This window comes from Cryptomeria japonica, chromosome 10, assembly GCF_030272615.1.
Source record: "Cryptomeria japonica chromosome 10, Sugi_1.0, whole genome shotgun sequence".
NCBI lineage: Eukaryota > Viridiplantae > Streptophyta > Pinopsida > Cupressales > Cupressaceae > Cryptomeria > Cryptomeria japonica.
This window is the reverse complement of record NC_081414.1, coordinates 661,603,921-661,748,099: the sequence shown is the minus strand read 5'-3', so window position 1 is coordinate 661,748,099 and position 144,179 is coordinate 661,603,921. Positions and strand designations below refer to the sequence as shown.

At 36.1% G+C, this 144,179-nt stretch overlaps 1 protein-coding gene across 1 annotated transcript; it reads right to left on the bottom strand.

Moving 5' to 3' along the window:
* Positions 1–24,633: 24,633 nt before the first annotated feature.
* Positions 24,634–101,045, bottom strand: LOC131073365 (protein RRC1). Its single transcript, XM_058009780.2, has 19 exons — positions 100,941–101,045; positions 100,766–100,833; positions 99,195–99,269; positions 98,954–99,089; positions 98,811–98,856; positions 96,818–96,887; positions 93,078–93,230; positions 92,546–92,665; positions 92,266–92,431; positions 50,763–50,875; positions 50,584–50,655; positions 28,396–28,617; positions 28,090–28,148; positions 27,735–27,825; positions 27,363–27,500; positions 27,038–27,262; positions 26,042–26,931; positions 25,749–25,954; positions 24,634–25,513 (listed from the first exon to the last, which is right to left on the bottom strand). Exons 3-19 carry the CDS (start codon positions 99,267–99,269, stop codon positions 25,131–25,133), a joined length of 3,165 nt encoding a protein of 1,054 aa, XP_057865763.2. The 5' UTR covers positions 100,766–100,833; positions 100,941–101,045; the 3' UTR covers positions 24,634–25,130.
* Positions 101,046–144,179: the final 43,134 nt, after the last annotated feature.

Genomic DNA, 144,179 nt, shown 5'->3' with positions numbered 1-144,179 from the left:
AAAATTGCAAGAGCACACATCATCCATGAACTACAAATAGAAAAATTTATGAGCTCCCGAGAAGAAGAAAAGAGAGGCACATGTATTCACATTCTAGTTATGTTTTTTTAGGTGATCCATATAAAGGAGGAGAGTAGAAATAGTCTATTTGTGTTTTTCCAGTTCCACCAATCATGTTGTGTGTGCAACTGGTGTATGGTTTCAAGTATGAAGCATCTCGTATAAGAGTTTGTTTTATCTGGTTTCGAGTATGCAATAACATGTGTAAGATATGAAATGAAAATGCAAATGTGTGTCTGGTATTGGGAACATCTCGTGTAAGAGTTTGTTTGCTATGGTTTCAAGAATATGTAACATATGTAGGGCATGAAATGCAAATGAAAATGTGTGTCTAGTACCAAGAACATCTCAAGTAAGAGTTTCGAGCATGTAACAACGTGTGTAAGACATGAAATAAAAATGAAAAATTTGTGCCTAATATTGGGAACATCTCGTGTAAGAGTTCGTTTTCTCTAGTTTTGAGAATGTGTAACCCCATGTAAGACATTAAATGAAAATACAAATGTGTATCTGGTATTGGGAACATCTCGTGTAAGAGTTTGTTTGCTCTGGTTTTGAGAATGTATAGCCTCATGCAAGACAAATATATGCCTAGTTTCAAGGACATCTCATGCAAGATTTTGTTTGTTATGATTTCAAGAATGTGCACCCCATATATGACATATATGAATGTTGTGTCTGGTTTCAAGCATGAAGCATCTTGTGTAAGATTTTGTTTTCTCTACTTCTGAGAATGAACAACCCGTTTAAGACATGCAAAAAAATATAGTACAAAGAGGGCGATATGTATGGCCCCCCTTAAGATGTCAACATAACCCTATGTTGATGTATTAAGGAAGCTAGAAACAAGGATACCCACCTTCAATACCAAGGAGATATCCTTTTAGGAAACAATGTTCATAAATCCAAGCTAAAGAGGTAATACTCTTACAAGCAAGGATAAGATAGTTGAAAAAGAGATATCTTGCAGTAGGGTAAAAGTACAGAGTTGTGTCACACTATTATAAACGAAATGGTCAATGTTGATTCAACTTTTTAAATCAAATCAATAGAAAATGAAATATATGTTTTGAGTTTTGAAATGATGTAAACTAATAAAAATTATATTCTTTTGTCTAATTTATGTTTGTAATTTTAACAAAAATTTAAAAAATTATTTGAATGTAGTTTTTTATAAAGTAAACACTATAATTCAGTTGTTGATAAAATGTTGAAATTGAAGTTACACAAGCTGCCACGCTTTATTTAGTAAATTTTACCTTTTTTTCTTCATTTTTTTGGTGTATATTGATAACTTGAAACTTTAGTGCATGGATATATTTTTTGCTATTATATATATATATATATATATATATATATATATATATATATATATATATATATATATATATATTTCTATATATTTGAAAAGTTGTGTGTGCTGAAATATAACCCTTTCCAATTGCCACCACCTTTTTCCTTAAATATTTATCCAAATTAGAAAATAATTATATCATTTTGACATAGATTCTTTTCTCTACTGCATCATATTTGTTTCAAGTTTTAAAAATATTTTTTAGCTTTTTTGCTTGACAAGATAATCAACCTTATATTTGAGTGTTGATAACCTACTTTCCATAAAAATCAAATATAAATATAAAAACTAATTAAAATATTAAAAGATATATATTTTGAAAAATTCACTTATAGATCTATAAAAGGGTAATTTTACATTTTTTAAAAAATATTATTTATAAGAGTAGGAGTTGTTGAAACATCAAGTTTTTTATTTTATTTTTTTGGTAATTAGAGTCGAAGTGGTATAAGATATACATTTAGTAGACATTTCCAATTGGGAAAGTTGTGGCCCATATATAACTTAGCTATTATGAATCTATATAGACTATATGTTTGACTAAAATTAATTTTTAGTTAGAATTACTTAAATTCACTTAAGATGATAAGTTGGCCTAAAACGTGACATAGTTTTTTGCTTTTACCCAACAAGTGTAAAGGGGATACTTGGAGCAGAAGAGATCTTTGCTCAAAATAAATCTACCTCCATGAGGAGATTTTGAACAAACATAGCATCTTCTACCAAAATAAGGGAAGGAGAAAAAGAATACCTACCTTCCTCCTATTGCTAGGAAAATGGGATTCTTGATGAAGGATGACACACTTTTGACCAAATGTGAGGGGTATGTTTATAATCAATATACATTTCCAAGTGAGAAAAAGTTTGTATTCAAGGATACACACCTCTTGCATAAGATATAATCCTTGAGAAAACAATGACTTCACACAATGAATGACATCAAATCATAAAAAAACACCACTCAACATTGGAAAAGTGGATCCTTAGAAAGGATAAGAAATATCAATGCCCCCCAAGTGTAGGGACAATGAGAAGAATTACACAACCTCTAAGGAGAGATTATACATAAGAAAATGTATTCCAAGCAAATAAAGGTCCTAAACAAGGAACGTGCATGTACTCATGTGAAGGAATATTCAATGCAAGAAAAGACATCAAGATATGCAAAATGCAACTCTAAAGAAGAGGTAATCTTCAAAGGAGGAAAGATTAAGATGAAGTATCACACATCCCTCCTAAGGTGAGATCATCCATAAGAGACATATTATTTCAAGCAATAAAGGACTTCAAGATATGAAAAATGCAACCCCTAAAGGGAATAGTGAAACCGCAAATAGAGAGAAAAGAAGATAATATTCTTGCGCCCAAGCATAGAGGCAAGAATAAATTATGTTCCTACCCCAAGATGTTTGTTATTGAAAAAGCATCACCACTTATGACAAAGAGCTCAGCCAATAGAGTTAACTACTAGTGTCATGAGGTGAGGAGCAACATGAAGGGTGAACGGAGTGCCAAGGCACTACCTCTTCACCAAGACAGAGTGCAAGATCAATTGTGTGAACTCTATCACATTGGTCTTGAACCAATGTTTTAAATGTTTTAAAAAATTTAAGAGAATGAGAATAAATACGCTTAAAAATACAATGTGCACAACCTTTCTTGTTCTTATAATTGCAATTAAGTCTAATGAAAGGAAAAACAACACTCTTATCATTAGTTTGATGATATGAGAAAAAATGAGTGTTTGAGGAAGAAGCACCTTTAGATGGGCAATACTTTTTGTGTCTTGCAAGATACTCCTTAAAGTTTTGAATTTTAAGAATAACATCCATAGGTGATTTCCTAGACCTTCAGTACTAACTTGTGTAGGAGGGTTTATAGGGATTTTGATTCCTTGTTCAAATTTTCCAAGTCCTTGTCCTCTATAACCTTGTTTTGATATTATGTTATAACCACTCCTATAAGAACTTTATAATTGAGAAGGAGTATTATAGTGAATTTATTTAAAATTAATAGTGTAAATATATCTAGAAGGGATAAAGGGAGAAATAGATGAAGAAGGAATATCCTTTGTAGATAGATTCTCCTTGCTATCACCATGCATATCCTCTTTGATAGGTTGGGAAGGAAGATCATTATCATCTAAGGCCTCATCTTTACTTAATGTTATGTGTGGAGATACATCATGAATGAAATACATGACATCATATTTTCTACAAATGTTTTGATGGTTAAGATAATCTCTGGGAGAATAAGGGGGATCTAGAGAGATTGAAACACCAATATTTTGACCTTTCCCCCCCTTGCACTAGGGTATGTGTATGAGAATAATATGGTGACATGTTCCTCTTTAATGCTTTCTCTCCATTAGAGATATTATTGATAGGAGTATTAGCTCTTTCTTCATTCACATGAGATACCCTAGGAGAGGTACAAGTATTAGGTTTTGCATTAGCATCTCTAGGATTATGATCTACAAGCAAGTTTATGTGGTCTACATATGTAATGCATTTTCCTAAAAATATCACCATAAAACAAAATGCATCATGGATAAAAGATTTGAGATTTAATTGATTAATAGGAAGCATTTTAGATATTCTAAAAATGCAATATGCCAAAGTGTTATGAATGAAAAGAAGCAATGTGAAGTGAAAGAAACCATTATCCAACACATGATTATGATAAATATAAGTGAAAAGCAATGTATCCATATGTGAAATGGAAAATAAATCAGATCTATTAAGTGCCATTATGAATTCCTAAGCCCATATTTTTTAAAATAAAAGTTACAAATTATGCAACCCACAAGTCAAATTAACCAAAATAAAATAGGGTTTTTATGAATTTAACCTCTAAATTTGTATAATTTGATTAAAAATATAACCTATGAGTGAAATTTTGAAAATTAAAATGCTCACAAATCATATATGAGAACACAAATTAGAAATAGTGGTGTAAGGAGTCGAGTTCACCAAAATGTTTTGGTGAAAATTAGGGTTTCACTAATTAAGGTAATACAACCACTAATTTTTCTTGAGAGACCAAAACATTGAAAGAGGGAGGGACCTAAAAGATCTAGGATTAATCCCTATGGGGGAAAAGTTTGAATTTTTTTTATTAGGTTCACCTCTTATTAGGGTTTTGATTCCCTCTTTCTAAGTTGAATTGTGAAAACATTGAAATTGGGATAAATGGGTGATTATTGAAGAGATGGGTCATAAATAGTGATCTACAATGGTTGTACAGTCATGCAAAGCCACAAGGATCAAATCTTACTGATGAGATATAGCCCCCACCCTATTTCAAATAGGGGCTAGATTGAGTGGTACCATGGCATTTTGGGGCGTCATGATCTAAACTAGGGCATTCCATGTCCTAGTCCCTCTCCAATCAAGCCCCAAACAATGTTAAAATAGGGTGTATTTCCCATGGTAGGACCCATAGAAGGTTGATCATGGCCTCAAAGTTGAAGAATAGGGACAAATGGACCCAGAAAGATGAATAGGATAGGACACGGTAAATTAGGGGCACAAACATGAGGTGTAAATTGGCTTGGTGACAATTTAAAATGCTACACATCTATAATATATTAGTATCAATTATGTCAATTTGTAATTCATCTTTAACTTCCAGGATGTATCATGTGCCATCTAACATTGTAATTCATTATTAATAAAATTAATCATTGTGCTACTGTTGTTCTTTGTTATTCATTTGCAATAAGGAGTTATATTGTGTTTGCTTTTGTAATTGTAATGTGCTTTATTTAGAGCATTTTTTTAGTTAATTCTTTCAAAGGACTTTGAATATTAATTCCTTACACCAATGCATATGCATATATTACTGCATAACCCTACTTACAAACATAGATCCATATTATTCACCCAAACTTGTTGTAATTTGAATAAAGCATTTAATCCTCTCCTTGAAAGAAAACCATACACAAACTACACAATCATAGAAACATTACAATGAAAAATAAAATAAAAAAATATATTACCAATTCATATGAAGTTTAAATGCACAATCTAGAGAAGATTTCTCCAATATTCTTCATTAATTAATCAAAACTAAAATCTGACTTATACTTGTTACATGAACTTGAAATTCATTCTCTATAACTCATATATTCAGAATTTAGAACCCTTTTCTATGGCCTTGAAATCCCTTTTATAAGATAAGGAAGCAACAAGCATTGAGCCATATACAAGTGTCAAATATTCATTTGACAATCACTCAAAATGAATGAATATGCCAAAAGGCATTTTTGATGACACATAAGACAAAAAATTTGATGACCAATTGAAATGCAAATCAAGCATACTTAGAGTTCATTTCATAACCATGGGTACTTGTGATCATTGCTTGATCTGGCAAGGCCCCACCTAAAATAATTGAAATGTTGTTGATCACGCACTTATATTCCTTTTGTTCCAATCTTTAAAATATTTGGCAAAATGGTTGACTTGACATGCAACTCCTTTGCTCACTAAAATTTCATTTCACATATTGAAAATACCATTTGTCTTTACCATGTTCACCTTGACTACATGTTCATTGTATTTTCCCTCCAAAATCTCTTGAGTAGTTGTTATCATTTGAACCATTCCAATTTCAAATCTTGAGAGATGATTGAGATATCTACTCAACTTTTCAATATTGTTCTCCTCGGTATTAATTTCATTCAAAACATGACCTAAGATGTTATTGATGTCATTCAAAACATGACCTAAGATATTTTGGACAACTTTCCTCCATTTCTTTATGTCCTCGAGTTCTCCATTTTCATCATACAAGGAAGGCATGAGGAAAAATATATTCCCTTCAAAAGATGTTAATTATTTATTTAACACTCTAGAATACAAGTTATTTGATTCTATTAACCAAGAAAATGGTTTGGACTCATAGGCAAATCATGAAAAAATTGAAGTACAACATTTTCATTTGCATTTGGCATGTTAAAACATTCAAAGCCTCGGTTCTTCTTATTAAATGCTTTCTAACATAAAGAAAATAAACCATATTCTTAACATAATTGTTGAAGGCTTCCCTTGTAGCATTTTTACCTTCCCAATCATCTTCAACAAATACTAGGAGTGACTCCAACCTAGTTCCAAGCAACAAACTGAATAAATTAGAGACCAATGTCTTCTCAATGGCAATATTATGTGCAATTTGTTTAAGGAGCACATCATTTTCTTTATTTTTACTTTGCAACTCCTTAGCTCTTTCCACTGCCAACTCCTACTTTAACTTTAACAACTCCTCAGATGATATTGCTAGCTTGGGAGGGGGGTTAATAATGCAGTCTTGGTGTTTAACTACTCTTTTAATCTCAAATTCCCCTTTGTCAGTTTAGCCTTATCTTCCTCGGAAATCATGGTCAACTTGTTTGTAAACTAAGCATTGTGTGATGCCAATTGGGTAGCATGCACAATAGTTGTATTTGTAGCCCTTCTAACTGGATTAAGTGTCCAAATAGCTTCTAGCCCTGCTTAGTCATGGCTAAATTTTGAGTTGTTGGGTAGAGAGACTGGAAGGCTGGCATATCATGTTGATCATCAAATGCAAATCCAAAACATAATTCTTTTGCAGTTTGAGGATCTATATCCTTCAAAATATCAATATCTTCTCTCCTTCTAAAATGATCAAAGACAATGACAGTGGAGACGTTCCATTCTTCCAACAAACGAATGCCACTATCCCTAACTATTTGTCTACCTTCTTTTGGAGTTATAGTGGCTAATTTTTCCTTCACCTTTTGTGTTATTTCGTCTTTAAGTTTATTTTCTTCCTCTTGGGTTGGGTTGGAAAACCAAATTAATTATTGCATCATTATGCAATGGCTCTATATAATAGATGTTTAAATTATTTTGTCTTGATGAATTCATCATTAGTCATGAGTTCATCACAAGCTCTTGATATTACATCATCAACACTCTCCTAACCCAATCTAAAAGTGATAATTGTTCTTATTGGGACATGCTCCACTTCTTTCATATTTCTTTTATCAAAATAACTCATTTCTTCAACATCGACATCAATGTCAAAATAAAATCTACTATTAGGATACTCAATTGTAGGATCACTTCCTAGAGACAAAATATGATTTGGGATAACAACCCTTGGGCTCTTTGGAATAGTATTTGCTACAACTGGAGGAACGTTGGAAGAAATGCTTGCATAATTGTCTAGCTTGATGATGAAGTCATAGATGGGAGAGGCCTAGCCTCAATTTGAACAACTAGAGGAAAACTAGTAGAAACTTCTAGCACAGCTGGGGATCGATGAGGGACACTTGGCACCAATCTTGGCATTGGAATATGATCAGCATCATGCTTGTAAGTAGCATAATGTGCATGTTTCCTAACTAAAGGATCAATAAGATATTCCTAATAGCCTTCAAAAGGTTGGATCCTTTTGTCTTAGTTCTACCTCATTATGGTTGATCTTAAACCAATTCTCTTTATCTTCACAACCTCAACATAATTTTTTGGACTTCTCACACTATCCTCCTCTTCATCAAATTCATGGTTGAAGGCTAGTGCACCAAAGTCTTTCGCTAAACTACTAATGAAACCCTCAAGATCATATTTTTTTCTTGCCTTTCCAAGTTCCATATTATAAGGCACCAGATGAAGTTCCATAATAAAATTCATAAAAATGGATCTCTAGAGGCACAAAAAAGTCTCTTCTACCCTTCCTCAAATGAGCTAATTAAGATTCATAAAGTTGCCACAAAATCTTCAAAATAGAAATTTTGTTAGGGATAGATCTAAGTAGCAAAAGAAGTTCCCTTTCAAATCCATACACTTTAATGATAGTGTTGTCCTTGTAAAATAGCCAATCTCCCCAATTATGGTTGAGATTGAGCTAAGGAGCATATATTTGGGGCCTCAAGCATTTTCTCATTTTCATTAACAAACCCTAATCAACCTCTTCTCCAAGCCATGCAAAAAAAATTCCTAACAAAATGATTTTCAAAATGCACATATCTTGAATTTTTGCAGTGCCTATCCCAGACATACGTCCATTCTGGATAGGTAAATATGTCATTCCATCATTGGTGGTAACCTTCAATGGAGGTTCCTAGACCTTCTATCTAGCACAAAGAGTGATATGCATTAATATGGAGTGGTGTCTAAAATGCATGATATAAGGGTGCTCTTTGATATCAACAATTGCCTTGTGCAGCTTCTTTGTCAAACGACTAGCATAATCAATTTGCTTGTAATGATCCCTTGATTGGATGTTTATGCATAAAACCAACATGTGGTTTGGAATCCTTAAGCCAACATCCAATCCAAAAATCTACCATAGGGTATAGTAGGTCTCCTTAAAATAACCCTCAAATAAATCAACATCATATGGCATCTTCATCTTCACTAGTACATTTGGGCCTAAATTCCAACGGACAATTGTCGGTAGTCCGACGACACCACATCGAACTTCCAATAAATTTAAGCATCAAAAACTCATCGTCGGTCTTTCTGACGATGCCATTTGCGTCGGAATTCCAACAATGTTATGAACTCTTCCGACTGCGGCTATATTTGCTCCCGTTGCCAAAAATTTACACAAATTACTATCAAAATTCGGACAGATGCTATGTTTGCTCCTCGACGATTGTCCAACAAGGAAGTGACGTCAGATATACAGCATCCTTGTCGGATATTTCTTTAGTTGTCATCGGAATTCCAATGGTATCAGACGATGTGGGTTAGACGGCTTTGTTGTCGGCGCATGAAAGCATTGAACGAGTTCTACTTTTAAAAATTGCATAAAATATTTTTTTATTTATTTGATTCAGTGTTATTTGCAAAAAAATATTATCAGTGATGTTTCCTTTCTCCAAGAATTGTCTAGGATCTTTCTGTCAGATAATATGTAACATCCAATGACTAAATCTTTTCTTTACAAATGCTTATTTTATTTAATTATCATCTAAGTGTGAATTATAATTTATATTTGTGCGGAAGCAGAAGATACAAGCTGAAGACTCATGTGCAAGTAAATTTCGTAAAAGAAAGCAAGCAGACATTATCTTGAATGACATGGAAACAAGCTCATCAGCTGCCTAGAAGAGAGCAATTGGAGAAAAGAAGAGGAAAGTGTTAAAGGGTGATAAATACATAGAGAGTGTGCAATACAAACAAACAATGTCTGGAGTGTGTGATGTGACATCTCTAATTTATGTCCGGAGGGACTAACTGGTTTTGGAGTTCCTAGGAAACCTATTGGGCCACGCTTGGAGGAAATCAATGTGTTCATGCAAGGACCACCTTTTTTCTATTATGAGAATGACGCTTTTGCACCAGAGGATATTTGGAAGGCAATATCCGAAAATTTCTATAGTGTGGAACCAGAGTTGGTGGACTCGAAGTACTTTGCAGCTTCTAGAAGACCAAGAGGTTATGTACACAATCTCCCAATAGAAGGGCAATTTCAAGCATTACCTCTCCCCCCCATGACTATTCAAGAAGCACTTCCTCAGAAAAAGGACTATTGGCCTCCATGGGATCAAAGAAAAAAATTGAAGCATAGACTCTAGATGATGTGGTGGTGTCCTTCGTGAAGAACTCTGCACTATAATTGAAAATTAACGAGGGAAACTGCAAGATAGTGAATAGAAATACATTCTTGAAAAGTGGGAAGAATGGATCTTGGTTTGGGTGGGGCCAGGTCAGGTGGCTCCTCTAGAGGTTGATGAGATAGAAATCATATTAGGATTTGAAAAAGATCACACTCATGGAACTTTGTGTGCGACTGATTGATTGTGTTGTTTGGGTAATGCATTCCAAATAGATACAGTTGCATACCATTTATTTGTATGCAACTATATTTATTTGGAATGCATTACCCAAACAGAGCAATCGATCAGTCGCACACAAAGTTCCACGAGTGTGATCTTTTTTCAAATCCTAATATTATTTCTATCTCATCAACCTCTAGAGGAGCCACCTGACTTGGCCCCACCCAAACCAAGATCCATTCTTCCCACTTTTCAAGAATGTATTTATATTCACTATCTTGCAGTTTCCCTCATGAATTTTCAATTATAGTGCAGAGTTCTTCACGAAGGACACCACCACATCGTCTACAGTCTAGCAATTCATTTTTTTTCTTTGATCCCATGGAGGCCAATAGTCCTTTGTCTGAGAAGTTCTTCCTGAATAGTCATGAGGGGAGAGGTAATGCTTGAAATTTCTCTTCTATTGTGAGACTGTGTACATAACCTCTTGGTCTTCTAGAAACTGAAAAGTACTTCGAGTCCACCAACTCTAGTTCCACACTGTAGAAATTTTTGGATATTGTCTTCCAAATATCCTTCGATGCAAAAGCATCATTCTCATAATAGAAAAAAGGTGGCCCTTGCATGAACACATTGATTTCCTCCAAGCGTGGCCCAATAAGTTTCTCAGGAATTCCAAAACTAGTTAGTCCCTCCGAACATAAATTAGAGACATCACATCACACACTCCAGACATTGTTTATTTGTATTGCACACTCTCTATGTATTTATCACCCTTTAACACTTTCCTCTTATTTTCTCCAATTGCTCTCTTCTAGGCAACTGATGAGCTTGTTTCCATGTCATTCAAGATAATGCATGTTTGCTTTCTTTTAAGAAATTTACTTACACGTGAGCCTTCAGCTTGTATCTTCTGCTTCCGCACAGATATAAATTTTAATTCATGCTTAGATGATAATTAAATAAAATAAGCATTTGTAAAGAAAATATTTAGTCATTGGATGTTACATATTATCGGACAGAAAGATCCTAGATCCAATTCTTGGAGAAAGGAAACATCATTGATAAAAAACATTTCAAATAACACTGAATCAAATAAATTAAAAATGTTTCATGTAATTTTTAAAAGTATAACTCATGCAATGCTTTCATGCACCAACGGCAAAGTCGTCTGACCCACAACATTATCCATAATAGAACAAATCACTATAATAGGCTATTATAAAGAATCTATACAAAAATATGAAAGAACATTAAATTACCATTACAAACCCATAAACCATTAAATAGTGAAAATAGATATAAATTTGTAAATGTCTCCCTACAAACACCACAACCATAACCAAAACAAAACAAAAAACTCTTACCCGCAAAAACTAAGTAGCTAGTGAGTTGCAAGTCTACAACATCTCTCAAATGATTGAACCGTTTCTTAATTTTGTTCTTCTGATTAGTCAATGGATTTAGTTGCATGTACAAGTTTTCTATTTGAAGCCTTTCGTTTCCTTCTGCATCATTCTTCATGTCTTTAGTATTGGATAGTTGTACAATTTGTGATGCTATAATATCTATGTGACCCTTAATATCCTTAGTATATTTAGGCCATTGCCTTTAAAACATTTATGCAGCCACTAAAAAAATTATGCTTTCTTGTAGTTGGATATGTGTTGTTGCACATCTAATCACCAAAACTTCTAGTCTTTTCTCTTCCACCTTCTTCTCTACGTCCTTCAAAACTTTGGCTTCCAATTTGAAAGAATGTTCCTTAAATCCATTAAGCATCAATTGTTTTTTCTCTACACTTGACAAAGACTCATCCAAAAATACTTCTAGAAGTCCTTCATGAAGGACTTTCACTGCATCATTAATAAGTTATGATCCCTATATTTGAGACTTAATAAAATTCTTATGAGTAGAATGGTGAAGTTTATCACCCAAAGAAATCATATGCAAGGGAGACAATCACTTAAGGTCCATCTGATCCTAAGACATTGATACCCACTTTAGCATGTCACATCCTAAATTGACAAGACTAGGACGCCTTAGGTGCCCTGGTACTCGTGATTGGGACCCAAAATATGACCCCTCATTTCTTGCCTCATGTGTGAGAAAAAATTCAAACACTTTATGTATGATTAGGTATAAAAGGAAGCCTGCCCTGTCATTTGAAGGGGTCTACCTACAATTCAAGTGATCTCTTAATTATAAAATCAATTCAATTCCAAGTGAACAAGCAATCAAGCATTCATCAAGCATTGAAGGAGAATTCAAGTTAAAGCACAACATTCATGATCAACAGTCTGCATGACATCCTAAAACCTTGTGTGAGGATTCAAGAAAGATTCATCAAGGTATCATGTTCAATTTTAGATTAGATCTAAAGGGATAATTTTAAAGAGGGAGGAAGAGATCTTTTCCTGAAGATGTCTACCTCCAAAAATAGAGGAGATATTTAATAAAGATATCATCTTTTAAATTAAGAAATGGGCAGGAGATTAAGAATACAAACCTTCCATATTGCACATTTCAAGGTATATTCAAACCTATTTGACCTAAGAAAGCCCCCATCAACAAACCTATTTTCGTCATCTTGTGTGTGAAGAATTTGGCAAAGTAAATGATGACAATCAAACTCAAATTTTGATGGCATGAAAAGCAAAAGAGTAGGCAAGTTCACACCTCCTAGTCCCAATAATTTTTGACAACCTTTTGATAGTATATTTTGTGTACCATCCTAATCCAAAAAGCATTCATTTTGTCTACAATCGATAGTCATTGCTAAAATCAGTTTAAAGTGTATTCAGTTAGGGACCTTTCATAAAATATTCATTGTTTATAATGATAAGAATTTGGTTGTTCCATACACCTTCCTTTACTATTTTAAAAATATCATCGACCCAAATATTGTGCAGCAGTAGTATGGAGTGCATTTCATCTATTTTATGCCCAAAAATTTCATCATACCACTTTCTTTTCAAAGGTAACTGATCGATTGCGTTGTTTGGGTAATGCATTCCAAATAGATACAGTTGCATACCATTTATCTATCTTGAAAGACTTTTATCATGATGGCATTAAATTAGAGTTCTTTCTCTATTTTCTAGTGTTCTCTGGAGCAGAGGTTGCTTTGCATCGACCTGGGATACATTTAACTTGTGTTGTATCTGTGGAAATATGTATCCTAGGTCGATGCAATGCAACCTCTACTCCACCAATACCAGATAGAAGATAAAGTACTTTAATTTAATGCCATCAGGATAAAATGCTTTCAAGACATATATTAGGTATAAAAGGAAGCCTACCCTGTCATTTGAAGGGGTCTACCTACAATTCAAGTGATCTCTTAATTATAAAATCAATTCAATTCCAAGTGAACAAGCAATCAAGCATTCATCAAGCATTGAAGGAGAATTCAAGTTAAAGCACAACATTCTGCATGACATCCTAAAACCTTGTGTGACGATTCAAGAAAGATTCATCAAGGTATCATGTTCAATTTTAAGCATTTTTAGATTAGATCTATCCTTTCCCTCAAAAGGAAAACATTATACTTCAATGTTAACTCACAACCCGAGGTTTGACCTAGGAAAGCCCCCATCAACAAACCTATTTTTTGTCATTTTGTGTGTAGGAAATTGATTCAGGAGTTACATGTGAAGAATTTGGCAAACTCAAATTTTGATGGCATGAAAACCATAAGAGTAGGCCATTTCACACCTCCTAGTCCCAAGAATTTTTGACAACCTTTTGATAGTAGATTTTGTGTACCATCCTAATCCAAAAATCATTCATTTTGTCTACATCCAACAGGTGGAGGATCTGGTTGATCTGCACCTCCTAGTCCCAACAATTCTATTTGAACACTGTCACGGGAGAAGAGATATGACTTCTAGGTCTACTAAGGAGATGCTTACTATTAGTCATATGATAAGAGAAAAGAGAAGAAACATGAATACTACTAGCTAACAAGTTGTGTAATGTTGGGTTATTCATGTTACATCATGGATTTCATTGGCTAGAAAGTTGTGTTATGCTAGGTGATCCATGATAGAGAAGATTAACAAACAAAACCATTTGTTCCCAAGGCAATCCAAAAACTCTACTACAAAATGGCTGTTGTAGTGACACAAAACACAAACAACAATAATAACCAACACTTGCAAAGGTGTAGACAACAACAATAGTCACACTAGCATTAATCCATGCTATTCCAAGTAACGAATCTCAAAAAAATAATAACCATGCCCTAGGGGGTGCTATGTACCACAACACTTCTAGTTTGAGGATATAACATAAATGAATTAACACGAGAAAAAAGGAGAGCTCATATGCCTCCCCTTAAGATGTCAACATACCTCTAGGTTGATATCTTAAGGTAGATAGCGATCAAGGATAAGCACCTTCAACAACAAGAAGATACCCTTAATAAACACATGCATTCCAAGCTAGGAAGAAAGATCCTTGTACATGCCTCATTGCTATAAGAAAGGAAGAGATAGTTGTAAAAGAGATATTATGGAAACATTACATAATTTAGATGAAGGCAACCAAAAGAATGTAGAGAGATTAAAAAACTCTATAGAGCAACTATTTTACATACCTCAAATACAAAATTGTAGGGTGGAACAATAAAAAAATGGCAAATCAAGGAAAGAATGAAAGATCCACACCAAATTCTTATACAATGCAGTCCAGTTGAAGGATTTTCATTCAACACAAGATAGTGAAGGGTTTATTATGATGATTTATTTGAAGGTTCATAAGTTAAAGGTAGTCACTAACATATAAAGAGTGAATAAATTGAAGAGCTCGATGAATTGCCAGTGTAGCATGAGGATGTATGATGTTAACAATAGCAAAATGATATTATGATGGTGGTGAAACTACAAAAAGTTTTGATCATATTTTTATTGACCATGAAAGCAACCACCTTGAGCTCATGAATGATAGGCATCGTGTTGTAGAATATCAACCCTTGTTGAACAAGGGTGTCACATTTTTTAGGCTCGATCAGTGCAAGGAGACATTTTGTGTATATGAAGTGGTTTCAATTAGCCATTTTGTGTATAAGTAGAGAGGAGAGGTCGATGTCTTTGTTTATTTGCCTACAAAATAATGAAAGAGGTCCTAATCAAGGAACACACACGTCCAAGCAAGGAGAGAATTTGGATTCAGGACAATTCTATGCAAGGAAGGATATCAAGTTATAAAAGATAAAAATCAACAAAGGTAAGCAGGATCCTTAAGAAAGAGGAACAATTGACAACTATTATTCTTGCTCCACAATGTAGAGACAAGAAGAACTAGGATATTACGTTGCCTCCCAAGTATGATTGCACATGAAATCGTAGTACCATGAATGACAATGAGCCCCTAATAGGTAATTAAGCTACCAATGTCATATAGCAAGATAAAAACATAATAGGTTATAAATGTCATTTAGAAGGGATATGATGAGTGTATAACTCATTGTCACCTATTATTTAAATGTTACTAGAACTACAATAAGTTGTTGAATTTTAATCTCCAAATCGTGACATTCATTAGTGGAATAGTTGATGATGCTTGAAAAAATGATTGTCCTAATTTTATTTATGGTTTTTTCTTCAATTTTTCAAGGGGAGAGTAATAAAGTTGGCTTTAAGAAACTCATACAAAATTATCTCTTGTTGTGATTAAAAGTTGTTGGAAAAGTCATAGATATATTAGACAATGGGGGAGGGGATGTCAACAAAGGAGGAGGATAGAAACCTAAATCTTCTTCAGAAAAATGTAATGTATATTTCTCATGAACCTCCACACTTCATTGCACACATCCTAAATCATGTCCATTGCATCCATGTGTATAATTAAATGTGGTATTTAAATCATGTCTAGAGGAGTGTGTTCATTCATATTTTCAAAGTTTAAAGATCCTCAACCATCATCAAGACATGTGTTGGAAGAAGAGGTTGGAATAGATTTAGAAGAAGCTTGAATAATTGACACATACAACTCCCTTGAGACTTCATATTTGGATAGAGGGACCTTATATCAAATTAAGGAAGGCATGAGAGTGATATATGTATTAGTGTAATTATTATACTTTTTGAATATTTATCCTTAGTATAATATTGGAAATAGTATCTTATACTAATTAGGGAGTCGTAATTAGGATATTATTTTCCCATTTTTAGTTGTTGATCTCATTATTTAAGACACAAATGATTTTCTTCATTTATTTTCTTTATGTGGAATATATATCTAATGTAATTATTTATATTTTTAATAAGAAAATAAATTTATTGTAGTAATCATGTGGTTTTTTAATTTTATCTCTTGTCTAAGAGAAAGTATTGAAGATCATAACTCTAACATGGCTTTATTTTGGATGAGTAACAAAATTCCTCTATTATTTATCCTATGATAGATGTTCATACCTTGTTCAAAAACTTCCAATTTTTGTGAGGCAGTCTGTCAAACAGTTGGCGTGCCATTTCAAAGCTCCCATTTTTGCATAGGCTGGGGGATGTTGACAGAGCTTTACACCTGCGCCCACGCCAACAGAGAATCAAAAACATCACTATTTGCAAGTGCAAAATAGATGGGTGACCGATGAATGAATTAAAGAAGGGGAATGAAGCTTATTGGTCTTTAGTTGTTGAACACAATGATCACTGGGATTGCACAAAATAGACCTTTTAAAATACTTAAGAAACTTTCAATACTGTGAAGACATGAACAAGGAATTCAAATTGCTAAAATTCCTCACAAAAATGGCGTCTCATGGAATGCCACGATATGCAAAAAGTAGATTTGTTGAAAATATTTTTGAAACCTTAAGGCAAATGCACATGGTAGGTGTACAACCGAAATCCACAACCATTGCTAGCACCCTCTTCATACACATCTGAGATTGGAACCTTGGAATAGGGTATGGGCATCAATCGAAACATTAAGGGAGATTTTCAGATTTTGTAGTTGTGAATGCCCCTGGTAGATATGTCTACAAAATGTGGGAGCATAAAACAAAACATATGAACTATTTTTTGAAAAAGAAAATCCCCAAAAAGGATGTCGATTCATACAATTCATACCTAGGAGCATGCCCTATTCCATGAGCCGACATTGCTCCCATTTTCGCACATTATCCCTTTTCCGTCAGGCCTTCAATCTACAAAAAACTCCATATCCAATTCTCGGGCGGGGGAAGAAGAGCTTTTCTTTGCTCAGGATCACCATTCATTTCTAGCAGGACTCGAGCGAAATGAATTCTATAGATATGATCTCTATTCAACCCAGAAAAAACCGGTGGCATTATGACACAACCTCTCCTCTATTGTTGGGGTTCGACAGAGGTGGAACTACGAAGAGTCAATCTAGGTCACAGTTAACACTTGCTCTGGGCGGGAGTACGATGTTGGGGCAGCAACGTGAGAATGGGAAGAGGCCGTGAAAATGATTTGAAATGTCTTTGTCTTTTTTTTTTTTTAAGTAATGCCCGTTGTCAAAGGAATTTCGACGAATGCGGGCACTTTTTGTAAAAAAACAAAAATGTCATTGCCAATTCCTTCTCTGTCGAAAACATATATTGAATTATCGTCGGAATTCCGACGAATGCGGGCAATTTTTCAAAAAACTAGCTATATTTTCTTGTTTGCAAGTGCATTTGGCAAACACTTTAGTCATGGATGCGTTGATTAGGTTTACAATAGATTTGAGGCAAATAGCCTTTTGGGAATAGTTTTTTATGTGTGTTTGAAACGTATTTTCAAAACTGACTTGGAATTGGTGATAAGAGTAGTCAAATGGATCCTTGGAGATGAGTTTCTAGATTCAAAAACCAGATACAAAGTTAACACGAACAACCCATCTCGCTTTGTAGTGTCTCTCCTAGACTCAGGAGAGGATAAGGATATTGTGCTACAATTGACTAAGGAAATGATCAAAGTGAACTTTTTAGGTGGTTTGCATGACGTAGTGGTGGCTTGGAGTTGGGGTGCCTTTACCTCAAGATATTGAAATCTATCTTGAGACCGAGGCTCTTGTTCATTGGTACCAGTTCTCGGGAGGCTTTCAAAAAACTACCCTAGCTATGCATCGTAGCAAAGCGAGTAAGGCAAGTTGATTCCTCGAGAGACTACTTGTCATTGGGCTCGTCAACATGTTGTGGATTAACAAATTCATGGTTGAAGTTGTTGCAAAAGGACATCTCCGAGATGTTTTAATATCGTTTGTCTCACTATTCACTCTTCACACTGGCCCCTAGGTAATATCCCAGCGATACTTTTGAAAATTTTGGAAAATTTTGAATCTAATTTCTGTGGGTAATATCTTAGGGATACTTAGAATTTTATAATTTGACCAAATATAATGAAATACTACTCGTTTGTTGCTTCAATTATCAGTTTGACATCAAAATATCTTTTGACTTTACATCACATGAATTACTTCATTTTTTAAGCCTTCAAATATAAAAATTTAAATAATTTATTTAGTCTTCCAAATGCATGAACTTGAAGAAAAGATTAGATTTGCTTCATTTTTTAAACTTATAACACATAATTAGAACCAAACCTATTCTCACTTATTTTTGGTGTTTAAACACATGCTAAAAAAAATGGAATATATATATATATATATATATATATATATATCAAACCATAATTGCATATTTAAATAATTCGCTCATAAAATTATGTTTTTGGCCTATATCAAATGTTGGATTCGTCGAGAAATTTATATTTTTTAAGAAAAAATAAATTCATCAAATTTACCAACCAAATTTATTTTTACTTTTCTACAAATAAAGAAAAATTGCCAATAAAATTAAATGTTGTTTCTGAGGTAACAAAAAATTACCAAGATTTTACTTATTTGAAGAAAGGTTTCTTAAAAAATTTCCCAACATATCATGAAACTTCTCTATGAATATTTATGAAATTATCATTTGCCAATGACAAATCCTATCATGATACATATTTATCTCTTTACATGGATGTTTGTCACTCCCTTACCTAATTTCTTATCACATGAATGTTTTTATTGTAATCAATGGGGATTCATAAATATGATGGTTATATAAATGCTAAGTTTACTTGTTAAATATTTATTCCTTCCTAATTTTATGATTATTTAGAAGTTATTTTATTGAATTGGCTAGTGAATTAATAATTCATTTGATCAAGGTAGACATTTACAATTATTTGATTCATCTTTCTTGATCTATGACTTATTTTTAAATGGATATGAATAATGACTTATTTTTAAATGGATATGAATAAGTGACATGCTTAAATGATTTATTTTGATGCTTGGTCACTTACTATTTATAAAGTTAAATATCTTGTATCGTTGGACATACATAAAAAGGGTATCTAACATCTTCAAAGAGAAAACCAACTTTTCTACCTAATGTAATTTATCTTCACCTGATATTGTACATCTAAAGCAGCTAAAGAGTAAGATATAATTTAATGTAACTTCATGATACTTCATGATACACAAGTTCAGATATTCCTTTGAAATTTATTATGCACTTTATTTTTATAAAAAATATAAAAACACCTTAGAGAAAATTATGACCAGTTATAACACCACTACCTAGATAGAATATGAATTTGATGATATAATCCATTGGTCATAAGGAACCTCATACTATTTCATTTTAATATAATGTCATGTTCCCATACGTGAGTCAAATACTATTGAAACTTTATCTTTATATGTTGTGATGTACCAAATAAAATGCCAACAAATGATGAAACTAAATGATATATTTATATTACTCGACTTATCCTTTTTATCATAACATGTATCTAATGATGAGGTTACACGTGAAATAAAAGAGAAACCGTGTAATAAATCATCTATGATGGTTTGTTCAAATAAATACATCACACTTAACATCCCTGCATCCAACTAGATTATTCGTGTAAATACGCTTATAAAGGATATTACAAGGCTCATGAGGTGGCATTGATTACAATGTTGTAACTTGTTCGTGCTTCCAACTGATTGTCTACTTACATCTATAAAGTAGCTGTCTTTAATGTTCAAGACTCTTAGATCAATGGTCATGAGACAAAAAGTTGTTCCATAGCCTTATTGCAATTGGAAGTGAATTTAAGTTTCTAAATAAGATTTTGAGAAGCATGAAGTTAGGGTTAGGGTGCTCAACTGCTAGGTCCCCTCCCCTACATTATTGTTGTGGCCTTAACAAGTTACGTTTCGGTCTTCTTCTTTTTCGAGAAACTGTTGGGAAAAAAATTAAAAAATTATTTTATAACCATATATTTATTCTGATTTTAATTTTTGTGAATAATTCTTTCTTACATTGCAAATCCCAGAAATCTATATCAAAATGAATCAATACCACAATAATCTTAAAAGACTTAACGTTTAGAAGCCTCTGATGATCAGTTTCCCTCATGCATTGAAATTTGATTGAATGTAACGTATCAAAAACAGAGACAAGGCAAATGAAGTCGTAAATCTTGTGTTTGGGCCAAAAACACCATAAAAAATACTAGTGAAATGAAATGAACATTTAAATCTTGATCATACGAATGTTACCGTGTTTAAATTAAACTTCTTCAGTAATGAGTACTGCGGAGATTGATATGCCCTGCCTAAGCTCTGGCTATACAAAGCATTTTCAGTTTTAATTAGAATGTTTGCAATATCAACAAATCTGATTAAGAATGGTATCCACCTTCTGCGAGATATCAATGAAATGATAAGTGTTGATCCATAATTGGCATTGATATTCCATTGTATGATATGTCAACACAGATCTCTTATAATCAATAGCTTGTTAATACAGGTCTAAAATCGGGAACTTCTAGATACCAAGTACAACTCAAATAGATACAGGTCTCCTCGTTGAAATTAGATGTCGTCTTAGAGCCTGAGTACCAAAGAAAGAGAGAGGCGGAACTAATATGGGATGAAATTCTACCATCATAACATGCCAGATGTAAATCAGCAGCTTGTAATTAAGAAAGCAATACAATACTAACAATGGCAGGCAAAGGAATCCACAAAGAAATATGGGCTCTACCACATGATGTTAGTACCACATCAAAGGAGGATGCCATGACATCAACCATGGTAATTGCTCTTCGAATCCAACTTCTAGAAAGATACTTTTGTCCATGAAATGCATAATAAAACTTCATTGATACAAGATCTATAGTTATCATTTATAGTAGCTGTTAAATTTGGAAACATATACCCAGGTATGTTTCTGCCTATCACACAAATGGTGACAATACTCTTCCCTTCAAACGGAAATTTTCATCAATTGTTTTCTGGTGAAATCGATTTAGAAAATTTAAATTCTACAGCTTGCCGTATTAGTTCAACCTATTTATGAAACTAGGATAATTACATTACATGTTTTCCGCATATACCATCCAAAACAGAATTCCTGAGAATCTATATCCAATCACTCTCAAAGAACATTTTTAACAGCTACAAATAAAAATTGCTGAGATTTCGAGTGTTATTGCAGGTATGAGAAAATTTAAAATATACAAAATTTAAATATTTTATATAATAACAAGCCAGTGCTTGAGTTGGAAATCCATCTAGGACAAACTCAAAAAGAGCAAGGATGATAAATAGAAATAGGAAATTGAAAATTATTTTTATTGCTTCATATTGTATCTCAAATTTCAGACAGAACTCTAAGAAAAAAACTCAGTTCGCTGTTGGGAGTACAAAATCTTTGGGTGCACATCATTATCTCAGATGTACAATGCTAAAACTCTCCGCAGGAAACTACTATTTTTTGAAAAACATGAAGATACATTTCATTCAAAGAACCTTTCAGCAGAGTTAACATTGCAATCAGGATAAATTCAAAATTTCTACAGTATGTGCCTTTATACCTACCTAAGTGATATGATCTAAGCATGATTTACAAGATAACATTATGTTATAGTGAAGATTGTATATGCTGTTTATTGGAAAATAAAACTCTTCTGTTACATACTAGAAGACTGACCATCGGGGAGGTCAAAAATAAATACACTTGATATTAGGAACAAGTGAATGAAAGAGACGTAACTAAAAAAATATAGAAATACCATGAGCCAAAAATCCAGTAATGATTTAGAATCACACTGTCTAAAGCTGCCCGTGTCTCCAAGATTTTATTGTTGTCGATGCTTGTGTCTCCAAAAGTTTATCTGCACACTAGTTATAGAATATAACTACATTTATAGACAGCTGAGGCGTTGATCAAGGACAAAGAATTATGGATGCAATAAAAAGTCTTCATTTACATCATCTGCCAGCAAGGAGTGAATCAAATATAGGAAAACTCTGCATTTATTTCAATGACAGCAGATACACAACATATTTAAAGCTGAAATGCTGTGATAGATCCTGTAACTGCTGATAGGCATAAACATAGACAGCAATCACTTCCCAAACATGTAGATTGTAGATTCATTGTGTTGAAATCCTATACTAGATCCAATCATTGTAAGGATTAAAGTAGAAATCAGTCGTTGTGGTGTCACCTTGGAAAATTGCATTGAAGTGAAGGGGCAAAATGGCAGGTACACTGAAATGACATCATCGTAGCTTTCCAATGGCCCATTATCGAGGACTAAATCCTTGTAGACAAAGATGTAGAGATTGCCATCAGAAGACAGATGTGTTAATGGGTGTCTTGGACAAGATATTTACATGCTTTGAAACAAAAATATTGGTTAACAGTGATCGCATCCTTTGAAAGGAAAATATTGGTTGCCAGTGATCTGATGATAGTTTAACTGCAACTTAAAAATGTTTTCAGACATGAGAAAGATTTCCTGGTTAATTGTGGACTTGCAAGTCCACTTCAAAAGTCTATCAGCTAAATATATGCTAAACCAGCTACCCCAATTCACACCCAACAGGTGTCTCTATTCATAAGTACAGATTACATCATTACAGCTTAAGAAGAAAGAATTAAAAGGTGAAATTTACCAATAACTACCATGACTATGAAACAAACTTCAATGGTGGTTTTATTTTTCCCTCAGTACCGAAGTTTCCACTTAACTTTCTATTTGCAAAGTTATCCATCAAAACCCTGCAAGAAACGATTACTGAGCCGCCATGATCTCTGTTTAAGGATATATCATTGGACTGTGGTATGTTGAAAGGCATTTGAATTAAAATAAACATGTTTGTGAGGAAGACAATCCATAAATCAGAGAATGTGGCTACACCACTGTAATACCACCACTACAGTGGCGTGCAAGGCAAGAGATAAAAAAAATAATCAAATTCAAACATTGACTTGTATTGTTTCGTAGGTTCTGCCTCTCTTTTAGTGATAGGAGTGGGTTTTAAATTAACTTGAAATATAAATGTAGTTTTGTTTATTTACATTTTTTAACTCGTTGGTTGCCAGGAGTTTTTGTGAATACCCTCACACCATAACAAACCCTTGCTGCCACTGTGGTTACACCTTGGCATAATTATAACATACAAAATTTTGAATTTATGAGAATAAGTTAACTATGCACAGCAAGAATATAATAGAATAAAATAAAAGAATTCTAACGTCCACAAGGTCCAAGATAGTATATGAGACAATTGATCATCATTTTGGCTTTTTGAAGTGCTGATCTTTTGCTATTCAATTTAGTAAAGAGCTTCCCATGCTCTCAACCATCTCCTTGCTGAATAGATCGTGCAATGAAGTGGCTGCTAAATTGCTTGTGTACTTGACCCGGATGTCATATAAGCTTTACATTCCAAAATAAAGTGTTTTTCTTGTTTCCATTCTCCCAGCTGTGCAAAAGGCATGAACTCTCTCTTCCCTTACCTCTGTTGGCCTTTTCCATCTACCTGTCACCAAAAACAATCTGAGTTAATCCATAACTGAATGGCAGGAAGTTTTGCTCCACGGGATATTAGCCTCTAAATAAGCCTTTTCCTGATTGTCAGAAGTGGGGTTAAATTCCTCCAGATAGGCCTTTTGCAATACAAAATAGCAATAAGAAAGAGCATCACAACATACACTTTGTATGGATGGTACACTACATGCCAAATTACCGCTTTTGCACAAGATTAGTTAAGTTGGTTCATGAACAAGGACCAACATCATCTATTATTCATATGAAGCTTGCTAAATAGTTATAAATTTATAACAAAATCCAAATAGTTTGGATAAGCAATAATCCCAAAAAAACACAGCCTAGCCTCCCAAGCATCATGCAAATGAGCCATAACCCAAAGCATCCCAAGTTACATCCATGACCAATGACATCAACTATGGTTTAAATTAAAAGTGCATATATACGTTTACAAAATCTTGATAAAGTTTAAAATATTAACTAATCAAATTATAAAATACAACAAAAAAATGTGCAATCATTCATCTGGGTAATATGTGACCCTTGTTAATATTTTTGCCACCCATCTCCTTGGCTGAATAAATACATCAGATGTAGTGAATGTTAGATCCCTTAGATAATACATGAAGTATGAAATGCTTGCAAATGATTCAAGCGAACCAATTGCTCTTTATATAATTCAAGCGAATAATACAAGGTTCTAACATCCAAATCAACAGTCCAAAAATGCTTGGAGCTGCCAAAGCCAACCAGGCATTGAAAAAGCTCTCGAAGCTTAAAGTTTCTTGGCTAGACAAAATGATACTGGAAATAAGATCCAATTTTGTGCTCATCACTAAACAACCAGAATGGGCTAAACATGACGTTGATTCACTTGTGGTATCAAGGCACAAAATAAACTCCTGTTATTAGTATTCATACCATTGTAAATGAAAATGGCAGTTTAGAGAGAGTAAATTATATTGATAAATAAATTGGATTTACATAAACAGAGAAATCTTTTGGCCAACCGCATGAACACCAAGAAACCTAAATTACAATACCAAACAATTGACACATGCTCCTATCCAGCTCCGAATTGAAAACATCATTGACTGTAATATATCACAATCAGAAAGGCCCCAGCCTATCCTCTTACTTTTCTTTTTCTTTCTCGTTCCCTGTCACCATCTCTATCACGGCCTCTATCTTTCTCCCTTATCATGTCCCTGTCATGATCATCTCTATCTCTGCTACTACTCTTTTCCCTTTCCCTTCCTCTTTCAGTTTCAAGCTCACGAACTCTGTCTCTTTCCCAATCTCTCTCGCGAAGACGATCACGATCACAATCTCTAACAATCTCTTTCTCTCTCTCTCTGTCCCTATCTCTATTTACTTCTCTCTCTCTGTCCCTGTCTCTACTTGCTTTATGAGGACTCATACTGTGGCTCCGACGACTATGAGCATGCTTCTTTGAAGATGAATTTCTGTGTTCATTCCGTCTATTCTTTCGGTCAGAAGAGATGCTCTCTGGGGCAATCATAACCAATGACACAAGTATGAATGTCCGAGTGAACAAAAAAGGAAACAAATTGAACAAAAAAGATACCTAATAAACTGCTATAGTTTGAACCAGCCTTTAAGCAGAAAACATACAAAAATTCCTTGAGTGGGATATCGCTAAAGAGAAAATATTAGAAGATTCTTGTCCATTTAGCTTTGCCCTATTTATACAAAATTAGTACCCACCATCCTCGTAATTTACCTGAGACCCGAGTTGACTGCTTTCCATTTCTAGATGTTGCTGTGTTCTCCCCATCTGTTGTTTCGTCTGTTAAACCAAATTCAGATTTAATTTTCTTTCTGTAAACATCCACTTTTCTTTCAATTTCTTCTAGATTGCTCATGCCACGTTCTTCAAGAGACTCACGATACTCCATCACTGCAACCTCCAATTTACGAAGCTTTTGCCTAGAATAACAGGTCTCCCAGTTAAAACAAATCATATAATCATTTCAGTTCAACTTAAATAAATAATTTAGCAACTATCAAGATTACCTTTGTTCTTCATTCATTCCTGTGTCATTGGCTAAAGGAAAGCTGTCCACAGTAGCTTCTTGTCTCTCACCTTTTTCTATACCATGAGAGTCCTCACTACCAGAAGAAGAGTAACCCAAACCAAGACCTTGAGCATCCTGCTTTCCTTCAGCATCACCACCCTCATCTTCCCGTGTCCACTTAGAGGCTGGTAGAATAGGTTCAGTTTTCCCAGCCTTGCTTGCAAATGGTTTTAGCTCTGGCTGTGGAATTGCCAGTTTAGGAGACTGTGTGAGAGCAGACTGCTGCATACCATCTTCATGATATGGCCATCCAGAAGAATCCCCTAAGTTCTGACTTAATTCCCTTTGCTCCCTACCAGCACCAAGATTCACTTCTTTCCATTCACCACTACCCGTGCTCCAACCTCCAACTGAATTCCATTTTCCTTCTGATCTAGAAGTGCTGTTGCTTTCTCTTCCATGTCTCAATGGATAACTCCGCCCATATTGAAAGACAGCATCATGATCTTGGGCTTTTTGTTTTTCTGCTTCATCTAAGCTAAGCAGACGTGCAACCATCATCTCCCTTCCACCACGAATAGATAGCCCATTATGCCTACACCGTCTTTCAAGTTCTGCAAGAGGAAGACTTGACAATTCTTTAACCGCTGCTCCCTTTCCAATGGCCAGTGCAGCATCTTGATTTTCTTTAGTTCCTTCTAACACATCATTGCCGAGCTCTTGTGAACTGCTAGTGCCCTTAACTGGTGGAGCATCTCCACAAATTGAATGAAAAGGTGAAACACCTGAATTTCCAGGCCGCAGAAAAGTAGCTCTCAGTCCACTCACATAAACATCTGAAAAGAGAAACCAATCTGACCAAACCTGGAGAACTTTCAAAACACGCTCCTGCAAAAGATGTCGGGTGATGCATAAGAAATTGTTTCAAGCATTAGTTACTCAATACATACTGCAGAGTACAAATCTAAATTGGGAAAATTATTGTTCAACTAACCTTCAAAGCTTCTGCAGTAATCCGGCCGGTGATGGCTCGATATAAATCATTAAAACTTTCCATAATATCAGGTAGAGTTGCTTCAAACTTTGTACGATAAGCAGATGCATTTTTTACAGGTGCACTGCTGTTATGAAGAATGTCAGAAACCAGCATAAGCCTTGCCACTTTGATCGGAAGAAGGGTTTCCTTCAGGGTCAAAGATTCAGTAAGAACCTCAACTACCTACAAGATAAAACCACAGTATTTTTTGTCAAGAAGATTAATGATTATAATCAACTATACAGACCCAATGTGTACCATCATTTATCAACATAAATGATACCTCTCCTGCCGCATCAGCATTGTCCAAGGCAAAACCCATAGCTTCTTTTATCTGGCTTCTTTCTAAGGTCAAAGCTCGGAGCATGTCTTCAAACTCATCTCTCTGACTTTCAGTTAGTGGGCGCTCCAGGTCAACCCTCTGCATGCAAGCACAGTATTTATTAATTGACCATCACAAGCTACTCAGTAAACTAGGGCACATGGTCAAAAACAATTTTTAGGTGTAAGGAAACTTCATCAAAAGTTGGGAAAGACAATATCTCACATGCTCGAGCAATCACTAATAAACTGGTAGAAATGAATCATAACCAGCAGCCTAAAAATATAAAGCTCATTCATACAAATCGCCATAATTGAGCATTTGGTAACTTACCCTGCTCCTTCCAGCCGCATAGGTGGTACCAGAATCCCTTTCATGCTCTGGACTCTTTCCTGTCTGTTGTGGTAACTGTGGCGGTATCCACCTGGATGAAAAACCGCACCAAAGCCATTGATTTATGAATCTTGAAACTGAAACACCTTAACATATAACATGACTTTACATTTCCCAAAATTAGGTAGCTCTGTTGATATCCAAATGACATCATTACATGTTATCACACAAAAGATTATTTTTATATCACCCTCAGTCAGCCTTGCAAAACTACGAATTTAAAATGTTAGAAAGTTTCCAGGATCCTCCAAGCTAGCGTCTCATTGACTCATGAGTACTTATCCACACATCTTACCGCCCACTTCCAGTTATCATGATGAAAGGCTCTGTCCGCCATCTTTGAAGTGTATCTCCCTACATTTCACGTTAACAAACTACTCATCAGCTTGCCCATGACCCCTGATTACTTTCTTAGCGCATTGACATGATATTGGTGCCCCCAGGCACGAGTAAGATTAAATGGAGCCCACTCTTTTACAATTACTTGATATTTTTAATCAGCTCTAACCAAGTCCAAGAAATCTATTCATGCAGGTATCAAACTTCATATTTTACTAACTTTGAAACTTGTGATACAAATAGCTAAAGCCAAAATTCCCACCTGAGAAAATGAATACAGTCGCCATACATAGTAGCTATGCTCCTTGGATCCAAGGTCAAATAAGAAATTGAAAAGTGCATTGCCACGTCCCCTTTCCATTATTGCTTGTTCAAAGGAACATCCATCATCGAGCACATACATTGCCATGGTGTCAATAACATGTCTTTGATGCTCGTCTTCTGGAGGAATAACCCCAATGTCAGGAATATTTGGAGTTACAACCTGCAAATGAGAAGAGCATTAGAAAACTTGTCACGAACAATTGTTGTAATTAATCCAAAATAAATGAATGTAAAAAATATCATACGCTATACTATCATGCACAATTGGAATGCCTTCTGTTGAGTAGTATGCCTGTATGCTAAATAAATTACAGACCTACCAGCCTGCAAACTAAAAGTCAAAATTATCTCCCAAGACACCCATACTAACAAAATATTTCAATGGTCAACTTCCGGTGAAATATATGGATTAAAAGTCAATAAACTAGATCACCACATTAAAAAATACCTACAAACAGATAATGGGAACATCCTTCAAGGCAAATTTAACTGCCAAGGCTACAACCTAGAGTGATAATACAAAACATCTACAACATGCTTCTGTAACAATAAACAACCATGCTAACAATAATATTTCAACGGTCAATTTCCTGTGAAATATATGGACTAAAAGTCAATAAATTGGATCACCAAATTTAAAAAGCCCTACAAACAGATAATGGGAACATCCTTCAAGGCAAATTTAATTGCAAAGGCTACAACGTAGAATGAGAATACAAAACATCTCCAACATGATTCTGTAACAATAAACAATGGGAAGTACCACATTTGAGGGACAAGGCTATGGCCTAGATATCTCCAAACAAAAACACTACATAGCATGCTAAGAGACCAAAACTGTTTATCCCCTCACAAACTAAGGTTCCATATTAAAATTATTCAACAGTAGCAATATAACTGGCATCCATAGTAACAACTAGCGGTGCTAGAATCCAACTTGTCCAGCTTGGTACTCAGCTATCCATCTTGTCTCTTCATATTGTTTAATGGTTACATTTCACCAATGATAAGAGTCCTTTGGTGACACCTTAAGTTTCAAATCTCTAGTGCTCTCATCTATTGCTTCCCATCATATTCAAACCTATGTTCCACCAAGTTTCGGGGATGGGGAATACAGGACTATGGGGTACTTTTGGGCCATTTTTTGGAGGACAGTTGTTAAAAAAAAAAGGGAATTTTTTAAAAATATAAAAAAAATTCAAATAAGCATGTCATACATTGATAAAGCATTCATCATAGACATTGTAGAAGATTAATACATAGCATTAGACTTGAATTGAGATTTCGCATAAGAATCGACAAACAAATTAACAAAATTCAAATGCTTTCATAGTCAATGTGCATACATATTATATTAGAATTATAACAAAAATGCCCAAGGCTCGAAGTATCAACCTATGAAATGACATAAACTGTAAACAATAAACATAGAGTTCCATAATCAGCTGCCCACAATTATTAAAATGATAGAACAAAGAAAACATATGGCTGTCCATAATCAGCACATGGTAGGTTTGAATGAATGGTTTTAATCACGTCCACGAGGCCAAGCAGCCTATGAGTCCCCCAAATAACCAGCAAAGAAAACCTGTACATTCAAAACGCGACATCTACATTTCCTTTTCTTTCTACATCTTGGATCTTCTACTGTGTATCTTGACCAAAAAATCTGCAACCCTTATCATCTTCTCTTCTTAGAACAAATTACCCAAGCTGTTCCCTTTTAATGTCTCAATATAATTGATCCGTGTTGAGACATGGACCAGCTAGGACTAGAACCTAGGACCTTCCATACGCTACTAGTGTGCTCTACCACTGAGCTACTGGCCCCTCTTGGACCAGTCCATTGTCGGCCCGAGTGTGGCTTATTTCCAACACCAACACCCCCCCTTAAGCCACACCTCTTGTGTGCTTGGGGCTCCTAGCCTAGCCCTGGCTTTGATACCATGTTGAGACATGGACCAGCTAGGACTCGAACCTAGGACCTTCCATACGCTACTGGAGTGCTCTACCACTAAGCTACTAGCCCCTCTTGGACCAGTCCATCGTCGGCCCGGGTGTGGCTTATTTCCAACACCAACAATCCGGATATCCTTCTAAGCTGAACATTCCATGATGTAATGCCATTTTGTCTCAACCGCTTCTTGAGTGCAATATCTACACCTTTTGTCTGCCCACTCCTCTTTAGGTATCATCCATCTTCCGGTCTCACATCTAAGTTGGTGCGAACTTGTTCTTATTTGAGCGATTAGCATTTTTGCTTTCCATTTTATTTCCATTCCTATGTAGGTCTTTTGTGTATGGTCATATGTAGCGTTAAAATGTTTGATATAGTAGTTCTTTTTCCTCCCAAGTGGCCCTCTCCACATGCTTTCTTTGAATTTCCCTTGCGCATACTTTTTTGTTTTCCCATTGTTATTTGAACATTCACTTATGCTAATACCCCACTTGCTCATCCATTTGATGTTTTGTTTCATCCACATGCTCTTTCTTCTATCTAATTTTTCACTAGCTGCCATTTTTGGCCAGTGATGAGTCTCCATGTTATCTAATCTTCCTAGATATCTTAACAACTGAAACATAGCTAACACTTCAACGGGGAAAGCCTCGGCCTCTACTAGGACAATCTCATATGGAAAAGTAGATTTAATCTTGAGGCTATTTGTGATTAAATGTTTTTGTAATCTCTCTATTTGTCTCCACTTTTTTGCTGCGGTGTTGCTACCCCAAACTTCACATCCATATAGTACCACTGGAACAACTAAAAGCCCAAAAAGAGTCATCTTTGTCTTCCAATCCCATAGCTCATCTCTTCTACATCTATTTTGCAATGAGTATAAAGCTTTCCATCCCCCTTGTATACTTTTTGCTCTACATGTTTCCTAGCTGAGTTTGTTGTAAAAATCAAGGCCAAGATACTTATATTCATTGACCACCTATAAGGGGCTGCCTTCAAATACAAATTCCCTATGAACCTTCTTTCTCTTCAAGGTAAAATTCGTGACCTTAGTTTTGGTAGTGTTCACTTGCATCCCCACCAAATGACAAAAACTGAAAAAAGCTCTAGAGCTTTTAAGTGTTCCTTCAAATATTGTGCTGTTTTTGCCATTAAAATAAGATCGTCAGCATATAAAAGCAGCTTTATAACATAATTGGTCAAGCAAACCCCTCCACCACCAAACTTATCGATCCACTCCTCTAATTTGTCAATGTATATCCCAAATAAAGTAGGGGATAATGGGCATCCCTGCTTGACCCCGATATCACTTTCAAAACATTATGAAAAATCCCGGTTTGGTTCAAATTTTGACCCAGACTTGTTCATACAGCCTATGAACAACAGCTCTATATTGTTTTGGAATTTCCAATTCTTCCATCCTACTCCACAATTTGCTCCTAGGTATTGTATCAAAAGCTTTCTTGAAGTCAACAAAACGACAAAATACCTCCTCTCCCTATTTATCCCAGACCTTCTCAATCAAGTGTCTAAGCGTCATGCAATGATCAATAGTAGAATGTTTTGGTCTGAACCTCGCTTGCCCTTTTGCCCTCTTTCCCTCTTTTTCAGCCCAAACACTGATCCATTTTTCTATCATGCTCCCAAAAAGTTTACTAAAAAGAGGGTCGATCATTATAGTGCAGTAGTCTGAAGGGTTGTTGATGTCACCACTTTTGAGCAAGGAGATGACAACACTCATCATCCAATTTGTCGGAAACCCATACTGAAGGACCTCATTGAATATTTTTTTAATATGAGGCATGAGAGCCTCCAAACCCCATTTTAAGTGTTCTGCTTGTAAACCATCTATGTCTCGAGCTTCACCCATTGCCAACTTCTTTATTCCTTCTTTAATGTTTTTCGAAGAGAAAAGTTTAACTCTTAATTAATTATCGGAGGGTTGTCTTTATCTTGTCCCCTCTCATATAGTTGCTTTGCATACTCTAAACATTCAAGATCTATGATATCATTCTCTTTATTCATGTCTTACTACTGCAATTCTCTCCAAAAGCCTCTTGGATTGTGCCTCCCAAGTGATATTAACTCCTTTCTTCCAGTTTGCATATAAACTTCTTTTTTCAGTCTGACCAGCTAAGTTACCTATTCCCTGTAATTACTTCATATTTTAGCCATTTTCTTTGCTGCCTTACAATCCTCATCATACCATGAGTTTGCTGGAAAGCTATTTTTATTGCCTCTTTTAGGGCTAGACCTTTTGCAAGAATTGAGGGCCTTGAGAATAATAGAGGTCAGCATGATGCTGTCCATAGTTTTCTTATTTGAATTGATCATCCCATTGGTTCCCACTTCATGCAACTATTTTCCGAGTGTTGTTCAAAAGGTTTCTTGGTTTTCATGCGTCAAAAGGATTGTACCTTGAATAGCCTCTTTCTTTTCATTATGTTGTGTCATCTCTTGACGTTGAGTAACATTTTGTATGTTGATCTTTACATGTATTGGATTGTGATCTGAATTCATTTCTATGGGACACTCTTTTACCTCTATGTCTATTAAACTTGTCATGAGTTTCTTTGAGCTCTGAGTTACCGGGTTCGCCCCTAGGATGCCCTGGGATGGGTCCGGGTTCGACCGGGTCCGTGGTACGGGTCCAGTTCGACCTGGGTTCGACCCTGGTCGAACCCGGGGTCGAACCCAGTCGAACCCGAGGTCGAACCCAGTCGAACCCGGGCGGACCCAGTCAAACCCGGGCGGCTGGGCGGCTGGGTGGCCCATAAAGTTAAAAAACAAAGCAAATTTTAATTTTTTTTCAATTCCGCCTTTTAAAAAGTGAAAATTATAACCTAAAAAACACTTCTAAAACATTTTATTGACACATTTCACCTCATTTGTGTTGCAAACAATTTTTTTATGAGAGCAGGTTGAAGAAAGGTTGAACAAAATTTGGCTTCCAAGATCAAAGATGAGGAGTTGAAGACTGATTTTAGAAGCTTCAACAAGTGTTGCAGCATCATTTCCATACATTTTCAAGCTTCCATTGGCTGCAAGAGGTAGGTTTTTAAACATTTTTTTCCAACTATTTTTGTTTCACAAATTGTCAAACATGAAACTTGAATTTTTTTTCATTATTTAGTTTTTGTTTTTGAATATGTTTATTTTATTTCTTGCCACAGGAACTAGAATGGCATCTACATCTTCCTCCATTGGCAATGAACAAATAATTGCAAAACAAAGAAATGATCCAAATTCCCCCTTATGGAAATATGTGGACATTATAAAACAACTTCTGGGAGGTGGGGGATTCCGTTGGAAATGCCATGGATGTGATATTGAACGTAATAGTTCATATTATCGGGTGGTAGGCCATTTGTGTGGAATAAAAGGAAGAGGCATCAAAAAATGCCCTAGAAAAAATGGTAAACCTATACCAGATGAGATAGTGATGAAATATATTAGGGAGCATGAGGCGGCAGAAGAGAGGGAAGCCCATAGATTGAACCAAACCGCATCAAAGAAAACAAGGGGAATGCAAGGCCCTTCTAATCCCAGTATTGTAGTAGAAGACCACCCCTTCTTTGCCACAAATGAACCTCAAAGTGAACCACCCTTGACACGTAAAAGAACAAAGGGGCCTTTAGAAACCGCATTCCAAAATGAGAGTAGAGACAATGCTGATCAAGATATAGTAAGGTGCATTTATGCAAATGGGTTGTCATTCAATGTTGTTTGCTCCCCATATTGGAAGCAAATAATAAAAAGTGTTAATGAGGCACCAAGAGGGTATAAGGGCCCCGGTTATGAGAAGGTACGTGGAACATTATTGGAGAAAGAGGTGAAGAGGGTTGAAGATGCATTGAAACCCATAAGGGATTCATGGGTTGAGACAGGTGTAACAATTGTTTCAGATGGGTGGAAAGATGCTAAAAACTGTCCCTTGATAAATGTCTTAGTGGTGTCCCCTAAAGGGGCAATGTTTTTGAGAGCTGTGGATTGTGAGGGCCAAATAAAAGATGGCCAATTTATTGCAGAAATTCTCATCTCTGCCATTGAGTCTGTGGGACCCCGCAATGTTGTCCAAGTCATAACGGACAATGCAAAAAATTGTAGAGCTGCTGGTTTGTTGGTTGAGCAACGCTATGATCACATCTTTTGGACACCTTGTGCGGTACATTCACTCAATCTTATGCTACAAAGGATTAGGCAAAAAATAAAATGGATCAGAGATGTGTATGCAGAGGTTGAGGACATCCAGATGTTCATCACAAACCACCACATGTCTCAAGGGATTTTTAGAACCTATTCGAATTTGGAGCTATTGAAGGTAAGTGAAATAGTAATTTAATTTTACATTTTCTGATTTTTTTGAATTTTCAATGTTAATAATATCATTGTGTAAGCTATATTGTGTATTCTTCTTTAAAGTTTGGCTTTATTTTTTAATAATTTGGCATTAATTTGTGTTATAGGTTGCTGAGACCCGTTTTGCATCAAACACAATCGTCTTAAGACGACTTGTGAAAGTTAGAGTGGCACTATGCAATATGGTGATCAGCACCAATTGGACTGTATGGAAGCAAAGTAGCACTAAGAGGGCAGAAAAAATTAGGGATAGAATATTGAATGAGAAATGGTGGGATCTTGTTACATATCTCCTAAGTATCACTGAGCCCATCATGAGCATGATTCGCTATACAAACATGGATAGGCCTTGCATAGGTGAGATTTATGATGGCATTGATTCAATGCTTGAAAAAATAAAGGTCACTATAAATGAAAAAGAGAATGATCCTCAGGAGAAATTCTTCAAAGAACTGGAAGTAATTATTGTAGAGAGGTGGAATAAGATGACCACTCCTTTGCACCTTCTTGCCTATGCCTTGACACCTAAGTACTATAGCAATCAATTTCTTGATGAACCAGGAAGGATTCCACCATGGAGAGATCTAGAAGTATCTGATGGGTATAAGGCAACATTTCTTAGACTATATCCTGATGATGATTTGCGAGATGTTGTTACAAATGAGTTCATAGAATTCGCAAATGGGAATGGTCTAAGTGTTGATGCACTTCGTCATAGATCCAAGAAAGATGCTCATAGTTGGTGGTACTTCCATGGCACATGCTTCCAACACCTACAACCCCTCGCTATAAAAGTTTTATCACAAATAAGTTTAATTAATTAAAATTTTAAATTTACAAGTTTTAGTTTATTTATAGTTTACTTTGTCTTCATAGGTTGCTAGTTCATCTGCTTCAGAAAGAAATTGGAGCACATACTCTTTCATCCACTCAGTAAAGCGCAATAGGCTGCTATCAAAAAGAGCGGAGAATTTAGTATATGTGCATTCCAACCTACGTCTTCTTTCACACAAACAACATGACTACACACAAGGGGAAACAAAGATGTGGGATATAGAGCCAGAGCATACTGATTTGGATGCTCCTGCTTCTCAGCTTCTTGCATTGACACTTGATGACTCGGAAATTGAGCCAACTTATAGTGCAAGTGCAAGTGGCATTGGCTCATGTAATGTCAATGTCAATGAGGAGGAGGAGGAGGAGGAGGAGGAGGAGGATGAAGAATTAGATGATCCATTTGATGATTAAACTTTAAGTTTATATTGTTGAAAGTTGAAACAATGATACTTGAATATTTTGTCATTTTGATATTAAACTTGATGTATATGATGTTATTATCAATTATGGTATGATCATGATGCTATGATTACAAGTTTATGTTTGTTTTATTGTTCATATGATGCTATGTGACATGCATATTTTAATTCATGCTTATAGGCTTCACAAATATCAAAATATATATATATATATATATATATAAAATTTACATGTTTTTGTACTAACGAACCCAAATGAACCCAAACTCCTTTTCAAAATTTTGCCTTACCGGCGTACCGGGTTCTTCGAACCCGAACCGGCAACCTAGTTTGAGCTTATAAAATAATCCACCACACTTTGACCATTGTGTGTTTGACATGTACTGTTCCCAGAACTTGGCCACTTTTTTAAACCACTGCATTGTTGACGTGTATTTTGTACACCATCATACACAGAATAAAATACCTAAAGGCATCTTATCCTCTCTTGAATAAAGTCTCTAACTACTGAAGATTCGCATGAAGGATCAGTTAGGATGACTCCAATGTTCTGGTTAGTAGGGTCTCTACGTGTGGATAAGCACCAGCGGTATGATGTAATTTGCTGTGTCCTCAAGGGGCCTTACACTCCGAAAGTCTTACTAAACTAAAGAAGCTTTTCAAAAAAATAACAAAAGGATAGGGTTTGCAAGAGGTCTAAACTAATCTAACCCTAAGAATGACTTCATGTGGACAAGACTTGGCAAGATTCTACCAACTTCAATTTCGCCATAAAATAACAACTCAATTGAAATTGATGCGATCTTCTAAGGTAACAAATGATTTTCAATGCATCAAAGATCAAAGACACTACCACGAAGGTACATATCCAAGATACGATAATGATTGAAGGTTAAGTGATTCAAATATCTCCAGTCAACCACGCAAGGCGTTCCTACAATCAGCAAGAAGCTAGTGGTTTGGATTACGAATCCTACCAAAGATCAAGTCTCACACTATGTCCTTCGAATTAACACACTACTTTGATTGAGCATGATTCAAGTAAATTGAACAACCATGAAGATAACCAAGAAAGTTGCAACAAAACACCATAACTTCAATATTTCATTGATTTCAAAGTCATCATATACAACAATTGTTTGAATTCTTTTCCTCAAACTCAATCTTGCTACAAAAGTAAAATTGCTTCTAACTCTAATCTCTCTAATACATCAAACTTTCTTTCTAATCTCTTAACTATCTCTATTACAAATGAAATGAAAATGAGGGTATAAATAGCATCCTCAATTACAATGAATGGTCCAGATTGAAAGCAGATCAACGGTCAAGATCATGACACCTAAACCCTAATTAGGGTTTGTTACAAATAGTTCCCCTTTTATTGCAAAACATTAAATGCATAGCCAATTATAAATTTGGCACGAAAATCTAGGAGACATAGACCAATGACAATTAAGGTGCCATGTCATCTATAACAACCTCTCATCTAGAATCTTATTCCCTTTCCAATGCTCCTTTTTAGCATATGCAATGAATCTTGACACGATTCCCTCGATCTCAGCAATTGGAATCTCGGGAAGATTCTTCATTCTTTCTTCCAAGTGGATGACCTGATCAAATGCATCTAGAAGAGCTGCGTCCCATGTAAGTTCAAGTTCTTTAGTCTTTTCAATCAGGAGCATGGTAGCAAACATCTGGTCCTGTTGCTCATCTGTGATATTGACGTCCTTGCAAAAGATGACCTTGATTCTATCTTCCAATTCTTGCAAATCCACATCTGTCTCAACTTCGATCCTCCTGCCAAGAATGGTACGTAGTACCTCAAATACTCTGTCCTGGATCGGGTTGATCACCTCCTCAACATGACCACACCTAGTACTGATGTCCTCAAAGAGAACTTCCTTCATCTGGAGTAAGGTTGACCACTGAAGTAAACTGTGAGGTCCTCCATCCATAATCCTTTCCTGCGCTAAGACCTTCCTCGATGTTTGTCTAATTACTTTCAAGACAGGAATGATAACATCTTTGGTATGAGCGAATGCGGCTACCGTTATCATCAAATTGTGGATGATCTCAAGAACCTAAATAGCCCTATGAATAGTCTTCATCATCCTTGTTGCAAATTCTAAGGCAACTGTATGAGATTTATCCATCCAAGTGCTCATACGCTGGACCATACTCCTGAATTTCTCTGCCTCACCAATTGATTGAAGGGGAAGTGCCTGTATAGGTGATCTTGCTGGATCCTGACATCCCAAAGGCTGATTGAGATGGCTGAAATATGTTCTCCATGCACCGACCTCCCTCTCGAGCTTTCTACTCTTCTCCATTTCTTCCCTAAGCTTGTCCTTCAATGCCTCAAATGAATCGGTGGCATCATCTAGTGTCTGCTCGGCTGTGGATGGACCTAGCTCAAATGTCTCTATATCATATTCCTCTGCTAAGATCTCACCTTCGTACTTGTCTACTGCCGGTGTAGCTATCTGCAATTTTCTGGATCCAGTCTCATCTCTAATCATCTTGGACATCTTGGTAGCCTTTCTCTTCTCTGTCACTTCCTGGGAATGTCCAACAAGGCTCTCTAAATCAATCACATTGTCTTCGTCCTCGATTACAATCACCTTCGTTAATCTTTCCTTCAACCAATCTGGGATGGCTGATCTTGTCTCTCTAACCTGTATCTCCTTATGCAATATTTCTTCTTCTCTGTGAGGAGATGTTACCTCGTCATTGTTCTTGTCTTCATGTAGCTCATAATCTTGGAGAGATCCACTTGGTGACCCTTGAGGTACCTGTCCTTCTTTATCATTCTGAACCATCGACTCCATAGACTCCTCCACTTCAAGTGTCCTTTTCTCTTGTCGAGAGGATGTACCGGATGAACGATCTCAGCTGGCCTCTTGTTTCTTCTTGGAAGATTCTCTCTTTCCAGGTCTCTCTTTCCTCTTCGAGCCTCTTGGATGGAGATCGCCTTCACTTGCACTTCGAAAGTTGCCTTCATTTGCATTTTTGGGATTAGGATTACCTTCACTCACACTAGCTCCACCTTCGGCTGGCTTCTCTTCCAAAGTGAAAGTCATAGCTATGCCTTGTTCTCTCAACTTCTGATGCTGCACATCAACCCATCTGCGAGTACAAAACAAGATTGGAGCCATCAAAGCATCTAAATCCACGACCTCAGGCTCATTCCAATCTAACCTTACTGATTTGCTTTCTCGATCATAGGATGACTGGAGATGTCTGCCACTGTCCTATGCTTGGTCGGCCACTCTGTAAATCTTGCATTTCCTGATGAAATCCAAAGGCAATCTAGAATGCATCTTTCTTTTCACTTCAAGATCATCTAAGAGATTCATCATAAAATCTTCAATCTGAAACTCATGCTTAAACTTCCTACCGACTGTCTCCTCTATATATCCATGTGGATCAAAGCTTTCCCTCAAAGCAAAGAATGAAAAAGAATACAAAGCTAACTCCTTCTCTGCGTCATCCATGGCTAAAGCATTAGGACATACCTCAACTGAATTGCCCAATATGATAGGTACCGGAACTCCATTTCCATGTCTGTGTCTGAATGCCTTCACATAAGCTACCAACTGTCTTGTTACCTCAAGTAACACAATTCTGTCTGTCGGATATCTTGGCAACATGTATGGAGGTGAAGGACATCCATGAACTCTGATATAAGTAAACTTCGGAAATTGGATAAACCAAGCACCGTACCTCTTTACTAGTTCCTGTGCATCCTGAGATAATCTGTTGTGAATCCCGCCTTGCAACGTCCTTGTGATGTTCATAGTGAAGGTATCATTAACTAACCTGTAGTTGCTTCCTGGCGGATGATGTAAGTGAACATAGGAATCACAAACTCTGACCTCGCCGGGTCCTCTTCCAATCACTCCTCTGTGAGGTAGTCCTGCGTACTCGAAACTCCTGATCAAGGCATAGATGACGTATGAACTCATGTGGAAGGACTTGGTAGCTTTGAGTCTCCTCAACTGTACGTCCAAGCAATGGCTAATCATTCTAGCCCAATGAATTGTTCCTTTACCCTGAACTATCACCTGGATGAAGTAGAACATCCACTTTTCAAAGTAAAAAGCTTGAGGGGCTCCTGTGACTCGGTTGAGCATTGTAATCAAATCTCTGTACTCCTCCTGGAAATCGATCCTGTGTGGTGTGTTCGGTACCTTGCTCAGGCGAGGACGACTCTTGAGTAACCAGTTCTTGTTAATGATGCTTAGGCAAGCATCTGGATCATCTTCATATATTGACCTGGCTCCTTCTATGCTCTTGTAGACCATATCTCTGTGCTCCGGAAGATGGAAAGCCTCACTTATAGCTTCCTCTGTAAGATACGCCAAAGTGTTTCCTTCCTTGGACATGATCGTTCTGGATTGAGGATCATAATGACGAGCACACTCGATCATCAACTCATGACACTGAACTGCTGGAGGGAAGCCGGCCGCCTTAATGATGCCACTTTCAATTATCCTCCAGGCGACAGGTGATGGCTTGCCAATGTAAGGGACATCTCGAAACTTCTTTGTGCTGAAGTTGCCCAAGTTAGTATCTCCAATGTTGCTCCACTTCGACACGATCTTGGTCTCCACTTCTTCGGTCTTTTGATCTTCCTTCATGAGAGCTGGACAACTGGTGGATGCTCCCGCCTTAGGGGTCGCCATACCTACACAACATTTCACAATAAGTAACTGGATATTGCAATATATATCATAAATTAGAGAGCAAATTTTAGGAAACATCATGATAAGTCTTTGAGTTATCATTTCCTAAATAACGATTGAGCTAAGGGAATTCAAAAATTCAAAATTCAAAATGTGAAGCTATGACGATCAACAATTCAAAATTAAAACGATAAAACCATATCGCCATACCTCCCTTGAGAGCTAACTCTAGAATGCAAAACAAATGGATTCGCCTAGGCAAAATTGATATTAGATGGCTTTAACGTGATCTCCTCTTCAAAATAGCAACTTCGCCACCTTTGGGATGTCCTTGACGTGATCTTCCAATGTCTTTGACAAGTTCGCACAAATGAAACTAAGGTTCGCACTCCTTAGATTGATGTTTACGCCTTCCTTTGATGAAATTCGCACCTTAAAACAAAACTCGCATTTCTCCTTTGTCTTCCTCAAATCGCATGTAAAGATGTGAAAATGACGATGTGAAAATGAAATCTTTCACCTCCCTTTTATAAGCGCTTATACCACCCATCCTTTTAGGCCGACTTTTTGCAAAATATAGCAATTAAAACGATTTTTAAATAAATAATAAAGGCCGACCTTGATAAAATAAACCCAATCCAAGCGCTCCATTTGAGTTTTAATTAATTAATAATTAATTATTAAACGCCATCGTTTATCATTTAATAAATTCGATTTTTTACAAGGCAAAAACAATTAATTAATATCTTGCGCAAATTTTAAATGCTATTTTAATTGAATTTTTTAATTTATCGAATTTAGCATTTAAAATAAATTAAAAAATGTTTGTTGGCGCCAAAATTTGAAAATGGAAAAGTACAAACCTCATCGCCCTGGTCCCTGACTGAGGGACAGGAGCGAAATTTCAACTTGGTCTTGACTCTTGCACTTTTGACGTTTAAAATCTCCATCCTGACGTTGGAATTGGCATTCTCGCTATGAATTTTGAACTTGGGTGACTTGACTTTACAAATGAGTGCCTTTTGAGGTGATATCGCTCTGGTCCCTTGGAGAGGGACAGGAGCGATCCCTATGTTCTTACTTGAAATTCTTCGCTTTTGATTTTAACTCCTCGTTCATTGCCTTCCAGACGACGTTTTAAACCCTTTGTAACTTTGCTTTGACATGATCTTCGAAGGATAACAAGTGTTTTAGCAAATATCGCCCTAGTCCCTTGGTGAGGGACAGGAGCGATCCTGGTGTTTCTCTCCTTGATCTCGCTTCTTTAATCACCAATCCTCTTTATAAGGCGAAAAATAACATCACTTCTTCATTCTATGCTTGTTTCACTTGACTTCCACAAGGCATATAAATGTTTGGAAGATTATCGCCCTGGTCCCTTGGTGAGGGACAGGAGCGATCTCCATGTTCTTGTCAAAACTTGTCATCTTTCAACCTTTGTTCTTCGTTCATCGCTTCCAAACGACGATCTTGATCTTGTGCGACCTTGCTTCGACATGCATTTGAAGGAAAATGAAGCATTTAATGAAAATCGCTCTGGTCCTTGCCTGAAGGACAGGAGCGATATAGCTTCCTTGGCTCAATTGATAGTCGTTTGACGTTTGAAACCTTTGTATATCACCTTCATAAGATGCCTTAGACCCTCTACCACCTCGCATGATCTTGACTTAACGTGATTTTGGAAGGATTTGGCCAATATGGTAAATATCGCTCTGGTCCCTGACTGAGGGACAGGAGCGATTTTGAATGTCTTGTGCTCATGCTTGCTTTCATCAACTTGCTATTGCCTTCATCGTGTAAAATGAGGTCCTTTGATCCTTCTTGGCCACTTGATACGCGATCAACTTTCAAAATCTAAGCCCTTATGAAAATTTCGCTCTGGTCCCTGACTGAGGGACAGGAGCGAACTAGGGTATTTAGTGCAAAATCTTCATCATACTAACTTGCAATTATCTTCACAGTGCAAAACAATATCCTCTACTCTCTCTCAATCATTCAAAATGTGAATAGCAACCCAAATTTAGCCTCATTTGAATACTTTCGCTCTGGTCCCTGCCTGAGGGACAGGAGCGAACTGGGTGTCTTGGTGTAATTCCTTCAACATTGGCGACCTTGGATACTTCGTTCTTCATTGAGACGTTTCGAAACGCCCTTGCCACCCTTCATCTTGACTTGGAGAGGTTTAAACTTAGCGGAAAGGCAACATAATCATCATATCGCCCTGGTCCCTGACTGAGGGACAGGAGCGATCTTGCTCTTGTAGGCTTCATCTCACTTTGCTAACTTCAAAAATTATCTTCAATGGTCTTGTAGTACTCCGTTTCACTCATCCATGCCTTGGAATTTGCTCTTACTTGGCAAGAAATTTGTCTAAGGTAAAAATCGCTCTGATCCCTGACTGAGGGACAGGAGCGAACTTAGGTATTTGGGTCCCTTGTAGATGTTTTGTAATCTTCAATTTGTCTTCAACGGGTTCAATTCACCCCCTTTCTTGCCATCAAACATAAAACTTGCTTGATCTTTGCCTAAGACATGCCTTATGAAGAATTTCGCTCTGGTCCCTGGGAGAGGGACGGGAGCTACAATGGATTTCGCCCTAGTCCCTGACTGAGGGACAGGAGCGATTTTGGCATTCTGGCCATTTTTCTTCGTGTTTGTGCCTTCAAATTATATTCAACTGGTAAAATGCATCTCCTTGGACCTTTTCAAATCATCAAGTTGTTAAAATCCCGCAAGGACAAAGCAATATTTGATTTTGAGCTCCGGTCCTTCACTGAGGGACAGGAGCGATTTTGACTCCTGAGGCATTTCTGTGTTCGTGAAATTCTTCAATTTATATTCAACGGAAAGATCACGCCTTTCTTTACCATTTCCATCCGAAAAATCATCTTGACCCTGCAGGGACAGTAAGATTTTTGAAAACGAGCTCCGGTCCTTCACTGAGGGACAGGAGCGATTTTGCTCCTACAGGCCAAAATATCATGATTTCACAAGTTTAATCACTTCTGAAGGCAAAAACAAATCATTTCCTATGCCCGGGATCAAATATCAAAAAACTCAAAATTTAGGTCAAAATTACTCAATTGAATAAAATTCACATTTTCATCATTCACACTTAGACAAATTAAGACTCTGCACTTCAAAATTCCAATTGAAAATAGACCATTCTGGCGAATTCATTCCATTCAAAATTGCATCCTACAAAAGGAAGCTCAAAAAGCTCTCAAAACTGACTGGACTCTGGCCTGAAAAGACAGCAACGGAAACCCTTAGGCTTGACCCTAAATCTAGACAACTGACGAACTACCAAAACCCTAAAAAGCAAAGCGAAAGGCGAGCAAAAACGAGCAAAAAGAGGGGGTCCCCATTTCAAATGGGGCGATGTGTGAAATGGTCACAACATGCATATAATTAAATCATACAAGTTGCACACTCCCAACAATTCTACCCCATATTGTGTGATAGCCCCTTTTTCATCTTGAGATAATCTTTCCCACTTTTGGTTCCCTTCCTCTTCCAGCCATAGAGGGTTGTCCCCTATTCCCTCTTCATTAGTAAGTCAAAGAGACTGATTATTTGCAGTTCTAGCATTAAAGTCTCCAATTAGGATTATTTCACCTTTGTGGTTGTATGCTGATATATCATTTTTCAAGGCTGCATATGGGTCCTCTTTGTCTAATTTCTTCTTCTTGTAGAATTTTGAGCCATGGGGAGCAAAGTAACATGCTGCAAGATAAATTATGAACTCTTTTTCCTCTATTTTCATCCATATGTATTGCTTATTTGGGTCTTCCTTTTTTACTTATATGATTTTTCCCTGTCATGTCCCCACATTTATAGTAGAAATAATTAATATATTTTTTCCATATAATATGTAAAATTATATTAAAATTATTATATTACATCGTAGAAGCAGGACTATATCAATGACAACCTAGTGGAGCACAAAGTTCAGAAAAAAAAAAACTTGTAAACACATTATTTATTCATGACAACTTTATATTTACTAGGTTCTCTTATTTAGGCCCCCATATTGCTCAAATGCAGTTTTGGTATGGGTTAAATTTGGGAGTGGCCTTGGGGGTTGACCCCACAATGCAACGGTTAGTTGCAAGCAGTGTGAATGTTGTGATTCAGGTTTGACTGTGGATTCATGTTGGAGCAGAGTGTTGAGATAAGGAAGAAGGGGAGAAAAGGAGTAGAGGATGGCAAAAGGAGATATAAGGTTGCTAATGCCATACATCTCTGAGGATGAGATCCCTCAAAAATGTGGTCTCACTGGTTCATTGCTCTAGTCAAAAGCGTTTACGGCTTCGACCCCTTACCAATCAAAAAAACAAAAAATTTGGAGTGGCCCTGGGTTCAGTTTGGCCCAAGGTTCAACCCGAGCATCCTGGGTCCTCTATGGGTCCATCCTAGGCAAGCTACCCATGTAAACACGCAAAATAAATTCCAAAAACATTTTAGTAGCCTAGAAGTAAGCATCTCTCATTCTGACAATCTTTGTGCTCATCCCCATAGAATTCAACCCAATGGTAATATTGCCAATAGAATGTGTCGATTTATTCCTAAGCTTGTTTTTATATTTTTGGCATTGACTGAAATGGCAGAAGCACCCCTATTTGTTAAGTACCATGGCCTTCAATTTGTGCCAGGTCCAAGCTCATTTAAGTGTATGCATTAATGGTGAATGTTTGATTTATTTATGGCTTGGAGTGCTTACATTATATATATATATATACACCATTGCATTCTAAGTAGGCTTTAAAACCACTGCACATATAGATTAGAGTATTTTATAGATTATTTATATATTTATTGATTATAGAAAGAAAAAATCTGTTATCTTGAATACCCAAACTTTGAATCCATAACTGAACCAACAGCTTGTTGATGGTATTGTAGCGGCGGGAGATTCTTTCTCCTATCAAATGCAAGATCGGCAGTGTACAAGACCCGATTTGGTCACAAGTGTCGACATATTAACCAACAGCGATTGACAAACAGATATAAGCAATAGCAATTAGTTAACAGTAACCAATCAACATTAAGAGTCACGATTTGCACAACAAACCCACGTATGAAGAGGTGCGTTTATGAAGAGATACAACCCTCTTATGTTGCAAGATTATATATATTGAGGAAATCACAGTGCAAGGGGGAGACGGCACCTAGAGGATTCTCGAGAAGACAGAAGAAAAGTCAGGCAAGCATCCATCAGAGGACATAGAATCGTTCATAATTATATATATATAGAGAAAACATTCATATATAGATCGAGGGTCTTATTAGACCAATCCACATCCGACTACAAATCTGAACTGTCATTAATAGACACTGCCAATTGCTATCTTCATTATACAAGCATTGAGATCGCCATAGGCAACTTCATCTCTGTATCCATTGCAAGAAGCAAATCGCCACCTCTGGAACAGCGTTAGGGAAGTATAGGAATCGTTGTGAATAAAGAATGAAAGCCAGATCATTAAATCATACAACACATTGAAGACAAACTAGTGCTTGAGGGAGGACTTCGATATCTTCAGCATATTGACATATTGCTTCAGATCGATACCTATTAAGGAGATATTATTTCAGTTGTAAAATCACGCCTAGTGAGGTGCCTTCACTTCATCATTGTATTGGCCTTGAGATTGGCCAAGTTGTAAAGGCAAATTTTCTGTATTATTCAATAATATAAGAGATATTATTGGCTGGGTTTTTCTCCCTCAAGGAGGGTTTTCCCAGGGCATTTGCTATGTTCAAGTGTTTATTATTTCTGTACTTCTGCTTATTTCACTTCTGATCCTAAAATTAACACAGCTTAAGCTTAGACTTTAGGAATATGGAAGAAGTATATTATAAGAGCAAAGACAAATATCTCCATCACAAGTTTCTCCCGCAATATAACTAAGGCGACATTTTATCTTGGATGATTAGAGAGGCACCATTTGATGGCTGTTACAAATGTTGTTCTAGAACATACAATCAAAAAAAATGCTATTCAGCAGGAAACCAATATACTGTCCATAATACTTACAGCCAACATCCAACAGATTATGATGGGGAATGAACATTCAGTCAACTGCTTTTCAAAAGTTTAATAAAGCTTTGCAATAGATGCGCCTCAAATTTTCATTTATTTCACTACGGCCTCAATTATTGTACTTCCAACATCTTTTGTTTTGTTCTGAGCTAAAGCCAAATTGCACATGCTTTATGCACTACCTTCCCATGTTTTCCACAAACCAACCGATCTCCTTCCGTTGTTTTTCTCAGTTTTACTGTCTCTTGTAAATCCAATTACTGAGGCACACACTTTTGCACATACATACCCTCACACCTCCCTCTTAGTTTGAATCAGTTTACCAAGTCCTGCATCATACCTTCTTAATACAACACCAAATCTTCATATATACCCATAGGTCTTGCTCCCATTGGTCTTTCATATGCCCACTTTCTGCTCACTGTGAAATGTTGGGGTCACTATCGCTTATACAGAGACTTGGAAGGTTTCTTGTCCAGCTTCTTCCATATTCCCAACCAATGACTTTTTGGCCTTTATCAAATTCAGAATGTTCTCTCTCATACATAGAAGAAGATCAGTGAATCTCCAAGACTATTAAACACCCTTTTAGTTCATCCAGTCCCTGCAAGCATGGAAACGAATCAGAGAGAAAAATTTGCCTCTGGATGCTCCAATTATAAATCACATTCCTCTTACTCACATAACAAGTGTCATGGATTCATTTCTACTTGACATCATTGATTCTCTTTCACAACCTGGTGTTTGAACCAGGCATGTATCTCTAGGTTTCTCTCCCTCTAATGAATCATTGGCCTTCATTATCAGGAGCACTTATAAGGTAAGCATGCTATACCCTCCTACAATTGTCCAACTGGATCTCCTCAGCCAAAAACATTCTCCTCTGGGTATCTCTAGTTCTTGCATAGACCATATGATGGCGGTTGATGATCTACTGATGGTTTTTTTTCTAAAGCATTTACAGAAATGGGACTGCACCAATTTCCTGCTTCCTTTTTTCTTCAGCCCTGAACATTTACCGACATGGGACTGCACCACTTTCCTGCCTCCAAATTCATCATAGTTTTACAGCACCTTATTTTTACTTTATTTGAAAGTTTGTTTTTTTATAGTTTTAGTGATTTTGTCTTTAGTCACAATAACTTTTTCAGCTTCAAGGGTTCTCTTCTAGAGTACATCGTTCCATTATAAGTTATAACTGGCTGTAATTTCGAGTACCATTGACCAAGCCATAGATGGGATACTCGCAGAGTACTTGGTGAGTTTTGAAAAACTCGTGAGTTTTTTTGCTCAGCGAGTATTTACACCATTAACTCGTACAAAAACCCGCTGAGAGTTTTGCACAAAAACTAGGTGAGTCTCTAGCAATAACTCAGCTGCATAAAAAAAGAGGCCCAAACATGTCAAAATCAGTCTCATTCTCTTCATCAGAATATATACATGAAATCACATTTCAATATGTCTTTTTCCTTTCTTATACTTTAAGTTATATTTGATGTATATATTGGAAGGATGTTTGAGAGTGGTTTCAGATCTGTAAGAGTTATAATGCAAATTCTAGGTTTTAGAAGATTTTTTAAATTTTCTGACAGTCAAATTTCAGTAATCAATAGGCTACCATCAGCATTCTCTCGCTATCTCTATCTCACTCACTTTATTTGCCCTGAATTCTAGACCTATCTATCTCCCTATCACTCTTCCTCTATCCACTCTGTCTGCCACTCTCTATCTGACTCTCTCCTCTCTCCCCCAAGATCTAGACATATCTCTCTACCTCTCTCTCTCTCACCTTCAGGCCCCCGTGAGGGGTGCTACCCTCAACCTCATTTTCGCAAGTTGGGGGAGCCACATCAGACTCCTAGGACTAGACCCTCTAGTTCTATCTCTTCCCTAGTTTTCACTAGAGCTGGGAAGAGGAAGATGTAAAACGTTTTGATGTAGTATTTACTTTTAGTTTTACAAAAACAATTTGCTATTTCATTTTATTTCAGTCTATCAACCATCAACATTCCACAAGAGGATGCCATTTTGTACCCAATTTGCATTTAAATCAATCAAATATATCTAGACTCGGCTTGTTTCTTTTGTGTACTCAAATATTCACTCATTGGAAGCATCTCCTCACTGAATTTTGCAAAAAAAATACATTTCTGATTAAATTTAAGCAAATTTTTAAGTTGCCAAGTTTTCGCCGAGTTTTTTTTTCGGGCCTTGGCAAGTAGTTCAACTATGGACCAAGCAATCTATTCCTAACATGATTGATGAAATAACTGCACAAACATAGTGGTTTCAACAAGATGATGTTAATCTATGTTCCATAGCATTTCAAAGACAAGGACAGCTATCAAGGGGATTATTTTTTGGGCAACAGCAGGGGGTGGGTGTGGGTGTGTGTGTGAGTGTGTCAAAGGAGTAGTGATCAAGTGGTAGGCAACTTGGTTCTCATGTTGGAGACCAAGGTTGAAATCTCCACAAGTGACACCTTAGCATTGGTGGACATGCAAAAGTGGTAGTCCCGCTACAGCAGATTGGTATATACTTATAGTCCCACAGGTGATAGGCATTCAAGAATCAAACCAAAGGAGTACACAGGAAGAATTGGAGCAGCATGTGACAACAGGTTGCCCTAGAAAAGGAGTTGAATTGGTTCCCTGCACAAGGAGTGGTTGCCTGGCAAAAGGAGATCATAGGTGAGGCATTCAAGCTGTAGAACACAAGAAAAAGAATTATATGTCTAAACATACAAGAACAAAGAGGTATGTTTGCCTCACAAGAGTGGTTGCCTTCCAGGAGATAGGTGGTGAGGCATTCAAGTTGTAGGGGTGCAGAAAGAAGAATTATAAGTCCAATAATACCCCCAATAGGAGAGCATCAGATTGAGCAATAACCCCACACGGTGTAAGAGGTGGGGGGGTTCATATATATATATATACAAGTTCAACTATACATAATATTAAAATGTTAAGTTTAAACATTCATATAACAATAAATTATTTATTGCTAATATCTTAAATTCAATATTAAACTAAATCAAATTTTAATTAATAATGAATACCAGATTTCAAAATAAATTAGGGTACCCAAATTTAAATTACCAGATTTAAACTAATTTAAAGTCTAAAGTTAAAGATAACAGTGGAATCAGTAATGCTGTTGGGACCAGACTCAGCCAGATTAAATTGCTTTCTCAGGCCTGTTCTAACCAGAGCAGGCTTTTTGTAACTCAAGCTACCAATAAAATGAACCATGCAATGTAACTAGAATTAATGAAACAATTGCATCCATAGGATTTCAAAGAAAGAAATGCAACTGAATTAGCATACCATAATAAGACCTAAAAAGAGTCAAAACACAAGAAACTTAATCAAACGGGAGGCAAAAACAGTTGTAGGGTAGCATAAGGGCAGGCTTGCAAAATTGTTTTTAAAATGAATGGAAATATATATTTCTAAAAATATGGAACAATTTAATCTATTTTTTGCATCAGGGAGACATCCCTTAACCATCACCTAGACATCCCCAAGATGGTTGAGGGACATTTCAGATGTCCCCAGCCATCCATGCAACAACAAAATATTCCATTGACATTCTGCAGATTTTACTGATGTCCCAGGGATATTCTAGTCTTTTGCCATAAACTGGTGATGGCCAGGCCATTCCAGAAATAGCATTGGAGAAGGGAACACAGGATTCAGAGTGGGGGCACATCCACATATAACCTTGAGAAAAGTCAATCTCCAGTTAATTACCACAATTCAAGTCTGGCTTGACTTTAAGGAAATCTACAATGCATGCACTAGAAATATATGATTAAAAAACTTACCAACTCAGACACCTGACTTGTTACACCAGAAAGTGATGGGCCACCAGGACCTGACCATGTAACTGTATGACCCTGCAGTTAAGGATTACATGGTTAATGTTTATCTTCAAAGCTTTTTTGTAAACAGTACATAGAACCTAAAGTATAAAGAAAGAACTAGATGAATCAAAAGTTGATACCTCTTTATTTCTGACAGCCATGTGACCTGGGGGTGGTGCAGGAAGAGCTTGAGAAGGAAGCGTCACAGATTTACCCCATCCAATCTTCAGTTCATACTCATAAACAACAACACCTGACATATTCACAACTCAATGGAATCAGGAATACGAATCCTACATGCAGAGATAATATTAGATCTATGATGAAACAAAATGCTGCCAACTAAAGTCGAGACATCATTCAAATGTAGAATTACATAGCACAAACATGGTGTAAACTAATTCTGCCAGATATAAGCAGAAAATGTTATTTAACAAATTAAATGAGAATCTTGGGCTAACTTATCTAAAATAAAATGAACTTAACTTCACAACTAAGACAATACCAGTTAATATATGCGAAGTCACCAGGTTCGAATTCGAATTTGAAGTTCGACAAGTTTGAAATTCGAATGAAGTTCGATGAGGAAAACATTCGAAATGTATAAAATTCGAATTAAATTCGCCATATGTAATTTTAAATTTTTTTTAATAAATATATGTAATAATATCTATAAAATTGCCTAAATAGTTTAACATTGATATATAGATTTGAAATTGTTACAAAAAGATGACATATTTATAAAATATAAACCATAGGAAACATATGCTAGGGCACGAACGGCAGCAAAAACGGCAGGCAAAAATTGTAGGCAAACTTCTCCTGCAGGCTGCGACTATCACGGGTCCGCGACTACTTCTCCAGCGACTACTTCTCCAGCGACTTCTCCTGCAGGCTGCGACTACCGCGACTCACGACAGACTGAAGATGTGTTTAAAAAATATTAACAGAAGACAAAAAAAGAAATTATAAAAATAAAATAAAACAAAAAAATCACTTTTTTGACCAATCGAATTTCAACGATTTTTATTGCATGTTTTAAAGTTCGGCGAATTTCAAACTTCAAGGATGAAATTCAGCCGAACCTGGTGACTTAGAATATATGTGTACAATTAAGTGGGTCAGTGATTCCATCAACACATGCTAAAGACTGGTGCAGTTTGATTTACCATGACCTTATTCAAATGAAAAATGTGCATCATGCAAGCATGGTGGAAATTGGTTCTTCTAGAGATAAAAGCACCAAATTTAGCAGTTAGCAGGGTTTCTCTGGTAATTAAAAATACATTTTAAAAAAATTGCTTGTGATAATGTCAAATTGTACATCACTAATTAAATTTTCTTTAATATATAAAAGAGCAACTTGATTCAAGAAGCCACTCAAAACACAAAAGGAATTCTCCAAATCCAAGTCTGTTTCCACAAATTACAGTGTCCATAGACAGGACCAACCATGGCATTCATACAGAGGAGCAAGTTTTGATGTTTGCACTGTCCCAAAGATTATCATCGGAAATGATATATGTGCATTACTGTCATTTTCACCACATAGGGTTTTTTCCCTCAACAAGAACTCGATTTCCCCAAGCTTCAATTCTCACCCCAGTTTAAAGGAGTCTATTCTCCAATTATCCTAAACTTTTAGCGGTCATCTATTCAAATCGTTAGTATTACTTTTCCTTTTTCCTTTGACAAATTATTGAAGCTGCATATTAGAAACCTACAAACCCCCAAAAGAACAATACCTACAAAGAATAAACAAAGTAAACTACAGAAACGCATATAACATTCTGTGAAAACCTATTCAGCCTAAGTAACTAGAAATTCGCCAAACATCAAACCGGTAAAAGTGCTCTCGATTGAGAAAGAAATCTAAGGCTACCATAAAGAACACTCACTGTCATTTAACAGGTTTCCTAATGAGCCCCCTACTTGAAAAGCTCACTTCTGGAGTAGAATAAGAAATCAATTTCCTAATGAATATTATGCATAGAGAATAATGAAATTCAAATAACATAATATCATAGAGAACCTTATATAAAGTTCTAGCACAATCCATTTACCTAGCTCCAAACAGAATAAATTATAAAGTAATCTGCTCAGAGGCAACCAGTAAAAATGGAACACGTTAGGGAAATAAAGTCCATTAGCTAACAATACAAGCAACAGCCACCATTTTGGACTTTCCTTGAACAAAATTCCTATATAGAAAGATAATGCTTAGAATGATACTACCAGCTACATTTCTTAAGCTCTTATAAGCATACTTCATCAAATCAATCATAACAGTTTATGTTATTCAATTCTGATTGCCCTCTTTATTATGAGTTCCATTTTCTGCATTTGCATTCTCACATCTGGGTGGTCCTCTAGGTTACATACAACAAGATATTCAGCTACAACTATTTTAATCTGTGAATATTTTAAACAACAGGGTCATCGTGGCATATAAACCCCGTCAGCATCTTTTGGAGGATTCTTGTGTTACTCTAGAATCATCCATAGATTCCATACAATTCTTATCCATTTTTTAGCAAATGGATTCTTCGCAGTTCAACATTTTAAGATATCATTTATGCCATACAGGATTAACTTCACACAATATTTAATACACAAGTAATTCCTTGAATGATCCACTTTCATAAATATGTGTTTCTTCTATGACCTAACTCTCATACAAAATATAAAGTTTATATACGTGACCAAAAGTTAAAAAGAAAAAGAAAACAAAAACAAAGTTAAAAAAAGAAAGGTCATTCAAAAAGAGATTATATAAAGATTACTAATAAATATTGAGAAAACGAATGTTAAAAAGGGAATTTGATTTGTTTAGCATGGATTAAAGTAATGGATTTCAGCAGTAAATAACAGCTCCTGTTTTCTTCAGGATGGAGAGGCTTAAATCCAAGTACTCTGAGTAAAGAGAACAAAAGGAGTTCATTACAAAAAAGTGTTTTGAAAAATTTATATAATATAAAAACTAGAGAAAAGAGCAAACCAGAAAGCTAACCAACACCCACCTTCAATACCACTTCAACCATTTTTATGGTGATTTTCTGGGATGCAATGATAAGATGGATTAAGACCTCTTGGAAAACAAGATCATCCAATTTAAAGAAATGTGCTCAAATCCCAAAGTGGCTATCAAAAACAAGTTCATATGAGAGAGCCAATTGGAAAATGACTTTCAAATATATGTTTAGTAAAATCAGCACTGAACTCTATATGCTTGCAAAACAAATGTCAGACCACATATTCTTTAGGGCTGTGGTGAAGACCAATAAATGAACGGTCTATCAGGGTGAAACGGCATATCTATCTCAAACAAGCTAGATTAAATGCCGAACCAACTATTGCAGGAATAAAACCCTTGAGGGTAGCAGGTAAATGTAAAGTTGATGGTGATGACAACTGGAAGCATTTGCAATCACCTAGAACAGATTAATTTATCATCTCTTGAACTAATTTGAACTTCCAAAGACTACTCAATTGATTGATACAACTCAGGTAGCTAATCCAGAAGGTAAAGATTTCTGATTGGGAAATATATGCAGCTTCTAAATGCATGTCCCCTTACATTTGTCATTGAAACCTCAATTGATACCAAGGACAAATTGAACAAAAAAAAACTTACAATGCACATAGCTCAGTGAAAAATTGGGCATCAATGCAAAAAATTGTGAGTCATTCTTCCAAGTTGACAACAGATGCAAGGTCAATTATCCTCCCTGTTGGAGTAATTTTAGGGCAATTATCTAATTATTTATTAATTAGGTCCTTTAATTGCTTTTTCACTTAAGCTAAACTTAGGTGCTTTATTTTATCTAGGTGTTATGCTTTGTTAGTCTAAGCTCACTTAGAGGCACTTCTAGTTAGCTTTTTTAGCTTGTAGTTGAGCTTATTTAGCTCCTACTTTGCATTGCTTTGGTTCTACTAGTTTTAGGATTAGGGCATCTCTTGCTCTCTATAAAGCAAGTCATTCATTCATTGTAATTGCACCTTCAATATGGAATCTTCTATTCTTTTGTGCAATAATACAGAATTCTCTGGTTGTTATAGAGAATACAATCTTTTCTTGATCTCTTTTGTGTGACAAATGTTTTGCTTGCAGATGATTCTTGGCTCCTGTGGTTGATCATCAACTTGTACATGGTATCAAAGTTTTTTTGTCAAGTTCCTATACACATGCTTGAGGAATCCAACTTGAGGTGAATTTTTCTGTGCACGTTGGGTTCAAACGGAGGTCACCATCTCATCTGAATTATCGAAAAACCCCAAGATTGACTGTTGTTTCATCAAACTCTGAGCAATTGAAAAATAGGATCAATTAGGCTGATGGCACGCAAATCGAGGCAAAATCTGGGGGTAGCTGAAAAATCTGGGCACTTCTGTGCAAAATAGGAGTCACCATCATGCTCAAACAGCCCAAAAACCCCTAAATCCCCTGTCAAATCGTCAAAATAGAAGGGCGGAATTTTTTTGGTGAAAAATTGACTGACACGTCTTATGAGGCACACAAATCCATACAGTCGTACCTCCTATGTCAGCGCATGTGTCATAAAAAATCAGCATTTAAAAAATTAAAAAATTGGGTTGGTAAAAAAATTTCAATTGCTGGTTTTTTAATTTTCAATTTTTTTTGTGAGAGGGGGTTCAAATTTTTTTATAAAAAGGAGATTTGAATTTTTAGCAAAAGTCAAAGGGAGGACAAAGGACTGCATACCAGACCTGTACCTGTCCGACTCAGTGCTGATGTCACCCTTTTTGGCAGATATATTTGGCAGCACCCCCAAAAATAGCAAGCCTCTAAATTTAGAATAAGTTTTTTTAAGTAAAAAGCAGCAGTTTGCTTTTTGCTCACAACTTTGTCATAAGGAATCGAAATCGGGCAAACGAGATATCATCAAAAAGCTGGTTTCATCGCCAATCATAATCTGGTGGTGGTTTTGTCAGATTCTGTACCAATTTTCCATACCAGGCCTCCAAAGTCAGTCTTCAGTTTTGCACTTTTGGGGCCATATCTTGCACATCCAGACTCCATTTTCGACTTCCATACATTGTTGGAAAGCTCTCAAAGTCCTCTATACAGATCTCAAGTCCTTTTCTGCATATTTTTCATCAGTTACTCAAAGATCTCAATCTTGTCCTTTTTGGGTTCTTTCTTGGAAAATGTGCAAATCAGTGGTTTTTTTTGTGATTCAAGTTGAATTTTTTGGCATTGAGAGGATATTTCTTAGTCAAAAGTAATACCTTTTTCTTTTTCATTGCATCTCTCGCTTTTGGAGAGGGGTTTTTTTCCCATGTGGTTTTACTCATTTTCTCTATTTAGAGGAACCTCATTGGTGTGAGTTGCATTTCTTTGCATTGGTTTGTACATGAGTACCTAATTAGGCCTTTGTTGTCGAGACTCATTCATGCATGCATTTTGCATTTATCATTAGCTCTTTAGCTTATCCCTAAGGTAATCTAAAGGGCCTAAAGGGGGGGTGTTGGAGTAATTTTAGGACAATTATCTAATTATTTATTAATTAGGTCCTTTAATCACTTTCTCACTTAAGCTAAACTTAGGTGCTTTATTTTATCTAGGTATTATGTTTTTTTAGTCTAAGTTCACTTAGTAGCACTTCTAGTTAGCTTTTTTAGCTTGTAGTTGAGCTTAATTTAGCTCCTACTTTGCATTGTTTTAATTCTTCTAATTTTAGAATTAGGGCATCTCTTGCTCTCTATAAAGCAAGTCATTCATTCATTGTAATTGCACCTTCAATATTGAATCTTCTATTCTTTTGTGCAATAATACAAAATTCTTTGGTTGTTATAGAGCATACAATCTTTGCTTGATCTCTTTTGTGTGACAGGTGTTTTGCTTGCAAATGATTCTTGGCTCCTCTGGTTGATCATCAACTTCTACATTCCCCAAATGTAATGTCTCTTTTTGTAAATGCCCTAGTTTTTGCCCTAAAATAACAATTCCAAGTAACTTTCTTGCTAGGGTTAGAAACATAAACTTAATCACAAGATATCTCTAATTTATTGGGGAAATTCAACCAAAGGGAAGCTAGAATAAAGTGACTTGATAGGGTGCCCTAGAGATGCTATACCCTAGGCCCAAGAGCGCATATGCCATCCCTCTTGGCCTCATGTGGCCCTTGCCATCCATATGAAATGGTGTACCTAGTGAGGTGTCCTATAATTGTTCCCCTTCATCATGACATCCTTTTCCACTTCCTATGATTTGATTCCTTAGCATAGTGATCCACCATAATGGAGGGTTGGGGTGTATTTACAATAGTGTCTTGGAAATCCTTCCCTTCTAAGCCCAAGGTCAGCAATCTTTGTACCCCCTTGGCCTCATGGGACCCCTGGTCACCACCATGAGGTGGCATACTTAGAGGAGGATCCCAACACTGTTTCCCCTCCTTGTAAGCCCTTAAAACCTCTAACATGGCTGATTATAACATTTAATCAGGACATACAAAGAGTCCTACCTTATGACATGTATCATATATATAAGCAATCATATATTAATATCATTTTCCTAGACTGTATACACATTATTCAGTAGTGAGCAGTGATGAACAGATTCATTATGTTGTGCACATCACAAGGAAACCCATAACAAATCACAGATACAAGATCAAACTGCCGTATGAGAATTGGTTATCAATGTCAGATCTGATATCTTCGATGATTGATTGACAAAATGAATGAATTGCTTTGAATTGATGATTTGAGGTATTGGTGAGTGATGATTAAGTGATTGTTGATTTGATAGAATGATTTTCTGATTGATTGTTTGCATGATTTGAATGATTGGAATGATGATTGATAAGTGATTCTTAAATGATTGGAATGATCTCTTTTATACTTCATTGGTGAAAGGGTCACCACCTTTCATAAGACTTCAGTCATTACCATTCATTAGAATCGAGTCAACACCCTTCATTGCTACCTTTGACAATTATAAATCATTCACCGAATTGATCTCCCTTCCTTCTCTTACTCAAATGAACCTTCTTCCATTTATATCTTCCCTTGTGAGGGAGAAGTCACATCTCTTCATCATGCCTGCCCTTTGGCAAAAGACACAACCTTTCACAATTTCCACCATTTGAAAATAGTACAACCCTTCATAATTTTTGCCCTTTGAAAGAGACAACCTTTCTACTTCCCATTCTTTTCTTCTTCCATTAAGCCTTCCTTGGTTCGCATGCTTCCATTCATTTCTTCCCTCCTCCTTTCTTCTTTTTTCAATGATCTCTTCTCCCTTTTATATCTCGTGTTTGAGAGAGTCATAACTCTTCATTCCATGCCTTTTGACCTTTCATTAACTTAATTACATTTTAATTATGTTTATTATATTTTTATTATTTATGTTTTAATTTATTATTATTATTTATTATTAAATCCTATTTTAATAAGGGGACATTACACCAAACTAGTTTGGCTTATGATGACACCAAGAAAGGAAAAACCATCCGAACCAATTTTTGTAGCAAAAACGCTAGAAAAAAGTAGGAGAGAATTTCAGTCAGCAGAGAACCAGAAGCAATTACAGTTTTGTGAAGCAGACCACCAAGTTGAAAATGACAGTGATGCAGATAACAATGATAATATGATTTAAATTACAGAGTACATAAAGAAGCAAAAAAGTGCTCCTCCTTGTTTATTCTGACAGTACACATAACTTGGTCGATTCATCAACTGCCACAAAGATTTAAATTTCATGTCAAAAAAATATCATAAAGATAAACTAACAATGTGGAATTTGAGCCTTTTGATGAACGTTTTTATTTTATGCTTAGCCTCTACGAGTTGATATACTGCTGAGTGTTGAATAAATTCAAAAGCGAGTGAATTCTCAATGAACCTTTTATGCTTAGCACATTCTCAAGTAACTAAGAAAATTGGGAATATATATTTAAAAAGTTAAGAGGATTTAGAACCCTGCCGACCAAGTTGAGATCATCTCACAGAATGAGGAAGATGATTTGGGAAGGAACTACGACATTCATACAGAGATGTTATTCTATTGATCAGTTGCAAAGAGGGAATAGCAGAAAAGATGCAAAAAATTAAATTATTAATTATCACATTCATTTTTAAAGATTTTCTGTTGGCCAACCAATAGCTTTTGAGAATCATAAACTTAAGCCAAAGGAGAGATTGTAACCATTGTTCATTCTTTAGCTAACTGAGATTAATACTTATGGTAATAACTCAAAAAATTACCATGCGTTGAATGATATCCATGACTCACTAATTTCTGAGCTTGTTAGTTTCTTTAAAACTTATGTATGTCTGCTTACCACCATCATCAAATGTGCCATGAAAGCTGTGACAGATAATCATGACTCACTAGCAACTGCTCACGTTAGTTTCTTTGAATCCTATTGCAAAGTGTCATGATTTTTAAATTGGAAGAAATATCGTCTGATACACAAAAGTATGTCAGAGAATGTGGAACTTTTAAAAGAATGAAGAGTGATTTGTGTATCTGAGATGGATCTAAACCTTTCACATTCCTAGCCAAAAGGAAAAGAGGTTTGTAGGAATGTGATTTATGGATTACCTCATTTTGAATAAAAAGCATATTTTATGAGATGGTAGATTGTCCAACTAAATATATTCAATTTGGAAAATACAAAACCATATAATACATCAAATATGGAGAAAGCTTTTATGCCAGATGTTTAGAAGCTACATGGATCTCCTAAATAATTGTTTGTGATATAGGCTCTCTTTTACAATTAATTTCAAGAAGGCACTCTGTTCATGACATGGCTTGCTACATCCTTAACCATGAGCAATTTGTATCATCTGCAATCAAAAGCTAAGGGTGGTGGTCTGAAAAAATATGTAGAAGGGCACTCACGTTCTCCTCGTGATAAGAAAAAACTATGGTTTAAGTGTTTATATGTTGCAAAATGTTGGTATAATTCTACTTACATATGACAACCAAGATGCCTCCATTCACTGCCCCTTTGTAGGTATCAACTTCTGTGACTCTAATGACTTCATTGGTATCAGTAGAAAATTAAAATCGCCTGTCACTCAAATCAAGAACCCTAAAGATAATCTGCATTGTTGAGGAAAATTTGGGGAATACTCAAAATTACATAAACCAACAACCTGATCAGCACCCAATAGAACAAGAATTTGAAATAAATTGGATCAGTACGTCTCCAATTATACAAGCAACCCTCGTATGAGAGTGATTGCAACCTCAAGTTACTCCCCAAATTTTATGGATCATTCTAGATTCATATGAAGATCAATCTTATAGCTTATGCATTGGAATTACCAAGATCTAATTGCATCCATAATGTTTGTGACATGTCCTGTGTCTGAAAAAATCAGGCTCAGAAATTCTTGCTCAGACACGAGAAGCAACGTGTGCTTGAATTTAAGGAGTTCTAAAGGCTTGTGATGCATCTAAGTTCCAGATAAATAATTAAGCATAAGAATTTACCAAGCTTTGAGGCATTTTCAGTAAACCAATCACCTTCAGGACATGCAACCTTATTTTTCCATGCTTTGAGGATAAAGAATCTCAAATAACATGCTACTAATATTTAATATTATTATCATATTAATTGTTCAGTAGGTGTGTGCTATCTCATATACATTATATTAGCATCTATATAAGGATACCTGTGTGTGTTGCTGTAACAGCATTGATACATTTCTTCTTCTAATTAATAAAATCCATTTACATTTTCCAATGTCTCTTCCTTTCTCTAAACAAACACAAGCAGCAATTTTCATTTTCCATTTGATTACATCAGAACAATATAAATATCAATTACAGACACAAAAAACTAGTGAATCTACAAAATGACTGCCACATTCTGGCATGATGTCCTCAATGACTGTAAAACATGAAATTTGTACGTATAGACTAGAAAAAAGCACTCTTAATTGTCAAGAAAGATAGGTGTTTGTGCTCAAAGTTACAACCCCAATCTTAAAAAGCTAAGTTGCAGGGAACAGCTTAAGGAAGCCCATATTTGTAGTTTCTGACACTCAGATGCAGATAATGCACTGTCAATTTTTGAGTTGTTTCTGGACACACCTCAGAATTTCAAGGCAGGTTCTTAAATTAAAAGAATGTCCATTTATAAAAACAAAAATTATAAGATGCAACCAATCTGATCTAATCTAGCAATAACCTCACTCAAAGCTACAGCCAAAATCACAAAGAACAAAATATAATTGAAACCTCAAACTCAAATAACACATAGATATCTTGCTACCGAGCTTAGAGATAAGTTTAGCAACAGAATACTGCTGAGAAGCATTTGCTGCTAAGAAATGTCTTAGCCCCAATTTTCAATTGTTGGGCTTACTCACTTTCCACAACTAACAATTGCAAACAAATTTTGCCAAACATCAGATGTTGAACATGGCCTATAAAACTAACATTAGAGAATACTTATAGTCTTATTCACTTGAAACTTTCCAGCTATTGGTGATGTATGCGCCTCCCACATCAGCAGAACCAATGTTCTTTTGGCACACAAAGTTTAAGTCCTTCCTATAGGTAGTTGTTGAAAAATTGAAGAGCAGAAAATTGAAAGATTCAAGCCAGAATACAATAATGCTATTAAGTTATTCAATGGTTTTCCATACATCACCATATGGCTTTTATAAAGCCTTTTTCGAAACATTACTACCCAAATCACCCAAAAACTATCATGATTCTAGCTAAATGTTTTACTTGCTAACATTATTAAGTCACTAAGGTGACTTTATTACAAAATGTAAACCTTATTTTCCAACACTTACCTCTTCAGTTTTAGAATACAAAAAATAAAAATACATGCCAACCAAACATTACCGCATATTCTTAAAAAAAATCGCTATGAAAACAAGTTTTAGGCCAAGTAGACCTCCATCAAGCTACCTTGTAACCCTCATAAAGGTGTAGCTCCCAAGCTGAATTCCCAAGTTCCTGGATTACCACCTCCCCAAACTCCCAAATTACCAAACAATCCATGTCAAGCTACATTCATAGTACTCCATCAAGTTGTCTCATGACCCTTGTAAGGGTATAATTTCCAAGATCCACAAAGTCCTGAACTATATAGGCAAAACTCCATGCTACAGCTTCATCTACGCTTGATTTCTTCTTGTCTTCAAAATGTGGGCTTCTTTATATATATATATACTTCATAACTATCGATATAAAGAGAACTCAATTGAAAACATTGTAGCTTCTCATACAAAGTACAATCTCCAAGAAAGAAGTTAGCTCGAGATAAGGTAATGCCTCCAACCTCTTCTTTGAACTCTCTTAAGCTTTAGCAGCTAGATGTAGCAGCAATATCTCCAAAAACACCAACAAATACATTGCATGCACAAAAGTATACGAGTTGGATTCAACTGATAATGCACCTATTTCATACATATAACTTCAATACAAAATTTATTTATTTTAAATATAAACCTTAAATCTCCAAGAAAAAGAAACCTTACCTATAAATATTTCAATGATGTGACTGCAAAATTATTTTTCCATTTATAAAAAGTCTTCACAAAGCACATGAATAAATTAGCAACCCCTATGAGATTTAGAGACTTCAAAGTTAGTACAAACTTCTTTTAGTCCTTTTCCTACCAATCCATCTACCTATCACTTTTAAATCATATTGAAATCAAACTTTGTTTTAAAGTGATTTGGAGAGATTGGCTAAATTCTAGTGAATCCTATATAATCTCCACTTACTAGAGGTTATAAAATAGCACCAAGATCCTTTGTTCGTTTCATTTTAAATGATGTTATTTATCCCTTGCTTTCCAAAGGGCTTCAACCATCACCAGGTGGAATGGAGGCATAAAAGAATAAAACTTTTGTTTATAAAAACCTACACAAGTAAATTAACATCTTATTCCAATGAGAATTAGCGACAAGATCACCTCTTCACTTCTCTAATTGCTTTCCACGTAGTCACCATAAACAATGTTGAAAAAATAAAACTATAAACATGCTCGCATGTCCAAGCCCTAGCCATAACTTCACAACAGAAAATCACTCGATTGGTAACAATCACATGTCCTATAACAAGATTTTCAATTGTGTTTTCCACAAGTTTTAGCTCTACATTTTCTTTTGCCCTCTGTGACTATTGATCCCACAACAATGGCTTCCTTCCTTACACGTGATGGTTGAGATCCCTCAACAACACAAACAAAGCCTACGCAATGGCTCTCTTAAACATACACCAGCCTCTTGCAACTTCAACTCCTCTATTTGCCCAAATAATCTATATAATTGACAGTATTCCCACATTCTCTTCATAATGGCAAAATCATTCGGTGCTCTCCTAGTCTACATTCAATATGTACCTATGAGAGATTCACATGCCCTTCCTTTGGATTAACATCACATTTTGAATAATAAAACAATTTTAATTAAAGCATTTGTACATTCCTTCACGCCCTTCTCAATAACATTCAACTCTCCTAGGCAACATATCCTCAAACTACATCTCACTACATCACCATGTTCTCTAACATGTATAAGTGGATTCCCCACTCACAAGAACAAAACATTATGTGTTCAACTACCATGTTAAAAAACTGATGAGCAAAACATTGAAATATTTAAACCATAATAGCACAACCAATAACAGCAAATGTTTAGACTAACTTAATAGTTATTTGGGATGGTTTTTCATACATCATAACATGCCTTTTATAATTCCTTTTGAAGACATAACAAAGCAAACCACCCGACAATTAACATGATACTAGCTAAACATTTAAATTCCTAACATTACTAAGTAACTAAGCTGATTTTATTACAAAATGTAAACCTTACTTTCCAACTATGGTAGTACTAATGGTGCTCAAATTCTAAATGTTTTTCATTCCAGACAATTTGATATACCCCACTGAAATCTACATCTTGCTCATAACCTTCTACACACACTTCACCATACAAACTCCAACTTGGAGAAGCTACTTATTGCATATAAAGTAGGTGGTATGGACAACTTGTTAACCACCTTGTTCGTCACACCAAGTTTATACTTGACCACGAAATGGAAATGCCTAAGGAATCCCAGCTTTTGTAATGCCTAGACTACTACAACTTGTTTACAAGTATTAAAAGGGCTTATGGTTTGAGTACACCACAGTCTCCTTCCTAATTCTTACACTTCTTAATTATAGAGACCAAAGCATATAGTTTTTTATCATTGTTGTTGTAATTTAAGATGGACCGGCCTTCACAATGTTTTAGAATGATAACAAATAGACCTACCTCCTTATAGCAACACCATAGCATAATCTCTAGCACCCATTTGTACCGTAAAAGTAGCTTGTAAATTGAGCAGTGCAAATATTGGTGTCACATATATCTTATTCTTCAACCCCTCAATGGCACATAGTTGTTTATTGTCCCAATTGAATTCCCTCCTTTGCCCATGACTTCATGCAATGGGATAACAACATATGATGTCTTTTACAAATATGAGACCAAAGCATATAGTTTATTATCATTGTTGTTGTAATTTAAGATGGACCGGCCTTCACAATGTTTTAGAATGATAACAAATAGACCTACCTCCTTATATCAACACCATAGCATAATCTCTAGCACCCATTTGTGTTGTTTGTAACTAGGAAAGAGGGTTCGGATTGCCCTAAGGCAACATCCGAACCCCTTCCCTTAAGCATAACGTGGAGGACCGGCCCCAAAAAGGGTTAGCATGGCCCTAAAACAAAGACCAGCCCCATTCACCACGCCACATTAAATTGGCACCAAAATGAATATGTAAATGGAGGCCGACTTAAAGGGTATGTGGGTTAAATGATCATTTACCAAACACAAACATATTCTTATTTCCCTCTTGCAAAGCAAAATACCTCTGCAACTAAGCATGCGAAATTAAGAAGTAAAACTGGGCGAACTCATCCAAGAAGGTCAAAGGCATTGGTTGTTCCAGAATTCTGTTAGAGAGCAGATTTGATGCAGACTTGGAATAATTAGAGGGGCAGATCTTACCATTAAACATGCAGATCTGATAAGAGGCTGAAGAGTTCAGCTAAGTATTATATTGGTACAAATCAGATTGAATACATAATCTGACCTGTGGGTCTTTAGTGCTGGGTTTTTCCTCCTTGGAGGTTTTCCCAGGGTATTTGTGTTTGTCTCCTATGCACTTACTTTCATTCTGTCATTACTTTATTTAATATTAGCAAATAATTAAATACTGATAATCTGATTACTAATCTGGGTCACAAAATTTAACATGGTATCAGAGCTAAGGTGTTACTAACTTCTGATTTTAGTAAATCATTTGTTGCATATAGCTGCTGTTTGTTTTCAGATTAAAACGTCAGGTTTGAAGGCTGAAGATAGACTTGAGGGAGCCATTGATTTTGCTGCTTGGAAGGTCCGTATTCTATTGATCCTTAAAGAGAATGATCTGCTGAAATTTGTAGAAGAAGAAGGAATGTCTCCTCCAGAAGATGCTGAAGAACTGAAACAGTTCAAGAAAGATTCCCTCAAGGCTAGGAGGATCATAATTGAATCCGTCAAGAATCATCTTGTCACTGTCATATCAAAGTTTGTGTCTGCCAGAGAAATGATCAAACACTTGGAAGGGATGTATGAAGTCAACAACCTCAGCAGGGCACTTGCACTAAGACAGCAACTTCTTCACATAAAAATGAAAGAAGAAGACTCAATCATAGCCTACTTCATGAAGATCAATAAACTAAAGGACAAGCTAAGCACTCTTGATTGCCAAATCTCGGACAAAGATCTTGTTATGATTGCATTAAATGGTCTACCTGATGAATGGGAACCATTCATTCGTAGTATTGGTGGAAGAGCCAATCGTCCCAACTTTGAGCGTCTTCAATCTGATTGCTTCGAAGAGGAATCTCGAATTGAGGTAAGAGGAAAACTCAAGAACTCTCACAAAGATAATCATGTTCTCTTAGCTAAATCTAGGAAAGGTGGACATTGGAAGAAAGAAAAGAGAAGCAAAGATTTTAGATCCTCCTCCTATGATCCAAGGAAGAAGTCAAGAGATTCCTCTCACATTCGTTGCTTCAGATGTGATAAGTATGGTCACTATGCCAGAGATTGTCAGAATGATCCAAAGGCAAGGGAAGTCAACTTAAATGAAGTTGCCGAACAAAGTGAATATTATCTTCTTATCTCTGCTCTATCCAGCAATGTTCCTACGGACAACAATACGTGGATACTTGACAGTGATACCTCCAGACACATCTCAGGTTTTCGTGAGCATCTCTTAGATCTGATTGAAAAGGACACCAACCTTCATGTAGTAATCGGTGATGATGCTCGATACTCGGTAAAAGGTTCTGGTACTACCTCTTTAAAACTAGATTCGGGTATTTCCTTACAACTCTGTGATATTCTCTTTGTACCTAGTATTAAAAGAAATCTTATTTCCATTTCTGCCTTAGAAGATAAGGGTTTGCAAATAGCATTTTCTGAAGGGAAAGTACTCGCTTGGCCTAAGAAATCTAATTTCAAATCTGCTAGTATTATTGGAAATAGATGTGATAGTTTACATAAGCTTGCAGCTAATCCAATTCAAGCTCTCATTCATGAGACCCCTGAATCATGTGAGCTATAGCATAGAAGACGGGGACATCTACACTTTCAAGCTCTTCCCACTCTCGGTAAAATGGTTAAAGGTATGCCTAAACTCAGTTTATCTCATGATGATGCTTGTAAAGGTTGTGCAATGGGCAAGTATGTGAAGAATCTTTTTCATAAAAGCGATAGTAGGGCTAAAGAAAGGTTAGAACTTATTCATTCAGATTTATGTGGTCCTATGTCTATAGCATCTCCTAGCGGTTTCCTATATTATGTTATCTTCATAGATGATTTCTCTAGAAAAACATGGATCTATTTTCTTAAATCTAAAGAGTCTGAAGAAGTCCTAAACAGATTTAAAGAATTCAAAGCCTTAGTTGAAAATACTATAGGAAACCGAATCAAATGTCTGAGGTCTGACAATGTAGGTGAATACACCTCAAGTAGTTTTTATGACTTTTGTATTAAAGCAGGAATTAAGAGGGAGTTGGTGTTGTGGAAAACAGAACCCTGATTGAGAGGGAGCTTCAATCCCAATGACTCTATCTGCAGCAGTTTGAATCATTCTTTGCTTGTGTGCAAGAATGAATTATGTCCAATCTATGCTTGTGTGCTAGATGGAAAATTGTAATTATGTAAGACCCACTTTTGTATTACACCTTCTATGCTTGTGTGCTAGAACCATCCTATGCTCGTGTGCTAGGTGGAAGATGTAATTCTATGCTTGTGTGCTAGATCCATTCTGTGCTTGTGTGCTAGATGGAACTCTAAAGGTTCAATTTATGTATTCTCCTCTTCCCTGGTTAAGAGGGAGTGTTGTTTGTAACTAGGAAAGAGGGTTCGGATTGCCCTAAGGCAACATCCGAACCCCTTCCCTTAAGCATAACGTGGAGGACCGGCCCCAAAAAGGGTTAACGTGGCCCTAAAACAAAGACCAGCCCCATTCACCACGCCACATTAAATTGGCGCCAAAATGAATATGTAAATGGAGGCCGACTTAAAGGGTATGTGGGTTAAATGATCATTTACCAAACACAAACATATTCTTATTTCCCTCTTGCAAAGCGAAATACCTCTGCAACTAAGCATGCGAAATTAAGAAGTAAAACTGGGCGAACTCATCCAAGAAGGTCAAAGGCATTGGTTGTTCCAGAATTCTGTTAGAGAGCAGATTTGATGTAGACTGTAAATGTATTGTAATTTCCAATTTAATGGACAAGTTATATGCACGATGGTGTATTTTAATTTTGATATTATGCCTATGACACTAATATTGCTATCTTTCTTTTACTGCAGGTAAGGAGGATGAACATGTATCGATTTCAATGTCATCTCCTTTGATTGGAATGATGTATAAATAGTAGAATGGCCATGATCAAGTGGCACCTTGATCGGACATGTCTTTAAGACATGTCCGACCAAGATGTCACTTGGTCGTGACCCTTACTAACATCAACCGATCCATAACTAATCGGTGCTATAAACATACCCGATAATGAATCGGTATCATTTAATGATAACAAAGCTTATAAACATGCCCGATAATGAATCGGTATCATTTAATGATAACAGCGCTTATAAACATGCCTGATAATGAATCAGTATCATTGTTAATGGTAACAGTGCTTATCGGTATCATTTGTTAACTGTTACAGATATAAAACATACCCGATAATGAATCGGTATCAAAGCATATAATAATGGATTAATATAACGTAAACAATAACAATAGCTGTTAGCATTATATGCTATCGGGTTAATACCTCGATAGCATATTAATGCCAATATGAATCGACATTAATATTAGCCCGATAGCATTTAGATTGACGCTTAACATAGTTAAGCAGGTCGTCAATCTAATCTATCATTTATCCAATATCAATATCATAATTATGACCAATGTTATAGTTTGATAAACATAAAGCATGAATGAGTAAACTAATAACAGAATAGCGGAGATTAATGAGTTAGGAGAGTCTTATCTTGCAGAAGCTACTAATGCATCTTATCCACGTTGTGATATGTGCACGAACATTTCATCTTATCCAGGTTGTGATATGTGCACGAACATTTCATTCAAATGTTTTATCACAACACCATCATGGCACATCCATGACATACCAGAGATCCAACATGATAACTGGTTTGAGAATCATAAAATCGTCACCTTATGATGTCTGCATACAAGCATTCATAATCTGAGAGATCGTCACCTCTTAGATATGAACACAGGGGGTAAAACCCAGAATGTCTCAACATGACAAAAGAAGTTTACATTTTCAACATCTTATTTACAAAGCAGATTACCTTTCTATCATACCTAAACCCTTTCTGAAGTGATCAACCTTCACTCTGGAAAGTGGTTTGGTCAAAATATCTGCAATCTGATCTCCCGTACTAACATATTATAATCTGATCACATTTTTGTCTACCATGTCTCGTACATAATGGTATGGGATCTCAATATGTTTGGATCTACCATGGAACACTGGATTCACTGAAAGTTTTATGCAACTTTGATTGTCACAATGGATGATATTAGGTTTCATTGGATTACCAAACAATCCCACAAGCAACTTTCTAAGCCACGTCGCTTCTCGGGCAGCCATGGAGGCTGCAATGTATTCGGCCTCGGTGGAACTTTGCGCTACAAAAGACTGCTTTCTGCTGATCCAGGATATCATGGCTGATCCCAAACTGAAGCAGCACCCAGAGGTGCTTTTCCGATCAGTCACACTTCCAGCCCAATCTGAATCTAAGAATGCGTGTAGATTAAGATCAATTTTCTTATACTTGAGACCAAGGTTTAAGGTGCCTTGTAAATATCTCATAATGTGTTTTACTGCTACCAGGTGTATCTCCTTTGGCTCACACATAAACTGACTCAAGGCATTTACTGCATAGCAGATATCTGGTCTTGTATTTACCAGATACATAAGAGACCCAACCATTTGCCTGTATAGAGTGGGGTCAGTAGAAGGTGATTCTGCTGCTGCTTCTTTAAGTTTATGAAGATTGGTTTCCATTGGAGCGGTCATAGGTCTACAGTTGAGCTTTCCAAATCTCTTCAGGATGTCTAATGTATACTTGCCTTGGTTTAGAACAATGTTGTCAGGATTCTGCCATACTTCCAACCCTAAGAAATAATGAAGGAATCCCAAGTCCTTCATATCAAATTCTTTGGATAGCTCTTTCTTGCATCGATTTATAAGGTGATCTTCTCCTGTGATTAATAAGTCATCAACATATAAAATCATTATTAGCATATCACCTTTATTCTGTTTGTAGTAGAGATTAGGATCTGCATCATTTTTAGAGAAGCCTAGTTTTGATAGATATGTGTCAATTCTTTCATACCAAGCCCTTGGAGCCTGTTTGAGCCCATATAGAGCTTTCTTGAGTTTGCACACATGAGATTCTGCATGATGGATCTCAAACCCTTTAGGTTGCTCTAGGTATACTTCTTCAGATATCTCTCCATTAAGAAAAGTTGTCTTTACATCCATTTGATGTACCTTCCATCCCTTTGCTGCTGCAATGGCTAGTACAGCCCTTACTGAGGTATATCTGGCTACAGGAGCAAATGTTTCTTCATAGTCTATTCCTTCCTTTTGAGAAAATCCTCTGGCTACAAATCTTGCCTTATATTTTTCAATGCTGCATATGCTGCATGTTTGATCTTGAAGAGCCATTTAGAAGAAACAACAGACTTCTTAGTTGGCCTAGGAACAATTTCCCATACATCATTTTTCATTATGGATTGATACTCTTCAGACATAGCATCCTTCCATACTTGATGTTTAAGGGCATCTGTTACATTGTCAGGTTCGTTTTTGGATAGATCATTCATAAGAGCAACATAGCTAGTAAATTTATTAGGGCTTTTGCTTTCTCTGAAGGTTCCAGAAGGAGCAGCAAACCTCTAAGCTTCTTCTACTGTTTTGGTGGCCCATAGTGGTCTTTTCTTGAGATTTCTAGGTGAGTTTTCATTTTCATTTTCAGTTTCATCTAGATTCTCCCTCCAAAACTCAGGGGCAGGATTTTCATCTAAGTTAGAGGTAGGTACAGAGATTTCAGGTTCTATGGAGTTCTGAGCTCTTTTGAAAGCCAGGTCCTCTTCAAATATTAAATCCCTACTTAGTTCAATATTTCTTTGACCAGGTACATAGATTCTGTAGGCTTTGGAGGTTTCACTATATCCTACAAGCAATCCTCTTTTTCCAGAAGGCTCTAGTTTTAGTCTCTTTTCTTTATGTATATGGATATAGACAGGACATCCAAATATCCTAAGGTAGCTAATATCAGGCTTAATCTTAATGAATACTTCCTTGGGAGTTTTGTCCTCAAGATGGGAGTGAGGGCACCTGTTCTGTATATATACAGCAGTGCTGGATGCTTCAGCCCAAAGATTTGTGTTAAGGTTTTGATCTAGGATCATGGCCTTGGCAGCTTCAACTATAGTCCTATTTTTCCTTTCCGCTACCCCATTTTGTTGGGGGTTATAAGGTATAGTAAGCTCCCTCTTAATCCCATTATCTCTACAAAATTCTTTAAATGAATCTGATGTGTATTCTCCCCCATTGTCGGTTCTTAGGGTTTTAACTTTGTTTCCTGAGTGTTTTCAGTTAGTGATTTAAATTCTTTAAACCTAGAGAGGATCTCTTCTCATTCTTTACTTTTCAGAAAGTAGATCCAAGTCTTCCTAGAGTAGTCATCAACAAATATTACATAATACAAGAATCCCCCTAGAGAGGATACAAACATAGGTCCGCATACATCAGAATGAATTAATTCTAGAATTTTGCTAGTTTTCCTAGTACTATTTTGGAATGCACCTTTGGTATTCTTACCTAGGGCACATCCTTTGCATGCCCCTAAATGATCTTGCTTTAACTTGGGTAGACCTGTGACAAGGTTTCCCATTGAAGATAAAGCCCTAAAGTTCAGATGGCCTAATCTTCTATGCCAAACTTCATTTGCATTAGTGGCTTCATGGATTAGGGCTAGATTGGGTTCCGTGCACAGCTCATACAAATAGCCTCATCTCTGTCCAATGGTCTTTGCCTTCTTGATGGAGGAGTTTCTTGGCCAAGCCAATACTCTGTTGTCCATGAATGTCACTCTGTATCCGTTATCTTCTAGTGCCGATATAGAGACTAGATTTCTTTTGATGTCGGGGACATATAGTACTCCTTCAAGCCGCAAGGTTATGCCTATCTTCAATTTGATGGTGCAGGTTCCTACTCCTCTGACTGGATGTGTGGAGTCATCTCCGATGGTTACGTCCTCATCACTCTCCTCTGTCATGGAATCAAGTACTTCTCTAAACCCAGTGATGTGCCTGGATGAACCACTGTCAATCACCCATGAGTTGATTTTGTTAAAAGCTTGACTTGTGAGTGCTGAGTAGAATACGTATTTCCCGGAGTCATCTTCCCCTTTAGTCTTTCCTGCTTTGACAAATGTAGCATGTTTCTTGGTTCTTTCCGGGCATTTTGCAACGAAGTGTCCGAACTGATCACATTTGTAACATTGAATGTGAGATAAGTCCTTCTTTGAAGTATCCTTACCTTGACGACCTTTTCTCTTTCTAAACTGCCTTTTCTTGTTTTGCTTGGTGGAATTGGTGTTTAGAACTTGCAGGTCTTCATCTATATTCTTGTGTTTCATTCCCATCTTGTTCAATCTTGATTCTTCTTGGAGACAGTCATCTCTTAATCTTTCAAACTTGGGATATTGGACCTTGCACTGATGCCTTGGACGAATGTGCTCCATCCACTAAGCAACCCATCTAAAGCAATGAGTGTTAACTCTTTGCTTTGGATCTCGTAGTCTAGAGTTGCAAGTTCATCTTTTAGAACTGATATCCGCATAAAGTAGGCATTGATTGTCTCCCCTTTGTTCATGGTGATATGATTTATTTCTCGTTTTAATGATAGAGTTCGACTTGAATTTGATATCTCAAATGTGCTTTCAAGAGCTTTGAACATTTTATAGGCTGTCTGATGTTTTCTTATGATGGGCATTATGTTGTTTCTCACCCCATCAACTATTATTTTTATTGCCTTTTCATTTCCCTCAATCCATGTTGTTTTGTCAGGTTCATTTTCGGGTTGAGCATTTTTAGTTTGAACAAACAAATCCACTTTGCTCTCCTTTAAGATCATTTGAATTCTGAATTTCCAGGCTGAAAAATCATCGCCACCTCCGAGTCTGTCTTCGAATCTGATAGCACTGGCCATTTGAAGAAATGTGATGTAGTATATAAACTTGTTCTTAAATTGGTTTCATGAAATTAAATAGCCTCAAGTTCGATCAACTTGGCTCTGATACCATGTAAATGTATTGTAATTTCCAATTTAATGGACAAGTTATATGCACGATGGTGTATTTTAATTTTGATATTATGCCTATGACACTAATATTGCTATCTTTCTTTTACTGCAGGTAAGGAGGATGAACATATATCGATTTCAATGTCATCTCCTTTGATTGGAATGATGTATAAATAGTAGGATGGCCACGATCAAGTGGCACCTTGATCGGACATGTCTAAAGACATGTCTTTTAGACATGTCCGACCAAGATGTCACTTGGTCATGACCCTTACTAACATCAACCGATCCATAACTAATAGGTGCTATAAACATACCCGATAATGAATCGGTATCATTTAATGATAACAGTGCTTATAAACATGCCCGATAATGAATCAGTATCATTTAATGATAACAACGCTTATAAACATGCCTGATAATGAATCGGTATCATTGTTAATGGTAACAGTGCTTATCAATATCATTTGTTAATTGTTACAAATATAAAACATACCCGATAATGAATCGGTATCAAAGCATATAATAATGGATTAATATAACGTAAACAATAACAATAGCTGTTAGCATTATATGCTATCGGGTTAATACCCCGATAGCATATTAATGCCGATATGAATCGACATTAATATGCTATCAGGTTAATAGCCTGATAGCATTTAGATTGACGCTTAACATAGTTAAGCAGGTCGTCAATCTAATCTATCATTTATCCAATATCAATATCATAATTATGACCAATGTTATAGTCTGATAAATATAAAGCATGAATGAGTAAACTAATAACAGAATAAAGGAGATTAATGAGTTAGGAGAGTCTTATCTTGCAGAAGCTACTAATGCATTAACACAGACTTGGAATAATTAGAAGGGCAGATCTGACCATTAAACATGCAGATCTGATAAGAGGCTGAAGAGTTCAGCTAAGTATTGTATTGGTACAATTCAGATTGAATACATAATCTGATCTGTGGGTCTTTAGTGCTGGGTTTTTCCTCCTTGGAGGTTTTCTCAGGGTATTTGTGTTTGTCTCCTATGCACTTACTTTCATTCTGTCATTACTTTACTTAATATTAGCAAATAATTAAATACTGATAATCTGATTACTAATCTGGGTCACAAAATTTAACAATTTGTACCGTAAAAGTAGCTTGTAAATTGAGCAGTGCAAATATTGGTGTCACATTTATCTTATTCTTCAACCCCTCAAATGCACATACTTGTTTATTGTCCCAATTAAATTCCTTCCTTTGCCCATGACTTCATGCAATGGGATAACAACATATGATGTCTTTTACAAATATATGGAGGTAAGTACAAGCCTTCAAAGCTTTGAGACTCACTTATAGTAGTGGGCTTTAGCCAATTGATAACTACCTAAACCTTAATTGGATCTATTCTTATCTTTCCATCACCCACCACATGGCCAAGGTACACCAACAAATCTACCGAATTCTGACTTCTTAGCAAGTGCCTTCCAAGAACACCTTCTTCCCAAGGTCGCCCAAACATTCCACAGTCTTAGAATAACAATCGACCTTAGCCCTATGCCTTCAAAGACAATTCATTCCTAGGATTATGTCATAGGATCCTAAGGGGGCTACATACAAATTTACCTTTGTTGAAAACCTAAGTTACCGGTTCGGGTTCAGATTCGAGTACGGATTCGCAGATTCGGCAAAAAAAAAAAATATTGGATACGGGTACAGGTTCGTCCCTATATATATATATATGGTCAATATATACAATCCATACAAAAATAAAATATACAATGTGACTTTCCATACATAAATGATAAATGATAATCCATAATTATTAATTGCCAATGCCAATAAATATTCATATATCGCAAATGTAATCAGTAAACTAATAACTAAAGTCTAATATCATATTCATAATTTGCAAAAAAGATAATATTCAAGTTTCAAGTCTTTTTTAAAAAGTCATAAAGGGGCGAATTAGAGTTTAATTATAAAAAAACTATTTTAAAAAGACTTTTTTTTATTGTTTTTTTGACCCGTGGGCCCCGTTTTTGGAAAATCACGAGCCTGGGTTCATGCAGGTCCTCCATGGTTCACCCGGGTCTTCCTGGGTTCGACCTGGGTTCCACCTGGGAAGGACCCGGGAGGAACCCAAGGAGAACCCGGGGAGAACCAAGACCGGGCAAGAACCAGAACCGGAACCTAGGCCAAAAGGGGAAGAACCGGTAACTTAGTTGAAAACCCTAGAAGCTCAACCCTAGCTCCAAATAGGCATTGCTCTACTTGAGCTCTAGTCTAATTTGCATATTCCACAAACCATGTATTTGCCATAAAGCCAACTCTCTTAGGAAATCTACTCAAAAATTTGAGTGCAATGAAGCTTTCGGTTGCACACGTATCTATGAGGACAAAAATAGGGTTTTCGTAAAGCATACCTATTAGTCTCTATCAAAGTTATCTAAAATTCTACTTGTCTATTATCCAATGCCACATGGATTCGTTGCTAGAAGGTTGCCTACTATGAAGGTAATGGGTTCCTCTGATATGATGCCCCTTGATTCTTGTTAGGGGGCCGATTTGCGTAATGTTCACTTCCACAGGTGAAACATCCCCCTGGTGGTCCTCTTTTCTCTAAAGCCCTATTGGATGTATCTCCTTCTTGAAATTGTTCCCCCTCCGAATCATGTCTATTTCCTTTGTACCCTTTGTTATTTCTTTTCCCTAAATCGTGTTTATCTCCTTTCTTCTTAAAAGGTTGGGAGGTTTGAGACTACTTGAATTTCTTACGACTCTTATCCCTAATTGCAGCATTTGTTTTGAGTCTCTGCTCTTGTCTGAAGGCCTTTTCCTACACTTTGTCCATGGTACTTGGCCCAAGGACATCAACTGCACCACCAATGCGGTTGTCCAAACCCATAATAAACTTCTTGATCCTAAACCTCTCACTGGCATGATATTGTGGTACATATTTGAGTAGCCAAGTAAACTTTTCCCAATACTCATTAACTAAGAAATCTCCTTGTCTCAATTTCTGGAAATCCACTAATTTTTGGTCAAAAAACAACTCAAGTAGCCACCTCTGTCCAAAACTCCCAACAAACTACTCCCAAGTTATACTTGTAGATTTTAGGCCTAACTTGGCCTTCTTATTCTCCCACCAAGTTGCAGCTTCCCTAGATAGTTGAAAGCTCCCCACACAACCTTAGTGTTCTCAAAATAGTTTTGTATCTCAAAGTACTTTTCCATCTCAATTACCCAGGCCTCGACGGCGTCTCCAAACACTGAACCTTCAAATTTCGGGGGTTTGACTTTCTTCATATCATATGAAAGCTCATGAGCCATTTGATTCTTCATTTTTGAGTCCAAGCTTTCGAGTATTCCTCTCAATGCTCACTTTGTGTGATGCGCTTGTGCCTATTATAGGCCTCCCTATTTTGAGTTTCTTGGTCATTTCCAGCCATGTTATTCTAACTCAACACCTGATGCTCGAGGTTCCTGAGCCCGGCCTGGGTGTCATTCATCATAGATAACAACTGCTCCAATTTGGCCATCGGTGTTTCAGCGAGTTCAGACCCTCTGAATTTGTCCCTTGTGTTTTCCATGTTAAGTTACTAGTTATTGTTAATGCATTGAAGCGTTTACTAATTTAGAACCATTATGCATCTTACTTTCGCTCTAAAATTTAAATAGCAAAAAGTGTTTACACAAACAAAATTTTGGTTTTCATTGTTTACTCCAAAAAGAGTATGTTAGATGTACATCATGTAACATTATTTACAATTTCACAAGTTCAAAAATTATGAACTACTGTCTCCGCTAGTGTGTGACGTCTCAATGGGCTCTTCCTGCCAATCAAAATTTGATGGTATAAATTATACCCAAAAAGCAACATGTAGGTCCTCTTGTCCCACCTTTACAACTCTCTCCCCAAATGGGGTTTCTTGGGTTTGTATAGGGTTCATGTTTGGCTTAGAAGAAGATGAGGGTTTAGATGTATTCTTATTCTATGTAGGCCATTTTTGCCTCTCCTTTTGGAATCGTTGAATTGCTTCTGCCATTGTTTCAATGTCTCATAGTAGGGTACAACTGGAATAGTCAAAATTAGTTTTGTTTTTCAGACGGGAATTCGATCATAGAATTTGAACCTTTTTCCTTGGTGTTTGTCGAATCCACGTCCTGTATCACCCAACATATTCCATGATTCAATTTACTATTCTACCTTTCATGTGGCAAGCTCCTAGGTCCAATATTGAACCGGGTAGCTTTGATACCATATGTTATGATTAAACTTGACTCTTTTCATATTTTCTATTAATACATAATCATCAAGGATGATGATTCTTGAGGGGGAGGATATGTTACACCCCTCTCATGATACAATTACTATTCTTGCATAATAATTTTGAGATGAATGTAAAATCAGTTATGTGATTTCATCAGTTAGATGTTTAAATGAGTTTTCATTGGAATAAATGAATATTTGAATCAGATGACAAACTGTGTAATTGTGCTTCGATATTTGTATATATAATATGGATTTAAGGTATGGCCTAGCTATGGTATGTTTTATAAGATGGTTGTAGGTCAAACCACTTCACCCTTAGGAAAGAGAGTGAGAGAATCATTGGAGAGAGGGTCACAGACACAAGGACAAGAAAGTTACCCACTTGAGTTTGGTATATATAGGTCAAGTTGTCCTAAGGTAAGGATGTTTTGTCTTTCAACACCTTGTTAAGTTTGGTCACCTAAGTTCGTTATAGTACTCAACCTACTCAACCTAGGATTCTAAGTTCTTCGAACCATATCTCTTCAATGTCTCTGTCTTCCTTTGATTTAGTTAGCCGGTACGGTTTTGAAGATAATTTAAATTATTATTTATTATTCAAATACTATATATATATATGTGAATACTTGCATACGGTATATACACATGTATGAATGTAATGAACCATATCTGTTCAAGGACTCTATCTTCCTTTTGACTTAGTTAGCCGGATACGGTTTTGAAGATAATTTAAATTATTATTTATTATTCAAATACTATTTAAATATATATATATGCGAATACTTGCATATGGTATAGATTATTTATATATATATATATATATATATATTAAGCATTGTTATGATTCAATACTTTGGAATCATTTAATGGGGCTATGGAAGCCTAAGCTGTCATCAGCTAAAGGTAAGACTCATTAATAATCCTTGAAACCTTCGATAGGCACTCAAGCCATATCAAATGCAATATATATATATATAGTTGTTTGTAACTAGGTCTATATATGGGTTCGGAATGCCTTAAGGCAACATCCGAACCCATTTAGGACTGGGCCCTATCCTAAAGGGTAACGTGACCCAAAGTCTAAGCCCAGCCCTATACTTCACGCCATCCTAAAATACCCACGCCACATTAAATATATTGGCGCCAAAAAAGGAAGGAGGCCGACTTGAATTAATAAAGGCTAAAGACATATATAAATAAAGATATCTTGCAAAGACAATTAAAAAAAAAAGTCCAGCGAATTAGCACTGCATAAAAGGTGCGAATTTACAAGGAGGGTGCGAACTTCTCCAGACTTGTGCGAAATTGTCCAAGAGGACATAAGCTGTTTTGGTGCAGACTTGAAGAACTTAGAAGTGCAGATCTGTCATACAAAAGGGATCAAATCTGACAAGGAAGCTAAGTATTGTACTTGTGATTTTTAAGGGAGAATATATAATCTGACCTGTGGGTCTTTAATGCTGGGTTTTTCCTCCTTGGAGGTTTTCCCAGGGTATGTGTGTATGTCACTTGTTTACTTCCTTCATTTCTGAGTTTCCTAAATTATGATTTACTAAAATGTTACAAATCTGATTAACAAACTAGGGCATAATTAAAGGACATAAAACTGATTACTGATCTAGGGCACAAAAATTACATGGTATCAGAGCTAAGGTGTCACTAACTTCAGATTTTAGTAAATCATTTGGTGCATATAGCTGCTGTTTGTTTTCAGATTAAAATGTCAGGTTTGAGGGCTGAAGATAGACTTGATGGAGCCCTTGATTTTGCTGCTTGGAAAGTCCGTATTCTATTGATCCTTGAAGAGAATGATCTGCTGAAATTCGTAGAAGAAGAAGGTATGTCCACTCCAGAAGATGCTGAAGAGCTGAAACAGTTCAAGAAAGACTCCCTCAAGGCTAGGAAGATCATAATTGAATCTCTGTCAAGAATCATCTTGTCACTGTCATATCAAAGTTTGCATCTGCCAGGGAAATGATCAAACACTTGGAAGGGATGTATGAAGTCAACAACCTCAATAGGGCTCTTTCTCTAAGACAACAGCTTCTTCACATGAAAATGAAAGAAGAAGACTCAATCATATCCTATTTCATGAAGATCAATGAACTAAAGGACAAGCTAAGTACTCTTGATTGCCAAATCTCGGATAAAGATCTTGTTATGATTGCATTAAATGGTCTACCTGATGAATGGGAACCATTCATTCGTAGCATTGGTGGAAGAGCCGATCATCCCAACTTTGAGCGTCTTCAATCTGATTGCATCGAAGAGGAATCTCGAATTGAGGTAAGAGGAAAACTCAAGAACTCTCACAAAGATAATCATGTTCTCTTAGCTAAATCTAGGAAAGGTGGACATTGGAAGAAAGAAAAGAGAAGCAAAGATTTTAGATCCTCCTCCTATGATCCAAGGAAAAAGTCAAGAGATTCCTCTCACATTCGTTGCTTCAGATGTAATAAATATGGTCACTATGCCAGAGATTGTCAGAATGATCCAAAGGAAAGGGAAGTCAATTTAAATGAAGTTGCCGAACAAAGTGAGGATTATCTTCTCATCTCTGCTCTATCCAGCAATGTTCCTACGGACAGTAATACGTGGATACTTGACAGTGGTGCCTCTAGACAAATCTCAGGTTTTCGTGAGCATCTCTCAGATCTGATTGAAAAGGACACCAACCTTCATGTGGTAATCGGTGATGATGCTCGATACTCGGTAAAAGGTTCTGGTACCACCTCTTTAAAACTAGATTTTGGTATTTCCTTACAACTCTGTGATATTCTCTTTGTACCTAGTATTAAAAGAAATCTTATTTCCATTTCTGCCTTAGAAGATAAGGGTTTGCAAATAGCATTTTCTGAAGGTAAAGTACTCGCTTGGTCTAAGAAATCTAATTTCAAAACTGCTCGTGTTATTGGAAATAGATGTGATAGTTTATATAAGCTTGCAGCTAATCCAATTCAAGCTCTCATTCATGAGACCCCTGAATCATGCGAGCCATGGCATAGAAGACTTGGACATCTACACTTTCAAGCCCTTCCCACTCTCGGTAAAATGGTTAAAGGTATGCCTAAACTTAGTTTATCTCATGATGATGCTTGTAAAGGTTGTGCAATGGGTAAGAATGTAAAGAATCCTTTTCATAAAAGCGATAGTAGGGCTAAAGAAAAGTTAGAACTTATTCATTCAGATTTATGTGGTCCTATGTCTGTAGCATCTCCTAGTGGTTTCATGTATTATGTTATCTTCATAAATGATTTCTCTAGGAAAACATGGATCTACTTTCTTAAATCTAAAGAGTCTGAAGAAGTCCTAAACAGATTTAAAGAATTCAAAGCCTTAGTTGAAAATACTACAGAAAATCGAATTAAATGTTTAAGGTCTAACAATGGAGGTGAATACACCTCGGGTAGCTTCTATGACTTTTGTGTTAAAGCAGGAATTAAGAGGGAGTTATGTGTTCCCTACAATCCTCAGCAAAATGGAGTTGCTGAAAGAAAGAACAGGACCATTGTTGAAGCTGCAAGAGCCATGATCCATGATCAAGATCTGCAACCTTTTCTATGGGCAGAAGCATCCAAAACTACAGTTTATATTCAGAATAGATGTCCTCATCGTACCCTAAAGGATGTGACTCCTGAAGAAGCCTTTACAGGAATCAAACCTGACATCAGCTACCTAAGGATATTCGGGAGCCCGGTGTATGTTCATGTGCCTAAAGAAAAACGAACCAAGTTGGATCCTTCTGGAAAGAAAGGCATCTTAGTGGGATACATCGAATCTTCTAAAGCCTTCGGGATCTACATTTCAGGTTAAAAGTATGTTGAGGTAAGTAGAGATGTAACTTTTGAAGAAGGTATTGCTTTCAAAAGATCTAAAGGTTCATTATCTAATAATAATGATATGGTGATTGAAAATCAAGATTCAATAGTTGATGCTAACCCTGAGATACAGGAGGAGTCTACTGACCTTCCGGATCAGGAAGTTCAGAATGACCCAATAGAACCCATGAACTCTACCGATATACCTCAGGATATTGTGGTCTGCAAGAAAAGACCACTTTGGATTAGAAACGCGATTCAAGATGCTGAAGGATTTGTTGCTCCCAAAGGAACCTTTAGAGATAGCAAGAGATTCCAAAATCACGCCAACTACATTTCTGTGATGTGTAATATCATTGAGTCTGAACCTCACAATGTCGAAGAAGCCATGTCCCATCATGCTTGGAAATTAGCCATGGATGAAGAGTATGGGTCTATCATCAAGAATGATGTCTAGGACATTGTACCCAGACCCAAAGGTAAGTCTGTTGTTTCCTCTAAATGGTTGTTTAAAATTAAGCATAATGTTGATGGTAGTATTGAAAAATACAAAGCTAGGTTTGTAGCTCGTGGTTTTTCTCAAAAGGAAGGAATAGATTATGAAGAAACTTTTGCTCTTGTTGCAGGATATACTTCTATTAGATCTATAATAGCTATTGTTGCAGCCAAAGGTTAGGAATTGCATCAAATGGACGTTAAGACAGCCTTCCTCAATGGTGTTATTGAGGAGGAAGTCTATATTGAGCAACCAGAAGGTTATGTAATCCATAAAAGAGATTCTCACGTTTGCAAGTTGAAGAAAGCCTTATATGGGCTCAAACAGGCTCCTCGGGCTTGGTATGAAAAAATTGATAAGTACTTACTAAGCTTAGGGTTTCGTAAGAATGATGCTGATGCTAACATTTACCTAAAGGTTTATAATGATGATATGCTTATTTTGGTTTTGTATGTGGATGATTTATTTCTCATCGGTGAAAATAAATTAATTATAAGATGTAAGAAAGAATTAGCCTCAGAATTTGAAATGAAGGATTTAGGTCTAATGCATTATTTCCTAGAGTTAGAAGTATGGCAAAAATCCAATGAATTTTTTGTAAGTCAAGGAAAATATACTATTGATATTTTGAAAAGATTTAGAATGATGGATTGTAAACCCATGCATACTCCTATGGAATCTAACTTAAAAAAGTTAAGTGTTTCAGCAACTAACTCTGATTTTGCAGATCCATCTGAGTATAGGCAGCTGATTGGATCATTGATGTATTTAGTCAATACAAGGCCAAATATCTGTTATGCTGTGAATGCCCTCAGTCAGTTCATGAGCTTGCCTAAACTTGTTCACCTGGTGGCTGCCAAGCACATCCTAAGATACCTGCGTGGCTCTATTGGTTATGGGTTGAAGTATTCACTTAACACTTCAATCTTCCTGGAAGGCTATTCAGATTCAGATTGTGCAGGAAGTGTCAAGGACAGGAAAAGTACTTCGGGTATCTGCTTCAACTTGGGTTCTGCAGTGATCTCTTGGGCATGTAGAAAGCAATCTTTCGTAGCATTGAGCACAGCAGAAGCTGAGTACATTGTAGCATCTGTTGCATCCAGAGAAGCAGTGTGGCTTCGCAAACTCCCTGTTGGATTATTTGGTCAAACTAGTGGTCCTACCACCATTCATTGTGATAATCAAAGTTGTATAAAGATGTCAGTAAATCCTGTATTTCATGACCGGTCCAAACATGTGGAAACGCATTATCACTTCATTCGGGATATGGTGCAAAGAGGCGCCATTCACCTAAAGTACATTAGCATGGATGAACAGGTTGCGGACATCCTTACCAAACCTTTATCCAAAGTGAAGTTCGAGTGCTTCACAGACAGACTTGGAGTTGTGGAAAACGGAACCCTGATTGAGAGGGAGCTCCAACCTCAGTGACTCTATCTGCAGCACTTTAATCATTCTTTGTTTGTGTGCAAGAATGAATTGTGTCCAATCTATGCTTGTGTGCTAGATGGATAATTGTAATTATGTAAAGACCCACTTGTGTATTACACTTTCTATGCTTGTGTGCTAGGTGGAAGATGTAATTCTATGCTTGTATGCTAAATACATTCTATGCTTGTGTGCTAGATGGAACTCTAAAGGTTCAGTTTATGTATTCTCTTCTTCCCTAGTTAAGAGGGAGTGTTGTTTGTAACTAGTCTATATATGGGTTCGGATTGCCTTAAGGCAACATCCGAACCCATTTAGGACTGGGCCCTATCCTAAAGGGTAACGTGACCCAAAGTCTAAGCCCAGCCCTATACTTCACGCCATCCTAAAATACCCACGCCACATTAAATATATTGGCGCCAAAAAAGGAAGGAGGCCGACTTGAATTAATAAAGGCTAAAGACATATATAAATAAAGATATCTTGCAAAGACAATTAAAAAAAAAGTCAAGCGAATTAGCTCTGCATAAAAGGTGCGAATTTACAAGGAGGGTGCGAACTTGTCCAGACTTGTGCGAAATTGTCCAAGAGGACATAGGTTGTTTTGGTGCAGACTTGAAGAACTTAGAAGTGCAGATCTGTCATACAAAAGGGATCAGATCTGACAAGGAAGCTAAGTATTGTACTTGTGATTTTTAAGGGAGAATATATAATCTGACCTGTGGGTCTTTAATGCTGGGTTTTTCCTCCTTGGAGGTTTTCCCAAGGTATGTGTGTTTGTCACTTGTTTACTTCCTTCATTTCTGAGTTTACTAAATTATGATTTACTAAAATGTTACAAATCTGATTAACAAACTAGGGCATAATTAAAGGACATAAAACTGATTACTGATCTAGGGCACAAAAATTACATATATCACACACATTAAGGCTTTGTTATGATTCAATACTTTGGAATCAATTAATGGGGCTATGCAAGCCTAAACTGTCATCAGCTAAAGGTAAGACTCATTAATAATTCTTGAAACCTTCGATAGGCACTCAAGCCATATCAAATGCAATTATTATGGGTCGTTAATTTCTTGAACATGGCCAAGCCATTGGTCTATCGATTTCATAAAGACTGATTAAGAATACATTTTAACACATGAAAAGAAGATTAAATTCAATCGGTTCTTATCTTTAATACATAGAAATTTATTTTGAGATGGCATAATTTTGGGGTGAGAGGCAATGCATCGATGCCAAAACTAAATCTTGGAGGCGCTAATATAAGAAAGGCTAAAAATTAAAAACCGTAGGATAAAAGAGGCTCTTTAGTGAGCTCGAAGAAAGACAGTTAATTTTGATACTTTTGTTTTTGGCATTCAATATGAAGCGAAGAAATTCTGTGAAAAGGGAGAAAGTACGACCCTTAGAAAGTAGCTTCGAGCTAGTGCCTACGGAGCCTGAGTTGGAGAATGAGAAATATATTCAGGCCGCTGCTACATGCATGTTTTTCCTTACTTTAATTCTGTTATTGAAAACATTCTTGGAAACAGCTAGTGTGAATTGTTAAGCAATGAATGTATACAATTTAGAAGTTTGCTCCAATGAGAGCCTTGAATATGCATGAACATTTCTTGCTCTCTATTATGAAAAGAAAATCTTTAAGGAAACCTTAAAAAGTGTGAATATGAAATCAGTCTTTTAAGTTTGCTCATCATCCGAGCCTTGCTTTGTTCATGAGCTTTGAACTATGCATTTCTTCCCTAAGGTTCCGCTGTAGAAAATTCAAAATAACTAGCACAACCAACTTGATAGCAATATCTAGACAAGACAACTTAGACTCAAATATTGTTATGAGCCATGAGATAAATACAAAGCTGTTTCAAGTTATTAAGAAATGAGTTTCTTCCATCTCAAAACTATATCTCAGATATAAAGATTTTGAGTTTCCTTTCAAATCAATATTGTCTCAGATAAAAGATTTGATTATCTTTTCATTGCAAAAATCTTTGCTATATAAAGTCAACTTTCCATTAAACTAGCATACTACCTCAGGGAACCAAATAACTTTGCACCAGTAATGGTGAGTCTGAACCATCCTCTATGTGAGAACTTTTCAAGCATTGGTTAAGTTAACTTGTTAAACCCACAAGAAACCCTAACAGGAAGAAATGATTAATAGTCAAGCTTTCTTGAGATATGTATTAAGGAAGGAAACTGTTTAATACTCAAAAGATTTACTTGAATTGTAAGATACCACTAAAGTTGTCCTGAGTCCTTCTGCGGACAGAAGAATATATGCAAGAACAAGACTAAACTATTAAAAGAAAACTAAGTTGTCAACCCCATAAGGGTTGAAATTTGATAAGAAACTACAAGTAAAATTTATGAAAAGACGAGATTAGTCTAAAGTGGTGCATTACTGAGAAATTACTCACCTCGTATCAGTAACATGTTCATGTGAAACTCAAGTACTTAGATCATATTATGTTAAATTCTTGGCCAATTTATTCTAAACAAGGTTAATGGAACTGTTCAACCATTAATAAGAATGTCAGATCACTTAGACACAGAAGTGTAAGAAGTAAAGGTCATGAAAAACCATACATGAAAGACAACAAAGTTACTTTTTTGTAAGCATTAACAACCAAATGAAATAGGTCGAGAGACCAAGGATTTCAATACCAGGACGGGTATGAGAGTTACATAACTAGTTAACCAAGTTAGTCCAACAAGTGGCCTTAAGTGGTAGATAGCTCAGTTACCGATTCTTGCCAAAAATGGTCGGGTCCTGATCCGAGCCTGGTTCGACCTGGGTCCCACCCGGGTCCTGCCCAGGCGGCTAGGTTCCTTGCGGACCCACAAGGAACCCAGCCGCCTGGGCAGGACCTGGGTCCCAGGACCCACAAGGAACCCATCCGCCTGGACAGGACCCGGGTGGGACCCAGGTCGAGCCCAAGAGGACCCAGGTGAACCCAAGCTCGTGGTTCCCAAAAATGGGGCCCACGGGTTAGAAAACAAATAAAAACAATTAAAAAACAAATTTTTTAATCTTATTTTAACATCTAAACCCTAATCCGCCCCTTTATGATGCATTTCATGCATCAAAACATGCATTCAACCCGTTCTACTTGCATTTTTGAAGATTTTTTCTCTACAATCAAGTTTCTTAGTTTTTGTATTTTTCTTCGAAGGTGATGACTACGAAGGTGTGAGACACGCATCAAAGGCATAGGAATCACTAGAGAAGGAAGATTTAGCCATTAAAGGTAAGTGAATCTGAATTTTTTTCAAGTTTTCAAGAATTTTTCCAAGTTTTTTTCAAATTTTTAAATTTTTTTTTTAAGTTTTTTTAATTTTTTTTAAAGAAGTCTTGTATATTTTTTTACACTTTGTATGCACAATATGGGGTTATAATGCCGAAATTTTAATAATTTTTTTCAATAATGTTGTGCTTTCTCTTTTCATTTTAGGTGCATTACTCATATAATCATACATAATGGCTGGAACTGGAAGTGCAAGTGCAAGCTCTAGTTCAGTTGCAAATGTCCGAACTGAAAATACCCCCTTTAAAATTAATCAAGATTCACCACTTTGGCATTATACAACAATGATCAAGCCAGTGTCTGGTGGTGGGGGTTTTGTTTGGAAGTGCAACCATTGTGGCACTGAGTATACCAGCTCATACTTTCGAGTGAAAGGCCACCTTTGTTTCATCCCTGGGCGTGGAATAAAATTTTGTAAGGGATCAGATGGCAGGGGGCTGTCAAAAGCTCTAGTTTTGGGATATATTAGAGAACAAGAGGAAGCTGATAGGAGAAGTAGCAAAGCAAAGACTGATCATCCTCTTGTCCATCCAAGCTCAATGTCTAAGAGGCCTTCTAGTAGCATTGGCTCCACAAGACCAGCTGGTTCACATCCTTTCATGCAAAACCCACCAGTTGATGCAGTAGAGAATCAGAATGTTGTGGCTTCACGGAAAAGAGGCCCATTGGATTTTGCCTTCAAAAATGAATTGAGAGAGATTGCAGATTCCAAATTGGACGTTGCCTTTATGGCAATGGGCTTCCTTTCAACCTTGTTAGATCACCTTACTTTCGGGACATGGTGCATACTCTTTGCAATACACCTTCTGATTATGTTTGTCCAGGGTATGAAAAGGTGAGAACCACCTTATTGGCAAAGGAGAAAGCATCCGTAGAGTCACAGTTGAAGGTCATCAAAGATACATGGCACGAAACAGGTGTGACCATTGTTTCTAATGAATGGAAAAATTGTAAAAATAGGCCATTGATCAATGTTATAGCAGTGTGTCTTAAAGGGGCAATGTTTTTGAAAGCAGTGGATTGTGAGGGGCAAGTGAAAGATGCAAGTTTCATTGCCAATATCTTGATAGAATGCATTGACATGGTGGGGCCTCAAAATGTTGTCCAAGTTGTAACTAACAATGCTAAAAATTGTAGGGCAGCAGGGACTATAGTGGAGGCTACATATGGTCACATCTTTTGGACACCATGCACAGTACACTCACTCAATTTAATCATGCAAAAGCTTGGCACACAAATTGATTGGGTGAAAAAACTGTATGCGGAGGGCGAGGAGATTCAAATGTTTGTGACTAATCATCATATGTCACAAGCCATTTTCAGGACCTTCTCCAAGTTGGAGTTGTTGAAGGTAATTTATAATTACTAATTTTAAATTTTATTTTTTAATTTTTTAGTTTTAAATTTGTATTTTTTATAGACTTACATTTGATATATGTTGTGTATTTTGTTATGTCATGTTAGGTTGCTGAAACACGATTTGCATCTCACACGCTCGTCTTAAGACGACTTCTGAAGGTGCGAGACACCTTGAGTTCTATGGTCATCAACAGCTTATGGAGTGTATGGAAGCAGTCCCACACAGAAAGAGCTCTAAAAGTAAGAGCATTGATCCTTAGTGAGAAATGGTGGGATGATGTGGAATATGTTTTGAATTTCACTGAGCCCATCATGAGCATGATCAGGTATGTTGATACTGATCGCCCATGTTTGGGTGAGATTTATGATGGCATGGATTGCATGGTGGAAAAAATAAAAGAAGTAATAAATAGAAAAGAAAATGACCCAACGGAAACATTTTTCAAAGTTGTGCAGAAAATTGTTGTTGACCGTTGGAACAAGATGACCACCCCCTTACATCTCTTAGCACTTGCTTTGACGCCAAAATTTTATAGTGCAGAGATGCTTGCAACACCAAGGAGGGTGCCACCATATAGAGATGCAGAGGTTGCTTCTGGCTATAAGGCTGCCTTTAAAAAGATATATCAAGATGAGGAGACAAGAAATATTGTCTTGAGGGAGTTTGGCCAATTTGTATCTGCAAAAAATCATGATGTTGTAGCTCTTAATGCTAGATATGGGATGGATGCTGATGAGTGGTGGTATGTACATGGTCAAGGCTCCGTTTACTTGCAGCCTCTTGCAATTAAACTTAACACCCAAGTATGTATCTTTTTATTTTTTATTTTTATAGTTTTCCAATTCCATTTGATGCTATCATATTTTTATTTTATAATTTTAATTTATAAATTTCTAATTATGTTTTAACTTCTAACAGGTTGCAAGTTCTTCTTCAGCTGAGCGGAATTGGAGTACATACTCCTTCATCCACTCAGTCAAACGTAATCGTTTGGGTGCAAAGAAAGCTAAGGATTTGGTCTACGTACACTCCAACCTTCGTTTGTTGTCACATAAGGACCCTGGATATAGTGAGGGTGTAACAAGGAATTGGGAACTAGCCCCTGAGTGTGCTGATTTAGATGCTACAGTTGCACAACTTTGCCAAGTCTCTATAGACGAGGCAGTTATGGAATTTGAGAGAGACATAGCTAGTGGGAGTGGCATTCCATTTGATATTGGTTCAATTGATGCTGAATTTGAACCACTTGATGACCTTGGGCTTGGGTTGGATGCTTCAGATGAAGATGAATATGGAATTTAAATCCCATAGATGGCTTGTAATTTGAATGTTTAACTTTATACTTTATTGTGTCATGACATTTTCACATTTTGTAACTTGAATCAGTTGAAACTTGAAGCTTGAATATTATCTTTTTTGCAAATTATGAATATGATATTACATTTATGATTTACGATATATCAATATCTGAATATTAATTGGCATTGGCAATTATGGATTTATGATTTATGATTTATCTGTTATCATTTATGTATCATTGTATGGGAAAGTTACATTGTATGTTTCATATTTGTATGTTTGAACTGTGAACATATATAACTTTGATGTTTGAAGTTTGAACATATATATATATATAAAAAAAATTAAAATATATATATATATATGTACGGACGAACGTACCCGTACCCAAAAAAAAAAAAAATTGCCGAATCCACGATTCCATACCCGAATCCGAACCGGAACAGGTAACTTAGGTAGATAGTCAGAGATCCCAAGTAGAGTAGGGGTGGGTGAGCAGATGGCTACACTCCAAACACGGGTGGATACCATAAAAACCTTTGGCCAAGGTGGCGCAATGGTCTGCATGTGCTAGCCAGCTCACCATGTCTAGTCACCTCGTCTAGACCAAGGATCATACATAGTTAGCAGGAGACTATAGTTGTGTGACCAGCTAGACCAGAGTAGGATACAAACTCCAAGCTCAGGTGGCAGCTTGACCCATTCCTGTGTTTGTAACCCCATGAAGGATCGGGCCATTTCCTTTGGAAGGTGTGCGAGGGACTGCCAAGTCTATGGTTGGAGGATAAGCGCTTGAATGATGCTCTCCCTTAAATACACAAATTAATTTAGTATGCTACTTGGATCTTCTGAGTTGTCTTCACCAGCAATATTCATAGTTATCATACTCTTACCATGTTTCACACTTTCCTCTTCAACCGGTTTATTGATGGAGATCTTTTAATTCCTCTGTCATCAGGAATCTTGCTCAAATCAATGGCTAATGCATCAGGGCCAAATACAACTTCAACACCAATCAAAAAATTTTAAATACCGATAAACTTTCAAACCCATTCACCTTGTCTTATGGTCTTATCAGCATTTGGGAAGCAATAAAAGGATATGCTGTTACAAAGACGAAGATGTGGAGTTGGGAATATACTGCAATTATGACACTGTTGGGAGAAGTGAGAGGTTCTAAAACCTCTTGCAGAGTCCGAATGGAGTTCCAAAACCAAAGTAGGATGTCGATGATTTTTTTCTTTTTGACTTTTGACACAGCCTGCGATCATCAAATGGGCTTTTCAGTGGTTGCAAGAAGTGCATCGGATGCGACCGGTATATCCAAAACCAAAGACAAATTCCAAAAATTTAATACATTCACTTTCTTTAGTAAGTTCAAACATGGTGTCAGAGAAGAGGGATGATTTTGAAAACTTTTGCGGATCTTGAAGTTAGTTTGAAACTAAGAAGAAACGCCGACAGCCTTTCAACTTTACTTTTGCCCTTTCAACATTACATCAGCTTTTTGGGTGGTTGTGACAGTGAGAGCTACTACAGGTGCCAATGGAGTTTCGAATCCATGTGAAATTCCCGATATTCATTTAAATTTTGCTCTTTAATTTAATTTTGGGATTTAACCTCATTGGTTTGTAATGTGCTTTGTGAGGACTTCAAAAGCCCTTTTAATTTCTTTTCTATGAATCGTGTAAATACTTCTTGCAATTGACATGCAATATAACCCATATTTATGACTTATCCTCATTATAAGCATATTAAGCTGCCTATCCTTAGAAGAAATACAATTTTTTCATATACGATTTCTACTGTACTATCTGTTCATCATATTTTCTCTAGTACATGGTGGGTGATAAAGTACTAACAATATCTCTGCCATTCTAATAAGGATGAAGTTGCATTCGTAATCTCATTGTCCTAGCATTATCTCAAGCAGTGTTCAAGCCTGGATTCTTTAGGAACTTTTAGAACTAGCTTTGTTCCAAAATAACATTCTTATATGTGTTTGTATGTCCAACCATTCTCCTTAAGATAAACTCTCACAACTGATTTGATGGAAAAATTAACTACAGTCTAATAGGCTGGTGATGATGCTTAGGTAACATCATGATAGAGGCAAAATATAAAAACTTTGATGCTCAGGAATGTGTGTAACATAAATGAATTATCTCCTTAGACTTAAGCTGGAATTATTATTCTAGGGCAGAAATCGGGAAGATCACAAGAAGGGACATTACAAAAACAATGGTATCAACTAAAAAAGATCAGAGGACCTCATTAAAAGGAAATGTGTAATGTCCCTTATTGGGCCATTCCTGGTTTTTACACCTGCAAACAATATTAATCACTAAAAACTGATGTTAGAAATATTAAACATCAGGAAATTATGATAATATTCAAATCAATACATCCTAGCATCATTAATATTAAAATCAATAAATCATAGCATCATTAATATTCGGATCGTAGCATATCCCTCATAGAAAACCATACCATGAATTCCTTGGAAACACTTGCAAATGGCAATATCAAGGCTGATCATCCTTGATCTACTGATAGCATGGAAGGTGGGCTGCCCTTCCATCTTGGAGGCTTGCTGTCCTCCTTGATCAAGCCCAAGGGCATGGAAGGCTGACCATCCATCCCATCTTCTGTTCGGCTTGATAAGAGCATGAAAGATGGATCATCCCTTCATCATGAACTTGGAAGGATGATCGTCCTTCCTATTTGCGAGACACTTCCACAAATTCAAAACCGGTTTATCAAGGAATTTGCTAGATTATTGCTAACTAAATATTTCTTGATGTATTGGCAGTTCAATCTTTGAATAATACTTGAGAGCTTTATAAGGATTGCTACTTGAATTGATTATATTTATTGCTGATTGTATTTCTAACTTGCTGTTCAGATTTCATATTCTGAATTAATTGTATTCCGTGCATTCTCAAAGGAATTTATCTCCCCTTTTATGTCTTCAGTCTTCGGGGAAAGTCACATATTTTCATTAACATCATAACCTTGGCAAGGGATACGTCCCTTCATAATCAGGTGCTGCCTTCTATTGCTAATTTATTTACATGCTGCCCACTAATAATCCCTAATGAAACTCAGTCGGCCCCCTTTAAATAATTCTTAGTCAGCCCAATTTTGATTTCTTTTATTCTTAGGTGCCCCCCTCCAATTTCTAACCTTTTTGATATTACACCCCCAAGGTTTATTGTTATTAAGGCTGCAATCTGTAGACTGGCGGGGGTATGACAATCACAAAATACAAAAATATATTATAAGACAATGAATAGTTTGATGTAACTGTCGCATAAAGTCAATATGGAAAGGAAGAAAACTGAAATTGCCAATTGCATGTCCTTGATAGTCATATGAGGAACTTAAAATTTTGACCATGTACCATATGACAGCACCAACATTATTTGATATGGTTTTCTCACTTTATAGTCATTTTATCCTATTCCTACAGTGTTAAAAAAAAAATTGTGACCCTTAAGTCCAATGTTAGTCATTATTCTTTCTCCTGTTCCTACACTGTTAAAAAAAATTGTGACCCTTAAGTCCAACGTTGTCAATATTTGAGGACCATTTAAGGTGCATAAATGGAACGACGGCAAAATTAAACTTCCAAAATTTAGAGATCAACCAGATGCGTTTCCTTGGTTATAGGGGCCCAAACTAAAGGGTAATCTTTAATAGGTAGTGTAAATAGACTTTGAAGTTGGGATTTAATGCTGCACAAACCTTGCATTTCATCCTTTGCTGCCTGACCATCAGCTCTGTTCATAAAAGCAACAAAGCCACAATTGCGTTGCCGTCTATGCTCCTCTTCTGTTCTTGGCCACATTATCTTGACACTGGCAATAGGGCCAAACCGACCAAAGGTGCGTAAGAGGAAATTTTCATCCACCTGACATTATTTGCAAACAATAAATAGAATTAGAAATAGCTCAAATGCAATAAACCTGCATCCAACTCTTTCAAGAAGAGAAATATTGAACTTTAGACTTGAAAGACACTTTACCTGCGGTGACAAATTTCCTACATAAAGATTAGTTGTCTGAGGATCTCCATCATCAAATGACCCCAACAGTCTTCCACTTGAATCGAGCTCCTCTGGAATTTCATCAAAATGACTTACAGGCTGCATAATGTCAACAATAATGAAAAACAGATCTACAAAAATCATGAATATGCTGAAATCTCTCAGATAATCAAGAGTCAATACAGTCCCCACAGTCTCAAATCTATGCATGAGTTACTCCTTACAGAAGGCAACCAATCTGCCTTGTTTCATTATTTTTTCTCACTTCAACATCATAGAATTTCCAACCATGATGCTTAGTTCGCGTGGAAAACTTTAGGTCATTGCTTCATTTTTAACAGCCAACAAAAAGGTGCTTAACATCAAAGAAATTTGCTCTATAAGTATAATAATTTGGCACATTATTCCTCTGGTTAACTGCCAGATTCTGATGCTCAATGGTTAAAGCTGCTATAAGACGGCTTGGACTATATAACAGATTAAATAAGCCACAGCTAGAAAGGGCATATACCATTGAGATTTCATTTGGCCTTCCTTCTTGTCGATGCTCACGATCCTGATTGCGTTTTTCCCTCATTTCTCGCTCTAGCTTTAATTCTTCCATGAAATTATCTATATTGCGCATCTTTCCCTTTGCCTTCTCCTTACTTTTTTCATCTTCTCTCTACAGTGACATCATTTCAAAAAACAACCGGAGGTCGGCATCAGGTCACACAAAACCAATACATAACCTCTGAAATACATTAGATGAATTTTCTTAAAAGTGTAAATCACATGCAGATCAAATAAAAAACAACTTTCTGCAATCTTCCTTAGAAGCATTATGCTTGCAAAATCCTCACTGTCTGGCATGAATTTGCGGTATTGGAGCTTGACATGTAATTTTATGAAATTATGAGAGCATAACTTAATCTCCAGTTTCAATGGTAGAAGCCTCGAAAATGCAAAACAATTTGAAGCATGAAAGAGTAAAATTAAAGAATCAACATGAACAAAATATATTGGATTGCACAAGTAGGCTACCAGATGCTAAGGATCAAGGTGCTGAAGCAATGGATTACTTCAACACATGGTAGACATTTCAAAATATGCAAGCATACACATTCCAATAAAATAATAAGTATGCAAAGTATAATTTTGGATGACGAAATCACTGGTACCATAAATTTAAAAAAATAAGTTGAAGTTGTGAAGTTTACAAAAAAACAATCCATTAAACTCATCAAAAAAAAATATTGCCATGTACAATTTTGATAAAAGGAACTAGAAATAATCTAGTAGAAAGAAGCTACGTTATACTTGTTATAAAATGCAAACTATTGCAGCAGAATAGAGAAAGTAGTAAAAAAATGCACATGACATAAGCTATTCCCTAGGAAACCCTTTTAGGAAAGAACCCAGCAACAACAAAACACCATTCAATATATTATACATAGAAGATGATTATACAGATTATTTCACTTGTGCTTAACTATAAACTCCATCTTCTATCCAGTCCAACAGAATGCACCTTCAAAAACACTGTTCTCAATGCACTCTATGAGGTGTTTTCAATCTTGCAATCAAGCTGATGGCATGCACTTGCTCTAGAAACCTATAACAACATTTGCATTAATACAATTCCAAGAGCTTGATTTGGGGTAGAGCAAACTAGGAAACAAGAAATAGTTTCCAATGCCAAGGCCCCAAAACTGTGAGCCCAAACTCGGTGAACATTCCTACAACTCAACCCATGCAACCCAACCCTTGGTACACCCATAAATAGAATGCAATGCCCCACTGAGATTCCTTTGACCCTACAATCAAACAGTCAACCTAGTCAAACCAAGCGCTCCATTTTGTAGCATTCACTCACTCTTGCATGCTCTTACATAGCTCTATTTAGCCAGTCAAAGATGCCCCATCAATGTTTCTTTGTAACCCCCATATTTAGCCAGTCAAAAATGCTCCATCGATGTCTATTTGTAACCCCCATCATAACTGCTTTTACAATGTAACTCCCACATCATAGATTCGCTTACACAATGCAACTCCAATGTCATAGATGACATTCCAAGTGGAGAGATCAATCTGACATGGGCAATTTGAAGATTCTTTGCTAGTTACTCCATTTCATAAGGAACACTAAAAATATATGTATGCAGAGTCTACAACACACCTTCCTAACACTCAAACCTGAACAACAGTATATTAGTTTGGGCCAAATGAATTTCAATTTAAAGGTGTGCAACAGAAACAGAAGAGTGGAATGAAAAACATGAATATACACAAATATTCCATGTCTCCCGAATTACAGATTCCTAAAGGCAAATTTAACTAAAAAAAAAGTTCCACTGGTGACACAAGCATAATTTTAAAATTCTCAGCACATTATTTTTGCAGATATGTAGAGTGGTAATTGTATTAGTTACTTGGCTCAAAAAGAACCCACCAGTGATCAATTCTTGATGACTAGAAAGACCCAACACCACAAGGATAAGGCAAAGTTAAAGTACCAACCGAATTTGGCAAAATGGACACCCCCATTCCTTGGCTCTGAGCCAAAGACGATTAATAATTTAATTATCCATGCAGCTGATACCAATTTGACTCCCAAGTCTTCAATCAAAAAACGTGTATTGAGCGCACCTTTATTATATTTTAGGAGTTTCAATTATATAATGATAATCATATAGGGTGCTCTCTATCTGCTGATATTATCCACTAATGATTTTTGACACCAATAAGATGTGTTCTAATATGTAAGGCTTTGATCTTGTATACAAAGATTGAGTTTACTAGGTTAACCACATTGTAATCCTCAAGATTGACCAACTCATGATTATGGATTAGTGTCATTGCATGTTCCTCCCAGCTCTGTCATGAAAAACCAAACTTCCACACAGTATATGATGAAAAATGTAATCTCTACTCTCTTTTGTTTCCCATCATATGGAATTCTGTGGAAATTGATTAACACATTTAATGCTGTAATCTAATGTATTCCATCCTGATGGTCTGGTTTTAGTTACTGAGACTCATAATACTTACAGCTAAACAGCATTTTAAGGTCTCCTTAAGGAAAGGAAAAGAAAGGTTCTTATATCAACAATACCTAGCACCCTGCTCACCTAACTGTGCTTAGGGTACAGGTAACTCACAACATGAGAAGCCCCACATCCATGCAATTGAGCGGGCTTACACTATGGGAGCACAGACCCTACTTCCTCTCTTAATTCCAACCGGGTGCCTCTCAGATTCAACCACAATATTACAGTCAGGCCAATAATGCACACTTAAAAACATAAAAAATGAGACAGAAATTCACATCTCCAATGAATAAATAGGACAGAGGAAGATGAAAAATAAAAAAACTATACAGTGCAATTTTATATTATCTCAAACATTAAGTGCATTAATCCAATATTAAGAAATATACGGGATAAGCATCTCATCATTATCTTTTTGAATAACTATAGACTTTTCCAATTATACTTATGCTTGATTTCCAAACCAATACTTCCATAGCCATTTGATTGAAATTATTATGCATTCAAACAGCAATCTCTTATTGTTCAATAACTTGCGAAATGATAATAACCATGAGGTTGTACCGTGAAAACCAAAGCACCCTGAGTGTCCTTAATTAAGACAACAGATTTTTTGCCGTCCTTTAAAGGAAACAATATCATTGACTTTGTTCTTGCAACAATATGTATAACATAAATATATTGGCAATAATGTATTTCCAATTCTACTAATAATGGCTGAGAGATGATTGCTTTCAACTTTCAAGTTACCATATAGAACTAAAGTAGTGAAAAGGGCCTCTGGTTTAAGGAAGATGAATACCAATAAGGAACCATGACATTGCAGAATCAATTACTATTGGATATGTAGTTCCTAAAATTGCTCCACGATAAATGTAATTCTAGCCTGAAATAATATGCACTTGTCATTTCTCAAATAACTTTATATTTTTATGTTGTTGCATTTCTACTACTTGCAAGTTGACATAGACAATGGACTTCTACGACTCAAACAAGAACAATTTGATCTTATTTTACTTTTGAAGGAGTGATAGAAATGTTGGCAAGCTCAGGCAATCCACATATATGTGTTGCAGGATCCCAAAAAATTAATTTTAGCTATTATATCATCCAGAAAAAGGCATATGTTAGGGAACATGGGAATTCCCAGTCCCAGAAGGTATAAGTCAGAGGTTCAAAAACCAAAATACTAGACTACTGAATTTCATATTGCATACTGTACCTTTTTATCAGTTTCCTTCCCCAAACTGGCTGAACCTGCCATTCCAGGTGGTATAAACGATGGTATATACCTGCAAACAACAAAACAAGCTCAAAGAGAACAAAACTGTTAATAGACTGCACATTTAATTTAAATCTAAAACAATTCTGACAAAATGTACAGCATAATCTAGTATAGATGGATCAAATTCACATCGTTTTAATCCAAGATGCTGAAAAGAATTCATCAGACAAACAGAGAGAGCTCAAATTTCAGCAGACAATATAGTCAGCACAATTGAGTCGCAGCCATTAGCGATATTTCAGGAAAGAAATAAAACCCATTCAGCTTGGATCAAATTCCCATGGACACAGATACAGATACATATATGACTATTTTAAAGGCCCCTTCATATTGATACTGCTGGATTCGCCATTCATAAAAAGCAGACACATAAATATTAATATTAATAATTATAAATATTAAAATTATTAAAAAAAATAAACTTGAGATTAATAAATAAAAGATAATTGTCGAAGGGGTTAAGCCCAAGAAGTTAAGTCATTGGGTTCTTAAGTTGGAGACCCAGGTTCAGTTTTAAATTAATAATAAATGTAGTTTAATAAATAAATAATTTAAATTTTAATATTTAAACCTTATTCAAAAATAAAATATTAAACGTAAAATTAAAACATATTCAAATTGTTATTAAGTATTAGTAACAAAAATATAAATAAAATATAATTATATAACATATTAAAAAAAAATTAAAATTATTAAGTCAATAAGTAAACTGTACATCTAAATGGCATTCAGTAAAGGAGCTAAAATAACAGAACAGTGTAAGATGTTGGTTCCTGCCCAAGAGCTGGGAATGCATGCACACTGTCCTGTATAAGAGTTATTTGAGCCACTTTAGGCAATTCTAACCTAAACTAAACTTCAGAGTTTTTAAACCTAAAGATTAAAATCAATCAGTTGTATTTTATTTAATAGTGGCTATCAGTTGTATTTTATTTAGAAGTGGCTGGGATGAAGATAAAACCAAAAAAAAAAACACATAGCAGCAAAAACATAAGCCCAAAAATCAGACACAGCTTATGAATCTGAGAGAACAAACAAGGAAAACAAAATGATTTGGCGAATTTATTTTTCATGGTATCAGAGCGGATCGATGGGATTCTTTAAAGTTTGGCATGGCCTTCTTTCTGGAAAAGGCCATGAAATTTTATTAAAAAATTCGCCAAACATTAAAGAATATTTGAGAAAGAAGGCCATGAATTTTTATTAAAAAATTGGCCAAACTTTAAAGAATATCCCAGAAAGAAGGCCATGAATTTTTATTAAAAAAATCGCCAAACTTTAAAGAATCCCATCGACCCGCTCTGATACCAACTCCAAACCTTGAAAATAATTCGAGGCACGGAAAACGAGGCACCCAGAAAAATCTGAGACCAACCCAGAAAAGCTCTTGAAAAACCCACCAAGAAATTTATTTTTCAATCATAGTGCTTATAGAAGAACTGGTAAAGCACTGTATGTATAAGATGACATGGATCAGGACATAAAGCAGCAAGGGAAAAGTTGATGGTATGAAAATAATATATGGCACATATCTGGTCTTTACTAAATTGTAATACCAATCCCAAATATAGAATCCTAATATTGGATATAATGATACTTACATAATATGCATATATGGTAAATAATTTGGAATTAATAATACACATATACAACTTAGAACCAATAATAGGCATATTTAAAACATTCCAAACCAGAAGTAGTAAAATTTTGCACATCTCCTTTGACTAGAATTTTCACGTATAACTTACAGCTACGATTGTTTCTGATTAGAATACAAAGTGTGATATATAATAGCATCCACTGCCTATTCAGAAAACTAACAAAACAACTGTTGCTGAAATAAACTAGAAATCGTGATGTAAACTTTGCACTTATAATAAAAACTATCATGATCAACAAGAGGGCTTAAACAATGGCACTGCATAATCACCTGCTTCCTTTCTTTGAACTAGAGGACCCATCTTTGGATGATCCATCTGCCATTACAGAACTATCAAATGAGCTCATTTACTAATCAGAATATCAATAAATCAATCAGATGTTAACACGAACATTGAGAAGTTAAATATAAACCTTCATTCCCAGATTTCAGACGCTCATTAGGATTTATTGTCCCCCCTCTCACAAAAGTTTTCCCACAAGGAATGTCATCTCCATTGAAAGATTGCACAAACTCTTCGTACAGCCGAGCTGCTTCATCATCCTCCCTCTAAATCCAAGAAAAATGGTTCATATCTTGTATCCTTAAAATGATCAGATTACATATCCTAGTACTTAAAATACAATTGTGAATAAAGACTAGTTTCTATATTACCTTTTTCTTAGCCTCTTCTTCTTCTCTATGCTTTTGAAAAGGAGTTTTTTTTCGAACAACTGAAAACGAATTCATCTTGACATCCAATGTTTCATGTTACAAAAGCCAGACAAATATCAACTATTGGAGTTCCAGAAAAGATACACAAATTCTTAAAATGCTTACATCAACTTTTTCCTTTGATGAAATACATTAAATCCAAATAGCTTTGACGGCTACAGGTACATTATAGAGTTGTTTAATTACCTCTCATTTTCTAGAATCTCAATGCTTACTTAAAAAAAGTTTATGATAAAAGATTGTTTTGAAATTTATGCTTAATAACATGACAAACTACCATATGCAGGGACATTTTTATTTATTTTGATTAAATATAGAATCCCGTTAGCTTAAATATAGAATACAAACTTTATTAATAATTTTAGATAAAATATAGAATCTCATTAGCTTCCTGCAAACGTATGCTAAAATGCACAAGACATGGTCAGCAGGACACGTGTGATATGGGGCACTAGGACATCAAGGCAAAGGTTTATTATTCAAATATGCTCATCACGTGAGTAAGGGTTCCGAGACAGAATTCCTTGAACCTGAACCTAAGCTTCCATTTCCTTGTTACTCTGGCATAGAGGCCATGGAATGTCGCTACTCGGATATCATTTTGAAAGAGTTTATATATAAAGGTACCAATTAGATTACATACAACTATAGTCCTCCCAATATGTGTGTTAAGGGCGCGGGTACAGAGTCCCCTTCCTTGAACCTGAGTTTCTATTTCCCTTACCTTGTGACTAGTCACTGTTGCACTGGGGTATTTTCAAAACTATGTATTGATGATAAAACTTTGATTGAAAAAGTATGGAATCGAATTCCGTTAGCTTTGAGGCAGAGTAACAAGCATAAACTGCATCCATAATTGGAATTAATATTTCCTCCCCCAAAACCTGCAAATAGGGTGAGCTCAAGCGGTGAGCGCATAGTAGAGTTCAATGCAGATCCCCGGAGAACGGTGCTGATTACCACGGACGAGATAATTTACTACCGAAAAAGGAGGAACCTACCAGATCAACTATAAAAGGAGGGACATGTTATTTGATTACGAATGCGCCTGCACGGTTAACTAAAACGTAATATTGTAACAGTTGAGTAAATAAGCGTTTCTTGAGCCCTATATTGATGGCGGTAATCAATTTCGGAATTTCCAACGACGAAATTCATACTTATACACAACCAGCCTATAAATTCATTCCTAGATGAAAATTCTGAATATAAGATTCTTATTTTAGGGGACACAAAATGCGAAAAACAAAAAAAGAATCCACAAATTATTGTGTAGAAAAAGAAAACAATATTTGGTTGATTCCCTTCAGACTCGAGAGCGAGCAAATCAGAGATAACGAACTCGAAACCTGTGCAGATATGAACCTACAGAAGACCTAAATCATAGTACTAGAAACCATTGAAAGTTCGATTCTACACCAAATTTAGATTAGGTCACCATGATTGACAGTACATTGAAAAATTTTAAATTAAAAAAAAAAAACTCATATATATTCAATTATTAAAATTACCTTGTTGTAGCTAAAAGCAACAAGAATATGTCCACACTCTGTTACAGATTTTCTCTTCTTGAAATTCTCTGTGACATTCCCACATTCATTTCAATTTAGGGCTTAGTAAGACATATTCAATGAATATGTATTGTTGTGTATATGTTTCGCCTACTTTAAAAAACAAGATGCAGACCTCTTCATTAGCCTCTCCACTCGCATTTTCGTTAGTCTAAAAGTACCCAGGGAAAACAGCATGATTTACTATGTCAAACAGAATAAGGTTTGTTTGTTTTTTCTGAGTGTGTTTTTTTAAGTTAATATTCAAAAAAATTATGAATAAGTGTGTCTGATTTTATTAATTATTATAAAAAATATATATTCAAAAGAAAAAGAAAAAAAAACCATGAGGACACAAAGTCACTCTATAAAGTCGTTCTATAAAGTGTCGTGAAAACAAATAAACAGCAATAACAACAAGTGCCACATAGTGGCTAGTACTTGCTTGTTTTTAGTATAGTTTTAATAATAATTATGATTTAATTTTAATAATGATTATATTTTAAAAATTAAACATAATTATTACATAATAATTAAAATTTTACTAGAAAAAATAATATAAATTAAAGAAATTCTAATAAATTTTAATTTCACAAAATAAAGTTAAATAATTGAAATAGTTTAAGATTTAAATCTACTTTAAAAACTAAAATATAATAAACAAAAATGTGTAAACAAAACTATATAAAAAATTAAATATTAAGAAAAAATAAAATTAATAATAAATAACAATTGTCTTGATGGATAATAATTTTTAATAATTTTTAAATTCATTGTAATTTTTAATTAATTTTTAAATTCATTGTAATTTTAATATAATAAAATATGTATAAAAGTATAATTAGTTTTAAATAACAAATCAATTTATTTTATTATAACATAACATTTTTCTTACTTATGTAATTATTATTATAAATATATATCCCTTAAAATTTAATACAATTTGATACTTTAAGTATTTGATTTGATTATAGATCTATTTATGTTATAATAATATGTAATTAAAATAATATAACATTATAAAATTCTATATTTATTTTCCTCTATAAAATATCTATAATACATATAGCAATATAAAATGCAGAAAGTTTATTTTTTTAGAAAGCGTGGCCCGTGACTATTCATTTATTTTGGATTTCCTAAAAGTCCGCTTATAACAGCTAAATTGTATTTAGCCAATAAGTGTAGAGAAAAATAATTTTCATAATTTATAATGTGAAAAATTGTACAATTAGACTTTAGTAAATAAAAAGATTGAAAAAAATAAAAGTTAAAATTTGTTTGTGATTGGTTCAAATTAATTTTTTTAATAACTAGTTAACTGGAAAAACAAAAAATTCATTACAATAGTATTGCCTAACGGCAAGTACTAATAATAGTTGTTAAGCAATGAGAGCAACACCAATGGGAGGTGGAGGGGATCTTGGTCGCTCGATTTATTCCATACATCAATGGGGTTCAAGATGACATCATGAATAGACCACCCCTCTTTTGTCTTATCGTCTCCCTCTTCTCTATCTTTGTCTTAAAATATATTTTACAAATTGGCTTGTAAGATTATTAGAATGACAACAAATTTGTTATAAATATCATCAAAGGGAATCTATTAGTAATTAGGTTAATTTTACAACCTAAGTTTATAATTTGATAAGTGGGATGACTTAATTAGCTGGTTGGCTTTAGTGGGCGCTTTTAAGCCCAGAAAATTGCAATAAGTCGGAAAACTTTTCGTCTGCCGGAAAGTTGTTGTTGTCACTTCCACATTTATTGGCGAGCTTTTTTTAAAATTCAATTTTCATCTCTAATGTTGCATCCAAGCCACTTTTATGGCGCAACATTTATTAGCGGCAGGTAAATTTTACCATCCAAGCACTACCTGCAGTCACCTCAAACTAACGAGCAAGTAGACTACATGTCTTCATTTAATTTTATACGGCATGGAGCGGGAGTTGTGTATTTGGAAAGGCATTTTCAAGCCTGGGAGCTTTTTTCATTTGTATTTTATAATCAACCCTATGTGTCACAACCCTCCTTTATCACTTTTTTATTTAAATACAATTCTATCATATTTTTGGATAAGCTATTTAAATGATTGAATAAATGTTATAAAAAGAATGAAAATAATAATACACACACACATGGAAAATATACATTATTTTTATTTATTTATTTTCCACATCCAATTATGGCACGTGTTGTAGGAAGAATAAGAAGCTTCTAGAGGATTCTCCACCACCTTTCATGTAACTCCCCCACTAAGTCTAATCAATTTGCATGAAGTCCAAAATTGGGAAAGAATCTCATTTTTAATTAAATTTTCTAGATAGTGGAATAGAGGGAATTTTCTTATAAAATTATATGCAAGTTTCAAAGAAGGGAGTTGATTATGTTTTGAAGGAAATTTCCCAAGTTTTAGAAGTAGATATTTTCTTTAGTAGTCTCATTTTTCATTGCAAAAATTTTAAGTTGTTGTTGAAGGATTTCTCTCAAGTTGCAAGGAAGGATCAAAAGGATAACCAGTGGATTCAACATCAAGCTCGATAAACTAGGTTCTCTCCCTGTTATTTCACATTCACTTATGAGGAATTCATATTATCAAAAAAAAATAGTTATAGATCTTCCTTTATATAAAGAAATTCTTTTATTAGATTTTAAATCTTTTATTTGGGGATAAATAATAATGATGATGCTTTCTTATAGTGCATGTAAAAGATAGTTATTTATTTATTTTATTTCCCTCAAGAAAATATGCACATGATCTTGCTTTTGTTCTTTCCCAAAGATTTTAGCAAAAGAAAATCATATTCCTTTATTTGTTTAAAATCTCTTTTCCTGAAATTAAAATTCTTTCCTGTGTGATTTGAATCTTTATTCCTCCCTCTAATTCATTTCTTTAGTTCTTCGAATGGAAATCTGAATCTCATTCTTTAATCTCTCCGTGATTATTTTTAAAATCTCTTTGTGATTAATTTTAAAATCTCTCTCTGATTATTTTAAATCTCTCTGTGATTTTTAGTTAAATAAATCTCTCTGTGAAATGAGTTGAATAAAATTTCTCTATGAATATCAGCTGAATCTCTGTGAATATCAGTCGAACAAACTCTCTCCCTGTGAAATCTGAAAATAAATAATCTTCCTGTAAATAACTCTCTATCCCCCTCTCTGGACATTGGTTGAGAAATAGAATATAATCCCTCTGTGTTAGCTTGTATTTCTCAGTTTAAACACCTAACTACTTCTTGATAATCTGTGCATCACTGGAGCAAATTACTTCTCTGGTTATTTTTATTTCTCTGTTATATTTTGTCCTTGGGTTTAATATGATATTCTCTCTTACATTAATATTTTCTTATGTATACATACCTGTTTATGTATTCTCTTTTTATACAAATTAATATTTTAGAATGTATGTATGTATATATAAGGTATTAATAATTTATGCGAAGTGATTAACATTTATTCTTGCACGACATAGTACCCGTGTGTACTGGCTCGCAAGTGGAAGAATGGAGTTAATACTCTGCAGGGGAGTGGTACCGTAACGGTACCCCCCACTAGCCTGCGGTCACTGCTACGGCAATGGCTGCAAGGTAGTGGAGGGGACCCGTGGGGTCCCACTCCCATTGACCTTTGTCAATACCAATCAAACCTAATTCGAAGGCAAAGTTAATTCTTTTTTCAATATATGTTTAAAATGTTAGTTTATTTAAATTTCTTCTTATATATATATATATATATATATATATATATATATATATATATATATATATATATATATATAAATTTTAGTTAATAAAATTTTTAAAACTTAGGTAAATTTTAGATTTATAACTAGTTTTAACAAATTTATATTAAATGATACTTAGATCCTCTTAAGATCCACTTAGCAATTAAATGACTTGAAGCTAAATTCTATGTTGGGATTAGTGGTTTTATGAATGATATTCTCGCATGTAACTTACCCTACCTTCACTTCATGCAAATGTCTTTACATTGATTTCAATTATTGGTGTTCCCATCTTCATGCAAATTATACGTTTAATTGTTAGTATGCAAGTTACCTAACTGTCATTATTATGCAAGTTATATTCAAGTTTTGAATAATAAATAATTCTAGTTATGGTTTTTATTCCATGTCATTCATCAAGTAGTTATTTCAATTAATTGAGCTTTGCAATGTCTAAATTCATAATTATTTTTCAAGCATGATGTTTATCATAAGTTAGAAAATTAAATAAAGGAAGTTGGAAAACCAAAACCTAGTAGCGTTCGATATATACAGTGCCTCTGGGTCACGCTTACGGGTAATGTTGTCGTGTTGAACTACTGCACTTAACACCTAATAAAGCTACATAAACGACATCTGTGGCATCGTCCCTATAAATTATCGGGGAGTAATAAGGGACACTTGGAAGTTAAAATCCAAGGGGCGGGTAATCCCCCTTGGATCGATAATTTAATAAGATAATTCTAAAGCGATCTTTCATCCGCTGAGTTAAACTATAGTAAACCCCTATAGGGATGATGAGTGAAATGCTTTTATAAAATTGATTTAATCTCAAAGAATTGTTGTCGATTGACAATTGGTCAAGGGTGACGCTTACGTTAAGATTTAGGATCTAGTGTTTTAGGCCACAAGCAATAGGCCATCTTGAGCCTTTGCTTAAGTGCTACCACCGTGGGTAGCAACCATAGAGAAACTGTCTGGGACATTGACCCTAGAAAGGGTTGTGTACCCACTAATCAGTTTACATCAAACCATAGAGTAGAAAATAAAACTACATACTTTACGCCTTGATCTCGTGTCGAAGCGGGTATGTAGGTAGTCTTGGGACGAAGTTGTCCCTCGTACTCAGGTGTTCATGGGTGGGGTCTAGGCTTGGTATAGAAGGATTGAATAGAATCCTAATTTGAAAGATAAGTATAATAAAAAGGAAAAAGTAATTCAATGCATACTCGGAAGGAATCCTGTATGGATTCGCTTGACTTCCCGAGGCTTTAAGTCAAATTCTGAGGCGGAACTCAAGCTTGTATTATGTTATTTAATTACTCCTAAGGACGGCGACCTTGGTGCACTTCTGTTAGAAGAGTGTAGTACTTAGTGAGTGGCTCAGGACCTGAACGGTCTCGATGAGTCTAAGTCTCTGGCCAGAGCACCTCCTATCCCGATTGGATAGATGCCTACCCCGTATGCGTAGATGCCTATCCCGTATTGGATAGATGAAATCTTATGTCCCGTATGGACAAATGCCTAACCCATATGGTTAGATGCTCATCCCGGATGGATGCCCAGAGTATGCGATTGAATCAAACATAATGATTAAATCAAACACAAAAAAAAAAAGAGAATGGTCAATTTTGTTGAGTTAATTATGGTGGATTATTACACTATGCGCATGATAGGTAATTTTTGTTTTCAAGTTAAATGGTTTTCAACATGTTATGGAGTTTTTTTTAAGGTTCTCTCAAATAACCATCAAATTACATGTTCACATTGACACAGTTGTGGTGTATTTGGGAAAATTTGTGTTGTTGAAGTTGGTTGCTATTTTCATCTGCATTTGAACTCATTTATTTGCTTGAAAGGGACGATTTTATCAAACCTCGGTGAAGGACAAGTAATTTCGACTTTCGAATTAAGTGGTTTTCATAATTTACTATGTGCTTCCTTTGATATTTCTTTGAATTAACAATTAAACTGTGTCAAATTGTGGTGTACTAGGAAATGCGTTGTCGAATTTGTTTGTTATTTTCATTTGTATTCTAGTTGCTTGCACTCCTCAAAAGGGACAACATTCTCAAACCTCGTTGAAGCACTGGTAATTGTTGCTTCCAGATTAAATGTTTTAGGATTCTGTTTAGCTTGTTGGTTGTTATTTTAATCTATAGTTTTTAAGGTTTAATGGTTTTCATATTTTATTAGAACGATTTTTTTAATATTCATCTAGTTGTTATTTTCATCTATTGGTTTTATGGTTTTCATATTTTGCTAAGAGTTTGTTTGATATTCCTCTAATCTGCTCGTCGAAGCACAGGTAATTGCCACTTCCAGATTAAATGTTTTAGGCTTTTGTTTATCTTGTTGGCTACCATTTTAATTTATAGGATTTAATGTTTTAGTGTTTTCATATTTTACTAAGGGTTTTTTTTATATTCCTATCATCTGGTTACTATTTTCATTTGCAGGTTTTAAGGTTTTAAGGTTTTATGGTTTTTGTATTTTACTAAGGGCTTTTTTGATATTCCTCTCATCTCCTTGCTATTTTCATCTATATTGGGGTTGCTTTGCCAGCTTGAAAGGGACGTCATTATCAAACATCAAGGAAGGTTAGGTAATTTCTACATGAACCGAATTAATTGGTTTTCATATTTCACTGTGGGTTTTTTTTATAATGGTGTCAACTAACCATTAAACTGTGTGCAATTGTGGTGTATTAGGAAATATGTTATCGAATCTATTTTCTATTTTCATCCGTATTCTGGCTGCTTGGACTCCTCAAAACAGATAGCATTCTTAGACCACATCGAAGCACAGGTAATTGCAACTTCCAAATTAAATGTTTTAGGGTTTTGTTTATCTTGCTAGTTGCTATTTTGATCTACGTTTTGGCTACTTAGTTTGTTGCGAATTCTCGTTTTCAGGTTAAATGGTTTTCATCATGTTCTGGCCTTTTTTTAAGGTTTTATGGCTTTCATATTTTACTATGGTTTTTTTGAATTTGTTTGCTATTTTCATTTGTATTCTGGGTTTTTTTATATTTCTCTCAAATAATCATTACATTGTGTGTCCCCATTAAACCTTATATGGAAACAAGAGAGTATTGTGGTTTGATTGGAAATACGTTATTCAATCTATTTGTTATTTTCATTTGTATCTTGGTTGCTTGGTCTATTCCAATTGGACAAAATTAGCAAACCTCGTGGGAGCACAGGTTATTGCCGCTTTGAGATTAAATGTTTTAGGGTTTTTTTTTTTGTGGTGTTTTCACTTGTAAGCGACCATAATATAGATGAAAGTACCAACCAAGATTGATAATGTGTTTATTTGTGATGATATATATACAACATGCATAGCAGCAGGATCTTGGAGAAGAGGATGACAAGGAAGAGCGAAAGGCATTGAAAACACATGGGGAAGTATTATGTTCTTTTGGTTGTTTAGTCTCCTCATTTATTTATTTTCTAATCTTTCTTGATATGTTTTGAAATGGTTTGAGTTCATTTTGCTTATGGTCAGGCATGTTATATAAATGAAGTCATGATTGATATCCACTAATACCCATTTTCTTAGTGTAGCGTCCTAAAATTGCGACACTTGCAATTTCGACTGCATTTGGGTCTTCACGATGGCGACGCAACACTAAACCTGAATGGAGACCTCGAAACTTGTTCATGACATCAAAAACTGCATTTTTCCAGCACCCTGCTTGATCCCTCCTTGCACCTTGTTGTCCCGGGAGGTGGGACCAGAGCGCCCAGCGCCCTGGTCCTTCAGGACTAGGGCGCCCAGCACCCTAGTCCCCCAGGACCATGGCGCCCGGCGCCCTGGTCCCTAGCCCTATTTTGGGCTCGGTCTCCTATGGGACTTCGGGCCTTTTTGTTTGCAAATTGGAAAATAACATTTCCTGGTCGGCCTAAGGTCGGGAAAATCAGTCTATCAACCCTAATTGGCAAGTATATAAACTACATTTCCTCTCCCATTTGGGAGGAGGAAGGACATATGTGGACAAGACGTGGAAACGATATTCAAGCATTCCTTCAAGCAATTGATCATTCTAAGTCTCCATTCAAGGCTAGGTGTTGCATTCAAGACAAGGATTCAACCATTGAAGAGGAGATCACATATTACAACATAAAACATACAACATACAACAACATCTATACCTTCGCATATAAGGATACAAACATCCTTACAACAAGGTATTAGTACTTGTTTTACATTACATTTATAGTATTTCTCATTTCTTGGTTAATTCCAAAACCGGGGTTTGACCTAAGGGCAAAACCCTAATCCCTAACCCCCCAATCGTCTTCACTTTTCTGTGTGTAGGTTGCAGGTACGCGGCTGAAATTGAAGATCTGGAATCCTTGTGCAGAGACGAACAGATCCCCCTTCGTTTTGTGGATTTTTTGGAGGACCATGTGCACGTCGGGCGCCATCGTCTTGTCAACTTTTGCTCAAATTTGCAGGACAGCGCCATCTCGACATTTTACTGCTAATTCCAGGTCCGCAGCTTCATATCATATCCCTGTCTTTATTTATAATTGAATCTTTCTTGCTTCTACATGCATTCCTAGCTTAATCATTCTATCCACATTCTTTACAAAAGAGGGTAGCCTTGTTGTCTCAACCCTTGAAACTCATATAGAATCCAATCTTGCATTGCGTGGGATTGGATCTTGTGGGTTTCAACCCCTCTTTTGAATGTAAAGTCCCTCCTAAGTGAAAACCATCAACCCTAGTGACTCTCCCTTCTCTCTCCTCGGAGTTGGGGAGGGGAGAACGACTAGGGTTCGATTTTTCCGCTTTACACTTAGCATCAGTTATCATGTTATATTTGTAATCATACCCATTTTCTTAGCATTAGTAATCATATATATATATATATATATATCACCACAAATAAACACATTATCAATCCCACTTGCTATTGTCATCTATATTTTGGCTGCTTACAAGTGAAAACACCACACACACACAAAAAACCCTAAAACATTTAATCTCAAAGCGACAATACCCTGTGCTCTCACGAGGTTGGCCAATTTTGTCCAATTGGAATAGACCAAGTAGCCAGGATACAAATGAAAATAACAAACAAATTCAATAACATATTTCCAATCAAACCACAATACTCTCTCGTTTTCATATAAGGTTTAATGGGGACATGCAATGTAATGATTATTTGAGAGAAATATTAAAAAAACCCAAAATATAAATGAAAATAGCAAACAAATTCAAAAAACTATAGTAAAAAATGAAAGCCACGAAACTTTTTAAAAAGGCCATCTAACATGATGAAAACCATTTAACCTAAAAATGAGAATTTGCAATAGACTAAGCAGCCAAAACACATATCAAAATAACAACTAGCAAGATAAACAAAACCCTAAAACATTTAATCTGGAAAACGGATGAAAATAGTGAACATGTTTAATATTGTGCTTTGTTAAGGTATTTGCATACCCCTAAATCATGTTGATTGTTGTTGTGAGATTAAATATTTTAGGGTTCTTTTTTCTATGGTGTTTTCAACTGTAAGCAGACAGAAAATAGATGAAAGTAGCAACCAAGTTTGATAAAATGTTTATTTATGTGTGTGTGTGTGTACATGTATATTTTTGTCTGCATATATATATATATATATATATATATATATGTGTGTGTGTGTGTGTGTGTGTGTGTGTGTGTGTGTGTGTGTGTGTGTGTGTGTGTGTGTGTGTGTGTGTACACACACACACACTAACTTGTCATATTACAAATGAAAAATAGTGAACATATTTGATAACGCGTTTTGTTAAGGTGTTTGCATATCCTTAAAACATACATACGCATACACATATGGATACCCATACACATGCACATGCACATGCACATGTATATGTGTACACACACATAGATGTGTATGTGTATGTGTATGTGTATGTGTATGTGTATGTGTATGAGTGTGTGTGTGTGTGTATGTATGTATGTGTGTGTGTGTGGGTGATAAACATGTGCAAACATACATGTAGATATAGACATAGATGTGTGTATGTATGTGTATGTGTGTATGTATGTATGTATGTATGTATGTATGTATGTATGTACACACACAGAGATATATGTGTGTGTGTGTGTAAGCAACCAGAAAATAGATGAAAGTAGCAGCCACATTTGATAAAGTGTTTTTTGTGTGTTTATATATGTGTATGTACATGTATATGTATGCCTACATGTATATACATGTGCATATTCATGCATATACCTACGCGTGTAAATATTTTGTTTCTTTTGTTTGGAAACATGTTATCAAAAGTTTTTGTTATTTTCATATGTTTGCAAGTGTTTATTTGTGTTTATATATATGTATGTCTATATATATATACATGTCTATACCTATATGTTTGATTATGAAATGCAAATGAAAAAAACTCCCAGGTTCGAAAATGTCTTTTTTGAATGTACACCACAACTTCCATTACATGCGTATGCCTACACGTGTAAATTTTTTGTTTCTTTTGTTGTCAAAGCATGATTAAAATCAATTTGTCAACTTAAACTACTAATTGTAGTTTGTTTGGAAACAAGCTATCGAATCTATTTGTTATTTGCATATGTTTGCAGGTCTTTATTTGTGTTTATATATATGTATGTATATGCATATATAGTATGTCGACATATATATACTTATTCATATACATGTCTATACCTACATGTGTAAATTTCATATTCCTTTTGTTGTCAAAACATGATTAAAATCAATGCGTGAACTTAAATTGCTAATTGTGGTTTGTTTGGAAACATGTTATTGAATGTCTTTATTAGTTTCATATGTTTGCACATGTTTATTTGTGTTTATATAAATGTATGCATATGCATGTATATGTATGTCTACATATATATACATATACATGTGTATACCTACAGAAAACTATGCAGAACACAAACGTTGCTGGAGGGTAATTTTTTTGTTCCTTTTATTGTCAAAGCACAATAAAATCAATGTGTCAACTTAAACTACTAATTGTGATTTGCTTGGAAACACGTTGTCGAATTTGTTTGGTATTTTCATATGTGTGCATATATATATACATATAAATATACACAGGGTATTTTTTTTGTTTCTCTTGTTCTCAAAACACAATTTAAATTAATGTGTCAGTTTAAACTACTATTTCCAACTTGCTACCAATTTGTCAAGCTAAAAAAATTAATGCTTACATAGAAACAAGGGGAAAGTAGCAACCATGTTTCATAACCTGTTTATTTCCATATATGTATGTATGTATGTATGTATTTGCATGTAAATATATTTTTGTTTGTATATAGTTACATGTGTATATATATGTATATATGCACATATATATATGAAAGACAACCAGGTCTCTCTCTCTGGATATATATATATATATGAAAGTAACAACCAGGGGTATACATATGTATATATGCACATGCGTGCGCGCGCGCGCACACACACACACATACACACACATATATATTGACCAACCAAAATGCAGATGCAAATATTGAACGCATATGTATATGTATATGTATATATGTATATGTATATGTATATGTATATGTATATGTATATGTATATGTATATGTATATGTATATGTATATACGTATTACGTATATATATGTATACTGTAGACACCTAAAAATGTCTCATTGATCATGTACTAATTATTCCTCTAGTTAGTTAAATAATTATTTAATTATTTAATTAATTTAATTAATCTTATTCTTCTAATTTCATATTTCCTCATCATCTTACTAATTATTCTATTTCTTATTCTATCATCATTCAATCATTTTAACCATTTTCTAAATATTAATTAAATATTTATTATTTAATTAATTATGATTAATTCCCCAATTTATTTAATCTTTATTATTTAAATAATTCTATTCTTAATTTATGTCTCTAATCATCTAATCATTCAACCCTTTTCTAAATATTAATTAAATATTTATTAATTTAATTAATTGTGATTTAATTCTTTTAATTTAAATAATCTTTATTGTTTAATTAAAGTCCATTTCTAGCATAATTAAATAGTTTCTTTAAATTATTTAATTAACTAATTAATTCTTCTAGTTCTTCAAATTCTAATTTCATTTAATTTCTTATTTCTTCTAATTTCTTTCAAATTCAAATACATGTGCATGATTTCAAAAACCAAATTGAAAATCAAAGTCAAGTTCTAAATATATTCAAATACTAAATTGAATTAAAATAAATTCAATTATTTGAATAAATATCATGCAAAGATTAAATTGAAAATCTAAGTCAAAGTGCAAGCACATGCTAAATTAACTAATTCAATCAATTAATTGAATTAAATCATTTATCTCTCCAACTTCTATTTTCATCTTTCAGTTAGCTTTTTCCAAATTAATCTTTGTTTGCCATCCTCTTTATTTCCCCCAATCATTCTTTTTCTTCCTTTAATCAGCTTTTTCTCAATAAGTTGACTCCATTGATTTATTCAATCTATTGAGTTTCACTCCTACAATCAGCAGTTCAACTATCAACCAGCATGTGAGCTCACCTGAGTTCCACCTCTTGATCATTGTGTTCCACCTTTCAATCAATTCTCATCCAAAAATCTATAAATTGAGCATTCAATCTCCATTTCCAATCCTCTTGCTGCTCCTCCTCCTCAATCTTGGACAATTACTCAAAATCATGAACTTTGAATCTTTGTGTCACTTGCAGGTTGCCAGCACAATATCTGAGAGTCATCATACCACAGAGAAGAGAAGAGCAATGGAAGTTATACGCAACCACAGAATAGAGAGTTTTCAATTGATTTCATTTATAGTTCCTATTTTGCTTGATTGTGTTATTTCATTGTCTGTTTTGTTAGAATTCTTTCATTGGATAGGGATTCATGATTTCCCTTTGTTTCTAATTGATATTTGAAAAAGATGATTTTTACATGCGCACATATACGTATATACTTATACATATACATGTAATTACATGTACACACACACACACACACACACACACACACACATATATATATATACATATATGTGTGTGTGTGTGTGTACATACATACATATATATCTATATATACATATATAGATATATAGATATATACACAATATATATATATGTATACGTATGTGTATGTGTATATGTATATATGTATTATGTATATATGTATGTATATGTATACATGTACATGCATATATATGTATGTATGTACACATACATGTATACATATACATACATACATACATACATACATATATGTGTGTGTGTGTGTGTACACACACACACACACATATACTTAAAATAATATTTAATTAATTTAAGCCTATCAACATAATTAATTTAATTGGGTTAATCCATTTCTTCTTAAAATAAATTTAATCAAATTAAATTAATTTTTATCACTATAATCCTATAATTAATTTTAATTATTCCTCATTCTTCTAAAGTCACCTTCATCATTTTATTTCTTCTAAACCCTACTTAATTAATTTTAATTAACTAAGTTATTCATGTGATTCCTACAAATCGTTTCTTCTAATCATCACTTAGCCTAATTAATTCTTCCAGAAGCATGATTATCATTATTCCTCAATTTTAAATTTCCTCCATTCATTCTCTCTCCTCATGTCACATCCTCCTAACTTTCCCACTTGCACTCTAATCACTTATTAAGCCACCTAATCAATCTCCTTAATCATTTGCAATCCCTAATCACCTTGATCCTTTCAGAGAAATTCAAATTCTTTGAATTTCCCCATGCCCCCTCTTCCCAAGGAATTTTTAATTCCTTTATCCATTTAGTCTTCCCACACATCCTCTTATTTTGGAATTTTTAATTCATTTTTCTCTTCCCAATGTACTTGGGATCTCTTCCCCATGTACCTTGAGAGGTGTGGAGACAAGAAATGCCTTTATGGCACATCTCTTGAATTACACACCTTGTCCTCTCAATCCTTTCCTTCATTTCAAATCAATCTCAACCCTTCATTGTGAAATCAATCTTGACCCTTCATTTTGGCCTCCTCCAATCTATAAATTGGGGTCTCCTCCCCTCATTTCCACATCCACTTCCATCATATTCTCATGTTGTCCATTTGAGATCCAAAATCATCCAACATGCCATCATAATGCCCAAATATTCCCTCATCGAAGCCAAATCCCTTTCATCCATCATCATCATTCAAATCCAATCCAATCCAATCCAATCCCTCTTGTTGTGTAGTGGAGGGAAATCCACATCCCATCTTGGATCCAATCCAATCAAGTGGAGATAGGGCGCTTCTCTACTTCATCAAAGGCTCAATCGAAGGACAAGAGAGCTTCACATGAAGGTATAATGGTTTCTATTGTATTTGATTATATGTTTTATGCTTATTTTGATTGAATCTAACCATTAACCCTCTTGTGGATTTTCCCTTGGTCCATTCTAGCATGTCCAATGGGACCCACATCCATTTTTTTCAACCTCTTGTCAAGTTTTTAGTGATTTTAGCTCGCAGGTTGACACTTCAACATTTTTGTCTGCTCTTCAACGTTTCCACCTAGTTGTTTTGACGCCTTCGCTTCAAATCGACGTATGCATTTTGAATTTGAAATTCTAACCCACCTTTTTCACAGGTTCTGCCATTTAACATCTTCAACATCATTCAACGCCTCTACAGTGCCTTTTGACACTTCATCTTAGAGCTTTAATATTAGTGTTAATTTGCCTTTTAAAGTTGAAAAATCACAAAAATATTTTTAAAATGGATAAAAAAGAACAAAAACAAAGCTGGGTTAGTTTTTATTTCAGTTTTTTGACAACTTTAGTTGTGAAGCTTAATTTTCCAGGTTTTAGGCAGATCAATGCCTGCACAAATGCATCAACGTTTGTGCTTTGGTTCAGTGCCTTCATTGAGCCAAACATCCCGCTTGAATTTTAAATTTTAAAATTCAAATTTCAAATTTTTAACTAACTCGATCAACATTTAATTATGTATTTTGATGCCTGTGCATACATTTCAACGTCTGTGCCAGGCATCAACGTTTGCGCATAAGGTAAATTCAAACTGAAATTTTGAATTTAAATTTGAATTAGCATTTCTCATTTTTTTGTTGTTTAGGTGCATGCAGTTACTCCAACGTCTGCACAAACACTGCAATGTTTGCGCCTATGGATTAGCATCTGCATTGTATCCTTAGGATGTTTGGTGTTACTAATTAGATTTTGAGTTTTGCATGTCCATTATGCTTGTCCAAGGCATTATATTAAGACTACTAACTATTTTTGTTGCAACACTCTTGTCTAAGATACTTATTTTCCACTAGTTTAGCTTGGTTTTTGCATTCTACTTATAAAACTATGAATATGTGGGCTTAAAATGAACAAGTATCTTATGTGTTTGGTGCGCTTGCACACTTAGTTTATGGTGGACCCACCATTGCACTCAAGTATCCTCTCCCCTCACCATTGTGTATCTTGGGTGTAAGAGAAAGGTGATCAACAACACCTGCCTTTTCTTTTAGTAGTTGAGGGCTATTCTTGATTGGGGATTTCATCACCCCACAAGAGTATCTTGAATTGGGACACATTGAGGATATCAACTCTCCTGACATGATCTAGAGAAGGTTTTCCGAGCTACTATATAAATAAGATGGTCAAGTGGCTAAGGTGCTAAGTAAATTCGACATATGTGGGGGTCCTCCCTACACCGATAAGCTTTGTTAAAGTCTTAAGTGGCTTGCTTCGAGAATCCGTCGTTGGATTGGTGATCCATCTGAATTACACTAAGAACCTTGTTGTGGTAGCCCAAAATCCCACATTCATAGTGCAGGGGATGCAGATCATACCCCAAAGTTACCTCTCATGTACCCACTCAAGATGAGACAGGAATTCCCCATATAATAAATCTTTGAATCTTTGGGGTAAGAGAATTTGGTATGCCCGAGAAGTGAAAGTGTTGTAAGGGGAAGCCAGTGCTACTAGAATCTCTATCTGTCCACTTGTTTGAGGTATCGCTTGTGCAAGAGGCCTATTGAATGGTTTCCATCTTCCAGCCTGAGTTGTATGTCTGATGAGTGTCTTCATTTTGTGCAAAACCAATGAAATTTTGTTTGGGCTAATCTAGGCCCCCTTCACTTTCATGCTTGTCATAAAGTGTTGCCTTGGCCAATGTGCTTGTCATTGTTTTATTTCTCTTGTCAAGAGTAGATAACATCCTAAACCTTCCCAAATTTGACCAAACATTCAACCAAACCCTTCAATCTTCACTTTGTCATTGCCAAACCCCTCTGCTAGAGTCAAACCGCTAATCAATTTTCATCCATCCAAACAATCATCAATCCCAAGCTAATATATTTATCCAATAATCAATCTAGTCTCAGGTAACCTTCCCCTTCTTCTACCTATCATCAGTTCATTCTTCCATGATTGTTTTCATTTCATCCTCAAGGACTTAGCACATCAACTTAATCAATCCCAATCAATCTTAATCAATCCCAATCAATCTTAATCAATCCAATCAATCAGTCAATCAACATCATCCTAAGGTCGACACTTTGTGAAAGTTTGATTTAGACCTTTATCTTTAATCAAACAATCAATTAGATTTTGTGCTTGGGAAAGAATCTACCCAAGTACCTTTGCTTAATCATTTTGGGTTTATCAAAACCCTAATCCTTTTACCCTCTTTTACTTAGGAACATAAGGCTATCCTAAGTAGAAGAAGGATTGATCAATTACATCTTAATCCAAGGGTCTTAATTTTACCTAGTTTGGTTGTTGAACCTTGCTTTGTGGTTAGCATCATCAATTCGCATCTAAGACCTAATCCAATGGCTAAGGTTTCATCTGAATCCAAATCAAGCTTGTCCTAATCCAAGGGCCAATCCAATCCAATCCAATCCAAGCATATCAAATCAAATCCAAAAAATCCTCAATCCAATCCGAATTTGCTAAGTCTTAATCCTCATTTTCATCTACCATCATCTCATCACTTTTCTTGATCAAGCCACATTCATCCAATTCCAACTTGTCACCCCATTCTCATGATTTTGAGGTTACCCTTACATGGTCTACACATGCTCACAAAAGAAAAAGTTCGCTACCCAAAACCCACATTCAAAAATCATGGGTTGGTTTGAGGAAATGGTTTGGAATTTCAAGGATCACCCTATCAACCATGCCCATCCAGCTCATACATGCCTCAATTCTATCTAACTTCCACATATTCATGTCTCCCACCCCAACCCACTTACCAAGTCCATCCCAATTCATCCCACATTCCTTATCCTTCCCCTACCTTTGACAAGGGAAATCCATCTTATTCCCTATACATGTCTTCATATTATCCCTCATCCACATACCCCTATGATCTAATATCTATACCTCCATCTCCTCCCCCATCCACATCCAAATCCAACCTTCCATATAATCTTAAACCTCCACATAATCCTCATCCTCCAAAATCCACATCATCCCCATCCTCCAAGTCCTTTCTCTATAATTTTATCCAAGAAGTACTAGCAAACGAGACAAAATACCCACCTCAAAACAAAGTTGCCCAATCTCCCCAAGTCCTCCATCCACCTCCTCCTTCATCAGACCATCCTCCCAACTCCAACCATGTCAATCACTTGTTTCAAAGCATGCTAGCATAGATTCCTCTCTGCCTCAAAGCATCATTCCATCACATGATCCCCTTCCATCTCAAGATCTATTCATCCCTTCCACTCCACCATATGATCCCATCCCAAGTCAAGATCAAATTATTCCTCCATCTCCATGTCATGATCCCAATCTATCTCATGATACCAATATTCATCCTAATCCCACACATGATCCTAATCCTCCACATGATCTTAGTCCTCCACAAGATCCCAACACCCCTAGCCAAACTATCCATGAATCCCATACCTATCAACTTGGCTCTTCCATCTTCATCCACTCTGGTTTCCTCCAAGAGCTTGCAATCCCTTCTACATCCCATCCCCCTCAAAATGGACTCGCATCTTGTTTCCAAAATAATAAGTATCCCATTGGAAAAAGAATTTATGAAAAAATGAATTATCAAGGCAAAGGGTTATGCCTCCATGAACAAGGAATATTGGAACCCCTTCAAGTCAAATAAAATGAAAGTTCACATGGCCTCAAGGCTACAAAGCTCATGCTCAAGATGTTGGTATATCTTCCATCTATCCTAAATCCAAAATCCCTTCATATAAATCAAAATCACACCATCTCCCATCTTCCACACCCATTTTGAGTTATTATCTTCCAAAATCAAACCCTTCATCCCTTCCATCCATCTTAGGTCCTTACATCCCTCCATCCGCCACCCCACCATCTCAATTAATCCCTAAGCAAGATCAACAAAGGCACACATCCTTGAATTATTTCCCATACTCTCCTTCCAACATAACATCCGTAAAATATCCAAGTAATCCATCCTCACACACCCAAACAATTGCTATTGGAAGCAATTTGGATACCAAATGTAAATTTCATAAAGCTATAAATCCACAAAAATACAAGGATCAACATGTTCCCTGAAAAAGACATGCTCAAGAAAAGAAAAATATGATCCAAAAGAAAGAAAAATCCAAAAGGCCACAATGGCTCAAAAAGAAAAAAGAAAAAACTATGTGGATTCCCAATCTACTCATAGAAGAAATGCATCTCAAATAAAAATCCAAATTGGCATCCAAACTTCATAATCCAAAAGCTTCCTTCACTCACAAGTCTTCCAGTTCTCCATCTAAAAATCCCCCATCTTCAAAATCCATTTTAGGCCCTTACATCTCAAAGTCCACTATCTTAAGTTTGTCATCCCCTTTGTCTATTTTGGGGCCTCATGTCCCAAAATCCACATTTGATCCTCCATCTAATTTAAAATCCTCTCCTCCACAACTCTACCACCCTTCAGGGCATGTGCCAATGTTGACCTTCCCAACATCCGCATCCATTTATCCACATGTCTCCCACAACTCCATCCATTATCCAACATCCATTTTTCATAGTCACATTCCTTCAGTCCAAACCTTTGCATAAATCCTTATCCTCCTCTATCTCCCCATTTATTTCTACCAACATATATGAGCATACCTCCAATTATCTTGGTTCAATGAAGCACATCTTAAAGGGATGCCATTAATGGAACTAGATGCTTGAGTCCTTCCTCTATCCTATCACACATACACTATCTTCCAAATCCACTTATCTACATCCACTTATCCCAATCCATATCCTTCTAAACTATTCCCAAAAAAAATTAAAAAAAAATCAAAAAGTTAAAAAAATAAAATAAAATAAATGCATCCAATGGTGAAAAACACATCTTGTGGTGCCTTGGGTAGGCACCATGATGAAAACTTGGTAAACAAGCATCATGTGTAATCTCCTCATCCTCTTTCACTCTACACTTGGGGGTAAGATTCATCCATGCCATCCTACCATCCACATCTACCATATTCCTTATCTTCTATCCGTATCCTATCTACGTCCATCTTCCTTTCATATCTTTGATCTTGACTATCTTATCCATATCTTCCATCTCATATTCCTCATTCTATCCAAACCCATCTCGATCAATATAGAGGCATAATAATATCCATGCATGATTTGGAAAACACAAGCCTACATTTTTCCTCTATCCATATCCATTCCACATTATTATTCCATCTCGTACATCTTTATCCACCATTGCACTACCTTTAGTGGGGCATTTTCCTCCTTTGCAACATATTTCTTGGATCACCATTCCACCTATCTTTCATAATTTACTCCTCCATATCCTATCACCATCCATCTACTTAATCCCTCCATCTCATATCCAATCAATCGCTTCCTCCATCCATCCTCATACCAAGCCTTGGTTCTCCCTTGTCATTGATTCCAATCCATTTATCCTACATCCACAATCCAATCCTATCACATTCAATCATATTCCCCATCTCATCCAATCCAATCCCATCATATCCCATCATGTTTCCCATCCAATCCAATCCTATTTAATCATTAATCCCCCTCCCATATTATCCAATCCATTTATGATCCCCATCACACTAAGCTTTATCCCAGTCAAAACTGGGCTTTTCCCATCTATTTGATCTTATATTGACTTGCACATAATCCAAGCACCCATCCATACTATGCTAATCAAATCCATGTGGGAATTCTCCCATTTGCAGACCCCACACAACCATCTTATATTTTGCCTTCCATTAATCTATCCACATCTTGCTCATCAGGATGCATCCTTCACATGTCTGGCAGTTTATCCAAATCCATCATCTGCCCATCGTGATGTATCCTTCCCATGTCCAATAGTCTATCCAAATCCATGTCCTACTCTTGGCAAGAGATATCAGTTGGTCATGTGCATGATTGAGCTTTTCACTTTATCTTATGTCCCAGGACTATACCTGTTCAGGGATGCCTTGATCATCCTATATCTCGGTATGTCTTGGTTGGTGTATAATGGGGCATAGTTTTTGTGGCATGGTATTTTTTATGGTTTCTCTTGTACGATCCTACAATCTCGCATCTACACCATCATCAGTGTTTGCGAGCCTATATGCATGGGGATAGCTATTATTTAAGAGTCAGTCCACGCCTTGGATTTTCACATCATCTTGATTCCTATAATCAGTGGTGTAGATCATCCTTGGCAATATTAAACTAGTTTTGTTCTCCACATATACACAACCAGAAATATCATCCACTTAATTCATCTCATTTCATCCATTTATCTTGGAGACTCCAATTCATTCATTCCCCCTTCATCATCATTATCCTCTTTACATCCTTTCATCCTCAATCCTCTAGTCCTCTAATCCATTTTGAGAGCACACGTGTGCTCTTAGAACCTGCATGTCCTCTCGAGGGGGCATACCACAACCTCCTCATCATCCTTCCTCATCTCACCTATGACTGAGGCATCATGCTACTAGTTCTTATCATTTCCATCCACTATGTTTTATTCTTCTTTGATATAACATCACTTCATGATGCTATATCCAAGAGGGGCAAAATGTAGACATCTAAAATTACTTAAAATACTATTTCATTAATTTAATCCTGTCAACATAATTAATTTAATTGTGTTGGTCCCTTTCTTCTTAAAATAAATTAAATCAAATTTAATTAATTTTATCACTATAGTCCTATAGTTAATTTTTATTATTACCCATTCTTCTAAAGTCATCTTCATCATTTTATTTTTTCTAAACCCTACTTAATTAATTTTAATTAACTAAGCTATTCATGTGATTTCTACAAATCACTTCTTCTAATTATCACTTGGTCTATTAATTCTTCTAGAAGCATGATTATTATTATTCCTCAATTTTAAATTCCTCCACTCATTCTCTCTCCTCATGTCACATCCTCCTAACTTTCCTACTTGCACTCTAATCACTCATTAAGCCACCTAATAAATCTCCTTAATTATTTGCACATCCCTAATCACCTTGATCCTTTCAAAGAAATTCAAATTCTTTGAATCTCTGCATGCCCCCTCTTCCCAAGGAATTTTTAATTCCTTTATCCATTTAGTCTTCCCACACATCCTCTTATTTTGGAATTTTTAATTTCTCTCCCCTTTCTCCAAGGAATTTTTAATTCTTTTTTTTCTTCCCAATGTACTTGGGAGCTCTTCCCCATGTACCTTGAGAGGTGTGGAGACAAGAAATGCCTTTATGGCATATCTCTTGAATCCCACACCTTATCCTCTCAATCATTTCCTCCATTTCAAATCAATCTTAACCCTTCATTGTGAAATCAATCTTGACCCTCCATTTTGGCCTCCCCCAATCTATAAATTGGGGTCTCCTCCCCTCATTTCCATATCCACTTCCATCATATTCTCATGCTATCCATTTGAGATCCAAAATCATCCATCGTTCCATCATAATGCCCAAATATTCCCTCATCTAAGCCAAATCCTTCTCTTCCATCATCATCATTCAAATCCATTCCAATAAAATTCAATCCCTCTTGTTGTGTAGTGGAGGGAAATCCACATCCCATCTTGGAGCCAATCCAATCAAGTGGAGATAGGGCACTTCTCTACTTCATCAAAGGCTCAATCGAAGGACAAGAGAGCTCCACATGAAGGTATAATGGTTTCTATTGGATTTGATTATATGTTTTATGCTTATTTTGATTGAATCTAACCATTAACCATTACACACACACACACACACACACATGTATGTATGTATGTATGCATGTATTCACACACACACACACACACACACATACATATGTTATATATATATATATATATATATAAACACACACGCACACGCACATATAATGTATGCATGTATTTATACTGTGTGTGTGTAAATACATGCATATATATATATATATATATATATATATATATATATATATATATATATATATATATATATATATATATATATATACACACACACACACACACACACAAATCATTTGTTTATGCGGGTTTTCTTTGATTTGCTCGCAACTAACGATTAAGTTGTGGTGTGGTGGGAAATTTTAGTCTTGCTTGAACAAACACCATTGTAAACCCTCGGTGAATGACAAGTAATTTTTGTTTGTGAATTAAATGCTTTTAAAATCTTTATGTGGGTTTTCTTTTGATAAACTATGTTATATATAAAGATATTTAAAAAAAAATTGTAGTTTGGAAAAAAATAAAGACACCAAATAAACATGTGCAGACATATGAAACTAACAAATAGATTCCAAAATATAGATGTGTAGACACCCAAAATTGTCAAGTCTAATTATCTAAGTTTAATTCTTCTATTAATTAAATAAATCTTTATTTATTTAATTATTTCATTTATCCTCTTCTAGCCTTATTTCTCATTTAAATAAATACATTTATTTATTTAAATTATCCTTTTCCTAAATTAAATAAATATCTTATTTATTTAATTGATCCCACTTCTTCTATTAATTAAATAAATCTTTATTTATTTAATTAATTCATTAACCTTTTCTACCCATGACACATGTCATTCATCTCTTAATTTATACACTACCTACCCCTTTCATTATTTTATTATTTCTTTTACCTACCCTCTAATCATAGCCGACCTCCTTTTACACCTCTCAATCTTATCCCTCCATTTCATATAGTGTCGTTTATATAAGGAGATGCTTCCTTCATTATCGGACCCTGGCTAATCAATTTATGCACTTGACTACACTATGTTTTTCATATGCGATCCTACTTGCAACCACATTTCCGTTCTTTGTTGAGCTCTTGTGCACATAAAATCTGAGAGCAAATATATCAAGCAAGATCAATGGAGATCCAAACCCTATTGGACATGTGATGGTATAATCTTTGTGATTTCATTTGATTTGCATTGTCTTAGGTAATCTTCATATGTTATGGTGGATCTTTGTCGTTGTTAGGCTAGGGTTTTGTGGTTGAATTCATTTAACCTTTCAATATTGTTATTATTGTTATCCATTTTCACCATATACATTTTGGCATGCGCGATGGGACCTTTGTCCCTTTTTCATTTAACATTTTTGTTGCAGATTTTGTGTTTGAAGTTGCAGATCTGGCATTTTTGACAACATTTTCGACATTTTCGCGTCTGCAAACTTTCGGGTCGCGTTTTTGATTTTTTGTCGCGTCTGTGACATCTGGAACTGCGTCTGCATCCTCGACAGTATTTTATTTTATTTTTTTGCAGATTCTGAAAGCCGCGTCTATGTTCCTCAGTCACGTCTGCGGCGTTTTTAGACACGTCTGTGTCCGAAAGTCACGTCTGGGTTCTGGAACCGCGTCTGTGTTTCACAGAAGCGCATTTGCGTCAGAGAGCCGCGTCTATGTCTGGGGTAACTGCGTCTGTGTGCATTGATTTCATTTTTGGAGTTTTATTGATTCAGTTTTTGGTCATTTAATATTTCAGAATCGATTTATTTTGAGCTAACATCTTCAGATCTAGCTAATGAAATTGGTGTAGCTTGTCTTGAAAGCAAAATCGTTTGGTTGAAGGCCCCTCTTTTCACAAAGTCTTTTGGATTTAAAATTTACCTAACTTGTGTGCTTGCAAGAAGGGGTGATTATTTCAAACAATCCAAACTACTAATAAATCTTTGTTGTAGGTCCTTGGCAAGGGTTTTTGATTTTTTTTTTATGTGCTTTGTTTTCAATAGATTAGCAAACACTTCAATTGGTGCACTAAAATTGAACCATTGTCTTTTGTGTCTTGAGCAATAGGCTCTTTTTGTTTAATCTTTAGAGGGTCTGTCTTCCCGTGTGGTCATTAGGACTACTAGTGAGAAGAGAATGACCCAAGTGGTAGCAAAAGAAAAGCCATCTTCTTCCAAACCACTATAAATAACTGTATTCATGGTGAAAACTATGAATAACGTGTGCTGATTAGTTCATACTGACACTATGTCTCCCCATAAACCCGTTTGATCAAATTTATTTGATCATTTGTAGGGCGTAACCCCTACCAGCTGGGAGCCTTCTATATTTACAGAGCTGAAAGTGCCGCATGTATGGCCACACGAGTGGATGCCCTTACTAGCACCTTTTTGTTTTAGAATCCCAAATCCTTCTAGTTGTTAGGGTAGGAGGTCGGACCTCTGGTAGCGGCCCACACACATATGGTTCTTAGTAGAGATACAAAGTTCGCCACGGGGAGTTTTCGTGGGGACTGATGCTTGGCTGACCCAAGAAGTGAGTGTCGAGGGTGGAGCCAATGAGGTCAAGCATCTAAGTATCCGCTCTGAATAGCGTAGCCTCGGGGGTAAAACCCCATGTGGGATCAACAATTATTGTCTTGGCCAGCCATAAGAATTGTGCTTGACTTATTTTAAACATTCAAAACATTCAAGACCAAACAACAAAACATTGTTTCTTTTGTGTCTTCAAGTGTATGCAAAACATTTTTACATCAAACAACACACTTTTCTTGGAGTCATTTTGAGTCTAGACACTTGCAAACATTGAGTCTTCATCAACACTGTGTCCTCTTGTCATGAAAAATAGTTAAACAGTCAGATTTGGTCACAACAAAACAACTTCACAGATTGGAAAAAATTGCACAAATTTTGCAGAAACACGTCTGTGTCTGACATAATAGCGTCTGTGTTGTATAACCGCGTCTGTGAAGGGCAGAAACGCATCTGTGTTTCCAGAATCAACATTGCATTTTACAAAAATCTCAGAAACACGTCTATGTTAAACAGAACCACGTCTGTGTCGGGAAATCGTGTCTGTGCAGTATACAGGCGCGTCTGTGTTCAGAATTGAAAAACTTTTACAGTCCAGCAAACAAACATAGTCAGTTTCGAAATTCTTGAGCTTCCTAGGTTATTTCTCCGGGTTTTCATCTAGCATTCAACCTGTCTTTGGGTCTCACACAGTCCATCATTGCTTTACACTTTACATTACATTCACATTTGTCTAAACTTGAGTCAAAAGGTCACTTGCTTGTCCTCATCTTGCTTTGTCAACACACTACATACAACAACATTTTGCTAAGTGGTCCCTCATCAAGGTCCATCACCTTTGGGTCTCATTTGGTCTTACTTAGAGTCAAGGTCAACTTACCTCATCAAGAGAAACTATCCTCTCTTTGGAAGTCACACCTACTCTACTACATACATACTTGGTCTTACACTTTGGACATTGCAAGTACACCTCAGATTCATTTACATTCCATCCAACTCTTAGTCTTCCATACTCTTTCCATTTTCATCTAGTCTCACACATCTCGGTCAATACCTAGTTCATGGTTGAAACCCGTCTTCAAAAATCTAGGAGAGAAACTAGAGAGGCTCAAGAGTCCGCAAATATGAGTGTCTATGAGTATGACAATGATGTCTTTTTTAATACTAATCATAACACATTACCTGACATGGATGCCTATAAAAAAATTCCAAATGTTGAGAACATGGACACTACAAACAACAATGATACACACAATGACAATATGGACAACTTTTCCGTACATTCAGCAGATGTGGAAGAATCCATTATGGACCCCCGCTTCAATCGATTGATTGAAGAAATAATGAGGAGAGATAGACAATACTTCTTACAAATGATGGCACAAAGTGGAGACAAGATACCTCATGATTTCGACATGTCTCAAATAATGGAACATGGGCCTTTGCAACAAACTCACTCCAACATGGATCAAAGGAGGCCTAATAGTGGAGGCAATAGAGGACCACATATGGTACTTGAATCACCATCATCTTTGCTTAAAAAACCTGAGGTCCCACATACACATGGTCAAGCATATGATACACACCTTCACATACCATTATGGAAGTCTTATGCAGAAATATATGCTCAATCACATATCAATGCTAAGGATCAACCACCAAAGCAATGGGATATTCAAAGGCATGCTCAAAATTTGGACACAAGGAAACCCCGTGTCAAATTTGGGGGCAACACATTAGAACATGACATGCCTGTAGAGTATGGTATACATGGAGAAAATAGATATTTCGTTCCTCAACATGAATCTATACCAAGTGGTCCATATATGCAGCATCACTATAGACCTCCTCCATATGAACATGTGTATGATCAATATCATCCATATATGCAACATGCTCCTCCTCCAATTGGTGCCTCAAGCATGGGGTATGGTCCAAGAAGTTGATCTCCACCTAAGAGCAATTTAGAGCAACAAATCAAGGACTTACAAAAGAAAATGGAGGACATAAATACACTGAAGCCAACATACACAATGAGAGACATATGTCCTTATCCATTTGACAAGAGCATTCCAATTCCTCCTTTTCCTACACACTTTGTGACGCCTAAGTTTGATAAGTATAGAGGAAAAGGGGATCCTAAGGCATACATAAGATAGTTTTTCATAGCTTGCATTGAGGTAGCAGCAGAAGAGACATATTTGATGAGATTATTCCCACAAAGCTTAGGTGATCAAGCTATGGAATGGTTCTCCTAACTTCCACCTGGTATTAAGTCATGGGGTGACTTAGCAGAGGCATTTATTCAACATTTCTCCTACAATATAGAGACAGACATATCAGTCACTACTTTGTGCAACACCGAGCAAAAAGAGGGAGAGTCTTTTGCATCATTTTTACAAAGATGGAGGAATCTAGCCAACAGATGCTCTTGTGAAATTCCACAAAAACAAATGGTAGAAATGTTCACCCAAAATGTTAACAAAGAGATTGGTTATGACTTAAGGAAAGCTTGTTTATCCACCTTCAAGGACGTCATTGAAAAAGGCTTAGCGACATAAAAGGTCCTAATTGAACAAGGAGTCATTAAAATATTCAAGGAAAACAAATAGGACTTTAAAGGAAAAGACAAGCCAAGATTTTGGAACAAAAACAAGAACACAGTCAATGATGGTGTTGTTGATGCCAATACAGTGCGACCCAAAATCATTTTTTCAGGATCAAGCTCTTCAAACAATCAAGTGAATACTCAAACAACTTCTAGATCACGAAGGAAGTACACTCCATTGGGAGAACCACTTGAGTCAGTTTTCAAAAAGCTAGTGGCAAACAAGGTAATCACTATTCCAGATTTTCCTCCATATGAACCAAAGGTTAAACCAAATTGGTGGAATGATGATGAATATTGTGAATTTCATAAGAGCAAGGGTCATAAGATAGGAAATTGTCATCGACTAAAGAACATCATACAAGATCTCATTGATAGAGGTGACATTGAGATTGAAGGACATTCATCCAATCAAGAACATGAGATGTTTAAGGAACCATTCCCAAAGCATGACAAGGGAAAAGCTAAAGCCACAGATGACCAAACCAACTATACCAGAGCAACCTATAACTATGATTCAACTATCAATCAAATTTCGATGGACAATTACATCTCTACCATTATCATCAAGGATAAAAACCCTGAGAATTCTACCCAGAGACCCAAGATTGTCCTAAAAGGTGTTGGATCTTCTTCCGAACCTACCCCTGAATGTCATGTCACAACCCGCCGAGGTAAATTCACTTTGCAAGGTGCTCCAGCTAAAAACACTGCTTCCTCATCAACCAAACCTGAGTATGACCTTGTAGAACAGTTAGGGAAGACACCTGCGCTCATCTCCATACTTGAACTCTTGCACATATCCCCTACACATAAAGGTATTCTTGACAAATTCTTGAGAGACACTGCCGTTCCTACTGATTTGAACGTGGACCAGTTTCAAGCCATGGTGGGATACCTTTCCATTTCACACTCCCTTACATTCACAGAAGCTGATGACACCTCCGTAAGTCAACCACATAATGCACCATTACACATTGAAGCCTTCATACACAAACATTGAATCAAACGAGTCCTGATAGATGGGGGAGTTGGTCTAAACATTTGTACATTGAGCACAATTAAACAATTGGGATATTCTGATAAAGCTGTGAATTCTACAAACAAAATCATCATCAAGGCATATGATGATGAAGAGCGTTCATCCAAGGGCACAGTCACCTTACCTCTCAGAGTTGGGCCAGTTATGAAGGATGTGGTTTGTCAAGTCCTAGACCTCGATCTCACTTACAACATATTGCTAGGGCGTCCTTGGATTCATGAAATGAGGGCAGTCCCATCTACATATCACCAATGTATTAAGTTTCCTCACAATGGGGTTGAGGTAATAGTTAATGGTGATCCTAATCCGTTCATATACTGCAATAACCTGAGATCAAAAACTGAGACCATCATTCCCAGTAATCGCGAAGCTATTCCTTCTTCGGCATATATTGATCTTGAGTCATTAAAACCTTCGACATCAAAACAAGGTGAGATTAAAGGCAAATTTCAGGACAAGGGCATGGGGGAATACACTTTAAATCAGACCATGTACTTACAACAAGTCATGAGTTCACCAAAAGAATATGGAAGACCACATCCTAACAAGCAAGTATCCATCATTGTACTCAAATGGGACCCTACTACCTTTCAAAAATGGGGCGAATTGGAAGAGGAAGACTTATACAAAATGCTTTACAAAGACCTTGAAGATGATACACAAGATCACATCAGTCTACCATGTGAGAAATATGGCAAAGGTCTCAAGATCCTACAAAAATTCGGGTATGATGGAAAAAGCCCTCTTGGGTTACGAAAGGAAGGCATCATTGAACCTTTACAACCTGAATTGACATTCAAAAAGGAACACTCAGAGGGAATTGGTTTCTTGACTTCCAAGGTCCACACTCAAAGGACAGAAGAAGCCTTACAAATCAAAGCTGCCAAAATTCAACAAGAGGATCGCTATTCCACAGACTCCAACGAATGGGAATGGGGTTTAGACAAATCCTCCAGTGACTACGAGCTCACCGAGACATTCAGAGAGCTAGATGAACCCACAGAAGAAGACGAATTTTATAAAAGATTCAAAGTTGGTCAAGAAACAACCCATGAGGATTCCACACAGTCCTTGTCTCAAGGTCCTAGGTTGAAATCACATAGGATGAGAACACCTATCCCAGAATGCGCTACTAGTGATGATAATTTAGATTCATTCGCGATCGAGACTGATGAGGAGAGTGCCATCGATGACCTCGATAATTACCTTGACATACCTGAATATAACTGCATCTTCACTCTTAGCCCCGCTAACTTCGAAGACATTAAAGGCCTTCCCCTTGTTCACCACCAACTCATTGACTGGGATCATGAAGGACCTGCACAGTTTGACACATTCCAAAATGATGAAGCTTTTATTGACTATCTTGGCATATGAGATGATCTTCCCCCCGGGGACCATAAAGCGGGATACACTATAGAACTCAATAGTGTGGCATATTTTGGTGAGGGTGTCGGACCTTCTAGTCGCAAAAATGTGAAAATAAGAACAAACCAAGGGTCTTATGGCGAAAACCACACTGTGGCGCTGTGTGACCCCAAAAAAGTAAAAAGAAAGGACATATTTGAGGGTGAAAACCTCTCTGAGGCACCCAAAGATAGAAGGCTTGACATTCTCCCAGCATCATATGAGGAAAAGTCATCCATGTTGGTAGAGGAGACTATCAAAATAAACATTGGTACAGAAGAGGTTCCACACAACATATTCCTGGCTCAATCATTGACGGAGTCAGAAAGGTCAAAATTCATAAGTTTCTTCAAAGAATGACAAATCAACTTTGCATGGTCATACGCTGATATGCCTGGATTAGATCCGGATTTGGTAATGCTTCATTTGACAGTTAAACTGGGGGCAAAACTAGTGAAACAGAAATTAAGAAAGATGCATCCACAAGTGGCATTACTAGTCAAAGCAGAACTTGAGAAATTATTGGATGTCGGATTCATACGCCCAATTGATTATCTTGAATGGATCTCCAACTTAGTGCTTGTCAGTAAACTAGATCGCAACATCAGAATATGTACAGATTTCAGAGACATCAACAAAGCTTGTCCTAAGGATGACTTCCCATTACCAAACATAGATTTGATTGTAGATCTCACAATAGGTCACGAAATGTTATCGTTGATGGATGGATTCTCTGGTTATAATCAAATAAAGATCGCGTCTGAGGATCAACACAAAACATCATTCACTTGTCCTTGGGGAACTTTCTATTGGAATGTCATGCCCTTTGGGCTAAAAAATACAGGTGCTACATATCAAAGAGCCATGACTACTATCTTTCACGATCTCATGCACGTAACTGTGGAAGATTATGTCGATGACCTCTTGGGAAAATCAATAGATAGAAATACACATTTGGACATACTTTCAGTCATCTTTGATCGGTTGGAAAAATACAAAGTAAGATTAAACCCCAAGAAATGTGTCTTTGGAGTAACCTCTAGGAAGCTCCTAGGATTCATTGTATCAAAAAGAGGAATCAAAGCTGATCTAGCAAAAGTCAAGGCCATCCTAGAGATGCAACCACCAAGAAATATCAGTCAACTTTGGTCTTTACATGGGAGACTCCAGTCCATACGAAGATTCATAGCGCAACTTGCAGATAAGTGTAATCCTTTTTAGCACTTGCTACATAAAAACATCAAATTCAAATGGGATGATAACTGTCAACAGGCTTTCCAGACACTCAAAGATTATCTTCTGAATCCATCAGTTTTGATGCCACCAATTCCAGTTCAGCCTCTATTACTATACCTATCAGCTACTCCAACAACACTGGGGGCACTCTTAGCACAACAAATTGCCGAGGACAAAGAAAAAGCAGTATACTATATCAGTCACACATTGGTGCGATATGAGCTAAAATGCACACCAATTGAGCGTGCATGTCTTGCCGTGGTCTTTGCTTCACATAAATTATGACATTACATGCTAACTCATAAGACTAAGTTGGTTGCCAGGATTGATCCATTGAAATACCTTCTCAATAAAGCAACACTTATTGGGCAACTAGCCAAATGGGTAATGATCCTAAGTGAATTCGACATCGAGTATGTGGATAGAAAAGCAATAAAAGGACAAGCTATCGCAGATTAGTTGGCAGATGCTCCCATGATTGATGATGTTCCTCTAAGTTCAGAATTTTCGGATGAATCCATTTTAACAGTGTCACATGCAAAGCCATGGCAACTGTACTTCGACGGCTCATACACACAACATGGGGTAGGAGCTGGCATCCTCTTTATAACTCCTCAAGGGGATTCTATACCAAAATCATACCGCTTATCATTTCCTTGCACTAATAATATAGCGGAATATGAGGCATTAACAGTTGGATTACGAATTGCAGTTCAGTGGAAGATCCAGGAACTTCGTGTTTTTGGGGACTCCCAACTTGTAATCCGTCAAGCCACTGATGATTACCAAAAAAAGGATGAAAAATTAATGCCTTACAAAAAAATGGTGGATGACCTGAAACAACACTTCACAAAGATAGACTTTGAGCAGATACCAAGAGAGCATAATTGAGCCGCAGATGCCATGGCTACAATTGCTTCACTGATCGATCTACCTCCGAATGAGACCCGCTATGAGTTCTTGGTGGATAACCTTTCGGTTCCTTCATATGAAATCACTCCTACTGAGATAATATGTGTTGTCAGTCCCGAGTCCCAGTTATATGGTTCCATTTTCACATACCTTTGTGACAATACCCTACCTCCTGACCTATCCAATAACCAACGTCACACTTTCATTTGCCAATCTTCTCGATACGTTATTTTAGCTGATATCCTATACCGGCGAGGTCTAGATGGCACTCTTCTTAGATGTTTAGAAAGCGACGAAGCTCAGATTGCGTTACGTGAAGTACATGAAGGGATATGTGGTCCATATGCTAGTGGTCCTCCCTTAGCCAAGAAACTCATCAAGACTGGATATTACTTGCCCAATATGGAAAAAGACTCATATCAGTTTGTCAAGAAATGTAAGCAATGTCAAATTCATGGAAACCTCATCCATGGGCTAGCGCAAGAATTTCAACCAATTGCGTCTCCTTGGCCCTTTTGTCAGTGGGGACTAGATCTCATAGGCAAGATTCACCCTCCTTCTTCCAATGGTCATAAATTCATTATCATTGCCACAGAGTATTTTACAAAATGGATTGAAGTCGTGCCTCTTACACAAGTCATTGGAAAACAGATTGCTACGTTCATCCTCAACTATATCATTTGTCAATACGGTATTCCTGTTTCCATTACCACTGATAACGAGCGTCCCTTCAAAAATCAGGATGTTCGTGAACTCTGTGACCACTTCCATATTTCCCATCATTTCTCCACACCATATTACCCCCAAGGTAACGGTCAAGCTGAGACGTCTAATAAAACAATCCTTAAAATCTTAAAAAAGACAGTCGACGATGCTGGCCGTAATTGGCATATCCAGCTTAATCCCGCACTTTGGGCATATCGCACAAGTGTCCGCACACCTACAGGAGCTACACTCTATTCACTTGTCTACAGTACTGAAGGCATCTTGCCTATTGAGGTCGAGCTACCCTCTTTACGAGTCTCTTTGCAAAACATTATCAGTGATGAAGACTATAGGGTCTCTTGCTTACAAGAACTTGAACTATTGGATGAACGAAGACAAACTGCTTTTAATCATCTCAAGGCTTACCAACAACGAATGAGTCGCAGCTACAATCACAAGGTCAAGCCTCACACATTTGAGATAGGTGATTTGGTTCTCAGAGAAAATCCCAAAAATCAGCAAGACAGAGAGAAGAAGGGCAAGTTCGAACCAAATTGGCTTGGTCCTTACATCATTACAGCAGCATATGGATCTGGGGCATATCAGCTCTCAACTACAGAAGGTGAACCTTTGGAGGATCCTATCAATAACATGCACCTTCGTAGGTTCTACACATAGCTCTTCGGAATATCCTAATTCAAAAATACAAAAAAAATCAAAAAAATTTAAAAATACAAAAAATTCAAAAATACAAAAAAATTATAAAACAAAAAAAAATCATTACTTGGTGAAAACCTGGCAAACAGACGCCTTGTGACACAAAAAACATTGAAAAATTGAAAAAAGTAAAGAGAAATAATTTCGTCCAATGGTGAAAACCACTTCGGTGGTGCCCTGGACAAGTACCATGGTGAAAACTGGGTCACCAGCGCCATGCGTAGAGATGTTGCTCCTCCCTCCTTCAGGATTCACTTTCATCCTTTCACTTTGCACACACTCACAACCTATTCGTTCATAATAAACTTACACATTTCCATCATGGCTTGTTATTGATCTACCTAAGATTGGTTAGCCATTTCAATAATAACCCCCTTTTCTCCCTTTCCATCCATAATAAATCAGCTCCTATCTGTGTCTAAGGCAAATCCTACGTCTAGTGATGGGTGTGGAACTGAGAACATCACATGTTTCGAGGATTACAGTTTCTTCCAGTTTTCTTCAGTCCATCCACGCACAATTCGCAATAAAGCAACATTTGCATCACAGACCCGCAATAAAGTTTCATCTTCTCCGCAATAAAGTATCAGTTTCATGGATTCAGTCAGTTTCAAATGAGACAGCAGCAACAATGGGCTTCAACAAAATCAAATCTTTCAACAGACTTAGACAACATATGGTTCAGTGCTATCTATCCTTTCTGTGAAAGTAAACATTGTGACCATAATCAAATAAGACTTATACAAGTGACAAGAGACACTAAATTTGAGGACTACAGTGGATGTTGGTGTCGAGTCTTGGTTTTCTTTTGATTTTATCTTTTGGTGACATGTCTTTTAGCTTTTCCAGGATGTCTCTGACTAGAGATTCTATCTCCAGGATGTCTTTGACTAGAAAGGCGAGGATGGGGTATCGTCACCTATTTGTATTTGCTGTCTATGGATTGTCTTTTAGTAATGCTATGACTTGTCCAAGGCTATGAGGACACTGTGAGTCTAGTGTGAATTGGGGCATTCCTTGTTTGTGATTGTCTTATCTCCATGCAAACAGGTACAATGACTTTCTGGGTCAAACATATGCCTCGATTGTCATAACCTACTTGCCATAATAAAGCTCAATGATGATAACGCACAAGAAGCTCTTTCACTTTCATATTTTCTATCTTCCATCCCCCTTTCTTGATTGACTTCCATCGTCCTTCTCGAGTCTGCGTAGCCTGCTATCACATGACTGAGTATAATGACACACCAAAAACATTTGCATTTCATGTAGTTGCACCTGCATTACCACATATAATCATTTCATACATACATATAGATATCACAACTGCATCACATCCTGCACACAACACCTGTTAGCACAATTTACATCTGCATTTCATACATCCACATTTGCATATGCATAACATATAAAACATAAAAGAACAAAAATATTGCATTTCATCATGTACATATTTGCATCCATATCATAAGCATCACATAAAACATACATCATTAAACATCTCATCACATAAGTACACATGCATATAGCTATCGCAAAAGATGAATCATCTCATATATATATATATATATATATATATATAAAGTGTCATGATACAATGATGTCAAAATCATATGGCTACAATCACCCAGAGGCGTCTACATCATCATACAAAAATGATACAATACTGATACATAGGGAGCCCTCTACGGCTATGATGAACTCCCTCCCTCGGAGCCGCCTGGCCTCGACGGAATTTGAGCCCTCAAAGGACCCACCCCAGGATCATCCCTCATGTCCCCCCTATTTGGTGGTGGTGGAGGACCCATAACCCCACAACTGGACGCCTGTCGCCTTTGGCTCCCTCCCATCATCGTCGTTGTCCGTGATGGCCTATGGAAGCTCCTCACCCGCTGATCAGCTGGCACTGCACCATAATAGAGATCCCGCTAGTAAGCGATCTCCTTCCTTGCTCGTAGGACATAGGTGTATCCAGCTCCTGTATCCTCTGCCGCCTGCCTCCCAGCCCTCAGTGCTGTCTCAGCCTCTATGTAGCGCTAAATAGCCTGGTCTCACTCCCGCTCCATATCTCTGAGCCACCTCTTGAGTCTATCCCTCTCCCTCTCCAGGTCCTGAATCTCATCTGCCTGTCCCTGGCAGATCTCCCTCAGCTCAATTAGCTCATCCTCCTCCACCTCGGCCCCCTGTCCCTCTGCTTGTGGCTCCCCCTGTCTGGGTGCCTGTCCCTGTCCCTATGCCTATACCGGTGGCTGTATCTGTACCTGTACCTACCTCTGTCCCTGTCCCTGCACCTATCTGGGACCCTGTGATGCTGACACCTGTAGCGCTAATCCACCGCGACCCCTCACAATCTGAACCTGTCTGTCCTCTCCACCCTCCCTCCGCGGCGCCACCCTCCTCTCTCCAAATTTACCCCACCTCCTCCGTCAGCCTCTACTCCCATCATCTCCATCATCATCACCATCCCCACCACCATCTCCGTCTAGTGGCTCTCCTGGATTTGTCAGGCGTGGGAATAGATGCTCGGCCCAATACATTGTGTACTTTGCATCCATGCCAGCATCCTCGATCTCTGGCCACATGTCCCAGGGTAAGGGCATCATCTCCACTAGTTGTGTAAGAGCCTGATCATATGATAGCAACGGCCCAAACTGCGCCTGATCCCTGACCGTCCGCGCGTACATGCCTGAACCCCGTGGCATCCGCTGGATCCTGCCAAATTGCTTGCCCACCATGTCAACTAGCTGCCTCTCTAGTACATAGGGCGTCCGCCCAATTAGATACCTACTCTGGAAGGTGTAGGGTAGCTCTACTGCATCATCCTCCCACTGCTCGCATCCCAGATACAGCCTCCATATAACCATATCAATCTCATCTATAGCTCGCTGCCAGTACTCCAACCTGCCAATCTGTGGCTGCGAGGTGATCATATCGTACAAATGCACAAAACTGCGTCCGTGACCTCTGCCCCTGAAATGTATAGGTCATGTCACCGGTAGATGTTCATAGGCCCACACCTGTAACAATGTGACCCCGCAGCCCAATCCCACTGATCCATGGTACACAAACTGATGAAGCTCATAATATAGGTGTGCCAGCACGCACGGTCCCCAGGCATATCTAGTGTGCTATGTCACTAGTGTCTCCAATGTGCTCCCCCAGCCCATAGCCAACCCTCGTGTCGCTCTATCCGGACACAGGAACCCACTAATCGCTCCTCCTACCACTGCCAGTAGTGCCAATCCTGTCTGTGTCATGATATACCATGCCACATGCCCTACCCTCATCTCCAGTCCTGGATCCCGGAACACTCATCTCAAGGCATCCCTGTCTCCATCTCGATCATAGGGTATCAACTCCCCATCGATCGGTATCCTCAGAATCTGGTATACATCCTCCAGGGTGACTGTCATCTCACCCATCGGCAAATGGAATGTGCACGTCTTAGAGTGCCACCTCTCAGCTAATGCAGTCAGCAATCCCATGTTCGCCCAAAACTCAGGCACATACAGAATATGTCTCAATCCCATAGCCTCAATCGCAGCTCTATCCACGAACGTCAACTCAGGTCGCAACCTCTGAGTCAATGGGAATCTCTCCCGTGACTACAGCATAGGCAAATACTCCTGCAGTCAAGCAAATCAATCATGTTAGTCATAGTGGCATTCACTGTTCATCACAAAATGCTACTTTTTATCTAAGTGCATATGGTACTCTATCTTAGTAACACTCACTGTTCATCACAAAGTGTTGCTTCTATCCTAGTGGTACTCCCTGTTCATCACAAAGTGCTGCTCACATTTGCACTCCTTGTTCATCACAAAGAGCTCCTCGCATTTGCACTCACTGTTCATCACAAAGTGCTACTCATATTTTAGTACTCCCTGTTCATCACAAAGTACTATGTCTTGGTACTCACTGTTCATCACAAAGTGCCTTGATCTATCCTGTCCTAGGGCGTCTGCTCGAGTGAATCCTCTTGAGTAGTTTCCTAATTGGCAACGTATGTTCTATCACAAAATTGTCAATCCTAGCCCTATTTGTTATCCTAGTCTTCCCTAGAGAACCTGCTTGAGTGTATCCTCTTAGCAGCTTATCCAATCGACAACGTATGTTCATCACAGAACTGCCGATTTGACCTTGAAGACATAAACGCGCCTTCATGACATAAATGCGCTTATAGACTGCATAAACGAGCCTGTTTTACATAGACGCGTCTGACACACACAGACGTGCCTATGCTCTACATAGACGCGCTTGGAAGACACAAACGTGCCTGCACAGTGCAGACGCGACCGCATTCTGCACAGACGCCTTTTCCAGCACAAACGCGCCTGGCACAAACACAGACGCACCCATGCAGCGTAGACGCGCCTAGCACCAACGCAGACGCGCTGGACGTTTTTGACATTTTTTGGACCCTATCCTAGAGTGCATTTATTACCCTATCTAGCATGCATTAATGACAACAATAAATGCAACAAAGTACAAGGAGATTTTGTGGTACTTACCGGCTCTCTTGCCTCTGCTGGCCTCTGATATCGGCAAACGTGATCGAATCTGTGAACCAATGCCATTGTTGTTGACTGCTGCTGCTCTATTTCGCTCTGCATTCTGATCTCGTGGATGTGTGGATGACAATGAGGATGTATTTCCCTCGTGGTCTATTTTATAGACTACCCTAGCCCTAGCCCTCGTCTCCCGAGTCAGTCTTCATTATCCTGTGACTCTGTCACTTTATTCGGTTAGTCCATTCTAGTCTTTCTTTCTTATCGAGAGATTGTCTGCGATCTTTTCAGACATTTTTTCATCCAATCTCTTGAGGGGGCATATCATTCCCATCTTGGGGCAACTTTGTATCAGTTCATCTTATCTTCTTTGAAACAACGTGACAAGCCGCATTGTCTCAAAGAGGGGCAAAATGTAGACACCCAAAATTGTCTAGTCTAATTAAATAAATATTTTATTTATTTAATTATCTAAGCTTAATTCTTCTATTAATTAAATAAATCTTTATTTATTTAATTAATTCATTTATCCTCTTCTAGCCTCATTTCTCATTTAAATAAATACATTTATTTATTGAAATTATCCTTTTCCTAAATTAAATAAATATCTTATTTATTTAATTGTTCTTCTATTAATTAAATAAATCTTTATTTATTTAATTAATTCATTAACCTTTTCTACCCATGACACATGTCATTCATCTCTTAATTCATACACTACCTACCCCTTTCATTATTTTATTATTTCTTTTACCTACCCTCTAATCATAGCCGACCTCCTTTTACACCTCTCAATCTTATCCCTCCATTTCATATAGTGTCTTCTATATAAGGAGATGCTTCCTTCATTATCGGACCCTGGCTAATCAATTTATGCACTTGACTACACTACGTTTTTCATATGCGATCCTACTTGCAACCACATTTCCGTTATTTGTTGAGCTGTTGTGCACATAAAATCTGAAAGCAAATATATCAAACAAGATCAATGGAGATAGGAAGAATGGAGATCCAAACCCTATTGGACATGTGATGGTATAATCTTTGTGATTTCATTTGATTTGCATTGTCTTAGGTAATCTTCATATGTTATGGTGGATCTTTGTTGTTGTTAGGCTAGGGTTTTGTGGTTGAATTCATTTAGCCTTTCAATATCGTTATTATTGTTATCCATTTTCACCATATACAAGATGAAACTAACAACTAGGTTTAATAAGATGTTTATGTGTGTATGTACACATGTTTTTATATGCATGTATATATTTATGTATGTATCCATATACATGCATATTCATGTGCATGTGTATATATATGTATATATGCACATATATATAATTGTGGTGTGTTTCCAAATATATCATCAAATATGGTTGTTGTTTCCATCAATATTCTACATGCTTGATCTATCCATATTCTACCTTCTTTCTCTACTCCAAACAATTGCCTTTGTCATGTATATCTTCCTTTGTTACCCTCTACTTGTATATACTAATATATATAATAGCTTACCATAATTCATGCAACAAGCAAATTCAAATACTTCAATTGTCTTTGTAGGTTATAGAGATGGGAAAAAAAATTTGACTCCTAATGTTCATCTATAAGGAGCAACAATATAAATGTAACTAACCACCAAGTTTGATAAGGTGTGTCTATATACATGTTTTGATATGCATGTGTGTGTGTGTGTGTCCATGCATACACATATACATGCACATGTGTATATATGCACATATATATGGGTGTGGTGTATTTGCAAATACATTATCAAATTTGGTTGCTATTTACATCTATATTCAGTTTGCTTGCTTTGCTCTAACCATCCACTATTGTCATGTATATATGTAGACATATATGTTTTTTTTTTCTTCATTTGTTAGCCTCTAGTTGTATATTGTAATATCTAGAATAGCTTACTATAATACATGCAACAACCAAATTCAAGTACTTCAACTTTATTTGTAGGTCGTATAGATGGAACAAAAATTGACTCCAAATGCAATTTGTTCTATCAAGGTTGGAGATATTGTTTCATCTCTAATACTACAACTTTTGTCTTTTAAGAAATTACCTACCAATAGTGACCAAGCTGAACGATTTAGGATACTCTTGTCTGATGGTGACTACATGCAAGTAGTCATCCTTCCAACAAATTTTTGTGGTCTTTTCTTTCTAGACACACTAAAGATAGGATCTATAATGTCTTTAAACAGATTATGTTTGTTGGAACACTAGAGAATCAAGGTGTGTTGTAACACTACCAATTTTCATTTTCACGCTCTTTTAAGAATTAATTCAAAATCAATAGATGTTACCAAAACCTCTATTCCACTTGTATAACAGGTCTATACCAATCCACAATTTAGATGTTGTTCTTACAAATTCAAAATTGTTTGGGAAACCAAAATATTTATACAAACATCAAGAAGAACAAATGCAACCAAAAGAGGCAACATTCCCATCCACCAAAAGCCCAAAACTTGGCTTGCATTTGCGTTCTATATATCATAGTCTGTCTGAAAATGTCATGCCTATTAAAGATATACATCCTTACTAGGGTAGGTGGACAATCAAAGGTCGGGTGACAAACAAAAAATCGATGCACCGCTACAACACAACACAACCATAAATAGGTTTTCAACTTTGACATAATAGATAATAAGAACATAGAAATATAGATTACTTGTTTCAATGGCATTACAGTTACATTATGACATAATAGAAGTTGGTGGCTTGTATACTATTTCAAAAGGAACAGTTAAAGAAGCCAACACAAAGTGCAATAAGCTAAACAACAATATGGAAATCACCTTGGACCAAATTCAATAATTAAATGTTGTGATGATGAACTTTATATGACAGTCAAGCCATTTTAGTTCACACTAATTAGTGAAATATCAAAACTTGGCACTGATAGTTTGGTTTACATCATTGGATTTGTACACACTATTGATGAAATGTCAACCATTCAGTGAAGAGATGGCATTGAAGTTGTATAGAGGACCATAAATATCTATGAATTGTCATCTTCCAGTATAGCCATAAATGTATCGGGTCCCAATTTTCACAACCAGGTTGAAGAATTACACAAAATGTCATCTTCTTAGAGGGTTGTTGTCCTCGTCATCAAGAATGGCCATGTGAGTAATTTCAATGGAAAAATCACCAATACTAGTGCAACCACAACTTTCACTATAGATCCTACAATACCTAAAGTTGAGACCCTTAAATCTAAATCAGAAAATGATGGTATTGATGTGCCTTCAATACCACCAATTGTTCAACAAAACAAACTACCTTCCATTACAATGATTGTTGCATCTGTTTCAGAGTGTTGCACTTCTATGACACAACCCTTGGAATGAATTGTGAAGGTAATTGCAAAGTATATTAGATTGGATGTTTTTTTCTACTTTGCCTACCCATTATAGATCAATGGCAAAGAACGTAAAAAAATATATGTGCAAAATGAAGACAACTTATGGTTTTGCTCTAGATGTCAAGCTTATACAGTTGAATGCAAATACAAATACCTATTACATTACAAAATCCAAGACCACACAGATGCCATGTAGGCTATCACTTTTGATGAAGTTGGTAATGATTTGCTACAAATTACTGCTAAAGAACTCTACATGTTGCAATATGACATGTAGGCTAAAACATCTCCTCATGTAGTCATTAATGCAGTCATGTTCAAGCATTTATGCTTCACGTTGTTGCTTAGAAATGAAATTTATACCACTCCTATAGAAAGTTGTTGTTCATGATCAACTCCCACATGACTATTAAAATTAGTGCATAAATGCAATTCTTGTTATAATTCTTGGACTTTAACATATATTTGGTATTGCTATAACTTTCAATGTTTGTTTATTCTTAGTTGAAAAACAACGGTATGGGTTTGATTTGTTGTGTTGATTTATTGTTAACTAATATACAATGGTTTGCTTGAAAAAATATACACATTTATGGACAAATGACGGTGAATGGTAATTTATTTTCCTATCTTAGTTGTGAAGATAAAATTGGTTTTCTATGCTTTATTTCCTATAGTTGTCCTCACATTTAAGTCTTTTTCACCTATTAATTTTTAAATTAAATTCACCACTAAAGTGAGAATGCAATTTCATCCACCTTTTCAACCTATATGTTCCTTTCTTAATAATGGTTGTTTAAATTTTTAGTTGTCAATTTCCTTCCAATTGTTAACTTTCTATGTTGTTACATTGATCTTGTTGACATTAGCCCCAATATATGTTGTGTGTGTGTGTGTATTTATGTGTCTATATAAACACACACACACACATGAATAGTTTCACACATGTTGCTTTTTGTTGTCTAAAATATAATTGTATATGTGTGTGCCTTGTACTCTTTATTTTTCATTGGGCGATAAACACTAGTTCCTAAATTTTTTTGTTGGGAAAACTCCACTTTTAACTATAGATATGTATAGACAAACATTGTTGTAAGCTTAATTTTGTGTTCGCTTCCTTCTAAAAGTATGGTTAGATTTGCTATGTTTTGTTTCCTGCAATCGTCTTCACATATTTTTGTTTTTGCTATGTTGCTTCTCTAATGAGATATATGTGTTGCTTTAAACTATTATTGTCTCCATGTCCTGCACTTCAATATTTTTTCAAAAAAAAAAAATGGTTATAGAGACAAACATTGTTGTTAGGTTAATTTTGTGTTCCCTTTCTTCTGAAAGCACAATTAGAGTTACTGTGTATTGCTTCCTGCAAATGTCTTCACATATTTGTGTTTCTACTATGTTGCTTCTCTAATAAAGTATACGTGTTTCTTTAAAGTACTATTGTCTCCATGTCCACCGCTTGAATATTTCTTCAGAAATAAAAATGGTAATTTTAAATTTCACCTATCTCTTTGTGTTGAATTTTCCAGTCTTCAAAAAAAATGTTATTTTATTTTCACATATCTATGTTTTTGATTAATTAAAAACAGGTTTTAAGGGACCCGAAACCCATTTACATACAAAAGATATTTAGGAGAGAAACAAAACACAACGGCTGCAAAAGACCAGCAAAAAGACCAGCAACAGAGAATACTCTTATGTACATGTCCACCACTTGAATATTTCTTAAAAAAAAAATGGTAATTTTAAAGTTCGGCTCTCTTTGTGTTGAATTTTGCAATCTTTAAAAAAAATGTTATTTTCCATGCATTGTTGTTGAAAATAATTGATTACTCTCTTTTGTTCACTCCTTATTTCTTTATGCTTCTTCATTCATCCCCTTGACTATTGAAATTCATGTGTATCTATATATGTATATGTATATTTTTGTGTTTGTGTGTGATTGTCTACATATTTATGTGTGTCTCTGTGTGTATGTATATATAATATATATACAAATACATTCAAACACACACACACACATGCATATATTTATATATATGCATATGTACATATATATAGTATACATCAACCTTTCACACATGTCTTCGTTTGTTGCATTTGGTATCTAATGCAATTTAATTGTAAGACATGTATGACCCATTCATGCAGCCTCTAATAGTATATTATGACATGAAGAAAGCCAAAAGAAAAGAAAAAATCATATGTGCTACATCCAACACAAATATGAAATTTCCAAAGGGGATTCCTCCAACGATTGAACCAAAATTTGGTTGTCTCTTCCCCAACACAAACAAAAACTTCACATTTTGTGGTCTTCGAACAAACATCTCAATTATCATCTACTCCTAAACTTGGGATCCATGAATTTGTTGGTTGTGCAATGCAACAACATTTAAAGAATGCCAATCAAAAATAAAACTTCAATCATGCACATTATTTAGCGTTGTCCTTCATCAAGTTATATCACAAA

What these genes read in the sequence shown, in the direction of transcription:
- LOC131073365 (XM_058009780.2), bottom strand. Translation starts at nt 99,269, where the DNA reads ATGAATTCGTTTTCAGTTGTTCGAAAAAAAACTCCTTTTCAAAAGCAT. An exon ending in AGTTCAAAGAAAGGAAGCAG is followed by an intron (nt 96,888 to 98,810) that starts GTGATTATGCAG and finishes TGTTGTTTGCAG; the next exon opens with GTATATACCATCGTTTATAC. An exon ending in TGGCTGTCAGAAATAAAGAG is followed by an intron (nt 50,656 to 50,762) that starts GTATCAACTTTT and finishes CCTTAACTGCAG; the next exon opens with GGTCATACAGTTACATGGTC.